Source organism: Idiotropiscis lumnitzeri, chromosome 9 (assembly GCF_059441095.1).
Source record: "Idiotropiscis lumnitzeri isolate Australia: NSW breed Sydney's pygmy pipehorse chromosome 9, RoL_Ilum_1.0, whole genome shotgun sequence".
NCBI lineage: Eukaryota > Metazoa > Chordata > Actinopteri > Syngnathiformes > Syngnathidae > Idiotropiscis > Idiotropiscis lumnitzeri.
In genome coordinates, this window is record NC_142399.1 from 19,466,826 (window position 1) to 19,611,004 (window position 144,179).

General features: G+C 40.8%; 3 protein-coding genes across 3 annotated transcripts in view; all 3 read left to right on the forward strand.

Moving 5' to 3' along the window:
- LOC148330677 (collagen alpha-1(XXIII) chain-like) overlaps positions 1-6,220 on the forward strand; it is a 56,615-nt gene extending 50,395 nt beyond the window's left edge. The window contains exon 3 of the mRNA XM_088305328.1: positions 6,125-6,220. Within this exon, the coding sequence (XP_088161454.1) occupies positions 6,125-6,177 (53 nt within the window). The 3' untranslated portion in view covers positions 6,178-6,220. The remainder of the gene's footprint in view (positions 1-6,124) is intronic.
- Positions 6,221-18,545: 12,325 nt separating this feature from the next.
- Positions 18,546-79,747, forward strand: LOC148330678 (uncharacterized). Its single transcript, XM_088305327.1, has 37 exons — positions 18,546-18,660; positions 20,143-20,169; positions 26,982-27,032; positions 29,541-29,576; positions 29,824-29,850; positions 30,094-30,120; positions 31,812-31,838; positions 31,916-31,942; positions 33,296-33,322; positions 34,640-34,711; positions 40,616-40,699; positions 41,865-41,906; positions 42,007-42,024; positions 42,217-42,243; positions 42,330-42,374; positions 44,926-44,943; positions 45,282-45,326; positions 53,290-53,325; positions 53,420-53,464; positions 55,373-55,459; positions 55,571-55,597; positions 55,683-55,718; positions 55,835-55,891; positions 55,984-56,007; positions 56,143-56,196; positions 56,389-56,433; positions 58,130-58,171; positions 58,285-58,335; positions 58,554-58,580; positions 60,321-60,407; positions 61,563-61,598; positions 62,812-62,865; positions 62,943-62,996; positions 65,124-65,159; positions 74,673-74,759; positions 78,146-78,184; positions 78,280-79,747. The coding sequence occupies exons 1-37, from the start codon at positions 18,658-18,660 to the stop codon at positions 78,280-78,282; spliced, it is 1,530 nt and encodes a 509-aa protein (XP_088161453.1). The 5' UTR covers positions 18,546-18,657; the 3' UTR covers positions 78,283-79,747.
- Positions 79,748-99,038: 19,291 nt separating this feature from the next.
- The window catches only part of prkg2l (protein kinase cGMP-dependent 2, like), a 72,601-nt gene continuing 27,460 nt past the window's right edge, over positions 99,039-144,179 (forward strand). Inside the window, exons 1-14 of the mRNA XM_088304596.1 lie at positions 99,039-99,118; positions 99,421-99,628; positions 100,614-100,970; positions 103,972-104,138; positions 104,569-104,682; positions 105,353-105,458; positions 107,376-107,439; positions 107,535-107,612; positions 121,207-121,301; positions 121,578-121,646; positions 122,204-122,302; positions 122,493-122,640; positions 131,044-131,180; positions 131,688-131,777. Of these exons, the coding sequence (XP_088160722.1) occupies positions 99,531-99,628; positions 100,614-100,970; positions 103,972-104,138; positions 104,569-104,682; positions 105,353-105,458; positions 107,376-107,439; positions 107,535-107,612; positions 121,207-121,301; positions 121,578-121,646; positions 122,204-122,302; positions 122,493-122,640; positions 131,044-131,180; positions 131,688-131,777 (1,622 nt within the window). The 5' untranslated portion in view covers positions 99,039-99,118; positions 99,421-99,530. The remainder of the gene's footprint in view (positions 99,119-99,420; positions 99,629-100,613; positions 100,971-103,971; positions 104,139-104,568; positions 104,683-105,352; positions 105,459-107,375; positions 107,440-107,534; positions 107,613-121,206; positions 121,302-121,577; positions 121,647-122,203; positions 122,303-122,492; positions 122,641-131,043; positions 131,181-131,687; positions 131,778-144,179) is intronic.

Sequence of the window (144,179 nt, forward strand, 5' to 3'; positions counted from 1 at the left end):
GCTGCAAGATTTCCTTTACACTTGCAAAAGCAGCGGTGACAATAATGACACTAAAACAGAAGATACTTCATGAGAATACAATTTTTCTCCTTCCCATATAACATCTGTGTTTCCATGAGCAGAACTAAGCTCAAACAGGTCATGTCTGCAAACCATCAGGTTTATTGACCCAAGCAGTCTGTTCCAGAAGGCAAAGCTACACAAAATCAAAAGAAACACTAAAATAAAAAAATGGAATCATATAATGCACAGTATTAGCACAGCAATCTAGCTCCAGATATTATCTGTTAAACTTATCTGACATCACAAAGACATCCAAGAAGTGAGTATGTTATACTGATCTACTTAGGTATTACATTCTTGCAGGGAGGTTTAAATCCCAGTGAAGGTTTTTCTATTTTCCTTTTTAATCCAACAGTTGATTCATGGAATTGTTTGGAAGCTGAAGTATTTTTTTTTGCAGTATGTAGGAAAAAGAATGATGATTTGAGATGTGAGTGCTTTTAGTCAGAGGCTCATATATATGTATATATATATGTATATATATATATATATATATATATATATATATATATATATATATATATAGATAGATAGATAGATAGATATACATACACACACACACATACACACGAAACGTTATTTGAAAACCGATCGGTCTAAACGATTTCAGTTAAATCCGAGTTATTACGTCAGTTCACTGTTCCCCTTATGTGTGCACCGAGTTCCAAAACTTGTAAAAGTAAATGACACACTCCCAGTCGGTTTCGCTATCTTGTATAGTGAAGAAAATGATCTTGCCATTTTTCCATCATTCCAATCGTTGGACATCGGTGAAAACCGGGCGTTCAAAGGGAAGTTGAGAGTGACGTGTGAGCAATGAATGTCACATGGCGAACACAGCTTTACTAAGAACGGGAGACAAAAATAACAGCCTTAAATCAAAAGGATCATACCAACAATTCCACGTGTTGCAAAACAACTAAACAAATAAAAGAAACAACTGAATTGCGTAACAAACTGATGGCGTTAAAATGAGGTTTAATAAATGGCAGTTTTTGCTAGTGAGAGGGTTTTAAATTTGGTGACATTATGTATGATGATAGTGGTTTGACATTTTTTTGTGCGACTTGGGACATGTTTTTTTTTTTCCCACAAAATAGTAGTTGAACATCAGATTAAGAAGCATCTCCACCTGGCCCTGCACTGGCATCTGATGTGTGGTCACAAGAGCAACTGTTGAGGCAGGCAATTTGAGAGAACAGGATGGCGGCTCTATGATGGGTTTTAGGTTTAGATTCCGCAGGTTATTCCAGGGGCCATATTATTAGACTGTGCTGGGCTAGTTTTGATATAGCAGGTGATCTCGCCACGATACTGTTTTATTATTTGTAATTTGAATCCTCAAGCAAAATAACTACCGTATTTTTACGGCCATAAGACGCGCTGCATCAAAGGGAGCAACACCAGTTGAGGGTGCTATTTCCGTATTTAATGCATATACTAGGCGCTAGCCACTCGGCTTGCGCTAGCTCGGCTCGCGCTTGCTCGCTCGAGCAAGCTAGCTAGCTCGGCTCGCGCTAGCTGATGCCAGCTCACCAGGACTCAAACCCTTAAAGGATCGCTGTCAGCGGTATCACCCAAGTCAATGACAGATGTCCTGAAACTATAAGGAAGCACTGCCAATAACACTGACTCTAACCAATAATAATTGTCATGGCAATATGTCTCTAGACAACGTCAGGGACTTGACTGGTCACCACACTCCTTAGAGTCACGGTTTCAAATCAAAACCAAAAAAACTCAGCATACAAGCAAACAATGAAATAAAGAAATAAGATTAATACAAAACATGTATCTCTCATGCCATCTATATACCCAAAATGAAAAAAAAAAACACAAAAAGATTATAGCAATGGCTTCTTGGGAGCCACTCAGCCTTAGCCAATTACTGCAATGGCTTCTTGGGAGCCACTCAAACTCAGCCAATCACATGGCTGTTTAGAGAGATGTGTATGGCTGTTTAGAGACATGTGCGTGTTGTGCTTTGGGCTTTTTGCAGTTTGTTGTCTAAACCTGGGACGTTTCTTGCTAGCAATAACATAAATGATAAGACAGACTACAACATTGTGGACAGCTGCCCTTTTGTCCAGCTTTCTCCTACACCATCACCCAAACACCATAGTCCCATAATGTATTAGTCACAGTCAATTCGAAGCATAGATGACCCAGAATTTGACCAGTAGGGTGTGCTAACATGTACGCCAAACAGCCCAATGAGTAAAAGGGTTGACGGTCAAGAGTCATGCTCAGTCCATATAATGGGCGCGTCGCTTTACAAGGCGTTACGTTTGTTTTGGGGAAGATTTGGGACTTTAAAGTGCGCCCTATGGTCCGGAAAATACGGTAAACACAAGCCTCGACGGCTCAATCAAGGTAGCTCATGAAAGTCATCCATCATCGTAACCGCCATGTTTGCAACCACTTCGGGCCAAAGCAATGGCGTACACAAGTTTGTCAACGCTTAGCCCCGCCCACTAACATTGATGGGCGAATTTGACAGATAAAATTAATTCATGAAACAGGGCAATCAAATAATGAATTAAATACAAAAATAATGAACTAAATAATTACTGTATTTAAATGACCATAGGACGCACCATACGGGGATCCAAATAATTTGCATGCCCTCCTCCAGTTAATTTTAGCTAATTCACAATTTTGATGAGTTCATGTCAAACCATTTTTTCCTTTTTATGTTAACACTTGCATTAATTGTTCCAAACCATAGTTATTTGTTTCCACTTCTGAGAGATGTACGAACCTCAAATGTCAATCTCGGAAATTTTCTCCCGCTTTGCATTACTTTTGGATTTCTTCAAGGGAAAGCTCATACTATATATGGTCAATAGGAGGCGTTTCTCAATGTTTTCTTTCAATTGATTGTTTTCATTTCCCTAAAGTAGTTTGTGTTGCATTTTTATGAAAATTGCTGGTCAGCTAAAATTTGATGTGAGAATTAATAACTAGTGTTTGGTTATGAACTGCCTGTAATGAGATCACGAGGGGGGCAAGATTTTGGATGTTACCGTGCAAGATTTGGTTTCCATTTCCGGGCACATGCAAGCAGTGCCCTTACATAAGTAGAAACAACAGGTGTTAGCAATAGTGAGACAGCATTAATCCCGGGAGAGGGCAAACTTAGCATACGTGATATGAGTGCAGTCAAACAACATCCTGCACTGTTGTGTGTTTATGGCTTTGCATTTTGTTTCATGTTGTGCCCACTGCTTGTTGCACACAAAGCTGTTCATCAGGCGCCACGTTCTGTACTATATTTGCACCCTGTTGTCTTTGGCCTCCCAACGTGCCTTTGGATCAAGATTCTCTTGGTTGAGTCTCCTGTGTGAAGAGCTCTAGCCAAAAGGATGTGAAGGCAGGCCCAGAATGTAGCGTGAATCACATGTTGATGCTTGTTTTTACCAGTCTTGCTTTCAGAGCGAGCTGCAGCTTAGCTTTTGTTCATCTATCAACCACAAGAATGATTGAACAGTACAGCCCACTACAGTTAAAATATGAACCCATGTAGCTCAAAAAGTATAACATTTGTACAATTCTGAAAGTTGAGCCTCACCTTGCCTCATCAGAAACAACATTATAATGGTGGTGCTGAAAGGTAACACAAGAGGAAAAATAGAAAAATACATGGAGGATTATTTTTGAGTGGTCTTCAGCTGCAACAAGTATGAAATGGAACATGCTCATTGCTCCCTAGCGCATACTTACCCCAAATGAGCCACTGAGGACTATAATGATGCGCAGCTTATAGTCATTGTCGCAAGACACGGTGCTGGAGGCTACTTTTAGTGTTGTGTTTGGGGCGGCCTGTTTCAGTCAAGTCTTTTTAGTTTTTATTAGTTTTAGTTTTCTTTTTAGCCCACTCAAGTTTTAGTTCTTATAAAAGTCTGAGCACTGTAGTCAGAAATGTCAATGATTTTTGTTTGACTAGCTTTAATCGAAGATAACTGATGGCATTTTATCAGACGCGGCAATCGCACGTGTAGAAAGTAAAAAATAAATAAAATAAAATAACACGGCTTGGCTTGAGCCGCAGGTGCTTCTACGCAACAGCAGACAAACGAGCTCGTTCATCTGCCGGTTGAGTAGAAGCATCTGTGGTTAGAGCCAAGCTTTGGCAAGGTTTTTACTTTCAGAACCTTGATTTGCCACCTCTGCATTGTAGTCTAGTCAAGTCTCGTTTTATTTGACAAAAACTGAAAGCATTTTAGTCTGAAAGAAAGTTGTATTTTAGTGTCTTTTCAGCAATGCAATTCTAAAGGACCCTGTTGATATAGCATAAATTCATAATAGTAGAGATGGAAATATATGTGAATGCGGGAAGTATTTTTTTAGATATGTTTTTTGAAGTCAAAGCAATGCTCTTGTAACCACCAATGTATCTCCTGGGACGAATAAAGTTAGTTCAGTCATGGCTCTGCAATGCAACTTGTTGTGTTGCTTTACTCCAGATTGTTTAAATTTCTCAATTCAAGTTGGTTTCAATTAGACAATTTTAATTTACAGAAAAAATGGAAAGTAAACTTCACATGCGACGGTGTTCATTTTCCATCAATACATATGAAATAGTAAATATGTTAAAGTATTGTTATGAAACAATATATGTGTAGTATGTACACTGTGTTTTTATGATTGGAGCACCAAGCCGCATTGCTTAAGAAACGCCTTCATTTGTCAGATATTAAAATAATTGTTACTGCATGGCCCTGAAAAAGTCAAACGGAAAAGTGAGCATTCAGGACAGAGTGAGACTGATCTGCCCTGGAACCGGTATAATGGAAAAGCGGCTTGGTATTCGTTCTGTAAAATTACATTTTTATTTTCTAGTTTAGCTCACCAAGATCCACTATAATGGTATTTGCTAATCTTTAGCAAATTCGTTTTTGAAGTACTGCGGTTTAAGTACTGCAGTGCTGATCATAAAATGTATATATGGAGGTTAACATCTTGAAGGATAAAGATCCAGTCTGCTTCATGATGTTTCAGTCCAGGGGTCTTCAATCCTGTTCCTCAAGGGCCAGTGTCCTGCCCGTTTTCCATCTGTCCCTGGTGCAACACACCTGAACAATCGATAGCTAGCCACTGCAGACCTTGCTGATTATCGGATCATTTGAATCATCTCTGTTGCGGCAGGGAGAGATAGAAAACTTGCAGGACAAGGGCCCTCGAGGAACAGGATGGAAGACCCCTGTTTTAGTCTATCAAGCCTGTCTTTGGAGGAGTGGCCACTTCTCAAAACTGAGGCCACATCATGCTTAGAAATTCTGCGCAACTTATCAACAGAATCACCATTATTATTAGTTATTCAAGCTCCTTCCCTAAATTGTGTCTTTACGGTCCCCACAGTTTTTTCTTATTTCATGAAAATGAAAATGATTTGTGTCCATCTGCTTCATTTACTGTGAGTGAGGCATCAACTACAAGAAAATGTTAGAGGTATACATATTGTTTTCATTACCGTTGTTTTGTGGTGTTGAAACCATGTGATGTGCCGGTTCAAGCTGTCCAAACCTACTTCTATATGGTCTAAATTGGGGAAAAAGCAGCAACGTACAAAGTCCAGTGCAGTTTACTCTTCGTGCAACAGGTTCGAAAATAGAGTAGGTAAAAAAAGCCTCCCACCCTCGCTGTTGATGACGCTGAAGTGACATCACTCACAAAGTTTTTTGTTTTTTTTCACAGACCTTATCAAGAACACAGTCCAAAATTAGTGCGTTAACATCCCAGAAATGTTTTTGTATCAATTTCCCGGTGGGTAATTAACTAACTGTACACTGAAATCAAGTAATATGTTTATCCCTATGGACATATAGTTTACCCTTGTATTGGTGTTAGATATTTACTTTCAGATTCCTTCTCTTGTGATGATGAAGGTTAGTCATAATATGTAGAAAATGTTGCATTCACCATGGCAACCTTTGTATTTTATGCTTAAATGACTGAATGGAACAATCTTGATTGGATAAGAAAAAAAATCTATGATGAATTGTATCACTAGTTTATCTAAATTTTAAATGTGTCTTTCTCCCTCTTTTTTGTTTTTCAGGACCTCCAGTAAGTAGACAAGACACCTTGTGTGATCCGTGTGGGGTAAAGTAATTGACTATCTCTGCAACTGGGTGAACTGACTTCTCAAACTGCCATTATTATAAGACTGTTATAAATATATCATATATTATATATTGTCGCATTTGAGTCACTGACCATTTTTATTCCATTCCATTGCTAATGTGATCATCTCTATCATTGTTTACACCCAAATTGACATCTGCCAAACAACCAAGATGGTTACGGAGGCAGTTGATGCTTGTGCTCAGTAAGAAAGATGGGGCTGGTAGAAGTATAAGAATAAAATTGGAACGTTTTACATGCCACCTGAAATACTTGGAGCTTTCAAACTTAAGTACTGATAAGCTTATATATCAGTATGATTACAGTGGTGCCTTGATTTATGAATTTAGTTAATTCTATGAAGATGCTTGTACTCAAAACACTCTCATCTTAAATTCTCTTTCCTCAAAGAAATTTAGAGAAATGCCATTAATCTGGTCCAGTCTTGCTTATAACATTATAAAATCCAAATGTTTTTTAAATAAAAAAAAGTAGCAGTCTATGCTAACTTAATGAAAGAAAATGTCAGCAATGAAACTGTTTGTGCATCATACGTAATTTCATACTTAAGAACATTGTAGGGCTTCTACTGGTGTGTGCAGTTTAGCCACCAATTCATATAGACTTGAAGAAGCCCTCAACAGCTCAGTAATATCCAACAATATTAGTCATTTTTTGCAGAGGAGAAAGAATATATGTGTGAGTAATTTTTTTATTGTTTGTCTATATTACTAGACTGTGTTCAAATATCCTCTTGCTTATAACCAGGGGTGCACATGAAAGCTTTGGCACTGTCCTCAAATGAGGTTGTTGTTTGGTGCTCATTTTCTTTCCTGACTCACCGACCTCTTGGAAGAATTACGGCACATGGACATGTGGCAAGGTTTATCAAGATCTGTAGATATGCCATTTTAATATAACATCGTCAACTTTTTAAATTTGTTTTCAGTTTTCAAGTTACTGTTTTATAAAAGTACATTGAATTCATATTTAACACAATTGAGTTGCGTGGCCTGTTAATTAATTGGCCACCTCTGACTTGCAGTGTCACAATTCTCTCGAGCCCAGTCTTTTTTTGCATCATGGACCGTAAGGTCATACGGTGTGTTTGATCGGCCATTAAAGCAGTAGCAAAGTGACACGGAGATAATAGTTTCACCGGTGGCTCTCGACAACCCGTTTGGCTACCATCTCACAGCGAATGTTGTCGTAGGGCCGAAGCTAGCCTAGTCAAGTCGCCGCCAAGTAGTAGTAGTAGTAGTCGTAGGACTAGTAGTACATGGATATCAGTGCCTGACCAAGCTTTTATTTTAAAGGTGGCCCTCGGAAGCATTTGCTGTGGCGGCTGACTTGACTTGAGGCTGCACATTCGAGCAGACTGATTGAGCTCATTTGTTGTAGTGCGTAAAAGCACAGTGACAGACTTGAACTGGAAGAGCATTATTCTATTTGCAGTGCTCATGCGCACCGCCGCATCGCTTATGTGCACCCCCGTTTATAACAATACAACATTGACATGAGTTTTATTAGTCTGGCTATGGCGTTTTGCAATGTTTGTGAGCATTAAACTAGCAAATTTTGTAAGATGTAGTTATTGTTAAATGCGCAAATATTTCTCTTTCTTTTATGCTATGTTTTTCAGTAAACTTAGACAGGGAATAGCAATAAATAAATTAGAATCAAGCAATTTTTTAAAGAACTGCCCATTATCTCTCACTATCAAGCAATGTAAAAAAATGCATTTTCCACAATACTGAGTGCCACCTTGAAGTCATTCAATCGCATCATGTCAATGGAAACTGAGAAAATGAATTAAACCAATAAAGGTAAAGATGACATTTATTTGGAATCGGGTCTGCCTTTGGCAGTGGCTTTGAGGAAGGTTTCAGAGCCATCTCACCTGTCATGATGATGTCACATCACGGAGGAGGCACGTCGACTTACTGCCATGTCAGCACAAACGCATTTAGACTGAGTGTGTGATATTTTTTTATTGGTTTGACTGATGTGTGAATTGATTTGTATTTCGACTGTGACAGAGCCTAAAGTAAATAGACGTGTAATGATACATTTTTAGACCAATACAATACATATCAATATCAGACCTAACGATTTGATACAAAGCAATTTATCAGTTTTTTTAACAATACAATACAATACAATTCGATACAATAAAGGCTATTTTGATATGATATTTTGAGACAGTAACAATGGCCTTTGTAAATAAGCCTGCCCTCATTAAAGTTAACTATCAGGGCCAATGTATGGCACTGGATTGAGATTATTTTGACATGTGGAAGCAATTTGTAATGTTTGACAATCAGTACTGATCATTCTTGAATATTACTTGTGGTCAGTATTGGGGCCCAAATTATTCATTATAAAAGTATACATCAGTGACATTTGTAATAACTGGAAAAAATTAATCTGGTACTTTTTGCAGATGATGCAAACATTTTTTGTTCTGGTGATGATTTAGGTCAATGACAGCAAACTATAGACAAGGAACTATACTTGCTTAAAATGTGGTTTGATTTTAAAAAACATTGAACATTAAATGTAGACACCCGCAACCCTTGTGAGGATAAGCGGTTCAAATAACGGAAGAATGGAGAAATTCAGATAAAACAAAATTATATTATATGTAAATAGCACAACAGACAGTGAGATGCTTATAAATATAAATTGAAAGTTGAAATAGAAAGGGTGCAGGAAATAAAATCTGTCAGGATCATAACTGCTGACACATTGGTCATCTTCAATCATAAACTGCGACATAAACAAGGCCAAGGACAGGCTCGATTATATACCACTCCACTCTCCTATACTGTATATTATAAGAACCAATCATAAGGTGGGTTACATGTAACACACCATTTTACTCTTCGAAAGATAAATTAAATTCAAATGTACATATGTTGTATCATTTTAAGCAGAACAACTAAAGGACAAGGTAAAACACACATTACCGGAAAACATTCAAAATCTATTTTGGAATTCGGTTGGGAATTATGATTGATTGACGATGAACACAATTTCAAAGTATTATACATACGCACAACAAGGAAAGGTTTTTGTTTGTCAATTTGTGGCGTGAAACTGGAAAAGTATGAATGAGGAACAATCTCCAAACGTAAATAATTTCATTATGTATAAAACTACGTTTCACATTGCACATGGGGTATGATGGAAGGGAGAATCGATGTACAGTGTGTATTTGTGAGCTACTATAGAGAAGAACCGTTGGGCGTGAGGGGTGTGTGCACGAAAGTGAATGTACAAAGTTAACATGTGAGGTATCTGTATTTTGGGTGTATATATATATATATATATATATATATATATATATATATATATATATATATATATATATATATATATATATATATATATATATATATATATATACCGCATTTTTACGGCCATAAGACGCGCTGCATCAAAGGGCGCAACACCAGTTGAGGGGGCTATTTCCGTATTTTATGCATATACTAGGCGCGCCGCACTACAAGGCGCTAGCTCAGCTGCTCACGCTAGCTCAGCTGTTCGCGCTAGCTCAGCTGCTCGCGCTAGCTCAGCTGCTGATGCCAGCTCACCCCTAAGGGATTGCTGCCAGAGGTATCACCCCGTTCCAATGACAGATGTCCTGAAACTATTAGGAATCACTGTCAATAACACTGACTCTGACCAATAAGAGGTGTCATGGCAATAGTCTACAAGACAACGTCAGGGGAGGGACTTGGACACACAACACCACAGCAGTGGTAAAGAAGGTCCACCAGCGTCTGCACTTCCTGAGAGTCCTCAGGAAATTCAACCTGGAAAGGAAGCTGCTGCTGGCCTTCTACCACTCGTCCATCGAGAGCCTGCTGACGTACTGTGTCTCCACCTGGTACAGCGGCTGCACTGAGGCGGACAGAGTGAGGCTCCAGAGGACAGTCAATACAGCACAAAGGATTATTGGCTGCCCTCTCCCCTCCCTGTCGGACATCTATACCGCCCCGGTGCCTCAGCAGGGCTCTCAATATCGTCAAAGACAATACCCACCCAAACTCACACCTGTTCGACCTGATGCCCTCTGGCAGGCGCTACAGGTGCATCAAATCAAGGACCAATAGACTGAGAAACAGTTTCTTTCCAAGAGCCATCTCCATTCTAAACTCTCACACACACACACGACCACCCTTACCTTGCAGAACAGCAACGTGATGTGTTTTTATATATCCTATTCAAAACCACAAAAAAAACTCAGCATACAAGCAAACAAAGAAACAAGATTAACACAAAACATGTATCTCTCATGCCATCTATATACCCAAAAGAAATAAAAATAACACCAAAAGATTATAGCAATGGCTTCTTGGGAGCCACTCAGCCTTAGCCAATTACAGCAATGGCTTCTTGGGAGCCACTCAGACTCAGCCAATTACAGCAATGGCTTCTTGGGAGCCACTCAGACTCAGCCAATCACATGGCTGTTTAGAGAGATGTGCATGGCTGTTTAGAGAGATGTGCTGTTGTGCTTTGAGCTTTTTGCAGTCTGTTGCCTAAACCTGGGATGTTTCTTACTTGCAATAACATAAATGATAAGACAGACTACAACATTGTGGACAGCTGCCCTTTTGTCCAGCTTTCTCCTACACCATCACCCAAACACCATAGTCACATAATGTATAAGTCACGGTCAATTTGAACCATAGATGACTCAGACTTTGACCAGCAGGGTGTGCTAGCATGTACTCCCTACAGCCCAATGAGTAAAAGGGTTGGTGGTGGAGCGTGATGCTCAGTCCATATAATGGGCGCTGGGCGCGTCGCTTTACAAGACGCTTTCTTTGTTTTGGGGAAGATTAGGGACTTTAAAGAGCGCCCTATGGCCCGGAAAATACGGTGTGTATATATATATATATATATATATATATATATATATAGAGAGAGAGAGAGAGAGGTCTACAATTTTTGATTATTTCATTAGCTTGGTAACGTGAATTTAGCTATAGGATCTAAATAAGTTTGATTTCTTCCAACTCCTTTTTGGACTAGCAGTAGTTTTTATTTGGAATATTTATGTTTGTAGATCAGGGATGCCCAAATTTCTGATTGAGGGCTGCACGTGCAATAGCCAATTCAAAATTCAACTTTAATTTATTAAACACATGAAAATCCATCGAGCAAACAATATTCTTTATATTTACAAATAAATGGAGATAAACTGCTACATAACAGTTTTCTGTGAAAGGTGATAAGGGAAATAGTCGAGAATTTTTCACAATTTTGCAAAGTTTTTTTAAGGTTAAGTGCACTGTTGCTGTTTACTTGCCAATAATTTGACTTGATACTATGAAAGACTGAAAAAATAAATGGAAACATTCGCGACCTTTGCTATTATTTCTGCTCTTCATTGATTGGGTGGGAGAATTGACGTGAAATTAAGCACTGCCATTCTAATAATGGTTTCTGATAATAGAATGTAAGTTTTGATATGTTAGTAGCCAAAGTAGCTAAATCATTTTGGTCTTTAACAACGCTTAGAATTTACGTAATAAATGCAGTTCAAGAGAAGATGTACAAAAATGAAAATAGGTAACCGAGTTCTGGACAAACACAGTAAAATATGCTTCCTATATGGTATATTCTTAATAGAAAATTATATTATGGAATTTGAGAGAGAACAAATGATCATAGGAAAGAATACTTACCCAGTCACATTTATATATACACACACACAGTACCAACAAACAGTATGAAAAAATCTATTGTATATTGAATAATTGTCCCGTTGTAAGTTTTGAACACATTTAGATGTAAATACTGTGCTTGATGTGTAATGCCTGAAAATGTACAACAAGGTTCTCAAACTCAATTTATGTGTGAGGCGATGGACTCCGGGTGTGCCTGGACCGCATTAAGTATTCGACAAAAAAGGTGTTCAAGTATTCCAAAAAAGTACCACAAAAATTTTCATACACCTCAGCACGTCTAGTTGAGTAATGACGTGTGATTTCTTGAGCACCGCAACTTTCGCTGTGCATTCAACATGTAAAGTTGCCTTTGTGCTCACACCAAAAACACCTGTTTTTCTTAAAATGGTCAGTACTTGCCGCCAAACTTATCTTCGTGGCAGGTTTTGAAAAAGACATGACTGGGACTTGCCGACAGGATATCTTTTCCTTGCACTTGATGCCGCTTCACATTTTCATTTCGTCATAAGCAGTCATGAGCCTGATTGCTCATAAGTGATTGAGGCAAATATCATTCAGCAAATTTGGTCACGAGTTTGAAACCCCCGATGTACAGTATTATGTTTTTTAAATTTTTGAGGAAATTGTCATCCAACATCTATTTATCCCACAAAATTAATCAAGAATTAAAATCCACCAAACTGGTTAAAACTTGCCATAAGCCGCCACTCTCATGCAAAGACATGTGCATCCAGATTTTAGCTTAACATAAAAGCACAGGCATGTATCAATTTCCTCAGTGAACCATCATTGCTTTAGTAGCTTGTTAGGAAATTGTCAAGAGTTCCTGTTTTGACTTCCCCCCAATTAGCTTCACATCCTTCCCTTAGGACCTGTTTGTACAAAAAGCACTGATTTGTGTTCCACTGGGAAAGAATAGCCACTTGTGTGTACCCAACATAGAGACCATTGAAAGCCATCGTATTCCAGCTCCTTTTCTTGCATTTGATGGAGACTACTTTGCTGACGTGGGATGTATCCGCGCTGAGAATACATTCAAGTGATCTGGCGTCAGTTCATTTAGATCAATTAAGGGCTCATTGTGCAAGTCCATGATGGCATTAAAAATGGTGCATGCTTTCATCCAAAACCAAACCTTGCATGAAACTTTGGAACAAAAAGTATTCTGTTCTTGAATTGAATCATAACAGAACAAAATACTGGATTGTTATCTATATTGCATGTCAGTCTGAGCTGGGATATTTTTTATTAATGATTTGAATGTTACACAGTCTCCTAGATTAGTTATTTTGGTCTGGTTCAGTGCATCAAGATATTCTTTATAATGTTTACTTCATCTGTATGATTCACTCTTCCTTTTTTGTACCATCATTTCTCTCACTCCTTTTTCAGGGTCCTCCTGGACGAGCAGGCTTTCCGGTAACTTGTCTTTTTTGTAACATTTGTCTTTGTGTGTCTACATTTGCATGAGTGCATAGCAATCACTTTATTGCTGATTTCATCATTCATCGTATCTTAAGTAGCTGCAGCTTCATTTACATTAGAAAAAGAGAGCGCTACATCTGCATCTGTAAAACACAAATCTGACTCTTCTTTAAGTACTAAATATTTTGGACTTTAAGGCGCACTTAAAATCCTTAAACTTTCTCAAGAATTGACAGTGTGCCTTGGAATGACCGAATGTCGGCTTTTCAGCTTATACTTATCTTTAACTCAAAATCAGTTTTATAATGCTCATGTTTCCGTTTTCATCCTCATCTAAGGGCTAGCATACATCTATTTCATGGGAAATGTAGTCCTACTAGCCTAAATCAAGCTATTCCTGGCAGTGCGTCTCCAATTTTATAATGTGGGACAATATCATTGTGGTCTGTTGGCCCGAGCAGTAAACATGGAGTTGAATTCCTTCCTATTTGCGTTAACATTCATGATGGCGTTCTCATTCTGATCAGCATATAATCACAAGCAGGTGTATACATGTTTTTGTCAAACCGGAAATCGGTCTAATGTGAGGTGTTTATGGAGGGGCATTTTCAATGTTAAAATGTGGGACAATATCATTGCGGCCTGTGGGCCCGTGCGGCAACCAAAATTACATTCCTTCCAATTTACATTCATGTTGGAGTTCTCATTGTAATGTGCATCTAATCCCTCGCAGGTGTCCATTTTCAACATTACAGAACTATTTCCTGCTTGTGTGTCTAAGAATCTTGGGAAATGTAGTCTTTCTAACATTTACTACAGTCGCTAGTTCGTTCCAACCTCCAACGTTGCAACTGACCCAACGCGAGGTAAATGGCACAGCCAGCTTGCAACAGCTGCCGGGGTGGACATGATTTGCCTTCACGGGCCACATAGAATGGCGCTGTGGGTTGGATCTGGCTCCAAGGTCTTGAGTTTGACACCTGTGCTGTCGAGGGGAAAACCCCTAAATACAGTAGAGTGACCAAAGACAGGGCACCAGTTTCAGTGACTATATTACATATTTATGGGATTCCTTCATGAAAAATGATTGATTACACACTTTAATTGGGTCTCTGATGGTATCAGAAATCAGAAATCCCTTTATTGTCATTGTACTCAAGTGTGCAACGAGATTAGAGAGCTCCCCTCTCCAGTGCAATACAACAATGACAGAGTCTGTGTGTGCCCTGCGACTTCCTGGCGACCGGTTCAGGGTGCGCACCTTTCGCCTGAAGTCAGCTGGGATAGGCTCCAACACCCCCTTGTGACCCTGTACAGGATAAGCAATGTGGGTGATGATGAAGATGATGATGCCACCTTAATCGAAATTAAACTAAATCAGACATGGTCTGAATAAGTGGCATTTTGTTTGAGATTTTGTTTTTTATTTGATATCCAGGAAGCCAGAATTGTGGATTTTTTTTCTCTGCTATTCTTTTTTTCATAATCACATAACATGCTGGCTGACCAAATGAAAATGCTACAAACACATTTTCATATTCAGACACACGCACAAAAATATACTGTATATACTGTGTATGTGTGTGTTTGGTGATGAAATCCACGATTGCATAAAGTCTGAGCACGGTGACCTGCCGTGTGTGTTGTGTGCGTGTGTGTGTGTGTGAGACAAACCAAGTTTATTTATAGAGCAACTAATCATAACAGACCACACTCTCTCAATCCTCTTCCATCTGCATTTGATTGCATTGTTTTGAGAGGCCTGATATTTGCAATACTGCTTACTGAATTGTGTTCCTGTTTTATAAATATGAGTTCAAATCCTTATTGTGTTTAAAATAAAATTCTGATCACTAATAAGACGAGGTTATTTTAATACCTTTATATTCACTTGCCTTTTGGAGTGGTCTGCTGATAATACATTTTTTCGTGTAGTTGTTCTTTCGTATCAGAGTACTAATCTATAGATTTTTATTTGTGTATTCTTATGTTTGTCTGAATATCAAAGATTAAACCTTTGGGCTGGGTTTTAAAAGGACCAGCTGTACCCTTTCAGCAGCAGTAGTCCCTTTCACTTCTTGCATCACGGACCAAGGCGTGATACAATGAAGATCAAGCTTGATTGGTATCCAGAATAATATTCAGAAATTATTTAACAATGATCTGCATGTTTAGCATCCGTTACACGACTAAAATAATCTAAGGTCCTTTGAAAATGCTAAAACTATTGCACTGGAACCTAGGTTCCATCCAACGAAAAAAAGACGTTCTCCTGAGGGCCACGGTTGTCCTGTCTGGAGGAAACCAAAGCCTGGATGTCACAGAATTTCTTAAATTTCAACGAAAACAAAAGTTATGGTGTTTGCTTCAATTGGCCCTTCTACATCCCTGCCTGTTGACCTGGGCCCAATGGCGACTTATCTAAAGCCAGCAGTCTCGAACTTGGGTTTTAAATTGGACAAGCAAATCAGTGCTGTTGTGGGATCCAGCTTCTTTCATCTTGGGCCACTGGTTTTCTCAACAGCAATCCATACCTTGCTTACATCTCGGCTAGATTATTGTAATGCACTTTATTTTGTCAGAAAGTCCTCCCTCAAGTCTCTCCAGTTGGTCCAAAATGCTGTTGCTTGCCTTCTACCCGCAGCTCGGAAGAGGAAGCACACCCCAATTCTGTGTCCCACCGCATTTTAGAGTTAATTTTGAGATACTTCTAATGGCCTCGCCCCGTACATCTCTGGGTTTCTACCCCTACGCACTTGCCCGGTGCCTCAAATCTGTGGGCCTGACGCTCTTGGACCTGCTGAGGACTAAACAGAGCCTCAGAAGGAATTAAACTTTTTCTGTTTCCGGTCCTTTCCTTGGGAATTACTGTCCATTTAAATGTTAGGCAAGCCCCACTCTGTCCACTCTTAAAACTCATTTGAAGACACATTTTCATTCTTTGGCTTCCGACCCAAAATGAGACTGACATCGTCACAACACAACCTACAACGTAATACATCTCGCTTGCAACTATTTGGTTATTGGTGCAGGATTGACATTGCATAGCGAGCCTAAACTACTTATTTCTTTGTCTTACATTTTGACCTAAGGTGCCAGATCCACTGTCCCTAAAAATGGCAATAACTTAAATATATGCGATTAAAAATGAAACCACTGTAACTAGTACACCATGTCTGTTCAAAATAAGATATTTAAGAGGCACGAGAACATGCACTCAAATGTGAGAATTAAACTACATTGTAACATGCTGGGCAACACTTCCTCCTCCAATTCCATACCACTCCACATTATCTTTTTTTTTAGTGGTGTGATGTGATGCGCTGATGACACACAAACTACGAATCCCATGAGTCAACGCAACAGCTGCCTTATGGAACGCTAGGCGACACGCAGTCTTTCTGTAGCTCCGTCTACATGAAGCTTGACCACAGTGTATCTTTGGGAGCACATATCTGTGTGAGCAGCTGTTCTCTGTGATGAATACAGTAACGATGGAGGGAATTGATGCTGGACTCCCCAGCATGCCCAGCTGAATGTTTGGAATAGTTATTAAGAATGTTTTAAGAATCTTTAATGCTAGTTGTTGTCTGTTATTCCTCTTTAGATTTAAATATAGTATTAATTTGTGGGATTTTTGCACTGGTTTAATCTGATTGGGAATTTGACAGATCTGCTGCTATGTGCAATCGTAGAAATTATAGAGTGCTTAGAATGTTGCCTTTGACATGCGTCAGGCGCAACTGAGAATTTAGAAGTTGAAAGTAAACGTAACTTTACGCCTGGTGGAACCACGTCTAGCTATTGGCACGGACGGTGTAATGTGATTTCGGTGAATTTAATCGGTTCACGGGCAGACACATTCTTCACTCTGCAGTGTGGTGGATGTTTGGTTGGCAGTGGATCAAGTCGGCAGTGTTAATGCCCTTTTTTATATGTGGCAAGCTCCGTCTTATTGACATTCAACTGTTACGATTGTCATGGATATTGTTATATGTTTTATCAAGAAATGATAAATATAGTGCAATGATTATTTTACTTTTGTTTATTGGAATGTGCAGGCAGCTCTTCCCCACCAGCATGATGCAGCATGGCTACAATGTAATCTTAATGCAAATTATTTTTATTGGTTGGTGAATTGATTTTATGGCATTGGGACAAATGCAAACTCATATGTGATTGGCAATTATTCTCCCAAGTAATGGTTTGTTTAGAAGCACCATATTTTCACAACCATGAGGCGCACTTTAAAGTCCTAAATTTTCTCCCCAATTGACAGGGCCCTATAATGCAGAGCGCTTTATGTATAGACCAAGATCCTTAGATCTGAACACGTTACTCTCCTGAATAACCCATCTGACCATTTGGTGGTATTTCACAGTGCATGTTAACCCCCTGTTGGCAGAGTCTGACAATACAAGGCGCGCAGCATTGACGGAGAGAAATACATTGTGTAAAGCAGTCAGTTGACAACAGACCAGTATGTATGTGCGGGAGAAAGCTGGATAAAAGGGCAGCTGTCCACGATGTCGTAGTCTTTCTTATCATTTAGGTTATTGCAAAGCAAGAAACACCACAAGTTTAGACAACTGACTCTGCAAAAAAAAATAAAAAAATACACGCTGCCCAAAGCACACTACTCGTGACTTCTCTCTAACCAGCCTTCTGATTGCCTGAGGCTGAAAGACTCCCAGAATGCTATGCAGTACTGTATACATGCTTTGTGTTATTTTTATTTCTCATGTTTTGTTTTAATTGTAAATCTGTGTTCCTTGAGTTGGTTGTTTCATTGTTTTCTTGTATGCTGTTCATCTGATGTTGAGTGATAGTTTTGGTTTTGATTTAAAACCGTGACTGTAAGGAGTGTTGTGATTAGTGAGATCCCTCCATCGGCAATATGCTTACATACTGTTAAAGCAATCTGTCTGATGAACATTTGGTTGAGTTGTCATAAACGCAGTGGCCTCAATCCTGTGGGGCTGCTAATGACTTGTGCCGAAATCAGTTTCGCCTTACAAAGCTCCCTTTCTCAAGTGTGCCTACATTCGCATGTTTGCTAGCACTGGGGGTACCCTCTTTGTACGTGTTAAATGGAGAAAACACACAACTGAGACTGAGCCGTTCAATACGGTACCAATACTACTTTCACAAAATTTATTAATTGAATTCTGTCATACCCTATGTCTGTGCAATGGCCCTAAAATTACAAAGAGTTGGCAAGTCCAAATGTCAAGTTATCTCTAAAAGAGTCTGTGTTCCCTCTAACTTGAATATTGAACCATGCTCCTTCTTAATTGATATTGGTCAGGGTGACAAAGGAAGTTTGGGGATTCCTGGAAGAATGGTGAGTTGTTTTTTGTTATTTGAGTACAGAGATTCAAATCACTCAAAGTTTTGCATCATTGCTCGTTTGCTATCCTGTACTACAGTAACTGCACTGTAAACTATGCAATGATCGGTGGCAGTCTGGGGGTAAATTCCAAATGTTCCACCAGTCTGTGCATACAAATTGCTGTCTTATAAATATGTAAAACAATTTCACTAGTATTCATTTCCTGCTAGTTAAATGTTGCCTTGATTTCTTTGTGTATCGTTTACAGTCTCACAATTATCTGTATGATTTTTTTACTGATCTTTTCGTGGCTCTTGTTGATCCCTGTTGCCATGACAGTGAAGATAATCTGTTTTAGTTGAAAATGTGTCACAACGTTGGAACTTTTGGAAACAATTTTAAATTTTTTTTACAAAACTAATCTAAATGGAACTGGACTACTTATACAAAACACTACAGGCCGGATTTACTAAAATTGCAAAAACACCCATAAATGACTAAATTTGCTTTTCACTCTAACAGACAATAGGCGCTGTTAGTGGGAATGCTGCGCGTGAGCTATGAAGATTGAGGTGAACATGTATTAACGTAGTTGCCATCACGTTAGTATTTTACCTTTTAGGTACCTCCAAATGGTGGAGACCGCCAAGCACTAAACAAAGTTGGACGTGATTGTCTGAGTGGAGAGGGCAAACTAAACCTGGATATTTTGCCAAAGGAGCAATTAGTATAAGTATCTGCCCATCCTGCGTACAATTTCATTTAAACATTTAACATTGCATTCATTTAAATACACAATAGCAGCCACTGCTGTAACTTTGACTTTGGTGTAATTTCTTTGCTTTGCATATTTTCAGGCCACTCAAGCTGCAGTTTGGCATTCATTTTCCTTTTTAATCAAATAACATTCAATTCATTGTTGTGCAGTTTGTGCTCACTCGTCTTGATTGTTGGGACTATTTTTATCCTGTTCAGGGACTTTCGATTTGAAGTGAAGCTTTCTATTACTGTTGCACCACATTTGTGATTTACCTTCGCGATAGAATTCTATCATATCAAAATAGATTTTGGGAGGTTTAACAAAAGCTGTTCACAGTTAGGTATTTTCAATGTCTTCTTGTGTTGTTACCCCTGATATGTACTGGCAGTCCCACGATTCAGTTATTCCTTTTAACTGTGATGTGTATTTTGTTGACCCCGCATATACACACACGTGCATTTCAGTAGCTCTCAGTTTTTAAAACGCTTTAGTGTGAAATTAAACAAATTAACTTGGACGGATTAGATTGGGTTTGTTTCAAAATATGCGCTCTTTTTCATCCGTTTCTTGACAATTTGTATTATTCATAAAAGATCCTATCTTCTTGAGTTCATCCATTATTAGTCCTACATTTTTTGCATGCTCCAAACCCTCTCCATATCTCTAACAGTGGTTCCTCTCTCTTCTGTCTTTCTTCACACCGTTTTGCATGTGACTGCTGTGTTTGACCCCAGGCCTTTAAAGGACAAGCAGGGGAGAAGGTAAGTTTAGGTCATTGGATATTTTTGTGGCTGTTGATTGATGTTATTTGCTAGCTTTGATTTGACATCTTGCCATCTGAAGCTGGGTCAACTTTCGTTACTGCCTTTTTGTTGAGTGAAATAATGAAAGAGCAAACAGGTTGTCATTACATATCACAGGGTTATTGCTTGCGGTGCAGGTTAGAAATCTGTAGCTGAGTGCTGGGCTGTGTTAACAGGTAGCATGTGTTTTGGACCAGAGAGTGGCACGTGTGGTTTAAAAAAAATAAATAAACAAATAAAAAACAGCGCACAGGACACATTCTGTATATGGTTTCCAGCCCTGGTTGGATTTCCTGGACTCTTTGCACCATGAAATAAAAGTAACAATCCATCACTTAAGGCTCTCTGATTTCTAATTCAACCCCCCCACCACCTAAAAAAAGGGAGGTGCATTTCTGATAGTACAACAGACTACACGAGAAGATTTCTAAGAAAACTTGGTATTGTAATTGAATATTTCACTTCTATGTGTAAGTTCTCCCTGATTGAAGTTTCTCAAAATGTAAAAAAATATTGGCCTTATCATGGAAACAACACATGAAACATGAGTAGTAGTTTGAGTTCTCTGAATTTTTTTAAGGTCTTTAATGTTTCAGTTACATGGTTCTTGTTTTTAATAGAGCACAATTGGCTTCCTTAGAGGTTTATATCTCTTGTAATTAGACCAAACCTGAATGGGATGTGAACTAATAATGCAGATGCATGTAAATGAGGTGGGCACTCGCGTTAAGATGCGCAAAATAAAAAAACTTATAATGTTTCTAAGGGGGAAAAAATCAAAACAAAATAGACTTTGGAATATAAATGTACGTTTACTTACATACCACATAATTTATAGAATTTTGAAGAATAAACTACTCTGAGGTTTCCAACTCTAACAATGTACTGGTAAAGAGGAATTGTTCATACACATTGTGGCAAATGAATATTAATGGAGATGTCTGGAAAATGTCATCTTGAAGGCATCACACTTTGCTCTGAATTTGCTAGCCACAATTTGACATGCCATCAGAATGGTGCTCGATTTTCCCCACAATCGCATCACATCCCCCCAGTCATGTTTCCTTGGAATGAAACCTCAGCAGTTCATTAACATTGGCTTGTTCACTTTTATTATACATAGAGAAATGGCTGTGGCTTATTCGATACAACTAAGAGGCAGAGCAATTATTATTATATATTACCATCTACAATGCTCTGGGTAAGTCTGGCATTCATATATATACAGTGAACCCTCGGTTATCGCGGTTAATGGGGACCGAGACCACCCGCGAAAACTGAAAATCCGCGAAGTAGCGGCGCACCTTCAAAAATGCTTAAAAGAAAAAAGTGCGAAATAGCGGCGCACCTTCAAAAATGCTTAAAAAAAAAAAAATAATAATATATATATATATATATATATACGGGTAGAGAGAGAGAGAGTGAAATTCATGTTATAACAAAAAAAAAAAAATTATTATTAAAACTTATTATTTTTTTATTCCCCAGCCATTATTTTTGTATTTATTCAATTACTTCTTTTTGTATTGTTTTAATTACTTCGACTTTTACCTGCTGGTACGCCGTCCGGCGTGCCCTATTAAATGAAAGGTGGCATTCTTCATTTATTTATTTATTCATTTATTCATTCATAACTGACAGCCTCGCGCTCCGCTCATGCCCGGGCGGAAGTTGTTCCTCTTCGGCTTAACTGCCACGCACGCTGGCCGGAGCTCTGGTACGGTCTGAACCGCGCGAAACGTCGCCCCAAATCGTGCCCGGGGGAACGTGCTCTTCTTCGTCCACTCTCTTCTTCGTCCACTCTCCTCTTCGGCGCACGCCGGCCGTCTAACCGCTCCAGCGCCCCGTCGTGCCGCTCGGCGAAACTACAATGCCCCCGAATATTTTTTAGACCCGCGAAGCACTGAACCCGCGAAAGGTGAACCGCGAAGTAGCGAGGGTTCACTGTATACCCTTCTTGAAAAGATATCTTGTTAATATAATTCTGAGTAATCTGACTGGTATTCAATTCCTTTTAGCCAAATTTTGTTGAATGTTCCTTATTTAGAACATAATTGTTTGAATTGAAAAGGAAGAAGACACTTACACAGACATATATGCACATACACACACACACACACCCACACCCCCCACGCACGCACACACACACACACATATATATATATATATATATTAGTGCTGTCAAGTGATAAATTTTTTTAACTAATTAATCACAAAAAATTCCATTATTAATCATGATTACTCACATTTTCCAACTACAATTTTTTTTGCGAAGCTTATAACATATAACTTGAATAATATCTTGGAATTGATGCAAAATCACCAAATATGAAGTATATTTATATCAAAGACTGTTCTAATACCTTTCTTTGATTCTTGAATACGATCTAAATGGAGACAACTTTACAGACATTTGTTTTAAAAACATTTCTCAAAACTGCCCACAAGCGCCACACTCCCGCAGTGTTGGTTTGCAAGGCCCAGTGGTAACTTAAAAACAGTGTTTTGTTCTGAGATGTGCTAAAGACAGCTAATATGGGACAATATTTGCAAAATATGCAAATATTTTTTTAAATAAATCAAACTGAGTTAACTGAGTTAAAACATTTTGGATTAATCACCTGAGTTAATGCTTTAATTTTGACAGTCCATGCGGAGGAAACCCACGCAGGCACAGGGATAACATGCAAACTCCACACAGGATGGCCAGAGCCGGAATCGAACCCACGACCTCTGCATTGTGAGGCCATTGTGCCGCCCTAATTAAATACAGAAATAATTAATTAAGTACAGAAATAATTAATTACAAATCAAAATTATTACGTAAATACAGAAATAATTATATTAATTTTTGTATATAGATTTCCATGCTCACACACATACCTAGGGGCAATTTAGAATGTCCAATCAACCTACCATACATGTTTTTGGAATGTGGGAGGAAACCGGAGTACTCAGAGAAAACCCATGCAGGCACAGGGAGATTATGCAAACTCTGCGCTGGAACGCCATAGCCGGACTTGAACCCTGTACCTCTGATATATATATATATATATATATATATATATATATATATATAGAGAGAGAGAGAGAGAGAGAGAGATTTTTTTTATTTATTTATTTATTTTTTTTGGGGGGGGATGCTATCACCTTTCACTCAAAGCCAGCTCAACTTAGTGAGGTTAAGCAGTATAGAAAATGAATATGGACAGGTCTACTTCACAGTCCCAACCTTTTTTGCACCACGGACCAGGCCTAGAAACGAGTAAACACAAATTGGAAAGATTTATATTTCTTGGAAGTTGAAGACTCTTCTTCTGTCTCATCATTTGGACTGTCCCCCTTTGTGAAGAGCCTCTAAAAATCATTTGTTTTCACTAATATTTGCTAGCTTGTTGGCTAACCTTTTTTGTTTCACTCCTAAAGCAATTGTATTCAGTTGAAGTCACTTGTTTTTTTTTGTTTTTTTTTCATAATGATACTTCTTTCAAATGCTGATGATCAATAAAATATTCCTTTGTTCTGTCTCACTGTACTGGTGAGGATTGGCACTGACCCGCATCTCAGTGGTTAGGGACATTTGGATCATTGTCAATGCCGTGAATAAGTACAACTTGGCTCAGATTTGGGGTGTTCATCTGTTAACTGGACAGTTACAGGTCTGATTAGAAAAATGTTTTGTTCAAGTAAACTAAGGGAGACAGAAATCTGATAGTGATCCTTTAAGATACTTTGATCTTAAATATAACAAATGTATATCAGAAATATGGTAAGACGAGTTTGAGATGTAGATTCAGTGTCCTGTGTTTTTTTTTGTATGTAGAGAAAATCTTTAGAGCCAATTAATGTGGTCGAACTTATGACAAGCTGTTTGCCTAACTTTCTGGAGAAAATGTTTGGTCTCCCCTTATTTTGCAATAGGAACCTCAATAGGCATTAGGCGAAGAAAACATTAAAATGTTCAAGTCGGTTCAACTAAATTATTAATGTAACCGGATTGCCAGTGCACCACTTTTCTTTTTTTTTTTAAAAGCGTTTTTTGTTTTTTTTTGTTGAAAAAACATGAGAATATATTAGTATAATTATAGACCCACTGCAGATGGATATTGAGCTTTTCAATGGATAAAGAAAAGTTCATTTTCAAGGAAAACTTATGCAGTTTGGTCTGCTTGTGATTCCATGGGGAGGATTGTGTGCAATGCACTTTCTCTAAGTGCTTTCTGTTTTTAGTTGTGATTGTGACTTTGCCTTGGCAATTTCACTCCATATATCACAGGGTGGAACACAAAGTTACAAGTAACCTAATCTTTTGCACTAGTGTGCCTGTGCTGTATATCGTCACTTGTCTCATCTCACTGGAAGTTGTGGTCACAGAAATTTGTTTGCCTTTAAACCACACTTAAACATATATTTTTCCATCATCACTCATGCGATTTTGTCTTGGGTGATGAAAGCAGACATTTACTGAGATAGATATATAAAGAGATTTGCATTTGATGTGTTAGTATCCAGCATGGCCTTTTGGTGGGGTTGCATCTGAAAGCAAAGAAATTATCATACAAAATTCTGTGAAATGGTGTTTAGGCTAATGGATCAATGTTATTGAAACATACAGGCAGGGTGGGTGAAACTGTGCATTAATAAGATCCTCTCATTGAAGCTATTGGAACATTAAAACAAATCATCATTTAAGACAGGCAATGTGTTGAACTGAGATACACCATTTATTGAATAAATCAGATGGCCCTGAGGTCTTCCTGATGTTTCAGCAAAGGTTTAACATGCATGTCTCCCTCACAGTTAGAAGATCTGGGTTTGATCTCAATTGGTACTTTTCGGTGTTTTCCCTGTGCTTGGGTGACATACAAAACGCATGCATGTTTTTTTTTAATGATTACATTTCCCGTAGGTGCGAATGTGAGTGTTAATGCTTGTTTGCTTTTATGTGCCCTGAGATCGACTGGTGACCAGTCCAGGGTGGACCCCACGTCTCGCACAAAGTCAACTGGTATAGGCTCCAGTTAACGAGTGGTCTAGAAAATGGATGCATCAGAAGAGTTTGGGGAAATTCCATTACGTACTCCGTATCTGGAGACAAATGGATATGAATCTCGATACACTGATGATGATACATTTAAAACAATTGCGAACTAGTTCACTCCTATTATACGTCCTGTTATATGGTATAACCTTCGAACTCTAGCCAATGTTCCTATGGTGCCTAACCAGCTTTTACCCTCTCAATGCACAACAAATGTGTGTAGCACATAGGTGTCAAACTCTGGCCCGCAGGCCAAATTTTGCCCGCAGTGTAATTATATTTGACTTGTGAGTCTATACCAAATGACTACTACACCATTTTACATTCTATAGATAATAGTAACATTCTATATGATAATAGTAATTATAAAAACTAAACATCATGTTACACTTATAATAATAATTTTCAATAAAAAAAAAATCACCATTTATATTGTTTTAAAAAAATTAAATGCTGGCCCGCGACTTCGTTCAAGTTTTACTTTTCGGCCCAGTGTGTATTTAATTTTGACACCCCTGGTGTAGCGCATAAAAAGAAAAATCAAACCTGAGCATTATCTGCATTTTGTATGTTCATATTGTCCTAATCTGAGGAAATCAAAAACCTTATTTGTCACATGTAGTTTATAGAGCAAGGAAAGAAAAATGCAACAGAAAAAGACTGAAATGCACTGAAAGACAAGGCGAGCAATCATGATGCCTTGTAATCAAGTGATCTATAAGTTCCCGCAAGCTCTGGTGATTGGCTTACCCAGGAAACATGTCACAAGTGACCAAGTCCCATGTGTGAAAAACAACATTGAAGCTAACAATCTACATTGAGTTAGGACATTTAGGCCAGTTCGTCCTGCTTTTAAAATCTGTTACAATGATCTGACAGCTCAAGTTAGCCGACTAATATTTACCACCAAAGATTTTTGCCATTAATTGTTAGCATTAGTTAAAAAGTATGCATTTCAGAAAAGTTCCCATGACATTAAAATCCTTCTTGATGATTGGCTAACAAGTGAAGCATCTCACCACTTACTCAATTTACCTTTTCAACCACTTTCATATTCATGTTGTGATGAAAAGCGCCACTAATGCCACATTCCACTTGATCAGATTTTTTTAATATTATAAGATAACAACTATTAAAGCCTAAATATATATTAGCATGACATGATTATTACAAACATAAGTCAATTATGGCCGATTCACGACATAAAACCTGGCATAAATCCCAGACTAATTTTATTCTTGTAACAAATGCTCGATTTCGATTAAGTCAGGTGGTTTGACTTTTTTGTAACATACGTGTATCATGTAAAGTGTTATGATCTTAGGTTTTGGACAGGTGTGATACTAGTTTAGCCGCCGTGTCTTTGTCTCATGTTGCTCACCGCGGTCCAATGAATGCTGAGGGAGTTTGTGTGAATGCTCAGCCACATGGAAATTTAGAGGAAATATTGGAACTAGCCAAGCTGCTCACTTTCATGCAAGATGCATCCTTGGAGCTTGTTCACAAATCCGAACTGGTGAAAGAGGCAGACAAAAGTAGCAATCTCTAAGGTGTGAAGGGTAGACAAACTCCATATTTTTCTTACATTTTCAGCAGGGGTCTTACACATTTCACCAAAATGTGATATGACATCACGACTTGTTATATAACATTTTACAATTATTGCATTGAACCATTTTCTGCAGTAGAGCGTCTCTGATTTAGTGTGTAACTATGTTTTATCCTCCAGGGAGCTCCAGGAGAACCAGGTCTGTCGATCATTGGACCAAGAGGACCACCTGTAAGTGTCTTGTCTTTCACTATTCTGTATTTCAACAATTTATGAGCTTTGCTACAAACTGTTCCAAGTTAAGAGAAAAATAAAACTTTGGGCTGTTATATTGAAACGTGTGATCTTCATATTATGTGTGATTGGGCAGGGCTGATGTTTCTTGGAATCAAATCCTGAGGGGACAAATTCATATTTTGTTGTGACAATGTAATTGAGTGGCAATGCAATCTGCTGACCAGTGGGAGGATGGAGTGACCTGAGTATAAGTAAACTTGTGACCAGCACATCTGTGGCTGTAATTGGAAAGTCATAGAAGAATACATAATGGGCAAGATTGGGAGAATTACTTTAAAACTGCGAGTCACCAGTTCATTAAGGGCTTCGGCTAGAGTTACTGTTAATTTTAGTTAGCTACTCAATCCGACTACCATAATATTAAAGTAGTAGAACTTTTAAAATGACACATGTATAATTGAGCATAACTAGGCGTTTGCACTTTTATACACCGTTGTAGGATGAACGTAGTCTTTTCCCAGCCAATCCTTGTGGAATCTCTCATTTACATCAAAGGAGGCACAAGTACACAACGCTTGACATTGCGCAAACAGAAATAGACTTGCTGGCGTCCGTGCATGACTTTGGCAGCCGGTAGAGTAGAGCTCCCCTTGAGGATGATGTCGTTGGCCGTGCATGTGACATGGGCAAATAGAGACGGCTTTGCACCCCCAATCATGGGTCTGAGTGTGTTCTGAAGCATTGAACCCAAAAGTAACTTACAGACTGAACAAAAGGTGTCCAAGGACTGAACCTTGAGGGACAGCACACGTCATGGCCATTCGATCAGATTCAAAACTTCCAATGGTCACAATCTTTTTCTCCAAGTAAGACTTTAAAGCTTTTTAGGACTATTCCATTTAATCCCACACAAGATAGCAACTTGTTCAACGGTGTGATATGATCAATTGTATAAAAGGCTGTACTGAGATCCAATAAGACCAGAACTCACGCATTCCGTGCGTTAGACTTTAATCTTATATCATCCATCCAAGACAAATTTGAGTCACAATCATCCGAGTCCAATTCAAGTCCGAGTCACCAACAGACCGAGTACAAGTCAAGTCCAAATGAGATCAAGAAAAACCTTGAGACAGAAAATTACTATTTTCATGACCACAAAATAAGAGAAATTTGATTATGCCCAACAGTCTTCTTAAATGGGATGGAACCCTTTTTATTAACCGTGTGTGCAGATAAACAAACAACATGATTCATGTTTGTAAGTTTTCGAAGACACTGTGGCTAATGCCAGTTCTCAATGGTTAGTTAAAGTAAATTTTACATCCCTGCTGTTGGCAGGCATGGCTGCAAGACTAAGACGGCGTGCTTTGGCGCTCGCAATTAGGCTAACCAATCAGACTACTTTTATAATCTGAAAAACTTTAGCAAAACTTTCTTATGAAAGAGGACGTTCATTTGGCCGAGTCCGAAAACAAGTCAGAGTCAAATACCTGCAGTCGAGACAGCAAAAAACATGTCATGTCTGGAATTGAATACTCCAGCCCTGCTTCAAAGCAGCTACTGTAAGTGTGTGCTGGGAAGGCTCGGCTCACACATCAACCATAATACAACCAAAAAGCGTATGTAAAGAAAATTTTCCCACTTATTGATTCCTTGAAAGCCTTAAAGTCAAAGTGTTACATATCACATCAGACAGAACCACACTAACAGCCTTGGATGATCTTATTGGTTTACCTGGACAAAGTAAGGCCCTTGTATTTCCTAGCATCTGCGTTATGGAACTCAGGTTTATATTGGCTGGACTGGTTTCTTGATTCAAAACATGCTGAATGGCCTGCTAATGATAAAATGATTGTATGTAATTACAGACAGTGTGGAAACACTAGAACTATAGAAGAGGTTTGAATGTGTAATTTGGCCATGATTCAAATGAGGCGAAGCAGCAACGAGACCAATCAGAGGTCAATGACAGAACTTTGCTCAAATACAATATTCCAGTTGAGATTCTATTAATTTCCAAATGACTGTATGTTCATTTTCAAAACCAAAAGTCAAGAACACTTTAAGTAGAACAGCCTTCTGTTGTAGTCATTGATTCTTATGAATTCTAAATCTTTGTGTGCCCACTCTTCCTGAATGGTAATAAGCATCCCTAATGAATAACAGTCTACGAAGGAAGTTCCTCACTGTCGGAGCCAAGTTCAGAACATAGAGGGCTAGACATCCAGTAACGCTTAGACGGTGGTTTACCACATGGATGAGGATATCATGAGGGAATGACAGTTTAGGAAAATGCATAGTTTAAATGCTAAATGGACTTTCCATGACAGTTGAAATGTATCCGACTGATAAGTCTGGACCTTGCTTGTATTATTTTGCAAAAACAGTGTTCCATGCCCCATTTTTATGTGTAGTCCATGTTATGGATAATATGTCTAATTTGCAATTGTAATTTGTAAATTGTATTCTAAGGGAGCAACTTTTCATTTTTCTCTTCAGGGTCAGCCTGGAACAAGAGGATTTCCAGGCTTTCCAGTGAGTAGCACACAATAAAGAATAATAATAATAATTTGAATAGCACAAAATGTAAATTAAAATGATAACAAGATAGTTAACTCAGTTACTTCCTACTCCAATGCAAGAATTACTAACATTTCATCAGGAGGAATGTCACCGCACCCTTTTTATTGCTAAATATCAGTTAAATTTGTTTAATATTTCATTGTTCACATTTGTAATACCATTTGTGATGGAAAATGTTTTCTTTAATTATTTTTTCTAGGGTCCAATTGGGCTGGATGGCAAGCATGTGAGTTTCTTTGAAGTCACTTTCACACAACTCTATAAAGATATAGATTATATACCTATTAAATATTCACAAAATATATGAGGGGTCAATGTTTTATGTTTTCTATTCCTGAAAATTAAACTGAGGTATAATAACCCATGGAGAACTGAATGTATGGAAAGTCATATTTCATGCAATGCGTCCTTTGGAAAATTTGTTTGTTACAACGAAAGGCTCTTAATCCTAATTTTACTGTTCCCACAGGGACAGAATGGGCCCAAGGGTGACATGGTAAGCATTATTTAAAGATGTCCCAGTGTTGTAGTTGAAAAGCAATTCCACTATTATATGCAGATATAAAAGGTAATTTAGGCTATACTGTATTGTTGAAATCCAACGGGATTGCTGTTAATGTCAATTTAGCGTCTCTTTTCTTTTTGAATTTATCTGATCCGAACAGCGTGATCATATAGTGGGATGCAAGCATCAGTGAGCCAAGACACCCATTTCACATATTTCACGGCACACGACCAAAAACAAAAATGTCACCCAAAAAAATTAAATACTGAAATAACGGCAAAGTACTCACTATATGAAATAGGGGCGCTTGAATTGAACACAAAGCTTATATAATCAGAGGAATCCTTGACTTATTCCGTTTTATGAATGGTAACACATGGATACACTGGTTTGTTAGACTTTATGCAACGTAATGGATGAAGCATGCATAAGTAATTAATCTGCCTGTCACCATACATTGTTGGCTAGATAATTTCCCACAATACTACTGATGCTCGCTCATGGCACACTAGTTCAGCATTGCAAATGAGAATCCATTCTCAATTTCCTTACCTGGGAAAATAAAAGGTTAATTGATAAATAACAATATGTTGTGCCACCATAACTTGCTTGAGACTCACTTGTTTAAAAAGATGGGCGCTTTTTTACCCACATTTTCTCTTTGAGAGATGGGTGTGTGGACACAATTCTGACGATTTTGCATGAATCAAAGCTTTCTTAGTCTTGCTCGCGTTTCTGTAAATTATGTTATATCATACTGTGAATGTGTATTTGTTATATCCATGCCGTTATTATATTTGTAGTTGCTGCAGTATACTTGGCTAATGAGCTGAACTTGTTCTCTGAAGAAAAAAGACCTATTTAACCGAGACCAAAACATAAACGCGAACACCCCAAAAAATTAAGTTAATGAAAAAAAAAATTACAATGTATTTTTTTCTGTATTTCAGACACATACAGTAGTCTATGAACATAATAGTATATGACTAGTGTAAATGTTAGAGTGCATATGACAGTGGGAATTTTTGTTTCACAATAATTTTATAATTTCTGCAAATCGCAAACAAATGATCTTTGTTTCCTTGCTTGGCATTATGGTTCAAGTCATGTCTGCGTTGATGACGCTCTCATAATCAATATTGATTCCAATAGCTATTTACCAGAAACTAAAATCATTAGACATTATACCTGTTTGTTTTTTTTTTGTTTGTTTTTTTGGGTGGGTGGGGGTTGACCCACCCAGGCGTGGCAAATGGTAGAAAATGACTCAAATAACTCTTAATGTTCTCTGTGTAATGACTATTCTCTCATGATGCGCTCCTTTAATTGTCTTTTTCTTAACATATGTCAGCGAGAAGTTAAAAGAAATTTGAGAGGCTGTCTGGTTAATATTAGACATACGATTGCTTTCCAAAAGTAGCTTTTAAGTCTGCAGGGTCACCCTTATGGATTGTAATAGACGGGTCGGGCCCCCTAACGCCATCATTTATCAACCAGTTGCTGCACACTGACAGCTCACACCACAGGGCCTGATGGGAAGTCAAACTGAAGGAGTTTGCTCATAACAAGCTCTGTAATTAGTTTGGAGCTAATAGAGGGAACTTGTGCCAGAGCTTATTTACCTCTTGTTATGATTCAAAACTTTTTAAGGTTTAAGACAGTCATTTGCTGATGTCTTTCAGGGTCAGCGTGGCCCAAAAGGACTCCTTGTAAGTCACTTATGTGTACATTATGACACACTTTAGTACAGGATAACTATAAACAAAGTTTGTTTTTTTTCACTTAGGGAGAACCAGGACCTAAAGGAGAGAAGGTGAGATTTGTTGTTCCAACAAGACTGCTGTAATTTATCAGCCTATAAGGAAATTTTATAGAAACGTTAACTGAAACATACCTAATTAATAATAATTGCTATCATCATCATAATAGTAGTACTGTGTAATACCCATTTTTAGAGGGTAACACATTTTTAATGTATTTTTTGTGTACATTACAGCTACATGCAGATCAATACACACAACAAATAATGGCATCTCCAAGCATGTAAACAAGAAATGTACCACATTGGCGCAAGATAAAAAAATCCTTGTTGTTTCTGCTGCCCTCAAGTGGTCAAAATAATAAGTTCTGCTCATCAAAGTCAATCTATTTGAAAGTATTTTCCAGCAGGATGAATCAAGACGTGCATTAAAGCGAGCATCCCTCTGGCATGGTCATTTTTCACTAACAAGCTCAATTTATGTATTTTTTTTAATCAGGAAAATTAATTGATTTGAAATACACATGATATTTGGTGATTTTACATTGATTATGAGATATTATTCAAGTAAATACCTGTTACAAGCTTCATAAAAAATAGCAGTAGAAAAATGTGATTAATCGCAAATAATTAGTTGTTTTTTTTTACATTAATAGTTAAAAAAATTTGATCTTTCTTGACAGCACTAGGATAAATTTGTTTTGGATAAATCAGTCGGCGGCATATTCTTCTGTGTGCTTGAGTCCGAAAAGCCGCACTTTATGGTTTTCACAGACTCCCAATTGACTTAATTGTGAAAGTCACGCAATATTCATGCAACGTACTCACACTGGGTGGAGCGACATTTAAATGCGGACATCCCCTGTCCAATATAGCAGTGTGCTTCCTCTGGCGCTCTGCATATAAATTTGGTTGACTTTTGGTCACAAATTTCAGACACTAGCTGACAACAGCACACGGCAAAGCAAGCCAGGAAACAATATTCCAATACGTACCTTCTCCCTTCACTGATGTAGACCAGCGGAGATGAAATTTCAAAAAAGCAAGCCACGCCCATAAAAAACGGGCGTTATTAAGAAATGTTGAAAGTAGTCGTATAAAACGTATGAAATCACTACGGAGTTGGGAAGGGGGGGGGGCATTGAGGGGTATTAATGAATATTAGTACTGCCCTCATATAGATGTATTTATTAAATAAGTGCCATTGTTCATTCAGCCCAATCAAGTGGCCGTTTAGTATAATTTTGAAAATGAATCAGTCAAATATGTTATTTACACAGTCGCATAGTACAGCTGCTGAAAATGTATGCACATTAAGCCAGACAAATTTATGACCACAGATTATGTTTGTATCTAAGTGTTGCTGTCATGGTCACATCTTGTTTCAACCTTTTCTATTCTCTCCAGGGCGTCTGTGGCGACTACGCACATCGGGTAAGAAAGCATCACGTTAAAAATTATCACGTTAAAACAATCATATGCAGTCATTAAAAAAACTTTGAATACCTGTACCTGTAAACTATTTTATTCCACAGCTGCTAATATTACCATCTGACAGGATGTAGAGTTGTAACCAGGAATGCCAAAGCAGAAAATGTAGTTTGGAAGAGGAGAAACTGAACAGAAGCCTGATATACAAAGACAAGTAGCTCAGACAGTGATAGGTAACATATGCGAGTAGTTTTGCAGTTATTTAACTCGCCATCTCTTGGGTTTGACTACTTGAGCGAAAACAAGGCAATTACCAGCAGTCGGCTGGAACATGTAAAGTTGGACATGATAAGAAAGGCCTGTGTGAAAGTGTGCCAAGAAAAAGATTTCCATGAAGAGGGAGTTCTGAGGCAGTTAAGTCTGCAAGTGAAATATTTACTTTTAAGAAGTGAGTACAATGAAATGTATGTGTTTTGCTTCATCGCTAATCTGTCGGGACACGTGACAATTTATGTCCAAACTGATGACAACTACAGAAATCTGAGCGCTTTCTTCCTCATGACCAAAACATTGAGGGAGAGCGTGCACCACTGATGGCAACGACTGGTGCAGTAGAACTACCTGTTTCATATTTCAAAAAATGTCCCACAATTTCATTTTCAAAGCCGTTTCAACCAAGCGTCACAGTTCAATCGAGATTATCATGGACACAGCGTGTAGGCTAAAAGTCTTCAGGGAAAAGTTATACCACACTGTAAACAAGATGACACCGATTGACCTCCAATGTTTTGTTTCTTCTTCTTCCGTGTGACTTTTTACATGAAGACAACCCACCACATCTGCTGTCACCCTGAAGTTACAATCAATCCTCTGTTGACCATTCAGATAAAAAAATTAAGACCAACTCTTTAGGTATGTAATACCACTGAAGTTGATTCCCATGTGGAGAGCACTATGGGAAAGTACAGATCCATTATTTTGGTACCTTTCACCAGTCTAGTCACATGGGTGACCAAGGGTACACCTGACACCATCGTCTTTGCAGCTCTTAACAGTGGACACGCTAAAATCTGTATTGCTTGGTTGAAACTGGCTTGAATCGTGATGAGTCGATTAACAGGCTTGCAAATTTTGCCAAATTGTCTTGCAGAAAATGCGTGATTAAATAACATTCCAGACACTTTTCCAACAACTTGGAAAGGTTTAACTTAATGTGTCAAAGAGATAGCCAGCTCATGGCACACTCCCCTCTTTATCTTTTGGTTAATGGTTTGCTGTCAACATTGCTTGCACTGACTGAAGCGACCACTTCTCTGGCAGAGCCTATTTGTGCAGGATCTTCCGTTGAAAACCTTGGCTGCCTTACGCTCCAGTCAACCGCTGATGTTGAAGGTTTGTGGGTGGCCACAAACACCCCGATGGATAACACGTTTGGGGGAAGTGGGGGAGTCACCAAGTCGTGCCGCAAAGAGAGGCAGTGTCCTGAAACCAAGGCACTCCTCAAGCATTTACCGCTCTCCACCAAAGACTAAACTAAGCGAATGTCTCAATCTTTCATCCGTCAATTCTCTGGACCACATATGCTCATATAGCCACATTTATTTATTCATTTAATCAAGGATAAATAATGACATCATTTGTGTTCATTGTACATAATATGCCCATTTCAAAACGAAATTGGACTTCAAAAATGTTTTTACATCAAAATGGTGGGATGGAAAGCGACAAATGGTGAAGGATAAGAAAGCTTGCCTACATTTACTCCTTTCAACCGCCATGTATATATTTCCATAAAAGTCGTTTTAATTCGGATTGAATATTGAAGTTTGCTTGATTGTTGTGTCACCAAGGTCACACAGAAAAAATAGTCACAAGTTGGATCACATTTTTGGGAAATATGTACTGTGTGGTATGTAAAATGTAGGCACGTTCACTCAACTCTGTCTACTTTGGTGTCAGGGGGACAAATGAAGATTTCAGTGAGATCATTTATATATAGATATATATTTTGTACTGCCATCTCCTAAACTTGTATTTGATGATGCTGATCATCTCAACAGAAGCGACGTATTGTACAGCCCTGTGCTGGACAGTTGGCCACAGTAAGTCTGGATATGCACTGTAACTGTACTGCTGAACTCTCTTTGTGGCAAGACTGGCACACACTGGATCACTGCTAAACTGCAATCTAGGGGCCTGGCTATTTATTACAAGGTGGCTTTAAAAAAGAAGTCCTCAAAAAGGGATGTTTGGTGATTTGTAAGCAATCAATCTCTTAACTTTCAGGAGATAAATATGGCTTTAAAATTGCATCTTTACTTAAGCACAGCGGACAGTGTTTGTAAACCTATAGCCATTCCAGGCCCAGAGTTTGCCGTGCCTTTCTACCTTCGATCCTTGTTTTGTTTGCCTCCCTTTTATTCCTTGCTTTTCATTGTCATGTTGTATTGTATTTCTCTCTTTCCTTCACCCCTGACTTCCTCCCTCTCTTCAACCTCTACCCTCTTTCCTTTCTCTGGCCTGATGGTGACCTTTGCCCGGTGACCTTTTTTTGCACCTTTGGCCACCTGTGTATTGTGACTTCCCCTCGGCAGATGTTGCCTATCACCGTGCGCAACATGCCCTCAATAAGCCCTCTAATCCTAAAACGCCTCAAGGTACAATTCTCTTTTCCCCCTACTTGTCCCTTCCGCTCTGTTCTGTTGATGCAAGCCGTTTTCAACCGTCGCCAAAACCTCCCCCATCTCGCTGTAACTAACCAACTGCTGCAGTTGCTATTGCTAATGAAAGTTATGTTTTGAAAAAGGGCAAAGGTCTTTTCTTTCCATAGTATGTTTAATAATAAAGGTTTACAGTTTCCCCTCAGTACTTCATGATTCGGATATTGCAGATTCACTCTTTCTTGGGTTTTCACCATAACTTCATGTATTGCAGTTTTAGCTTGTTATTTTGACACGCAGTCGGTCCATTCAAAAGATGTATTTTATTATAAGGGGAAATTTGCTAAACTAATACCAAGACCATGAAAATAAGACAGTTTGTCACTGATAATCAGCAGCTGACTATTTATTCTACATTGTGCATTTAAAAAATTACATTTATTTAGTGAGACAAGTGTATAGAAGCATGGGGAACATAATGGGGTTGTAATGGCTTAACAGCGGCGTAAAAAACAAACAAACAAAAAAATCCAACTCAACTGATTGCCAGGGGGGTTGGAATGTATCACCTGCAAAAATTGAGGGAACGCTGTAATGAAATTCAATCCATCCCTTTTCCTTGTCCTCATTATGGTCGTAGTTGAACTGGAGGCTAGCCCAGCTGACTTTGGCAGACATTATCAAATCAAAATAATATTTGATTGGCCACAAAAGTGCAGAATAAATGTGAATCGCTTTGTTGGTTCATGATGTTGTTGAATCGACTGAGGCGTACGCAATTCAACTGACACAAACTGACATTTAAAAACAGCAAAATGAGACACAACTGAGAATGTGCAGATTATTTTATTGCTGTTAAAAAGTATAATACACTCATGACAGGATATCTTAAAAAGGACTTGAAAAATAAAGGACCTGGATATGTATTGGTATAAAAATTAAAAAATACAATTCAAACCATTCTTTAAAACAGACCACAGTGACATGCCATCACATTGCAAAAGCTGGAATCTTAAATAAGATATAATTTATTTGTATGTTTGCGAAAAATAAAATTGTAAACAAGTTCATTCTGCTTGTTTAAAGACACTTATTTCTTATCTTATTTCAACTTACAGTCTTGGCATCAAGTATTAATAGCTAGTTTTTAGTACTGTGAGGCTCAAAACAAACACTTTCAACATTTTAAGATGACTGACCAACAATCAAAGGACCTGAAGTGAGGTTTCTCAAGTCAACATTTATCATTTTTTCATTTTGCATACGAAACTGAAATGAATCTCTTTATTTTTACGTCATGTTTTGTTATATTATTTAGAGTGTTCATTTTTCCTATTCCCAGGCATGAAATTTGTGAATATTTATTTATTTTAAGAAAATATTTCAAAATATTACAGCTTGAAAAAAATGGCAAGATTACTTGATTTAATTTTAAAAAACACTAATTTCAAGACTACTGTAGTTTGGTACGGGCCTGGTATTATTTTATATTTTTCAAAATATTGTCAAGTAAAAGTTTCTTGTTCTATTGGCAGATCATTTTGATTATTTCAAATATTATTATTCTTAGTTTAATATTTTAGTTTCTTAAAATTCCCAGCTGGCTTGTGGTAGTGCTGGATCCAGGTGTAAAAAATTAGTCATCATAATGTAATCCAATTTTTTTATTTATTTATTTTTATTTCTTTATTTATTTTTTTTGCAGCTATACTTGAAGGTATTCATATAATAATCCATTTTCACATCAACACACATTTTCTTTTGCATACGCCACTAAAGGTTGTGAGTTAATATCACGTTCAACGATGCAATTAAAATCATAATAATGCAATATCTTCTTGGAACGCTGGCATATAGACTGACTTCATGGCCCACATTATGTCTCAGCGTACTTTGCATCTGAAAACACTGGCTGTAATTATGGAAGAAAATCACATAATCTGTCTTGAAATACAAAATAATTCATGCTTTATTTTCACAATATCGTTTTGTCATGATAGCCATCATATTGGCCTGACAAGGAAGCTCATTTTTTTTTTAATTTTGGCAGCACTAATCCATATTACCTCTAATAAAAACTGTGTTACAGTGGTCAGGGAAGACTGAGAATAAATTGTGTTTAATGTGGATTTTCTGGATGATCTTACAATAGAATGTGCCAGTCGTCTCAAATAGAAACATTGTAATTACTGCAGTGAAGCCATTACTTTGCTTTACAAAGTCAGACCAGGTGGTGCTTCAAACGTGCTCAAACCAATTGCTCATTCAAAAGAATATCATTGTGCATGTAGTGCACAAGACACAAAATAGAATTGCAAAACCACAATGGTCCACTGCAGCTTTGGTAATGCAGCTCTAGCTTTGTCTGCGTCATCTGAAAGGTTCGCATCATACTAGACCCCAGTGCAAGTGACTGCAATGACCCCAGAGACAATTATGCAGATAATATAAATCGTGACCTCGGACGGAATCTTCATGCCTCCACAATTATCACTTTTTAAAGAGACCCGAACTTATCTTCTTTGCTACTCAATGTTAATTCAATAGCTTTCTCTTGAGGGTTACAAATCCAGCAAGCTTTTTAAGCACTTTGCTTATCATGAACCCATGCTGCTCAGTTGCGCTCTCGTGACGACTTTCTTTTTGAAAGTTGTTCATATTTAATGGGAAACTTCTCAGTCTTCTTGTATTTCCTATAAGTTTCAAATTGAATGTCATGGATAATGGACCCGCATACCCGCTGTGAGATTGTGGCATTCCCAATACAGTGAGTGTTTTTTTTTTTCGAATAATTTTCAAAGCTGGCATTTGCATTTAGCTCCTCTCGCACAACACTTTATGATACCCTTTCAGTAGGGCCTTCAAAAATGACGTCTGTTTGATCATTGCGGTTTCACTCTATCACGGATTTTCATTTGTAACTCCAATTTTATTTTACCATAATATAATTCATGTAGTTTTTACCTCGCTACTTTGCAAGTTTTTTTTTCGTTTTTTCCACCTTTGAAGTCGGACCAGTCCAAAAATGTCTAGTTTTTTTTCTTTGTTTTTAATTTGTTTTAAAACCAAACCATGAACTTTTGGGTTCCCTCATTGTGGATTAGCTCGGAAATACGGCACTAGCACACTGCTTCACTTAAACTGATCGGAAACTCAGAACACTGTTCAAACGTGTCATTCGTTTTTCCAGAGTGCCCCAAAAAATGGTGCCCAATGCAAGCAGAACAAGCCAGAAATTGTTAGCAAAGTGGGCTCTGTTTCCAACTGCAAACAAGGACAAGGTCAATGAAACATCTGCAAAAAATTCTGTTAATGTTTTTATAGTTCGTCTTAAAATATCTTGGCGTCAACGAGACGCCATCGGCTCAGTGTGCTGATGGCTTCAGAGAGACGATGGCGCTGTTCTCCTCATAAAAGGCGCCGTTTGGCATCGTCGCTTAACGTTGCGTTGATCACGTTTGGAATCAAGTGACCATTTAAGATGTGACCTTCGATTTGGATTCAAGTGATATTGAAATTGTAGAGATATTCCATTTGGTGTATGAAGAGCACATGCTCCATCTATAATAGCAGTGCGTCGTTGGTTCCCGTGCCCTGCACACGTAGAGCCAATGACCTCTGAGTGTTGAAATGATCACACGTTTAATACTTAGCCGCAATAGCGCAGTGTCATCTGCGCTCCAAAAAAAAGCCTGTGACTCAGGCTTTAATGAGAATCCCTCGTCGCACTGTACCCAAAAGTACAATCCTGGAGGATTTATGCGCCTTTTAAATAATTGTTGTCATTGTTGGGCAAACTGCAAGCACGTTTCCATGACTACTTCTGGCGGAAGTGCTTCTTTGTCATATTTAACCGAAGAGAGAGGAAGAAGAAACAACGGGACAACTAACTTTTGCTTTGCACAACAATAACAACAACAACAACAAGGATTTAAAGGTGCATTAATTCACCAGGATTGTACCTTTGGCTTTAATGCGACACAGGATTCTAGTTCAGATAAACTGTTTTAGGATTTAAAAAAAAAAAAATCACTGTCACCTGTGTCAAAAGTCAAAGCAAATAAATGAAGTCCTGATACTGTACGGATTGATTGAGTTCACTACTTGACTGCTTACATTTTACATTTGTGATCGATTTATGTGCTGTAGGTGTAGGCAGTGCGTATTTCAAACTGTTGTGAATGCCAAAATTAATTAAGATCTCTCAGGGATTGAAGTTGTAGTTTCCGTAAAACAACTAATTTTTGACACAGTGGAAATACTTTGTAATGTTCCACCGTACACTGAGGGACTAACTAACCTAAACAGGCCTTGAAATTGGTCCACATAAAATTGACCTGAAATAAGCTCAAAACTCACAGTTGCCTGCCATTTTAAGACAGAGAAGCAAAGCCTCACATCAGATCTGCATTTTTCCCCCAAAAGGGACAAGTGAGTCTCAACATTTGAATATTTTAACACTGATTGCCCAGGGTCAAGAATGGACCTTCAGCCTGTCTTTTTAACTACTGTGCACCCCAGCTAACCTTCTGATATGCAACCCTCTATGCAAGAGTTATGCTGTTGTGTGAATTTGTAGTGTTGACATGCCAAATGTGACGAGGAAGGTGAAAGGTTGTAACTCAATGTCTCTCAGCAGGGCGAGCCAGGAGCGCAGGGGCCCCCAGGACCACCTGGTCTTCCAGGAAACCCAGGTCTGAACGGGGCCAGCGGCTCACCGGTAAGTAGAAAATACAAATCTTAGCTAAAATAATTATAGATTTTCTTTGTCTTATTATTAGGCTTACTTGAGCTTGTTGTTTTATTTTAAGATAATGAAATTATTATAATAAATAATATCTTAATAATAATTAGACTTGTATCATGATTTTTGGCTGGCAATTTGACTCAAGGATGCTATTGGTTTGTTCAGGATGATACGATCCTAAACGATTCTGTGGCTTGAAATCAATTCATTAACTTTTTAATCCTCAATTCTTGTTGTATTTTTGGGGGCGGGGGAGGGAATAGGATACAAATTAATTAATGTATATAATAAACAACCAAATAAACAAAATTACTGTGAATATGGAAGAGGAGTTAGGGCCAGTGAAGAAAAAAAAATTGGCAGGATTCTAAATTTGAGATTTTTTTTCCCCTTGCCCTTTTAGTAAGCGTTTTATGTATGTACGTTTCCATTGTGTGCAGTTTTGCCAACCTTTTTTTTTCTTCACTGGCTCTAATACCCTTCAGTAGACAAATTAATTCACATTTTAATTGAATAAAGTGCAACCAACATCTCACATGCACAAGGTTGTTTGCAGGGTGATGCATTTCATGTGCCTACCTTTTAAATTGGGTTAGGGTTACTAAAAACTTTCCCACCACAGATCAATGTATGTAGGATGATCAATGATTGTAGAGCTCTATCGATGCATCAATGTAATGGATGAAACGTTAAACCTCTTATTTGAAGTATTAAGGGAGAAAATGATTCATCTGCTACATTGATTTTGTTTAGTTTAATTTTCACATATTGGATGTCATGCACCATACCCAGCCAAGATGGGCTTATCAGACACAAAAATGAACAATAGGCAGACATCCACAAATACATCAAACAAGTAGTTTCCTTTTGTGTTGCAGCCAAGTACTTTGTACTTGTACAAATATGTCTTTCTTCATCTGATATTTCAAATATACTGCTACAGCCTACAATTAACAAAATAATTGCCACCTCAATTCATAATACACATGACAATCCAACAGAAAATGCAGTTTCATTTCATTCATTTCCAACTCTGGGATGTGTGTAACATGTTTATAATGTCCAGTACTTAAACAACAAGTTTAGACGTTTATATGGTGCCATTTGAATGTATGTCAAATAATAATTTTGCCTCCAGGGTAAGCCAGGTGAACCAGGAAAACCTGGAAAAGACCCAAGGGTGAGTTTTTATTTAGTCTCCTATTTCCAACTAGTTCTTCTTTCTCAAGTGAAAGTATGCTGATGTGACACTAATCATGACATTTGTATTCATTCTACAGCTTTTACCAGGACTGAAGGTAAAATTTTAAAGCATATTTACAATACATTGAAAAAGTTCACTTCTGATCACGTGTTTATTACTACATTATTGACAAGTCACGGAAAGCACACCTTGTCATCTACTTGTCTGTACAGCTACTATTGCTGTATTTGTTCCAGTTGAAGTTTGTTCAAATAAATTAAAACTAGCAAATGAATTCTGCTTCCAGGGTGAGCCAGGTTCACCAGGCCAGAAAGTGAGTTATTTTATTATTTTTCTTAAACAATAAAATTGTATTTGATAAAATACAAATTCATATACTGCATGTGTGTTTCTCCACAGGGTGATCAAGGGGATGTTGGTCCAATGGGTCCCGAAGGCGCAAAGGTACACAGAACTTATTCTGAATTGTGAATGGAATTTCAAATGATGGTACTCAAGAACCTCCTGACTTCTTTTTCGCACACATAGTCACCAAAAGACCATTATGTTGCAAGCGTAAAGCTAGGATTGTAACATTTGGTAAAACAAATTCAACAAGAAAGGAATCCTCTAATCCATGTCATATTTTATGAGTATGTAAAAAAATAAATAAATAAAAAGTGAAATTACATCTCAGGCAAACCAGTAGCCAATGTAACTTGGATAGTATAGGGCTAATATCAACAAACCAGTCCTAGTCAAAAGACCTGTTGCAACATTTTATACTTTGCAGTCTTTTAATAGTAGACGTGGGAACTTGGGGAGACCAGAAAGCAAGTACCGTATTTTCACGACCATAAGGTAAGCTTTAAAGCCCCAAATCTTCCACAAAACAGAAGAGGCGCCCTGTACTGCGACACGCCTTGTGCACAGACTCAAATCCATAAATGTATACACATACTATTCACCCCAGCAATGGGTATGATCCCTTATTGAGCATTTCAAAGTGCATTTTAGCAGACTCTGCTGGTTAAAATCTGAGACTACTGTGCGCACAATTGACTATGACAAATAAAATATGTTAAGGTCTATTTTGGTGATGGTTTGAGGCAGTTACTTAGAACAGATCGCTGTACGTGCAGGAGAAAGCTGGACAAAGGGGCATCTGTCTCCGACAGAAGTATTCAATTAAAAGTCACAGACGTCCACCACTAAAATTTCTTCCAATTAAAAGGTCCGAACCAAAGTCCAATTTCCCTTAATGTCTAGCCTATGTTCACATTTTTATATAGTTTTGATATTTAGTCATTTTCAGCAAAGCACACTTATATACTAAATATTTAGCAAAGTTCCCATTAAACACCTTTGCCAGTCAAACAAATATAAGGCGTTTATTTCACATTTAAGAAAATGTGGCTCCAGGAACTTAAGGATGCCACTTCCAGAAAAAACTGTAAAATATCTCCTGCAGAAATATATCAAGTGCTAATCATTGAGTTAACATCTTTTACCTTTTTTTCTTCAATCAAAGAGTTATCAGCCTAAAAAAACGGAAAGCCTAATTATCCAAGTAAAACAGGTCGACATGTTCAGTACACAATCAATAAAAATGGCTGTCCTCATGAAAAACTAATTCAAAATGAGCTTTGACACCACCTTTTCTTTTTAATATTTTTTAACTTCTCTTAATGAGAAAAATGAGTTCGTGACTGCCCTGCCAGTGACTTAAATCTGGGTTGGAACGGAGTCAGGGCCATTGGGATTTGGTAGATTATATCACACATCTGGGCTTTGTGTTTTCCTTTAAATAATGTTTGTGTAACCGCATTTAAGCACTCCTTCACAACTCCATGATACTTTTAGTGAACATTCGTTTGCATGCCGCCGGGCTGTAAACGAAAATGTAAAAATCTCTTATACTGCACTCGAAGTTAGATGTTTTTGCGTGCGCTCACCTCAAACTTCAGCGGATAACTTTGCACAAAAGGGCGGTGCTTTGTTTAGTAGGGGCGCTTCGGTTTCGGAACATATGATGCACACTGGTTTTGAATCGGCTGCAGCCAGAACGAAACTAAATTTCTCCGTCCATTCATTTAAAACAACACGCATCGACCTTGCTAACTTTTTAGCAAGGCATACTGTCAGCAGCACTCTCTTCAGATCTGCTGCGCAATTGGCAGTGGATCGTAAACAAAAGATTTGATTGGCTCAAATCAGTGACGCCATTTCCGTATTAACTAGAATTGCAGAGCCAACGTTTGCGAATGCGCCCTGAAAAAAAATTCATCATAGATTGGTCATGGGTCCGTTTCGAACCATCTGTCGGTCCGGATCCGGACCGCGGTCCGCCATTTGGTGATGCCTGGTCTACGATGTCGTAGTCTATCTTATGATTTGTGTTATTGCAAACAAGAGACCTCACAGTTTTAGACAACAGACTGCAAAAAAAAAAAAAAAAAAAAAAAAACAACACCGTCCATAGCACACCACTCTCATCTCTCTAACCAGCCATCTGAAAAATGCAATAGAAGTGGAGGAATGGATGGAGCTCCATGAACTGGGCCCTATTTTGTAGATTGGCGCCGTCCTTCAACTCGCAACTTCATTTTCGCGTCAGCACAAGTCTAGTCTAGAATATTTGGGGACAGAAAGTAATGTAAACTCGGCGTAAAATTGGGCGCATCGTTATTTTCGTGTCGGGGCAATGGTTCTAGTTTGTGAATTTGGTAGCTGCGCCTCTGGGTGTTTTCTGGCTCTACCCCATCGCAGCTCGCAATTTGGTGACAAAAAGTAGACTTTTAAGGTGATTTTGGTGTATTTACTCAAGACGCAGGCAAACAGATTCGGAGCTCCTCTGGCATACATGATGATTTTATTCATAAATGACACCCACATGGGAAAATTCCTTTGAATCTGTATCCCTTTAATTCTAACAAATTTCCTCTTCATTCTAGTGGACAATTTGATGGTTTCTACACTTATTGGCTAAATTATTTATTTCTCCTTTCCTCCACAGGGTAACCAGGGAACGAAGGTAAGTTTCTTTCTTGGGTTACATATTATTAGTTTGTCTTGCGTGGCTGTATCCAGCAAACAGTAGTTTTAAAGTTTTGTTTTTTTTCAGTTTCCATTAATTCACCAGAATAACACTGATGAAAAGCCCCATTCTCAAACTAACTGTAGAATTACTGTACTTCAGTAAATTTCTGCGCTGTTGGATCACTCCTCTTATCCCATTTCTTTGTCATTGGAGTCCAATATAATTTTTTTTATGTATGAACTGAGTGAGTCTGTCATAACTATAAACTAAAGGGAGCCATTCTTATGAGTGTTCTGTGCTACTTTGGCTTTATTGTTCCATCACCTCCTCAGGGAGATGAAGGGAAGAGAGGTTTTGCAGCAGAGAAAGGGGGAAAGGTAAATAACAGCCAAGCATGTTGTTGGGAGTGTGTATAATGTGCTACCATGCTTTAATCCTGCACAGCTGGTTGACATGTATTTTTAAATGCATTTAAATCACGAGCTGTTTATATTAAATTAGAAATTGAAAGCACCTATTACAAATACAAATGCATTATTGCTTGTAGTGAAACCAATAGAACAGAATGAATACAGATCGAATAGTCTTTTGGGCCCTATTTTCGTAGACTGTTGCCCATGCGCTCGCCTTATAAACAGGCATAACTTTGTTTTTGTGCTAGTGCAAGTCTAACAGCTACCATGTAGCGCCAATTTGGGCATTTCGACGCCTGGAGTAACCTTGCCTCCGAGTCATCTGACAATTTGGTAACAGAAAGTAGTCTGCACCCAACATAAAAAAGGGCGCTTTGTCATTTTTGTGCCGGGGGAATGGACTAATTCAGTGAAATTGGTAGTCACGCTATGCCTCACTGGAAGTTTCTGCCTTTTTGCGTCTGCAGTGTCAGGCACAGCATGCTCAGGTCAGTGCTACAACTGCCCTAATTTTCATGCAAACGAGAGACTCACTGGGAAAAGTTTACTTTTATCTGACAACAGCGCACGAAAGTGCAAATGCCTCGTTATGCCCAATTCTACCGGCACAAAGTCTAGCAAAATCACAAAAAAATAAAACTCCACCCATGCTCACAGAGAGATTGCACTTTGCCCTCGACCTGCACCCGAAACAAAAATAGGACTCTTGCTGTTTTAACCCCAAGACAACCTTGTGTTGGTTACCCATGGAATCACTCTTTGAAATTTGCAAACAATAGTTTTCTTCTGGTGATATTTTATTAATTACATGAACCAAACAGCTACCGTACACCTTAGTTTGCCTTGGGAATCGTAAAAAAAAGGACAAAATGGGACAGAATGCTCACTGGATGTTGCAAAATGTGAAAAGAATTGAAAGGGCAATACGTTTGCTTCCCAGCCCACTATCAGGGGCCCGTGATCTTGCACTGTGGTACTGGTGAGTCTGAGAGTCGACCTCCCGACAGCCCCTCAGCTCCAGCAGCCCTGAATAGACCTTACCAGGCTGAGGAGTGTGATTCCTCTGTAATTGGAACACAACTTCCAGTCCCCCTTTTTAAGAAGGGGGGCCACCACCGCAGTCTGCCAATCCAGAGGTACTGTCCCAATGTCCCAGCAATGTTGTCGATGTGTGTCGCCCATGACAGGCCGACAACATTCAGAGCCTTTGGGAACTCTGGGTAGTTCTCATCCATGCCCGGAAATTTGCCACAGAAGAGCTTTTTAACTGCCTGGGTTACGTCAACACCAGAGATAGGCGAGTCGACCAAGGAATCTCCAGACTCTGCTTCCTCAATGGAAGGCGTGGAATTGAGGTCTCACAACATCCCGAGTTGAGGTCATCAGTGCACCATCTCCACTATACAAAGTGTTAATGCTGTACTCCTTCCCTCTCCTGTGAGGCCATATGGTGGGCCAGAATTTCCTCAAGGGTGTCCAGAAGTAATCCTCTATGGGCTCTGCAAACACCTCTCCCGCCTGGGTTTTTGCCTCAGTGATGGCTGAAGTTGCATTGCACGTGGCCAGCCGGTATTTGTCAGAGGCCTCTGGAGTTCCACAGACCAAAAAGGCACAATAAGGACTCTTTCTTCATCTTCACAGCATTTCTTACTGCCACGACAGGCACCAACCACCACAGCCACAGCTCCGATTGGCCGCCTCAACAATGGATGATCAATGTGCCCTGACTCCCCCGGGACGTGGGCAATGTTCTGCCAAAGGTGGGAGTTGAAACTCTTTCTGACAGTGCATTTTGCCAGGCATTCCAAGCAAACGCTCATGATACGTTTGAGTGTGCTGGGCTGGACCGGCATCCTACTCCAGCATCAGAGCCAACACACCATCAGGTGGTGATCAGTTGACATCTCTGCCCCCTCTCTTCACCTGAGTGTCCAAAACAAACATACCAACTATCAACAAATGAATCAAAATGGTGGAAAAAAAACATTACCTTACCTGCTTTTGACAAAACTACAAAGCAGTCCAGATGGTTTTGATGTTCTTCAACCATTAATGTCCTATCTGCGCGGTTGGTCAGCTTTTTGATGTCTTGGATGGGACTGTCCCTTAATACCCACCTCCTTAAAACCCTTAAGCCCAAACATCACACCTCAGTGCACCTTGATTAACGAGCCTCTGTCCACTGCCTCACCCGTGTGGTAGGAGTAATGCAGCTTCTTGCTCTTACATGCTACTTCGATGGGGTCCTGCCAGGGAACTGTCAGTTTAAAGTTGCAGTCTGCTGTGTAAAAGTTCATTGCAATATTTGAATGTAGCCTCAGGAATGCTCAAAGATGCCTTCCACCCAGATTGACCTTTCAAAAATCTGTGGTGCAGCCAAGTCAAGTCAAGTCAATTTTATTTGTATAGCCCTTAATCACAGACAGTCTCAAAGGGCTTTACATAACCACAATCGACATCCCAGATCTTAATCCCCAGGAGGACAAGGAAAAACTCAAAAAACCTCATTAGGGGAAAAGTGAGAAACCTTGAGAAGGGACCACAGATGGGGGAATCCCCCTTCCAGGATGACCATGCTGCAATGGATGCCAACTGGGCAACATTTGACACATACAATGATGCTATGCAATAATAGATGAGATAATGTGAGAGTTAATTGAATGAAGTGCTGCAGGAAGATGACTTCAGTGGAGTGGGTCCTCATCCAGGGCCGTAATATCCATGGCAGCATATCCGAGGATGAGCCTTCGATCTTGTACTGGTCAGTTGGTGTAAATTCAGAACAGCCACTTCCAATTCACCGAATTCCCAAGTCGGGGAATTGGGAACAGAAAAGAAATAACAGAAATAGTAAACAGGCCAACAAGTAGTTCAACGAAGTGCTGAAATATAAGGAAATCAGAAGAGGCGCTGCATGAAGACGACTTCGGCAGAGCAGGTCCCTTCCCGGTTCGTCAGTGCCGTAATCTTCAAAGCATGTCCCCATCACCTAATTCCCAAGCAGGGGAAGAGGGGGCAGAAAAGAGAAGAAGCGGCAGTAAACAGGCCAACAAATAATTAAATTAGATGCTAAAGTATAAAAATAAATTGATCAAAATTTTATTGCAGGAAGACGACATCACTGGAACAGGTGCATGACAGTTGGTCAATGCCTTAAACTTCCTAGTGGGTCACCGTCACCTAATCCCCCAGCCGGGGGAAAAGGGGGCAGAAAAGAAAAGAAAAGAGAAAAAAAAAAAAGCGGCAGTAAACAGGCCAACAAATATTTCAGCTAAATGCACAAGAGTATAAATGCGTCTTTTAATAGTGTTTTGAACATTTCTACTGAGGTGGCACCTCTAATATCTGAGGGTAGTGCATTCCAAAGCATTGGTGCCCGAATAGCGAACGCTCTAGAACCTGCAGACTTCTTTTTGGCTCGCGGGATCACTAAAAGACCAGCATTTTGTGAGCGAAGATTCCGGGACGGAACATATGGTACCACGAGGTCAACAAGATAGGAAGGTGCTAAGCCGTGCAATATTTTAAAAGTAAGTAGCAGAACTTTAAAATCACATCTCAAGTGGACCGGAAGCCAATGTAAATTGGCTAATATCGGGGTAATATGATCAAACTTTCTCGTCTTAGTTAAGAGTCTAGCTACTGCATTTTGAACTAACTGCAGACTTCTAATACTAGACATGGGGAGACCCGAGAGCAAAGCGTTCCAATAGTCGAGGCGAGACGTAACAAACGCATGGATTAAGATTTCCGCGTCACACGTTGATAGAATTGGACGAATTTTAGCAATGTTACGCAGATGAAAAAACGCAGTTCGAGTAATATTTTTAATGTGCATTTGAAATGACATAGTTGCGTCAAATATAACACCGAGATTTTTTGTTGAATCCTTTTGGGTAATATTACATCGATACTCAGAGTGGTGTCTTTGAAAAGGTACAGATGACGCGCTGATCCAATGATGAGCATCTCGGTTTTATCTGAGTTAAGACGCAAAAAATTGAAAGACATCCATTGTTTAATTTCGGCAAGGCATGCCTCTAATTTATAGCAGTCGCGCGGATTCGTTATATCCAACGGCATGTATAACTGCTTATCATCAGCATAACAGTGAAAACTAATGTTATATTTCCGTATAATATCACCAAGCGGTAGCATGTAGATGCTAAACAATAGAGGTCCAAGTACTGATCCCTGCGGAACTCCACATGTGATCTTACAAAGATCCGAAGTCGCATTGCCATGAATTACACGGTGCGTCCTCTCCGACAGATACGAATTAAACCAAGAAAGCAATGAACCTGAAATGCCAACACACGTTTCAAGGCGTTTTAATAATATGTTATGATCAACGGTATCAAAAGCGGCACTAAGATCGAGTAGGAGTAATATTGATGAGGTGTCTGCGTCCACAGCTATGAGAAGATCATTAGTAACTTTAGCAAGGGCCGACTCAGTAGAGTGGTCGGATCTAAAACCCGATTGGAAAGGTTCAAATTGATTATTAGCAGTCATATATTCATTAAGTTGTTGCGCTACGACTTTTTCAAGAATTTTTGCAATAAACGGAAGATTTGAAACCGGCCTATAGTTGTTGAGACTCTCTGGGTCAAGGTTTGGTTGCTTAAGTAACGGTCGGATAACGGCGGTCCTAAAAGCTGCTGGTACCATACCCGTGGTAAGCGATAGATTAATTATATTTAAAACAGACGGTCCTAGGGTCGTAAACAGTAAACTTTAATTAGTTTGCCAGGAAGCGGATCGAGCACACAAGTTGTCGGTTTTGCCGCACTAACCAATTTTGTTAGGCTTTCAAGAGATATTTTTTTAAATTGACATAAGGTTATCGGACAGTTATCAGCCCTAATGTCCCTATTAACACCATTTATCGCGGAATTCGACGGAATTTTAAGAACAGTGTCTTTAATCTCATCACGAATACACTCAATCTTCTGAGTAAAGAATTGCATAAAATCGTGAGCTGAATAGGAAGAGCTATCCGAGGTTGAATGCTGTTGCGTTAGCATTGCTACGGGATCAAATAAATTTATTAGGGTTGTTTTTATGTAAGACAATTAATCTAGAATAATAATTAGTTTTGGCTGGATCAAGCGCTTCTTTGTATATTAGTAAACTATCGCACCATGCCTGACGGAAGACCTCAAGTTTGGTCGCACGGAGTAAGCCTCTTTGGACGAGTTTTAGTTTTTCAAGGTGCGACGGAGTCAAGCGCATTTAACAAAGCGACATTAAAGTTGTTTGTGAGATCATCAATCGTACCAATATAATTAGGAAACGAAGCAGTTGCTAAAGGGAGTAGCTCAGAGAGCGCAGCGGTGGTTGAGGAGCTAATGTTGCGGCTGCTATAGCTTTGATTATGGTCAGAACGATGACAATGAGCCAAGACTTCAAATTTGATAAAGTAATGGTCAGATATAGCACTAGTATATAGTAATACAATTATTTTTGAGGATGCTAAGCCTCGGGTTAATACCAAATCTAACGTGTTACCATTTATATGCGTTGCTTCATTTATTATTTGCGTGAAACCAAACGTATCAATTATTGCCCGAAACGCCACGGTAAGTGGTTCCTACGGGAGATTCATATGAATGTTGAAGTCGCCCATGATAAGTATATTATACGCACGAGTTACTAAATCAGCTACAAATTCAGAAAATTCATCTAAAAAGCCTGAGTAAGAGCCAGGCGGACGATAAAGAACGGCAAGATAAAACGGCAGCGCGGCTGTGGATCGCAAAATGAGAACTTCAAATGTTTTAAAGGAATTGCTAGGACGAACACTAAGTTTTAGATTAGATTCGGAAATGAGGGCTACACCCCCGCCTTTCTTTTGAGGGCGCGCAACATGCGAGCTCACGAAGTTTGGAGGCGAAGCCTCATTTAGCAGTAAAAACTGATTCGGTTTCATCCAGGTCTCGCAAAGACCAATCATGTTAAGATTATGGTCTCTAAAAAGGTCATTAACTAACAAGGCTTTCGATGAAAGCGATCTAATATTTAAAAAACCGAGTTTCAGTAAAATAGGTCTATCTAAGTTATTCCGCGCAACAGGACTCCTGGTCATAATATTAAGGAGATTGCCTTGCCTAGGTCCCGGATTGTACCTCGAGCAACTATAAACACGGCGAGAATTTCCGATGGTCGGAATCCGATAGTTATTTACCAGCTTTCGAGTGCTATTATTTTGAGAGAACGGTTCGTCGCCAATAAAACCGACCGAGGAGGAATGCTTAAACCCATCATGTATTGCCACCTCAGTAGAAATTATATCAGTATGAGATGTAACAGCATATGGTGTGTAGCGCTCACGTCTAGAAGAAAAGCTATGTGTGTTGTCTAAGTCTAGCATAGCGCTAGTTAGCTCTAGCCTTACAGACTCCATACCCTTCCTTACAGGCTCACTATTCGCCTGCAACCCGACCTGCTCTAATATGAATAGTCATGGAAGGCTCAAACAATAATCTATGTTTCTAGAAAGAGTGATGGCGCCTTCCCAGTTAGGGTGAAGGCCGTCCATCCTCAGCAGGTCGGGTCGGCCCCAGAAAGAAGGCCAGTTATCTATAAACTGCAGTCCCTGCTCACTACAAAAACTAGCCAGCCACTTATTTAGCGAGAATAATCTACTAAACCTCTCATCATTGCCTCTCGCAGGCAAGGGGCCAGAGACAATTACTCGATGCCGACTCATCTTTCTGGCGAGATCACAAGTTTTTCTTTGTGATCTCTGATTGCTTCATCCTAGTGTCATTGGAGCCAACGTGTATCACTATATCTGAATAGCTAGCGTTGTTTGCACTGCGCTGGTGTCTAGGTGTCTTGCGCGCTAGCTCCATAAGATTAGCTTCTATGTCGGGTGCTCTGGCCCCAGGAATACACATTACTGTGGCTGGATTTTCAAGCTTAATGTTGCGGGTAATGGAGTCACCTATCACTAAAGTGCGGGAGCCATGAGACCGAGGTGGAATGGAACTGCTATGTGTCTTAACAGGCTCACCGCGATTAGCAAGCCGTTCACGGCCAATGTTAACCGGACTAGCAGGTTGGCTACAACCCGTGCTAACAGTCGTGTCCGCCACATTTACGCTTACCACATTACTCTGCTCTAGCTGGCGGACACGTCCCTCTAGCAGGGAGAGTCTTACCATGAGAATGGTGCAAGTGTTGCATGTGGTGGTGCACGAAACCATTGTTGCGTTTACTCGCCCGGTGGATGAAAGCGGAGGATCAGATGTCGCACTGAAAGTGACATGAAAGTGTGGTGGAGGAGTGTGGTGGCCAGTGGGTTAGACGCTATCTGTTTGCTCCATTTCACCGATTATAACCATGCAAAAGCCACAGCTTTTGGTAAATACCTCCCACGGTGTGCGTGTACGTGGATGTGCATGGCGTTCACAGAAAAATAACAAATTATTCAGTCTTCTTCTATTTGACTTATTTCAAGAGATGCTTTTTCAAAGGATCATGTTTTTAATATTCTGCTCTCAGGTTTTGCAAACAGACAGAACACCAGTGTTGTAAAGTCCATGTTGGTTTTTGGGAGCCACTTTTTCACAAAATAGTTCACTAGCCTTTACAGTCAATTGATGTTTAAGCGTGACATAATACATGGTCAATGGCCGCTGAAGTCCTGCTAGAACTGGAGCTAAAAAAAAGTACAAATTAAAAGTGGATGCTAAGCGTTCAGTCAGTTAATTCTCTTAATATTCACATCTACACTCACCTCAGAAATCTGCATGAAGTTTTGTCATTAACAATTATTAAACCGTATTCTTAATTCTCCATCTGACTTAATCAATTTTTATCTTTGTATTGTATGATTTTTGTGCCCTTTCAACAACGTGCTTTTTTTTCTTCCTTTTCTGTCTTTGTAATGCTTGACCTTTATGGCATCAATGCTGTAAAGGGAGAACCAGGCTTCCCAGGCACTCCTGGGTCAAAGGTAATTTGGTTGTTGAGCTTGTTTTAGTAGAAATCATGCATTTAATGATGAGTAATGATGAGTAGGTCATAGCTATTTGTCTTTCACTGCAAAGGGCCAGACCGGCACCCCTGGCATCCCTGGCAAGAGGGGCTATAGGGTAGGCTTGGCATGGAAAAATAATTTGTGATTGTGTTTCAGTCATCTCTGTGCATAAACTGCATGTGTGTCATATATATACCACATTCAGCGCTGCCATTCACGAGTGAGTATCCAATCACAAAAAGCTTTCATCACCTTCAGCGTAAGGCCAGCGAGAAGGCTCTCTGTAACCAACTCGTGATCTGATTGGCTGTCGCAACTCTCTATCAAATCTGAAAGCTCATTGACTTTGACAGAAGTGAATTTTCATTCACTGAGGCATCACTTTCTTACTAAGCCAGTAAATTAAACTTATCAAATAGTGCAGATGTGTGGCTTATGACATAATCAAACACAAATAGCTCCCTCCCCAATTTCAACAACTTAGAAGTACATTCAAACATATTTTATTCCCTTATTTTTGCTCAACTTTTTGAATTGACACAATATTCTCATTTGTATTGATGATTTGGCTGCAGACAAATTAAAACAAAGGAAATTAAAAGCAAATGCATATTGTCTACAGCAGGGGTGCTCACACTTTTTCAGCATGCGAGCTACTTATAAAATGACCAAGGCAAAATGATCTACCTACTATAAAAATGCAATTTCATATATATATATATATATATATATATATATAGAGAGAGAGAGAGAGAGAGAGATAGAGAGAGAGAGAGAGAGAGAGAGACAGCGACAGAGAGAGAAAGAGAGATGATTTTTTTTGCACAATGTATGTAGATGTAACCAATCTCGGTGGCGGCTTTCGCTTTTCAAGTAAATTGTCTGAAAAATGACTGCTGTCCTGACAACTAGCTTTTTAATACCTTCACCTTTCTCTTCCTCAGCTCGCTTTTCGGCGGAAAGTCGGTATCATATTTTCCATGAACAGTCCGAAAATCACGCTCCACATTTCCCTTCTTTGGTATTGCGATGGTAGACTGGCAGAGGAGGCAAACGCACTTTGAAAATGTCATTGTGAAAAACAACTCCTCCTCCCATTCCGTATTAAAGTGATACGTTTTTTTCTTCTTACTTGGTCCAGCACCCCCACTCATGTCTATACCCCCCTTGAGTTCAAGGGAATAAAACGAGGGCTTAAAATTGGAGGTAACCAACTCGCTAGCTTGTTAGTTGTGCTGCACTTAGCACCGTTGTTTGCGCATGCGTGGTGACCTATGTGTCCCAAAAAAAAAAAAATCAGGTGTCATCTGACTGGGTGCCCTGTATCAATCACATGACGGATAATGATAGGCTGACGTCTATTTTTTAATGTCATGCGATCTACCCATACTACCTTTGCGATCGACTGGTCGATCGCGATTGACGTAATGAGCGGGGCGCCAAAGCGATGGGAGGAAAATAATTTTTGAGTTGCCATTTTATGTGTTAACCTACTGTTTGTTCACGGGTATGGTTTGATCTAATCACTAACACTAATAGAGGCACGTCACTGATAGGCGCCCCTCTGCTCCGTGATGGTCACAGACGCCCCCCTCCTCCTCCTGCCCTTCGCGCACACACAGACACAGAAAGTCCAATGCGCAAACCCTCGAGTACACGAGCGGCGAGCGTTTACAATTCAAACGTCTGATGATGCTAAAAATGGAGAAGCAAGTGCTCAGGGGCACAAAAGCAAAAAAGAAAGAGGGAGAGGAGAAACATTATGCAGGCATGAAAACCAGCTTTTCAAAATACAACAAAATTGTATTTATAGGCTACATATAAAAAATGAAATCATTATGTTATTATTTTTGGCAGGGGGGGTTGCTGATATGTGTCTGCATATCCCCCAGAAAGTAGGTAGTTACGCCCCTGGTTAGCGGTCAGATTCCTTCCTGAATTTGACAGATTTTGCATTCAGACTTACAGAATGCTAAATACAATATGTTGAAGTGATCTTAATCCAGAATTTTATTTCTAATAGGGAGAGAAGGGAGAGGCTACTATTTCTGCACTTGGAATTAAAGGCGAGCCCGGATCACCAGGAGTGCCAGGCCTCATGGGACCTAAGGTACTGAACAATAGTTTAGTTGGACAACAATGTCACTTCCAGTATACTGTAAAATCAAGTTTAGTGAATAATTGGCAAAGAACATGCCTTAAATACAATGCATTCTTACAGGGTGACAAGGGTGATCAAGGAATCCAGGTATGATTATACAGCTTTGTAAAAGGGCTTGAAAAGAACTTCTAGGGGAAGAACCAAACTAAAATTGTAACTATTCATCTCCTAGGGAGAGGCAGGCCCTGAAGGCCCAGTTGGACCAAGAGTGAGTCATGAGTCATGACTGAATGGCTTCCATCATTTTGCCATTACCACTTGAATGTCTATTAATGTTCATTATGTTAATAATGAAATGTATATTATCTTTATCCCATGTTATAGGGCCCTCCAGGTCCAACTGGCGAACCGGGAAAAGCTGAAGTCCACAATAATGAAAATGTATAATACTCTAATTACAAATCATTTATACAATACCATACAATACAAATAATATGTACAAATTTTGTAATTCTAATGTTTCCCCCTTGCAGGATATTCGCAACATACACCTGATGGTAAAATGTTATTTAATTTTATTTATTTATTCTTTTGAGGTGTTAGGGGGGGGATTAATAAATGTATCACTCAATTCAAATATGCATGCAGTATCATTTTAAACGTGTAATTGGCCTCTTCCATCCAATTTCTAGGGCCCGCCTGGATTACCTGGACCTCCAGGGCCTCCTGGGTTCACTGGGGCAAAAGTATGATGTGTTTTTTTAAATAGTATGTGATGGATGACATAGAGGAAGCCTAATTAAGCCAACATTTATGTCCTCAGGAACTGTAATTGTTATATATAATAATATAATTTTATATAATCACTCTTTCTGTTAGTCCTGTGATTGGTGGTTTGTCAAAGGTCTGGCACTCGAGTCATTTTGTATCATCATTAGGGTGTAGTTGGCCTCCCAGGTCCTCCAGGCATTGATGGAGAGAAGGTAAGAAATTTTATTTAAATAATTCTGTAATGCAATGTAATGTTCCGTGTTGTAGTAACCCAGAGCGGACACAGAGCATAGGAAGAGTAACTCGAAATCTTCATTCCCGTCAAAAAAAGTTTTAAAAATGTACCGCTGACGAGTAAGTATATCATGTACACACAAATAATATCAGAAATCTGGTAATATAAAGCACTATTCACAAGTAGGGCAACATTATATTTGAAACCAAATAGCAACGAATTAAAAATAACCATTAAAAATGAAGTCCTAATACAGAGTAGGGAAATATGCAATCAACAAAGGTCCAACAAACCTTTACTAAAAGATCAAGAAGTACATTCAGATGGAATACCAAGAAAATGCCAGAGTTTATGGGGCGAAACAAGAGTACAAAAAAGGAACAATCTGGCATCTTTCTGGTGTGACTGCAGAGCAGATTAAAGTAGCTGTCCGGTGTGTGCCTCCTTGCTTAACTCCTCCCTTTGCTGCTTTGGGGAAATAAGAAAAAGACAACTCAGAGTGGATCATGAAAATCACAATTTTTTTTAGATTTGTTGGATGTACAGTACAGTATGGCATGCATGATTGTTCTTTTTTTTTAAGTCATATATATATTTCTTTCTAAGATTTGATGTAAAAGAGATAAAAAAATCAGGTACCTGATCTCAACTTCACGGGCCCAGAGGGAAACCTGGAGAGCCTGGTCCTCTGGGCCCAGTCGTTCCCGAAGATCTCAGAGGAGATGGTAGTGTAATGGGTTTCCCAGGACCCAAGAGAGACAAGGGAGTCATGGGTCCAGCAGGATCATCATTGAGTCTCTGTATTAAGCACAAACCAAACCCAGTCATGTAACTACCAATGGGTTACTTGACCGACGCCTTGGAGTCACATCTGTCGTAAGAGGAAGCCTTCATTTTTCAAGTTACCCATTCATTATCAAATTAAAGGCTCACTAGCTTGGAAGAAACCACAGCATTACTTCGAATTTTAGGCTTATTTATTATGGCATGAAATTGAATCATTCGATACTTGGACTACTTTTTTTTCCCTTTTTTTACTGCATATTATTTTGCTTGTTTGTAGGAAGCACTATAAGACTGAAAATTATATCCCTGTCCAGGTGAAAGAAAAGTCACTTCTTGGTTATTAGTTTATATATCTGTACTTCCATCAACTCAATTAATTTAACCATCCGTTTCCATGTAATAATGAAGTGAGCTCTCATCATGAATGTGTCAGTACAATAATTGAGTGCTAGATTTAATCACTGTCAGCCTTAAATGACGGAAGAAGCTCATATAATTCACATTAGAATTTGCCAATTACTCACTTGTTTCCACAGAGAGTATTTTTAAAAATGAAGACAATCTCATTGATCCCTGAACTGAAATGATCAGCCAAAATCATATCTACTTTGTATCTCTCGCGGGATTGGATGGCCTTATTGGGGAAAAAGACGCGACAGGGGCTCCTCAAGCTGCTTTTTCTGCAGTGTCCATTTGTAATCTATTGTGTTTGTTGACACTTGTATATTTTCATGGACAATGTTGCCGTTTTTCTTCATCATGTTACAATTACAGGAAATTTCAAAATAATGAAAAAACACACACAAACACACACCCACACACACACATATATATATATATATATATATATATATATATATATATATATATATATCCTGTTTCCTCAGGGCACTAGAGGCGAGCCTGGGGAAGGAGGAAAGGCAGAGATGGTATGTTAGGTTTGAACACAATATTATACGACAATAACATTTTACTATATACAATTTTGAATTCATCATAACCTCTAACTTTTTCTGTCCTTTTTTTTTTTTTTTTTTTTTAGCTCTATGGACCTCCGGGTCCCCCAGGGCCCTCGGGACCAGTTGGCCCAGCAGTGAGACAAATATTCAATTAATACAAACTACAATAAACTAATGCAAATTAATGTCATAGAGTAAACAAACAGAAACAAGCACCACTATTGCTCATCTACATGAATTTATCACTTTTTTATAGTTACTACAATCATTTCGCAGTACTTTTTAGTCACAGCCACTTTAAATATATTCAGTATATACAAACTTGACAACTCTATGTTTTTGTCTTTTTTAGGGGTCACAAGGACCTTCTGGGCCAAAGGTGAATTAGCATTTATTATGAACTAAATGTCTTATAATAAAAGTAAGTGGGGTGTCCCGATCCGATATTTATATTGGGTATTGGTCCAATATCAGCCCAAAAATGCATATCGTATTACTTCCGTATAAATCCCAAATCTCCGATATTAGCACACACTCTTATACAAGCGGTCCATTCCAGTCTTGGTTCCCACCATATAATGAATGTAAATAATGTATTCTGAATGTACTCAAATAAACTTTAATTGTTTTTTTACACTTAAAAGTGTATAATTTGTTTTCTAAGAAGTTTGGGTTATTTCTACTGGTCTTTTAGTGTATTTTGTATTTATTTTATTCAAATGCAGTACATTCTCATGTTTGACGTCAAGTTTATGCAACTCATTTGCTTGGATTAAATGGGTCATAGTTTCTCATACCTAACGTTTGCGACTATTGTTCTTTGATTAGTGTCACTTGATAAGCCCCACTTCTAACGTTTCATAAGAAGTAAATGCATGTAGCAATCCCTTTTGAGATCGTATCAATATTTATATCGGACAGCACTCTAGGCTACAATATCAGTTTCGTATCAGAAGTGAAAAGGTTGTATCAGATTACCGCTAATAAACATATTGTATATCGCTGCTGTTGGACCAAAACTTCTTTTTTCAAAATTTGGTTCATACTTTTTCCACATATCTGTACTATTGGTCAGCCCACACATGTGGGTGTGTCTTGCGCTTTGGTGATACAAAGTTATTGAGTGAACAAAGATGACATTTTTGGGGTCTTGAGAAAAGTGATGATTTTGGAGATATGAGGATGTCATATTTTCCTGAAAATGTAAGAAAATTTGCAGTTAACCCGATTAGAAAAACAAGTCGTTATATCCTGTAGATCTCAGTAGTGTTACCTTTACTCCCATAGTGTTGTTGAGTGACTCTGGCACAGTGTAAAATGGTTTACTATTTAAAAGTGTTAAATCAACTCTGCAGAGTGTGGAGCTATATAAACACGGAAAACATGTTGAAATTGACTCAACGGGAGTCATTTTAACACTGGACTTTTTCCTGTCTTGGAGTGCAAACAACAGAATGACAACTGGGTTTAAGTTCTGACGTAACAGTGAACTTAACAACTTAAAATTATTAAATAAAAAAAGAACAGGTACATTTAACTCTAACAACTCGCACTCCCAGAAGTCTTTGCGGCAGAGCAGTTCTAATCAAGTGGGCACAGTTGGTTTAGTACTAAATGAATCAACTCTGTCAAATAACTCCATCGCGTCCCTCCAGTTTAATCAATCAGTCTTAAAGAAAAATTTTGGAGGTTGAAATCAACTCTGAAACACATAACACCAACATTTTAATACTCACTCACACACTGGACAACAGTCCTAGAGTCTCAAAACACAAAATGTAGGCCTTTTCACTGAAAATGAACATACATATTACATCCACCAGCATCACAAGTGGCCGAGCCTATTCTCAATCATTTCTCCCCAATTTTTCGGTTGAGGATTTGACTCAGAAAGTTACGTCAAAAGTTTGTTCAAAGGATGTGTAAAAACAACCCATACTGATAGTTTAAAGCTCCCAAGAAATTTGTTACCAGGTTATCAGTATAGATGTGATTAAAAACAATACTACTTTTATAACAACATTTTCTCAGAAGGAAGGAGCGTGTCTTATCATTATTGATCAAAAATCTGAAATTGGCCTAAATGTTTAAGACTGTGATTGTTCTCGGTGTCTCGCAGGGAGAGCCAGGCATAGGCCTCAGGGGAGAAAGGGGAGCAACCGGTCAGAAAGGTGACAAAGGGGACAGAGGCCATCTTGGACTGCCTGTAAGTGCTCAGTGTCCTTTCAAAGTTTTTGATACTATTTTGAGTAGATATTATTCAACCACCTAACTCTTAACCATAAATTAAACACTAAATTTATGAATATTAGTCAGTTTAGTTTCAACTCACGCATTTTTTTTGTTTGTCTTTGTTAAAATGTTGCATGGAAAGGTCAAGGCTACTGCAAGATAGTACTAAAATGAGAATGTGCTAGACCTGTTTTGTTATTAGCCATCATTTATAATGTTACTGAATTTAATTCCTGTATCATTCGTTTTAATTTCTGCAAATTTTTACTCTTGGAAATTAAATCTACAATCTGTCTTAAACCTTTCTACAACCATCCATGATTTAGCCAACAAGTGCATTTACAGATTTTAAATGATCAATCTTATTTTACTAGCATTACATGTGAGACTATGAGGTTTTCACATATGGGATATATGTAAATTGAATTATGGGAATAGCACGATAGCCTCACAGTACAGAGGTCGTGGGTTCGATTCCGGCCTTCCTGTGTGGAGTTTGCATGTTCTCACCGCGCCTGCGTGGGTTTCCTCCGAGTACTCCAGTTTCCTCCCACATTCCAAAAACATGCATGGCAGGTTGATTGGACAGTCTAAATTGCCCCGTATGAGTGTGTGTGTGGATGTTGTGTGGTTGTTCGTCTATGTGTGCCCTGCGATTGGCTGGCAACCAGTTCAGGGTGTACCCCACCTACTGCCCAAAGATACCTGGGATAGGCTCCAGCAAACCCCACGACCCTTGAGAGGACAAGCGGTAGAGATAATAGATGGATGGAAGAATTATGGGAATCATTTGGGCCATGGATTTATTGTGGATTTAATGTTAGGTAACACTTGATTAAAAAAATAAATAAATAAAAAAACTACACTGAAAATTCATAGTTTTATCAGGAAGCTCAGCTGTATCTGGTCAAAGGAGCTACTGACAGTCACTCACTTGTAAGCACTCTCACCACGCTTATCTCCAAACTTCCATTACACTTTTTTTGGTCACCATCTGAATGTTTTGTTGAAGTCACTTGAATCACAGCTTCACTCACCCCTACCACCTCCCCAATCTGATTCCCCAACCCACCTTCCTCCCTCCATCTTCCCCATCACCTGTGCTCTCTAACTGTACAACGCTATCCAGGGGGCTCATGGGTTAGACGGCAGACCCGGTCCAGTGGTGAGTGGTGCAAAAGTTATGTTCCGGCCCCCTTCTCTCCTTTCTCCACCTTGTCTTCCTCCTCCACCCCTTGCTAGTTTGCTTGAATTTCTGCCATGTCTGCCTGTCTTGTCGACTTGCTTTCCTACTTCCTGTGCTTGTATTGTCTCAGTTTGAGCTGTAGAAACCTTTAGTGAGGAGAGGACTGTTCAGAGTTGGATTGGGAGGACTGCACTGGTGTTATCTAAATTCCTGCTGCAACACAATGGCAACTTTGTAAATGTATCTAATAATGGCAGGTATAACAAATAACTTCGCTTCACTTGGAAGGCAAAACATACAACAAACTTGTGTGTACAACAAACTTGTCAGTTGCCATTGATCCAACAGAATAAGTTATCGTTCCCGGAAAATTACATCAGCTTTGTGTTCAACTATAAAAGCCTAAATTTCACATGGGAATAATAAATTGAGGCAAGATCATTATTTCCCGAAAAAAATTGTCTTATCTGAGATTATCATTAGTTTCCTTAATAAAAGCTCAAATTATTAATTAAGTCTCAAATGATGACGTTGGCTAAATTTTTGGCTACATTTCATATCTAATCTAATCGATGTAATAAAATTTAACCGAAATGTTTGGATCGATTGGCTTTGGGGGTACCAGCCCTAGTACACACAGGACGTTCTCCTTTAAGAGGATCAGCTGTTTCAGCGATATAGTCTTTTGGTCCTTAGAAATGTTGCCCAGTGTTGCTTCAAAATCAAGATTTTGACAATGAAAACCTTCAATCCTGACTCAGCTGTCTTTTGCCCAATGATTTTAAAACAGCCAAATTGCAAGGACGACAATTCTGAGAGGATGAGCATGTGAAGATGCCCATGCTGCATGTTGAGAAGTTATTGAATTAATTTTTGTACACCTTCCACTCAATACAACTGCATATGGAATGACTCAAAGTTTTTCTCTCAAATTCTGACTGCTTTTCAGATACAACGGCAGCTGTTGACATGTGATTCTTTTTCCCTCCTTTTTAACAGTCTGGACAGTAGTTCAACAAGCTTGGTGTAATAATTATGTCAAGCGTAGGAAACATTTTTAAGATTTATTTTCTTTTCACAATACATTTGACACATTATAGTTTATAAAAGCTTGTTGAGGTGCTGATCAGAGATTTGTATTTGAGTATTAATATCTGCTGCTCAATAATTATTTTCTTTATCTGTTTTTAAGGGTCTGATAGGACCAGCAGGAGTAGCAGGGCCAGCAGGACCAAAGGGGGAGAGAGTGAGTTTCCAGTCTGACTTGAGATTTCCATTCCAGACAAGGGGAGACTGGATATAATTTTATTCATATCATTGCAGGGTGAGAATGGAGATGCAGGACATCCAGGACCAATTGGCCCGCAGGGCATTCCTGTAAGTCATTTTTAATCGCAGAAAAATGGAGGCTATAATTATACAACATACTTGTGACATTGTACTTGTAACAATGGCTTCAGTGTACATAAACAACCTACAATCACTAATAATGTTTAATGTTGAGGTACCTACTTGCTAATATAGCCACACATTGTGAATTGAATCAAATTGCGGAGGAACTCAAATGTGTTATGTTCCCCTTTGTCTGGTGAGAAGCATGGGTCTTATGCAGCATTTGAGGACGGTGGGCAGTCAGACTTTTCCGATTTCCGACCGGGAAAAATGCACTTGAACACCCCTTTGATAGTGTAAACACTACACATACAATTGCACGTGGTAACTCATTATCAATGTTGGGGAAGTTACTTCCAAAATGTAATATATTACATATTACTAGTTACTTGAATGTGAAAGTAATATGTTTCTTTACAATATAACTGTCTTTGTCACAAACTTCAAACATCAAAGCAGAGCCACACAAAACTTTTATGAGCGGATACTCTATTTTATTAAACCAATGGAGCAAAGGAACATGAGCAATGATAAATGTAAATAACTATATGAAGAACTCCGTCAGCATAAGTCGGAAGCAAAAACTCCAACCAACACAAGTGGATAGGCGGAGCACAATGAAAGCTTGACAACGGAATAAGGGATATAAAAAAAAAAGACTAAATGGAAATTAATATCACGGACGCTGTAAAAAAAACTAACAAAAGAACTCGGTCCAATTGAGAGAAACACAGATGAGTTTAATAAACGAAAATAAGTCCTGACTTCACAAAAAAGAACATACAATATAAACAACATCATGTTGTTTTAGAAAGGGAGACAAATAAATCTTATCTAGACTAGAATTACAAAAAGTGAGAGTGACTACGTTACATGGCAGAAAAATCAACCACACAATTGAATTAGCGGAATACTAGCAACAATATTCCAGCGACGTGCTTCCACTTCTCCATCACTTTGATACTCAGCTGACTGGATTGCCGCGGCTAAGAATCTAAAGGTTCCAACCAAAAAAAAAATGTGCCGCTGTTTTATAAAAAACACAAGATATTTTAATTCTGATCGGACGAAAATTCTCACGTAAAAAACACAACTTAATGACATGAATGTGAATAATTTATAGATCTAAATTAAATCATATAAATATTAGAATTATTATCGTAAAAATTATCATGATTATGTAATGCCAGCAGAAAAGGCCTTGAAGGCCTTGACCCCCCGCCTAACCAAACATGAAATTATTAACATATTCAAATTAACTTACACAAAAATAATATCAATAGATGACCTATACCGTATTTTCGCTGCCAAAAGACTCGCCGTATCAAAGGGCGCATCACCAGTTGAGGGTGCTATTTCTGTATATAATACTTAGACTGGGCGTGCTTCGAGGCGCGTGTTTACATGCTAGCTCGGGTGTGCTAGCTCGCGCGTGCTGATGGCTGATGGCTGTTTGTTTTGGGGAAGATTTGGCACTTTTAAGTGCGCTCTATAAAATACAGTAATTGATCATTGGAATACAGCCAGACGGATGGACCAATAGATAGATGGATGGATAGATAGATAGTACATGTGTAAGAAGCAACAATATTTGTTGCTAAAATCAAAACTAATCTGACCCAAAAAATGTTTTCATTTTATTTTATTTTTTTAAAATCTAAATAATTCTGTTAGTCAGTTCAGTTAGTTGTAATTTTCTTTACTACATGGAGACAAAAGTTCGAGGTGAATTGAACACAAAAAATGGAAATAATAATGATAATGAAATAATAATAAACGAGCACGAGACTGTAATTTAATGGGGTCTCATTGTAGTTTGTCTGATTGGATTCAAATCAAGCGTTTGGCCGCGGGCATCAAATGACCTTTGCAATGCGCCTGTGCACCTGAATATATTCGGAATCTTACATTTTACCATTGTGTATCGCTCGGTTGGCCATTCCTGATGTATTGATTGCCGCAATTGTTTTTAATACATGGAAAATACTACTATTTTCTTTTATGCACTGAAATTACTGCTACTACTACTTTATGAGGGCAAAAAGCAAATTTACAATATGCAAATTCATTGTATCAGTTTAATTATATATTATTGCTTGTTCCACTTTTTAGGGCTTTGTAGGACCACAAGGACTCAAAGGGAATCGGGTAAGAAATACATACATTTCCAATTATGAAAATATTGGAGCTAGTACTCATAGTATACTCACTTAGACCGAAGAAGTGTAATTCCTCACATATACTATAAGTCTTTGGAAGTAATGTTTCAATGCAGCCGTGGCTACTTATGGTAGTTTTGTAACGCAAGGCTCGAAATAAGCGGTTTTGCATTGCAGTTTGCGACATAAAATGTGTATTTTGCCCCCCCAAACAAAAATATCAAAAGACAAAACTGTGAACAAGCTGTCGTTAATGTGGTAAAACACAGAGTTGTCAAATGTTACGGAATCACTAAGTGACCACTAACTTGTTAAACTCGGCCCTTATTGAGATTGTTAGAAATATAAAAAAAAAAAAAAAAAAACAGAATGGCAGCCGCCACCGAGGGATTGTTTATCTCCGCGCAATTTACATTCGTTTGAGACAGCACCTCTGAAAAGTGTTTCAAGAGAATAAAAAAAGTTGTTGCTAAGCAGTGTGGATTTAAAAAATAAAATCTGTTGATTATATAAAAAAGAAAGTGAGATTTACTAAGTAAAAATATAATTTACCCGAACATGAATACTCTATGGACTTTGCAGTAGGATACTTGAATACTGAAATATTTTATATCTGCCGCCCTACATTCAACTATCCCATTATACGGCCATATTTTTATTGTTTATTGGTATCCTTGCTCCAGTTCCCTGGGATTAACTGTAAAAAATGGCTCCTCAAAAGTTCTAATTTGCCGCTGAAATGAAGTCGTTGATTCACAAAATTGCTCCTCAATGAAAAAAAAATATTTCACGCCTTGTAAATGGACCTTGTATGCTCTGTTACAACTATAATAATCCAGAAATAAAGCAAAATTTGTGATTTAGGTCTCTTCAGTTAACCTTCATTATATGATATATACATTTTCTTGAAGCTGGGTCTGGTGGAATTTTAACATGGACATTTAACAACATAACCATCTTTATGGTCCCAATTAAATATTCCCGTGTTGTTAATTTTGCTGCCACTTATTTAAATTGGAATTGCTTCAAAGGCTACCAAGGCAAGATGAATTCAAGAGCTAAGTATCCAAAATGTAGATGCTCTTTTTCGAACATGACAAAAAAAAACTTGATTATTCAGATATTTTGCTTTGACAGAATCAAAGCTTGTTGATGAATAATGACTGTCAACACAAGATGAACAGAAGATGCACTTGATCGTATCAAAACACATCAAAGACAGGCATATAATGACCCTGCTGAGTACCTCTCTCGTTGTTGTGGTCAACAAAAATGACAATTTTCTATCCATTTTGGATAGGAATATTCTGTTCCTCTTCGTGATAATTTTGTTTTTTTGCATAGTTATCAGACTGTGCTCCTCAAGACGAATTTAACATTTAACAAATACAAAAAGTAAGAAGATACAAAATGCAGCTTCAAAATTATTTTTTTTTAAATAAGGGGAAAAAAATTCTAACCTGTGTGGCCCTCTATTAAAAAAGTAAATGCCCCTCCCTGTTGAATCTTGAGTTAATTTTGATCAAACAGTTTTTCTGGGGAGAAAGCGGAGTTTAATTTCACTGGCCAAACCCTGTTAAATCAGGAAATCACAAAAATTGTACAGACAAGTGCAGTTAGCCGCAAGATATGCAATGCATCAGTAATTTATTATTTTTTTTGCCGCAATCAAAAGAAATTCAAGAAAGAATGAGAAACACAAAAAGGTTACAAAGTAATTTCCAAAGCTTTGATATTCATATATATCAGAATCAGAATGCCCTTTATTGTCATTATACTCAGTGTACAATGAGAGCGTTCCCCTCTCCAGTGCAAATATAAATAATAAATCAAATAATAATGAATAAATTGAATAAAAATGAAATCAGTTGCAGTTCTACAAGGCAAAGGTAGTTGCGTGCGAGAGTTCGGCATGGAGATGGTTCTCGGGAAGAAACTGTTTTTCAGTCTGTTTGTATTGTAGGAGGTAGAAATAGTATTTGGCAGTAATGATGAGGCAAGGCTTTTCAATATCATTTCAAGGAGACACCACTAAAGATGACGCCACGTATTACCATCACCATAAATTAAAAGAATTAAAACATTAAAATAAAGTTAAATATAAAGTTAATACTATTACTCAAAATAACTGCAGATTCGATCTCCCAGCTGCCAGCACATTTTGGGATCCGGATGACGTCAATGAAGGATACATGTGACCTTTCCCGTTTGGCTGTGGTTGCATTCCAAAAAAATCACATACGTATCTAATCTAGGACCTCATATGAACGCTGGCTTTGAAAACGTTGTAATTGAGCTGTTCAGACCGCCATAAAAAAAAAAAAAAAAAAAGATACCGGTCGCATACGGGCAAAAAAAAAAAAATCCGATCAGGGTTGCATTTTCCTGCAGTGTGTGCATACGAGACACAGCTGTCGTAAAGTCAAAACGTTGCCTAACCAAAGCTACTGCAAGATTGTATCAAGTACTCATCCAGGGGGTCACAAAATAACTTAAAACAACATCCAGAGAATTGCAGGCCTCAGTGGTCTCAGTTAAAGTCAGTGTTTATCACTCAACCATAAGGAAGATACTGGGCAAAACTGGATGGCAGAGTTCCAAAGCAAAAAAGAAAAAAAAAAGAAAAGGACCAACTCATTTTTGCAAAAAGAAAAAAAAGAAAAAAAAACACCCCAATGATTCCAAATGAATGTGGACTGACAAGAAATAATTTTTTGGCTCATTAAATTTTGTATAAAAACAGCATAGCATTTGTTAAAAAGAAGATTGTGCCAAACTTGATGGTGGCCGTGTGTTGGTCTATGGATGCTTCGCTTCTTCCGAACCTGGACTCCCTTCTGTGATTAATGGAACAATGAATTCTGCTGTATACCTGGGCAAGTGAACGTTTGGCCATGAGCTTATGCCCTCATGCTCACGTGGTCTTGGGCTGAGCAGCAGGACATTGACCAAAACACACCAGTTAGTCCACCTCTCCAAAAAAATTAAATACAATGTTTTGGAGTGGCTCGGCCAAAGTCAGGATTTAAATCTAATAGCGATGCTGTGGAATGACCTTAAATGGGCCATTCATGCTTGAAAACATTTCTAATGCAACAGAGTTCAAGCTCATTTTCCCAAAAAGTGGAGGCCAAATTTCCTCTACATGTGAGAGATTCATCACCCGTTATCACAAATGCTTGTTTGCAGTTTTTTGTTGGTAAGGGGGGGGGGACACAGTTATTACACTTAGTCAATTCAAGAGAAGATTTGTGTTTCACAAAGGGCCAGTTTTTTTCCCCCCTTAAATAATGAAAAGCTAATTTAGAAACTGCAATTGCTTTTAATTTTGTTCTTTGTGATATATTATAGTTGCTTTGATTATCTGAACATTTACGTGTGATTAATCACAAAAAAAATCACATTGGTGGAAATGCTTTTTTTCCCAAGATGTCAAATTACGGTTACCGTATTAGCTTTACTGATGGAATGTGATGATATTCATTTGTGATTTGTGCTTTTAATCTACAATGAGAAAAATGTTTTTTTATATTGTCCACCATATGTAAGATGACTGTAATACCTACCTCTAAAATAATGTTGCTCTTCCTTCCCATTAACATGTTCCTTGTTTAATATTTCCACTCCCATCAATCAATCTTCACATTTCATAGGTTTTTTTCAACACATTCAAGTGACTTGCACGCAAAAATAGAACTTAAACGAAAAATGCTTGTTGTGAATGAAGTATAAAGTCCAAATTCGGCCACTGGTGACCATTTAGATGAACGTGTTGAAGATAAAGCTATGAGATAGTGCAGGTGTTTTTACTTTTGTCCTATCTTCCTTTGTATCCACAGGTCTTCCTATCCCCTTTTTCCTTCCCTCCACTTTGCCCCATGGCTCTTTTTCTCGCAAGGGTTGCCCTCTCTCCCTCTCACAACACATGGCCTCCTGCTCCTCCTGCATTCTAATTAAAGTCCTGGGTTAATACTCCTCCTCTTACACTTCCTATTTGCCTCTTCCTTCTTAACAGTACAAATAGCATGCAAGTGCTCATAAATTAACCGCTGACTTTTTTTTCCTTTTCCTCTAAATGGCAAGCAATGCTCTCCCATCATTGCATGCTTCTAAAATTGTGTGGACATTTTTACATGACACGCACATACGCCGTTTAGTCAAAGTTTGAAACCGCAAGACCACTTAGTTTGACAAATGTAAGGATTGGAAGTGCCGAGCTCAAGAGACTTCCCTCGCCTTAGTGTGATTTGAAAGACATATGTGTGTGACAATGTAAGTTCTGCTCCCCCCAATTATAAATGATGACCAACACTTTCACAATATAATTAAGACTCCAACTAAGACGCAAATAAGATGTTATTTTGTATTGTCTAGTGATGTGCTCCAAAGCACAGTGCGTAAAGACTGGCCCAGGTTAGTGAACCCTAAGACATTCACCAAAACTACTTGAGTACATGCTTGTGAAGGGAGTTGATTCATTGATCGATGTATGTTTACCTTCATGATCATGGCTGGATGCCCCATTTGAACTTCTTAGTACTTTGTATTATGACATGCATCACGGATGGAGGCTATTGTCCAGTGAGATGTATTGACTAAATTCCAAGTTTTACTTTTTGGAATGAAGTTCAAACATATTTAAATGGTAGAACATTAAAGTCAGCAGTTCAACAACGACACATGTCCTACGCAATTAATTAGTTGGAATTGACCTTTCAAAGAAATTAAACAATGTTTCAACATTGCATTAGGTTTTGGACAAATGAATGTGATTATAGTTTACAGACACTCCCCTCGTTACAAGAGCATTCCTTTCCTATGGGAACAATGTAAATCAGTGTGCGCCATAATCTTATCACGAACATACACTAACGCAAGGTGTTCAGTCAGTAAATATTGTATGAAAATGACTCCTGGGATGGACAAATACAGTAAAACAAATGAAGATCAAAAAGTACCGAGTACTGTTCCACTGCTGTGCAAACCCCAAAACAAGGATCTAAACAGCCCTGACCTTGGTGAGCAGGTGTCATATTAAATAAAAAAAAAAAAAAAAGTACAGTAAATATTGAAATTCCCCACACCTCTGTGCTAGTCACTGACGGTGTAGTGGCACACTCGCCTGAGTTGTGTGCGGGCAGCGTGACGATGTCTATGTCTGCCCTGTGACTTGCTGGCGACCAGTTCAGGGTGTAGTGCGCCTTTCACCCGTAGTCAGCTGGGATAGGCTCCAGCACCCTTCCTGTACAGGATAAGCGGTGTGGATAATGACATGACCTCTGCAAATCCCTAGGATGCGGCTATGTTAAGAATTAACCAATCACACTCAAACATATGTTAAAATGGAGTCAGCACACACCTGACCCCAATTTAGAAGGCCTCAAATACATTTTTAACGTTGAAGGAGGATTTTTTTTCTTTTTAGCAGAAGCCTGAAACGTTTAGAGCTAACACTGACTACTATTTTGAACTGTATAGAATTTCTTACGCCTTGTTTAAGTGTGTCGAAATTTTAGATTTTTCAATGTTCATTCATTTCAAAAACCCACTATTCATTTCATCCATCCATCCATTATCCGCACCGCTTCTCCTCACGAGGGTCGCGGGGAATGCTGGAGCCTATCCCAGCTACCTTCAGGCAGTAGGCGGGGTACACCCTGAACTGGTTTATTAATTTCAGTATTATGCATAATATATATATATATATATACACTATCACATCAACGTAATTTTTGGATTCAAAATCGTAGACCTAGCAATTACATGGGTTGTGCCTTACCTTAGCGCAATGGTTCTCAAATAGTGGGGCACAGTGCGATGCTGAGGGGGGCCCTGGGAAACATACTTTTTTCCCCGCTGTAGTACGGCTGAATGATGTATGGTTTTGGAACCGAAATTGCAATCTCAGACAACGCAAATTTGAGATTGTCAAAGCTGCGCTTTGTGCCCTTAGTTCACGCAGTAGGTCTCGGAGACGTGATTTAAAAAAAAAAAAAAGCGTTCTCCCGAAAGTAATTTCTTTCACCGCTACTTGAATGCTAGACACCAAGATCTCTTGCGCGACAGCAGTATGAGCTTTATTTGTACTATATCTAAGTGCGTGCACAGCAGCAGCAACGAGCTGCGTGATGACAAATAAAGGACCCGACTATCAAGTAGCGTTCGAAACGAGTCGGCGAATGAGGCGACGCTAAGCGTGCTAATCGCTAAAATGAATTACAGAGTAATAAGTGCTTTGATGTACGCTCGACTTTTAACAGAAGTCTGACTCTAACCGCGTTTGGACGGAGAGCCAGCAGCTATGAACAGAAATGTTTTATTGCAACCATTACGTATAGAAACATAAAATAAGACGACGGCTATGTTAGCAATTTAGCAGACGCTCTCAGACCGGAACGCGGAAACGGATGATGTCACCACGACGAAGAGGTTCGACATCAAACGTATAGTAAATATTTGTCAGATCATCAATATTTGCACCACATAGGACTGAGTTTCGAGATACTCTCAATAATAATTCTCCAAATTATATTTCTTATCAGTTTAGCTTTGCTAAGGGACATTTTCTTGACATAATATAACATCAATATACAATGAACATGTGCATTCGTACAAAATGTAAAAATAAATGGTGGTGGGAGGGTGTGAATTGTTTTCTTCTTGGTAGGGGGGTTGTGCCTTAGCGAGACATACTTGGCAAACGTAGTTCCTGAAGATCATAACTACAGCATGCGTAACAAATGCAATGCAATTACTCCCACACTTTTGGGAATAACAGGAGTTGTTTTGCTTGCACCTCTGCTGGTAGGCTTTGAAAGTGTGGTCTTTCTGCGGCACCGTAGTGCACATGCTTCAAAATGCACACGCTTCAAACTTAGGTCATTCTATTCTACTAGTTCAGCCTTATATGGCAAGTGCATTTGACATACAGGCCCTTTGAGCCCCTTGTTCCAACAAAACTCCCAAACACGTGGGAAAATGTTTTATGGTCTGGTGAAACTAAAGTGGAACTTTTTGGGCCTAATTGAAAATTGGATGTTTACCGTTAACACAATATTGCTCATCATCAAAATTACACCATACTGCGCCTAAAGTGAAGCATGGTGCAGCAGCATCATGCTTTGGGGATGTTCATTTTTGGCTGGAACTGGAACCTTAGCAAGGCAAAAACAATTATGAATAGTTCCTAATAGCATTATTAGCACAAAACTTGCAGGCTTCTGATAGGAAAAAAAAAACGTCAGGAGACGCCTACTAGAAAATCGGATTTGTATATGCGGTTAATAAGAGCCTTTTTGGTAGCAGGCGTGTGCTGACTCCCACTTGACATCAGTTAAAATGTGATTGTTAATTCTAATAAGAGCTACATCCAAGTTCCATTTATGGTGGAAAAAGATTTAAATTAACAAACATTTATTTATGTATGTATGCATGCATGTAAGTGATGTACGTACGTATGTATGTATGTATTTATTCTGCTCTCATTAATACATATCACAAAAATCTGGCATTTGAACAGGTGTAGACTTTTTATATTCACTATGCAGTAAACCAGTCAAATTATAAAACAACTTAAGGAGTAACGACACAATGTTAAATTTAAAAAAACAGTTATTCAAAAATATTTCAATTTCTATTGCTTTCCAATTAATGCATGTAACAGGTACCGTGCAAAAACAAAATGTAATTCTTGCTGCATGCAATTATTAGCACATACACGTACTGTGACTTGTGTGTAGAATAATTGATAAGTAATTGCCAAATAATTGCAGGGAACACCAAATACTTCTGTAATTGCATACGGAGGTAACGAAATCATGAGGATTTTAAAATGCAATTTAAACACAAAAAGTGCATCTGTTTAGGAAGAAGAGGATCGTCCTTATTTTCGTGCTAAGCACAATTCTAGCACGAAAGCGCTGTCTTTATTTTGGTAGTTTGCTAAACTGTGCGCAGGTAGAACTGGGCGCAATGGTGCTGGCCAATCCTAGCGCCATTCCCCTTTTAGATCAAAATCAAACCATGCCCCTGTACACTTTGCTTGACATTGCAGAAACAGAAATAAATGTACTTGAGTCTGACAAATATCGGACCTTGGTATGACATTGGCAGTGGCAGCTAAACTGCCGATAATCTATTCGGCCATGCATGTGTCAAGGGCAATTGGAGATCACCTTGCACCCGATTGTGCATCTGTGTGTGACATCCTATTTTAAAAACACACTGAAGTAGATCATTGTACAGGCATGAAAATGACAATGCCCCCGTTTTTACGCCGAGCTGAGACTATTCTTACCAAAAAGTCGGATGGGTTGCGGGGGTGAGGAGAACTTGGTGCGCCAGAACGCCCAGAGAGGCGTAACATGGCCTTAAACGCCGCACAATAGACTTGCTCTGGCACAAAAAAAAGTTACCAAAATTTGGCCTGATGTCTTTAGGTTATTCTTGCAAGCAGCAAGCAGGTTAAATACAGAACTTTGGTGATCAAGGGCTACATTAGATTTTTTTTTTTTTAGACAGAAGAGCCATGTCATTGGTGTTTTTAAAAGAAAAAAGTGAAAGTTTCTTTTGATAATTTCTTAATCATACATCACTGAACCAATTATTTAATTTGTTAAATTAAATAAACAAAAAATGAATAAACAATGAATATATAAATGCATCACATTTTTTTTTTATCAAAATGCAAATTGGCATACAAACGAACAGACTTTTTTTTTTTTAATACGGCGTTAAAACTGTCCATGCAAACACACTAAAGAAATCAAACATGCAATATGAAGTGATGATTATTAGTTCCCATGTTTTCACAAACAACTAATATCGAATGTTTGAATGGAAAATGAAAATATTAATTTACTTTGGTAAACCCGATATTTTACGACACCATGGATTGTTTTGTATCATGTGTGTGTGAGTTTTTTTCCCATTTTTATTTTGTTGTTCTTGTGCAGTTGTCGCACAAACAACAAACAAAGACCAAACAAGAGTATTGTCCTTTGCGAACATTAAACATAACCAAAATACATAACTGGCATTTTCTCACCAAAGCACTGGCTTTTATGCCCCTTCACTAACTCCCTACTATCTCTGCTTTTAATTCACCAATTCTGTTATTTTCTTAAAGGAGAAGTCAACACCCCAAATAATTTTTTTCTTTGTGTGTTTTCCAGTAAAATTTCCACTCAGCCCCACTTGTCTTAACATAGCATTCTCCAAAAATGACATGGATGCTTAATTACTGGTTAATTCATATTCCACAAACGCAATATTAATCAGAATGTTGTGCTGCTTAGGCTAGTGGGCTCGCATCCAACATATTATTGTATTTTTTGGGTTGACTTCTACTTTAAAATACAGAAAAACACACTAACCCCTTTAGTTAATTACACTAAGGTATTTCTCATGTTAAATTTGTAACACAGGTTCATATAGCATAATCTAAAATTTTCACAAAGGAGGACTAAAGTTTGTCATTTGTTTAATACACTGTTGTTTGCAGGGAGAGAGGGGCAAGAAAGGCAACAGGGGGGCCAAAGGGGATAAGGGAGACCAAGGAGCACCTGGATTAGATGCCCCATGTCCGTTGGTATGTCAGTAATCTGTGTACAACTAAGAGCCAAAAAGTAAGGGTCTTTTTGGCTCTGGTATTCAGTGGTCCTATCAACCTCGGGCCTCTTTTCTCCCTCAAGGTACAAGACTGACAGGAGTAAATCATTGATATGAGTATCTTATTTTGATTTTATGTATTTGGCTTTACAGCACTCTCTCCACACCTTTGGTCTTGAAATCCCATGCATGTACTCTGCTGTATGCGTGGAACATATTTGTCTGCAATAGAAAACAAAACATGGTCAAACAGTGAGTGCTCCCCATTTGGCCGATTCACATAATTCCAGCTCAAGTAATCATGCCCTCTTAAAGAAAATTTATTATCATGCACTGATGCTCTTATCGCTAGAATTTTGTTCCTGTCAAGTCCGGGTTGGCTGCATGTTGAGGTAAACCTGCATCAAGTCGCCCAACGGACAGAAAGGCGAATCCTCGTGTCCCCAAAGAGTGGAGGACAAACACTTAGCTAGTGTGGCTTAGGCTACAAAGCTGGTTTTAAATGGATGATTTCACAAACAGGGTTTCCGTGGCTTTAAAGGAGAGAAGGGTGAACCGGGCTTGCCAGGCCTGGATGGGCTGGATGCCCCTTGTCCTGTGGTATGGTGCTCTCTCTTTTCCTCCCCAGCATGCTTTTAGCTACCATGATTAACATCAGAGTTGCAAATACTATCATAAACTAAGATGGCAACACTTTATTAAGTTTTGCATTGCAAGTTTGCATGAAAATATGATCATTATCAAGCAGATAATTATTGATTTGAATAATTATTTTTTTTTCCACTGACCATCTTCATTTGAAGGACGTGCACTCATCTAGTGAGCTCTTATCTCTTTCACAACATCATAACTCACTCATTGCAACTAACAGATTACATAGCAAACTTTCATTCTAGAACTAAATAGTTGTAAGATTGCTTTCTTTTTTTTCACTTTCATCTGATGCATGGAGCACCAAATCCTCGAGGCAACATTACCACAGGTTGTGCAAAGCGCATTTAAAACTACATGGAATGATTGGATAAAACCAAGCAGACGTGTATGCTGTGTAAACCGCAGAGTTTTTATTTTTTTTACTCTCACTTTCTGTTGATTTCCTATCATGGAAGATGGTGGGCAAATCTCCAATTAGCAATCAATGATCAGCAGTGTGTCAAACAACAATGAACAACAGAGAGCAGGGCAGGACACAGCAAGGTGTGCAGGAAAACTGGATGTTCTGACAACTCAAGCGTAAATACTGAAACACAAAGGGCTAGGGCCAACCTTGTATGACAGGACCATAGCAACTGACAACATCAGGACCCTAAATATTCACAAAAAAACGGTCAAATGAACTTGGGGGCTTTCTTAGAGAAATCAATCTGGACAATCTTGCGGATCCCCAAACCACTTGCTCCGAACGATAGTCTGGGGCGGGAGACCGATACCTATCAGCCAGTTGACGGTTGGACTGGGCTGTGCAGGACAGGGCAGCTCTGGCATGCCGTCGAATGGCATAACAACAGCTGGGATAGGCATGGACATAGGGAACAGCGACCTCTCGCTCCAGGGAAGGGAGTTGTCGGGATTGATACCCATAGATGACCAATGTAGGAGACATGCCAGTGGACGAGGAGGTGAGGGAGTTGTGGGAATACTGAACCCATAAAAGGTGTAGGCTCCAGTAGGCTGACACACACGTAAGAAAGTTCACAGGAGGTTTTCGTTTCTCTCACCAAAAGGCTTGATACTGAAGTCGCAACGGAGCTCTTGGGTCTAAATGGGCACTGGCTAATGGCTAATGAAATGCCCGGACCAGGTGCATTCCCGCTGGAAAAGGCAGTTTGTGCCCATCTGCCTGGGGCAGCAGCAGCCATCTCTCGGCTTGTAAAAGGCTGGAGGACCAGTCGAGGAGTAGTGGCACAAGAAGAGGAGGGGCAGGCAGATCGAGTGCTGTAGTGGCATTTTATTATGCATTCAATTTGAATCACTAAGGAAATTAACTGCTCAAGAGACTCTGACGCATCAGAGAAGACAGCTGGTCTTGAAGCCCCACAGAAAGTCCACAAACAAAAGCTGTCTTTTGTCCGACATCATTCCATCCACTCTAAGAGGCCAAAATTACGACCCTGATGGTATATTCTATAGCTGACTGAGAACCTAATGTAATAACATTAGTTATTTGCCAGAGGGCTGTTTATTAAATGACTAATAAAAGACTACACATGTTTGAAGAAAAAGAAGCAAATTATTCTAATGTCTCTGACTTTGATTCCCCACAAGGAATAAACCTAGCTTGCTGCTCTTCCCGACGCAAGTTGATAACAAAAGCAAACTTGACACAATTAAATGATACGCACAAGGTTTCTGCATAATTGACAAGGTCCTTCCTCCTATCTGGGTCCATGACTGGTCAGAATGTACTGTGTGGGGAGTGGAATTTAGACCCGGAAGCAGACTGAACATGGAAATGAAAAAGTAAAACCCTTTATCTACAAAAAATAGAAAGTAACAACAGAAGAAAACTACATGTTCTGATGACGTGTCACTGAGCAACTCAAGCTTATATACTGAAAGACACAGGCCATGCCTACCTGTTTCTGACAAACGTCAGGACCATGGCAACTGACAACATCAAGGACCCAAACACAGTCACATCAACCCTGCAAATATGCACTGAAGCAAACAACTACAAATGATTTTTAGTCGTCAAAACAAAGGAAAATAAACTGAAAGGAAGCATTCTCACGAAGATGGACAGTTCAGTTTAAAACAACACAGGACAGTATATTTTTTATGTATTTATTTTTTCAGATCTGATATTATTTTTACCCCAGGGTGCATCGTCCTAATGAGCAACAACTATCTAAATACAAGTGTATCGGAGTGCAATCTGTGAATAAATTATGTCCTGACATCCTCTGCAACCTGGAAATAGATTTGGATCCTCTCTCCATTGAAATCCATTATTTTTTTTAAGAACAAGCGTTTGTGTCATTCCATTGGATTCTCAGCCTTCTGCAGAACTGATGATTCTTTGTCAACCAACCAAGTGACTGCAGTGATTCTAAGGCCATCTTGTACTGGAATGCATAATTTCAATTGCTATGGTAGCTATGGACTTTGGTACCCTTCACAACTGTTGACAATGTGAATGAAGACAAATTGAGTAAAATAACTAGATTGTTTTGAGGAACTATTATGAGTGACACCATAAAGCAGTTTTCTGTGGCTACAACGACATAAATTGCTCCACTCCAAAGTTTAGTATGATTTCATAAGTGTTATTTGCTTCATACTCAAAAATGTGTGATTGTTGCATTGGTTTACACTTGCATGTTGAGCAATTTTGTGAGTGTTCACCACTTCGTTTTCTCTTTCCAGGGAGATGATGGCCTACCTGTACCAGGCTGTTGGAACAAAGTAAGTAAAAGTTTGGCAGTCACTTACAGCATGTTTCTAACTTCCCTAGTGACGTTGTTCAAACTAACATTTTGCCTTTTGCTTTCTCCCTGCAGTGATAACTTTGGAATGGCTTATGTGATTGTACATAGAATATTTATTTTTTTACTTTTCCCCTATCCTATTATAGCTTATTGTTTAAAAAAAATAAATCTTAAAATCAAATTTCAAATGATTTGTACAGATGTTTTTTGTTTTATTTTAATACATATGGCAATGTATTTGATTTTGTATCGATGCATTTAGTTTTTATATGTTTGAATTGGGAAGAATTAATTATTAACAGTTACATATGCATGATATTTGTGCATACTGTGATGTGGATAATGCTTTTTAACTTATTGTAGCTTGTTGTTTTATTATATTGGACAAGACCATGCTACACTGAGTTGTGCGGCTGGAAAGATTCTTGTGGGTATTGCAGTTGCTATTTGGACAGTCTTCTCTTTGTGATATACTTTTTTGGGATTTATTTTTCATTTAGTTTTTCCCCAAATGTCCACACAGTGTTAAAAAGAAGTGTAAAAAAAAAAGTCTGCACTTGTATTTTGAGTTTCATTGTTTGTAATAGTAATTTCTGTTCCAGTACATTATGGAAGTTGAAGAGTGAATTTGGGTTGGATCTCGTTGAAACTAAACAAATGTAACAGTTATTTGATGAGATTTATGGTAAAATCAAGAATGTCACGTCTTTATTTTGTAATAACAAAAAGTAACAAGAAATTAATAAATATAATATTTTATAAATTCGGCTACATTTGTCATAAATACATTTCCTTGGCTGTAACTTGCAGCAAAAGTGCCTTTGGCCCACACTTGGCTAAAAATAACTAATATTGCACCAAACCAAATACACTCTGATCTCAACTTAAATCTCCTAACCAGTTTCAAATGCATGAAATGACCTGAAAGTGCCAATTTGCATAGTTGCATATCAGTAATATTTGCCTTATAACAATAATGTTTCTGACTTCAGTACGTTGTATGTTGTTTTTACCAATACTGTATTATACGCCACTTAATGCTTCATAACTGTATGTCACTGTATTAACTGTAGCTTTGTCTTCTTGTCAGTATTAAACCCACATTTCCGGACGTTAAAGCTCAACCTTTAAGCGCTGCTGCAAGCATCACATTGCTTCAATCATATGAGAGCCATATTTTAGCCAAAGGTCTTTCATGACCAATTTTGTTAACAAGCATCATCAAATGTATTGGCTTACTGAGTTCACCCAATTAACTTTACAAGTGGCCTAATGTTGGGGGAAAAATATGCACTGATTGGTTTGTACCTTGGTAGGTCCCTCTGACAATGTTTTGTTTATGTTTTGATCTGCCTGGATTTAATGTGGTTGCTATGAAACTTCTTGGATCCTTTCCAACAATCAAATATTCATTATCTCAACCGCTTATTAGCTCATGCCATAGTCCCAAGGTTGCTTCAATTGTTCTGTAAACTTTGATGTGCTGTTGATGTTCTAAAATGACAATCATGGTTCCATAAATAAAACCAAACATGTTTAAGGATTCCTCATTGATGAATAACCAATCAGTAATATTTTTTCAGCAGCTCACTAGACTTGATTTATTGCTTTATTTATTTTTAAAGCAACAACCGTGCTGATCTTAATGATGATGAATTATTCATCACTGAACATTAGCCGGACAGTAGGGACAAGCTCAAGATTGAGTCGCAATCCAAATGTTCAATACATCCAAGTAATGTTTACCATGTTAAGGCCTTGATCACTAACCTGGAGCTTGTTTGCAGTTGTTAATCCACTTTGATTTCTATAAGTTGCTGAGTGACACTGCATGCCCTGAATGAGGTGAGTTTTTGAACTGCCTTGAAATAGTACGGACAGTGTGAAAAGTGCAATCCAGAGTCCAAAATAAAATTAGAAAACACAAACACTAGCATATGTACGTTTGTGTTTGTAGCTCGAGCATTGTGTAAAACAATGTAAATGTTCTGTTATACAATAACACAATTAATGTGAAATTTGAACTCTACATAGTAATGCCAGATCATGAGTGACATCTTACATCTTTGTGCTTAGATTTAATGAGCACCTGAAACAAACCCTTTACGCACGCACACAACTCCGGGCTGGTACGGAAAAAGAGGTGTTAGCAGTATGTAAGTTAGCAAACGAGATGTTTATTTATTATATTTGTAGCAAATCTTGCTTGCACAGTACAAAATGTCAATGGCCATTAGTCCCATTAAAGCAAACACGAGTAGTTCTCTGTCACTAAAAACCCTGGGCTTGCACTTTACATTGGACACAGATTTTAACCTTTTCATGCACCAAAAGTTAGATTTTTTGACTCACATCTTTTTGTATATATTTTAGGGTCAACACCCTTTCCAGCTGGCTAAGAAGTAAGAACATCAGAGAAGATCCCATAGGGCCAGCAGGGAAAAACCTAAAGGCATTCGGAGATATCTTTTGAGTTTTTTCGAACCTGGAGTTGCTGTGTCAACATTTTACTGTGAAATTGGACACGGAGCCAGTGATATTTGAAGCTCCAGTCACCGACGCAAGCAAAATGATTTCAACATGATAAATGTTAGAAGCCAATGTTTGTTTGTCTTTAAAGGTGATGGGATAGAACAGCCTTCACAGTCACACAAATATGTAGTACCATACCTGCTGATGGATATATTTTACAATACAGGATGATCCGCTTATCGTGTATTGAGAACAAAGCATGAGCTATTTAGCGCATGTGTTATGGTGTTTGGTGTGACATTGATGCTGACAGCTCAGCAAAGATACAGTAAGATGAGCAAAAAACAACAAAATAAGAACAAGGGAGAGCCTAATGAAGATTCCTTCTGTATATTTCTGACACACTGTCTCGATATATATTTGAAAAAAAGCCCGATTTAATGCAGCTATAATATGAAGTATTTGGTGGAGTATGTTTTGCAACCAGCTTCACATCATGGCTGGTCACATATGTGATAATGGTAATTGTTTTCTATTGAAGTGTTGACATATAGTACTCGATAATTCAAAGCTTTAACTGTAATTATTGTAAAATATAAACAAAAGGATTATGTATATAATAACATATTCAGGCTTTGTATGTATATATATATATATATATATATATATATATATATATTTATATATATATATATATATATATATATATATATATATATATATATATACATATACTGCAGAGTATCCACACACATAGTATAGTATGTGTGTTATTTTTTTAATTAAAAGAAGCAGCATGTGGATTCATTGTTTTTAGTTATACGGTATTTCCATTTAGCATTTACAGTAAGCTCCGCTTGTCAGTTTCCTACGTAATAATATTGAGTCAAACCTTCTGAGAGGATTTGAGTGAAAGTGCAAGTGCTTCCATTTCTGTACATGCAGATAAGCAAACAAAACAAAGTCAAGTAAACATGTGAAATCTTTGTTAATGATTGGCATACATTTACAAAGGTGCACATCTTGTTTCTTTGACAAGCCAGTGGAGAAAAGCATTCCTTATGTCACTATTGACAGCTGCCTTGCAAAACAGGCCAATGTTGTTTTAGTCTTTTTTGAAGAAAACAAATACAAATACAGGGAGTTGCACTAACCCCAAACAGTCAATGCATTCATTTGGAAATAACCTGCATTTACTGACCTGGTCATTGCAACCAGCAATAGTGCAAATGGACAAAGTATACTCGTGCAGTTTTTTACAGCTTCCGCTCTTGTGAGAAAATGTGTCTGGGGCACATATGTTGGATTTTTTCCTTTTCCATTTATCCAGATTAACATTTGATAGATCAGAGTTCGCTGACTTTGGCTGAGAGTGTCTTGCTCGCAACCTCACTTCATGTCTATCCCGAACGTGTTTAGTGAGATATAGGACATGCTCGATCCACCTATATATATTTTATTTTAAATGGCTCTTGTCCAACCCCATTTAATTTAAATTGTCTGCAAGGAGAGATTGTACACTATATTGATTATTTAATTGTATTTCGAAAAAGAGCAATTATGTGGTTTCAATCACGTTCTTTTTTTTTTTTGGCATAGTTTTGTTTGGTCTTTTTCAGATCATTTATATTTTCTTCATATGCAGTTCCTTGTCATATAATATTGGGTGTTTTTCTTTTTGTTTTGTTTATTAAAATACAGTATACATATAGTTGAAATTCAGAAGATTTGAAGATTTATTTTTTCCTCATTCCACCACCACAGTGGATTTAAAAAAAAAAAAAAATCAAGAAAATGTGATTGAAGTGTAGATTTACAGATTTAATTCACAGGGTTTCAGAGAAAAATGTGGCATCCATCAATTAGGAATTACATCTGAGATTTATTTGAATGTCATCTTGCAGATGCTCAATAGTGTTAATGTATTTGCAATAAATGAATTCTATCTGCTATTGGGTTGAGACAGTGGCGTACAAAGATGGGTTTTGGGGGGGGTTGGACAGTGAGTGAGGGCAAGGCATTGTCAGGCATTTCTACTATTATTTTATTTTTTTTAAATAATATGACTGCCCGGCATTTATGGGCTGTGTTCACAAACAATCCTTATCCACGTCACAGTGCAGTTTTGTTCGACTATTGGGCCCACATAGCTAATTTTCAGATTGTCGGTTTACGACTGGTGTGCTGCATTTAAATGTAATGGGAGGAGCGGTGTTGCTTGGTCATGATCAAACTTGGATTGTGATCACTCCCACCCACAGCAGCGCAGACATTTCTGTCTCTTAGGTTCACCGGCCTGTGCTCGTCTGCAAAATTAACAACTGAGGGTCTAAATCTATTGGCGGAAATAGATAGATATAAATGTGGGTATGATTACAACGTACTGGACATACTTCTGAGGCTCAGAAAATAGGTATTACGGATCAAATGGTACATGCCTAATTTTTGAGGAAGACCTTGAACCAAACTGAAAGTATCCCAAAAAAAAAGGATTCCTTACTTCGGGTAGTAAGTATCATGAGACACCTTTGGGTCCGCACCTGATAAACTTACCCAGCAATAAAAAGAATCCATTGAAAAAGGCACCACCAATCGAAAAAGTAGACCTTGTACACACGGAGAAAATTGTTAGTACCCCTCTGGTAAGAGAGAAAAATTAATTAATTAATAATACCAACAATAATATAATCACATTGTTAATATTAAATAAAAAAATTAATGAAAATTAACCAATGACCCTCAGACATGTTTACAATTTCAAACATGAAGCATACCAAGAGGAGAACACTGTCCCTTCTGTGAAATGAAATTGTAGTAATTGCCTCAGACGTTTTTACAACAAAATTATATTTTACAACAAAATTAAGTTATTATATTATGCCATTCTAATTACTGAGCCAATTCTATCCCCATCCTCATACACATGTTCACTTACAGAAATGCAAACCAGATGATGAGCTAAATAGAACTATACTGTGTTGTAAAAGTGGTATTCTCATTATTTTTATTATTAAAATAATTATATTATATTAAGTTAAATTATACTATTAGCACAAATTATTAATTTTTAGTTTCTACAATTCATTTTGTATTAGCGATCAATCTATGAACTGCTCATGTGAAAATTTATGGACAAATACACTATTGTATAATAACTGTAGAAGCAATACTGTATATTCTCTCTCATGTACAGTTTCTTTGACTGGCGGTTAACTATCATTCTATATAAGGGAGAGGGGGGGGGGACGGCAGAAATCGATTTAAACCGCAAAATCATTTTAAGATATAAAAGATAGAGGCAAGTGCAAAGAGATGCAAATTGAGCTGAATCGAATAATTTGACTTCGAAATATGTCTAGATTGGTATCAAATTCTCTTTTATTGGAAGGATATTTTTAGAAGGAAATGACACATTTCCTTGTACAGTATTGGGAAGTTCGTTCAAATATGTATATTGTATTTCTATCTGTGTATTGCGACACTTTCTATTTGCCCTAATATTATGAAAAACAATTTGACAGATTAATTTCACTGACTGCTTTAACAGTGAAAGCTCTTTTTTTTAAATATAAACATTTATGAAGTGTTTGCAAGTACCAGTTTCAGTCACTTATTTCTCTTTCACCTGATAATAAATGAATAACCACAGTCTAATATCATACTTGACTTGTTGGACTTGTACCACGTTTTTGCCTACACAATGAAGTTTCGAACAAATTTCAACGATGTGTATTTTTTTAGAACAGAATGTATTTGTTATAAACTCTGTCTTCTTCAACTGAAGTATCAAGAAAATCTCTTTAGTCAAAATGTTTTATTTATATTTGGTTTTATAGAAACTCTGATAAAAGTAGAAATAATCAATAATTTATTAAGATATATATTTATTTTAAATTCAGTAACAGTAAACTGTCCAATTATGGACAAGAGGGGCATTACACACACTTTGCATGTGATTGGTAAACTTTGATGAGGCACGAACTTTATTTGTGTTGTTTTTCATTATTGCTAATATGTACAATTATACAGACAATACTGTAGTTTTTATGCACACATATTTTAAATCTGCCAAAGGAGTCAGATTTTTGCAAATCTATGTGCTATCAACAACAGTGAGTTGAGATGTACGATATACGTTTCTTTCTGAGATTCAATATGACCAGTTGTGGTATTCACTGAGAAAAGATCCATGTATTGATCCGTTCGAGAGTACCTTGAAGATAAGTGTGGTGTCTGAAATTAATGAGAGTAAATATGGTGATTTTGTTTTCCTAAATTATTTGTACTTTTTTTAAAATACACAATGGCAGCTGTCATCACTGAATGCCAAATTGTTTGGGGGTTTTTTCTCAACTGTCATTGTATGGGAAATAAAAAAAGTTGTCAACATTGTCTGTGTGCATAATAAATCTCAGAGTTAAAGTTTTTAAAGAGGAAGTGAACCCCCCAAAATGATTTGCAATAAAATGTTATATGTACCGTCTCTAGCCCAAACGATTGGAGCAAAATCCACCATTTTTAGCCATCTCGGGGGTGGCCATTTTGACACTTCTGTCGACTGAAAATGACATCTCAGTTGCTCAGGGCTCAGGTAATTCACCAATCACGGCTCACCTGCTTTCTGAAGCTGAGCCATGATTGGTCATTAGATGAGAACCGAGCAACCGTGATGTCATTTTCAGTTGTCAGAAGTGACAAAATGAGTGATTTCTAAAGAGAAACAACATAAATTACAGCACAATATATTTTACTATTTCTTTTATATTACAGCAACCAAAAGCTGATTGTAACTAAAAACTGTTTTGTTTCTGTATTTTTGTTAGTGGTGTTGCCAGTGTTTTAGAATCAGAATATTGCAGAGACAATCAATAAGGACTTTATTGTCACATTTGACACTGTTATTGATGTAGACAGAAGACAAACACTATGAGGGGGCTTTAGGGACAAAATTCAGGTATAGCTCTCACACTTACTATTGAAATGCATTCATATACAAGTGAAGTTTTTGTTGCTCTTACACATAACTGAAACACGCTCATACACAAAACTGAAACATTCTCATACAAACAACTTAAACACTCCCATTCACACTCATGTTTTTTTTTGCTCATACACACAACTGAAACACATATAAGTCCGACCCGTTTAAAAAATAATTGATATACAGAGCGACCCAAAAAAAAGGGGCCCCAACTCCAATTAGGCCCCATTTCTTAGTGTTTGGTTCGAATGAAGTGAAACTTTAGTCATAACTAGTTTATTATATTGAAAATATCACATATCTGATGGCTTTCTTGAGTTCCGTGATGGTTCTGGGTTTCCCTGCGTAGACTCTGTCCTTAAGGTAGCCCCAAAGAAAAAAATCTCTCACCTCAAACCTGTCCCGAGATTGGCTGAAAGAGAACTTTGGAGGCCGAGTGATCAGTCTCAAGACTGATTTTGAGTGGGCACCCCATAGCCCGGACCTAAGCCCCCCCTGATTTTTTTTCTTTGGTGCTATTTTAAGGATTTAAAGTCTACGTAGAGAAACCCAGAACCCAGGAGATGAGAGCCATTAACAATTCAGTATGTAAGAACGTCATGGACAATTTCGAGCTGCGCCTCAAGAAATGCACGGAGCTAAATGAAGACCATCTAGAACATATGCTGTAGAACGGAGGAAAAAAAGGCCCTCGTGGTTTTGATGTAATATTTTGAATATAATAAACTAGTTATGACCAAAGTTTCATTTCATTCGGACAAAACACTAAGAAATGGGGCCTAATTGGAGTTGGGGCCCGTTTTTTTGGGTCACCCTGTATAAATAAATTAAATATTTTTTTATTTTGTATTTATTTTGTTATTTTTTATTATTATTATTCTTTGTTCTTTTTTGTTGTACAATATATTTGTTTTCCTTGATGAAAATGTTCTATTGTTTTACTTTTTATAAATCTCTTTATTAAAACATGATTGACAAAAAAAAATTTATAATAAACATAATCGATGGGCGCCACGGTGGCCAACTGGTTAGCACGTTCACCTCACAGTGCAGATTCATAATTCCCTCTCCCTAATCATCCATAATTCGATTCCGAGCTCCGGCCTACCTGTGTGGAGTTTGCATGTTCTTCCCGTGCCTGCGTGGGTTTTCTCCGGGTACTCCGGTTTCCTCCCACTTTTCAAAACCGTGCATGATAGGTTAATCGAACACTCTAAATCAGGGGTGGGCAAACTTTTTGATTGGCGGGCAGTAGCTGGGGTACACCCTGAATCGGTTTTCAGCCAGTCGCAGGGCACATGTATACAAACAACATTCACACTCACCATCACACCAAGGGACAATTTAGAGCAAGTGTGGGCAAACTACGGCCCGGAGGCCACATGTGGCACGTTAAATGCTTTAATTCGGCCCGCCGAACTTGAAAAAAATTAAATGAATAATCCTTGTTAATGTTTTATTTTCTAAATACTGTGCTGTGTCAAAGACAGATATTTTGTTGTAATGCTTTTGTTCATTTTCATTTAAAATTAATCTCCGATGAGGTAAGGTTACCAAAACACTCCATCCATCTCCTCCTGGTCCAGTCCCTCTGTCAAATTTTAGAACCCAGTGTGCCTGAGACTGCTGGGATATGGTTCCTTCGTGAGGATAAGCAGCTTGGATAGTGGATGGAGATAATGAATGTAATATACAAGAGAAAAGAAAATCTATTTCGTCACTTAAATACAAATACAATTAACACTAGGGGAGATACAAGTGAAGATTTTACATGTTCAATATACACTGTGTACAAAAAAGTATGGAATTCAATACAAGCTGATGTAGTTTCAATTGAAATTTCTAACAAAGGATGTGTGATCGGAAAAATACACTGCTTGAAAAAAAAATGCAACAAAGAATTGCTTCCTCCGCATAAATATATATAACTACGATACACAAAATAACACAAAAGACTAGATAATGTCGCGGTTCACTGAACCGTGTGGGAAGGAAGGAGGACCCAAGAGCGACAGGTAAGGGGAGAACAGGATTTATTGAGGAGCGGAGGGGGGAAGCGAGCGGATGAGAGTCCAACGTTAGGCGGTCGTCGGAGTGGATCGCGTCGAGCGACGCCGACGTACTGGTGTCGGAATGGCGGTCACCGGAGGCGGCAGATGGTCGTGCGTCAGAGCTGAAGGCGCCGGGCGGCGCGGACGAGAGTGCGGCGAAGCAGGAAGTGCCGGGAGGCGACGTCGGGCTGGCGAGGTAGCGGGAGGCACGGCGGAGCGGGGAGCGCTGGCGGGATGATTGCCGGGCAGGATCTCGGAGGCGATGGCGGGCTGAGCGGGTCCGGACGGGTTCAGGTCGGCTAGTCGGGGAAACAGAGCAAGCAGGAGTCAGGCAGGCACGAGAGCACAACGTGTCAGGCGATCGGGAGGCAGAGCGAGACATGAGCCAAACGGGATAATGACCCGACACTGGGTTGAGGGCATGGAAGGTATAAGTAGTCCGGTAATCAGGGGAGCAGATGGGGAGCAGGTGTGTGATCGTGAACTGGGAACAGGTGCGTGGCTGGTGAGAATGAAAACAATAACACAAAGCACATGGCAGGGAGGTGACGAAAACAATAACAAAAGACACATGGCAGGGAGGTGACGAAAACAATAACAAAAGGCTGTCATGCCCGACGCGGATCATGACAGATAAGACCACAGAGCTTAGTTAAGTGGGCTGTGACCATAAATGAACACATCACAGGATGAAAATTTTAACTAAAGGGTTTTAGTGATAGTATGTCATCAATAACATATTAACATTTGAACAATTAAAATATAATGGGCCTTTAAAAAATAAGTCATAAAATGATTTTCAGTCTAAAGTATTAATGGCCAGTCAATGATTACTTTTTTTCCACTGAAAACCTCAAGGTGTTTCTTTTCCAAAAGTTTGTGTCGATCCTGCTAGTTGGTAGTGTCCTACTACCCCTTAGAGTTTCTTCAATGACGGTGGTTTTTGAATTTTCATCCTGGGAGGCTCGCCATCAACTCTTTAATCTTTAATCCTTCCACAAGACATGACCTGTTTATTTATTTATTTTTGTATTTATTTTTACAAATGTTCTTTCCCCTTATTTCACGAGATAAATCTATACTTGTCTGCAAGAAATATATCACTGTAGTACAGCCATTTGAGATAATAATACAATGATATTACACAATTTTACACTGAAATTTCAATTAATAAAACACTGACAATTATCTTTTCTAACTCCACAAATGATGCATCTTTTCATTTGCTATTCAACAAGAAAAATACTGGTGATCACAATAAAGAAAATAAATGACATCTTCTTTCTGTCTGGCTGCAATAGTAATTTACATTCAAATTTATATTTATAGGTTGTGGCGGACATGAGGACCATGCCTCCCACCCAGCAGGCATACATAAAAAGGTTTTTGGCGCAAATGTATGATTGTGCATTATTCTTTTGTTGGCAGTCTGCAAATAAAGACTTGTTTCCAGTCAGACGTGTGTGTTTATTCTGACTGCCACATTGGTGACCCCGACGCCGAATAAGTAGCTGATGTAGAGGTGTCTTTCTCGGCCATGTCGCCCCAACTCCCGCATCTTGCAGCCGTAACAGCTACTGGAGTTCTGGCAGAGCGATCCGGCTTCGTGGTTCCAGCATGTGGAAGCGCTTTTCCACCTTCGTGGAATCACCACCGATGACCCGAAGTACTACATGGTGGTGGCGTCCCTCGACCAACTGACTACACGTCGCGTTATGCAGCTATTGCGTGCACCCCCACAAAGCGGGAAATACGACGCGCTCAAGCAGCTTCTCCTTTGAAGGTTCTGTTTATCGGCCTCAGAGAGGGCGGACAGGCTCCTTTCCCTGCCCGGTTTGGGCGATGGCACGGCAGTGGATCTCATGGGAAAAAATGCTGTCGCTATTGGGCTCGGATGAGGGCGGATTTATTTTCCCGCACATTTTCCTGCAACAGCTACCATCTCCGGTGCGCGCGGTGTTAGCTAACTCCGCTTGTCTGGTAACCGGTGATTATCGAGGCTTGGCTCAGGAAGCGGATCGAGTTCTGCTGGCTACGAGACGGTTCGCCGTGCAAAGTGTGGCGGCCGATTCCCCCCTTGAGGCGACATCAGACGTGGATCCGTCAGCGGTGGCGGGAGTGGTCGTTCGAAAGCGGCGCGAGAGGGCTCTCTGTTTCTTCCATCAGCGGTTCGGCGCCAAGGGTCGGCGTTGTGTCCCCCCCTGCAACTACGAGGCTCCGGGAAATCCCAACACCGGCGTTCAGTAGCGGCGGTGGGCGCCGGCAAGAAAAACGAGCTGTTTTTCATCACAGACTCGTCGTCAGTAAGACGTTTCCTCTGGATTGGCAGACTGGGCTGGTGGTCCCCCTTTTTAAGAAGGGGGACCGCAGTGTGTGTTCCAATTAAAAGAGGAATCACACTCCTCAGCCTCCCTGGTAGGGTCTACTCAGGGGCACTGGAGGAGAGGGTCCGTCTGTAGGTCGAATCTCAGCTCCAGGAGGAGCAGTGTGGTTTTCGTCCTGGCCGTGGAACAGTGGACCAGCTCTACACTCTCTACAGGGTCCCTGAGGGTGCATGGAAGTTTGCCCAAAATTAATAGATAAAAACGAGAATGATAATTAATTAACGTTTCCTAATCAAATACTACCTATACTGAGCTTTTTAGTGAAAAATGGGCCATCTTGGATCTCGTCCTCCTTTAATGTTCCCTTACAGTGCTTTTTAATTCATGTTAATTGTACCAGAAGGAACATTGTTTACAACTGTCATTGTATTTATGGATGAGAAGTGGGACAGAGTGCACCACCGTCTTTTTAATGCATAACTCTCCGATCATTAATAATTAAAAATTATGAACATTCTTATTATTTTTTTATATGCATGGAGAACTCTTTTTTTGGCTCAAAAAGAGCGATTAAAACTCGAGAGGAGTCCGGGGGGCTTTTCGACGAGTTTCACTTTTCTCCTATAGGTGTTACGATCCGTCTCTGTTTACCTTTCAGCGAGTGGGTGTTTCCCCCCGGCTTTCGCCGCACCGGCTGGGAGAGGCGCGCCTACAAGCCTCGCACCTGATCTCGATCATGCCTTAATGAGGGACTACTTAAGCAGCCGCCGAAGATCAGTCGGCGTCGGATTATTATCCAGCGAGACTCACGTTCATGGTTCACGTTCTGATTCTGCCCTTCTTGTTCCGAGTATTGATCGTTTCGTTTGTTTGCTTCTTCAGCCTCAGCTATCTGCCGGCTCGCTTTATGTTCACGCGTTTGCTCATTGGATTTTGCTCTCCCTTTTGTGGTAAGCCATTCTCGTTTTTGTGTACTCCTTGCGTTGCAAGCACTTTAAGTTTAATTCTCGTTTTCCTTTCCTGGTGCGGTTGTACCCACCAGCGCTTTCCGTTATCGTTCCCCGCTTCGGTTGTAAGCTATGAGATTTGCCTCTATTTAGAATCCCTCCCGATTCATACCGTAGCTACTGTATGGATTGATTGCTCATTGACGGACACAATAAACACCTTGTCGAAAACTCCTATCGTTGTCAGCGTTTTAAGAGTCCACTCTCCGCTGACGGCTCCGGCCGTACAGCACCCTTGTCAATAGGAGCACACTGGCATCCTTAAAATTCGGAGTGCCTTTTGTTCCTGATTTCGTTAGTATGGCATGACTGTGGATATTGAAAAATGGGTATGTATTACTATACCATCCTGATTTGTTTGAATAACCATAAACTATATATATATATATATATATATATATATATATATATATAATTAGAAATCCCTTTATTGTCATTGTACTCAAGAGTGCAACGAGATTAGAGAGCTCCCCTCTCCAGTGCAATACAACAATAATACAGACAAATATATAAATTAGATAAATAAGAGAGTGCAATGGAAAATAATACTGAAGGGTATATAAAAAAACATCACGATGCTGTTCTGCAAGGTAAGGGTGGTCTCGTGTGTGTGTGTGAGAGTTCAGAATAGAGATGGCTCTCGGAAAGAAACTTTCTCAGTCTATTGGTCCTCGATTTGATGCATCTGTAGCGCCTGCCAGAGGGCATCAGGTCGAACAGGTGAGAGTTTGGGTGGGTATTGTCTTTGACGATGTTCAGAGCCCTGCTGAGACACCGGGCGGTGTAGATGTCCGACAGTGAGGGGAGAGGGCAGCCAATAATCCTTTGCGCTGTTTTGACTGTCCTCTGGAGCCTCACTCCGCAGCCGCTGTACCAGGTGGAGACACAGTACGTCAACAGGCTCTCGATGGACGAGTGGTAGAAGGCCAGCAGCAGCTTCCTGCCCAGGTTGAATTTCCTGAGGACTCTCAGGAAGTGCAGACGCTGGTGGACCTTCTTTACCACTGCTGTGGTGTTGTGAGTCCAAGAAAGGTCATCGGAGATCTGTACTCCCAGGAACTTGAACGTGTGGACCCTCTCCACCCACACGCCTTCGATGCAGAGGGGGGCCGGTACCGTCTTGTTCCTCCTGAAGTCGACGACGATCTCCTTTGTTTTTGCAGTGTTGAGTTGCAGTCTGTTGTCTTCGCACCAAGCCGTCAGCCTCTTTACCTCCTCTCTGTAGGCTGTCTCGTCACCTTCCGAGATCAGACCGACCACTGTCGTGTCGTCAGCAAACTTGACGATGGTGTTGTTGCCGTGGGCTGGGCTGCAGTCGTAGGTGTAGAGGGCGTATAGGAGAGGGCTCAGCACGCATCCTTGAGGGGAACTGGTGCTCAGCGTGCGGGTGGAGGACGTGTAGGGGCCAAGCAACACAGTCTGGGGTCTGTTGGTCAGAAAGTCCTTAATCCAGATGCGTGTGAGGGCAGGAAGGCCGAGAATGTCCAGTTTGGCGACGAGGATGTCTGGGATGATCGTGTTGAATGCCGAGCTGTAGTCCACAAAGAGCATCCTTGCATAGCTCTGCTGTTGTTCCAGGTGGCCCAGCACAACATGCAGAACAGTGTCGATGGCGTCCTCAGTGGATCTGTTAGCCCGGTATGCAAACTGGTAGGGGTCCAGAGTGGGAGGAAGGCAGTCTCTGATGTGCTGGAGAACCAGCCTCTCGAAGCACTTCATGATGACTGGTGTGAGAGCAACAGGACGGTAGTCATTCAGGAGGACTGCGGGTGACTTTTTGGGGACAGGAATAATGGTGGAAGTTTTCAACCAGGAGGGGATGACTGCTTGAGCCAGGGAGCGGTTGAAGATCCTGCAGAAAACATGTGACAGTTGGTGGGCACATGCTCTGAGGACCTTGCCCAGTAGCTTTCCTGGGGTTAACAGCCAGGAGCGCGCACCTCACATCGTGTTCCTCTACGGTGAGTGGGGGGGAGTTGGAGCATGAGGTGCGACGGTTGGGGCGAGTCAAAGCGAGCGAAGAAGCAGTTAAGCTCCTCTGCCAGCGATGCACTCGGGTCTACAGAGGTTCGTGCTGCTGCCACGGAAGTTGGTGATGCTCCGTAGACCCTGCCACACCTCCCGTGGTCTGTTGCTGGCAAGGTGGGCCTCCAGCCTCCCCTTGTAGATTGCCTTGGCTAGCTTGATGCCTCTGCTCAGGTCAGCACGAGCCACCCTGTACTGGGCTTTGTCGCCCGACCTGAAGGCAGCGTCACGGGCCTTGAGGAGAGAGCGGACCCTGCTGGACATCCAGGGCTTCGCATTTGGGAAGGTCCGTATGGTCCTGTGTAGGGACACAGTTTCCATGCAGAACTTGATGTAGTCCAGTACACAGTGCGTGTAGATATCAAGGTCCTGATGATCAAAGAGGTCCCAGTTGGTGTCTTGAAAGCAGTCCTGTAATTCATTCATGGCGTCATCACGCCAGGTTTTCGCAGTCTTTGTGGTGGGCCTGAATCTGCGCCTGAGAGGGGTGTACGCAGGTGCGAGCTGCAAGGAGAGGTGGTCTGACTGGCCGAGGGGGGCGAGTGGGAGGGCCCTGTATGCGTGCTTGATGTTCGAGTACCCATGGTCGAGAGTGTTGTCTCCCCTCGTTGGGCACTTGACATGCAGGTGAAACTCTGGGAGTACAGTCTTTAAATTGGCCTTATTAAAGTCACACGCTACTATGTGAACGCCATCAGGATGGGCCCGCTGATGTTTATTGATGACGCACGCGAGCAGCGAGAGCGCCGTGCTAGTGCTAGCGTCGGGAGGGATGTAAACAGCTGTGACGATCACTACCGTTAGCTCCCTCGGGAGAAAATAAGGCCGGCATTTAACGGACATGAACTCGATGTCGGGGGAAGAGTGCTTCTCGACGATCGTGCTATCGCCACACCAGTTCTCATGCACGTAAACACAGAGCCCCCCGCCCCTTCTCTTACCGGTGGCCCACGTCCGATCCGCGCGATGTAGCGAGCGCCCAGTCAGCTGGATGCTAGCGTCGGGGACGTCGGCGTGCAGCCAGGATTCCGTGACGACGATCACACTGCTGTCTCGCACATAGCGGTTTCCCAGGATTAGTAATCCCAGCTCGTCGATTTTGTGGACCACGGATCTGGCGTTGGTGAGGTAGAGACTCTGCAGTGGTTGCCTGTGGGGCCGCCGTCGCAGCCGTACCAAGACACCGGACCTGCAGCCCCGCTTCTGCTTCCTCTCTCTGCGTCGCCTGCGCCGCCTCCCGGTCCCGATGACAAGCCACGGTGAGCCGGGCGGCCTCGCCAGTTCGTCCGGAATTTTGCGATCATAGCAAAATTCCTCTGTGATGGTTATTTCGCATCGATATCCAATGTCCACGATGTCCTGGCGGGTATATCGATGCTGTGCCTCAGTTGGTGCCAATAAGAGCAAGCAAACACTAATAAAAAGCAATAAGGAGCACTGGGAGGGAGAGCTGTTAGCCGCTGCGTCCATGCGCGTCGCCATCTTGGATATATATATATATATATATATATATATATATATATATATATATATATATATAGAAATAGAATAGAAATAGAAATCCCTTTATTGTCATTGTACTCAAGTGTGCAACGAGATTAGAGGGCTCCCCTCTCCAGTGGAATACAACAATAATACAGACAAATATATAAATTAGATAAATAAATAAGACAGTGCAATGGAATTCAGTACTGAATAGGGCATATAGAAACACATCACAATGCTGTTTTGCAAGGTTAGGGTGGTCTCGTGTGTGTGTGAGAGTTCAGTATGGAGATGGCTCTCGGAAAGAATCTGTTTCTCAGTCTATTGGTCCTTGATTTGATGCATCTGTAGCGCCTGCCAGAGGGCAACAGGTCGAACAGGTATACATTTATATACATACACACGCACGCGCGCACGAACGCACAACGACCCACCCACCCACGCACACACCCACAACACTAATTATATTGTGTCCAAGATCCAGGAATGTGACAAATGCCAAAAAGTTGGCAAACCTCTCACTACCAGACAACCATTGCGGTGTATTAAGGTTAGTAGGAATAAAGCCAGAAACGATAGTGTCAATGTAAACATTTCCAATAATTACATACAGATATATATTTTTTTACATTTTCTTATCAGGTGTCAGGAGTCTGGGAGCTCATTGGTATTGATCTTACTGGACCACTTCCAAACACTGCCAGTGGGATTCAGTACATCCTGACAACAGCAGACTAATTTTCGGAACGTCTGAACATCTGTAAAATAATATACAGATTTGGTGCCCTCCAAGAATCCTTTCAGACCGAGGTAGAGTTTGTCAATGAAGTAAGCCTATTAATAAAAAAAATGATCATGTTTAGCAAATGATTTTATGATCTGATTCAGTGATCATAAAGGCACACTCCAACATAAAACGCCTATCTTTTGCGATTGTCGTATTTTCCATATATAACATGATTATACTGACTTACCCTTTATGTGTTTGCGGCTGTATCAGTGATTATATACAAATTGGTGAGCGCCTGGTGGCCGTGCCTTCACCCATTTTGCCTTACCGGGCACAGCCCCAAAAGGCAATGTTGAACCTTCTTCTCGTGGGCTTACTACCCATGGGAGGGGGTTCAAGATGACAATTATGTGAACAAAAAAACATTATCGCATTGATCAAAAAAAGTAATAAGTACCGTATTTTCCGGCCCATGGGCGCTCTTTAAAGTCCCTAATCTTCCCCAAAACAAACAAAGCGCCTTGTAAAGTGACGCGCCCATTATATGGACTAAGCATCACTCGCGACCATTAACCATTTTACTAATTGGGCTGTTCGGAGTGCATGTCAGCACACCCTGCTGGACAAAGTCTGAGTCATCTATGCTTCTAATTGACCGTGACTTATACATTATGTGACTATGGTGTTTGGGTGATGGTGTAGGAGAAAGCTGGACAAAAGGGCAGCTGTCCACAATGTTGTAGTCTGTCTTGTCATTTATGTTATTGCAAGCAAGAAACGTCCCAGGTTTAGACAACAGACTGCAAAAAGCACAACAGCACATCTCTCTAAATGTCATGATCCGCGTCGGGCATGACAGGCCTTTGTTATTGTTTTCGTACGCATGCGGTTTTTGTTTTTGTTTGCTGTTATTTTCTTCCCTCCTTCCTGCCATGTGCCTTTCTGTTATTGTTTGGTCAGGTGTTTTTGTTATTGTTTTAGTCACGTTCCCTCAGCACTCCCTCCTCACCAGCCACGCACCTGTTCCCCGTTACCCTCATCACGCACCTGTTCCCCATCTGCTCCCCTGATTACACGGACTATTTAAGCCTCCCAGACCAACCACTCAGAGGTCGGGTCATTCTGTCACGGTTCGCCGTTCGGCGAAGAGGAGGTGGACCCAAAAGGCGAGGAAGCAGGGGAAAAGGGTAACTTAAGGGAATTTATTGAAGGGATCGAACATGGACAAACAACGTGGCAGGATACAAAACGACCAGGGCTAAGTGAACACGACTAACTGGGACAAGGATAAAGGGCATGAACGAGAGCGGGGGCGTGAGCGAGAGCGGAACGAGAATCAGAGCATGAACGAGAACATGAACGTGCACAAAACGTGGTCGTGGCAGTCCGTAAGTTGCGGTAATGACCCGACACTGAGTGGTTGGTCTGGGAGGCTTAAATAGTCCGTGTAATCAGGGGAGCAGATGGGGAACAGGTGCGTGATGAGGGTAACGGGGAACAGGTGCGTGGCTGGTGAGGAGGGAGTGCTGAGGGAACGTGACTAAAACAATAACAAAAACACCTGACCAAACAATAACCGAAAGGCACATGGCAGGAAGGAGGGAAGAAAATAACAACAAACAATAACAAAAACCGCATGCGTACGAAAACAATAACAAAGGCCTGTCATGCCCGACGCGGATCATGACACTAAACAGCCATGCACATCTCTCTAAACAGCCATGTGACTGGCTGAGTCTAAGTGGCTCCCAAGAAGCCATTACTGTAATTGGCTAAGGCTGAGTGGCTCCCAAGAAGCCATTGCTATAATCTTTTTGTGTTATTTTTATTTCTTTTGGGTATATTGATGGCATGAGAGATACATGTTTTGTGTTAATCTTATTTCTTTGTTTCATTGTTTGCTTGTATGCTGAGTTTTTTTTTTGGTTTTGATTTGAAACCGTGACTCTAAAGAGTGTGGCGACCATTGAAGTCCCTCCCCTGACGTTGTATAGTAGGCTATTGCCAAGACATCTTTTATTGGTTAGAGTTATTGTTATTGACAGTGATTCCTAATAGTCATGATATCTGTCATTGAAATGGAGTGATACCTCTGGCTACGATCCCTTAGGGGATCAAGTCCTGGTGAGCTGGGAGCAGCCGAGCTAGCGCGAGCAAGCAGCCGAGCGAGCAGCCGAGCTAGCGCCTTGTAGTGTGGCGCGCCTTGTATATGCATTAAAGACGGAAATAGCACCCTCAACTGGTGTTGCGCCCTTTGATGCAGTGCATCGTATGGCCGTAAAAATACGGTAATTACACAGATTAACCAAATACTACAGCAGGGCACTTGACCCGGTTGGTCAGCCACCCCCCACCCTCCGGCCGTTCTGGCATTGACCCTACAGCTTTATTCATAAAAATTGTCGGCCCCCGACCACGTTCCGCCCACCCACGCAAAAAAAAATCAAAGAGAAAAAAAGCGTCCGTGCAATCAGGCCGCCGCGGGCGGGATGCGAACGGCAGGGGTTTCACATCATTAGTTGGCTAATTTACTACAATTCCGCTTTATCTTGTTATGGGCTTATTCATCTCCTTCGTCTCATTCTTCTTCTTTCTGCTTCCTCATGAATATGCCCAATGCAAGGAAGTATGTCAATTGGTGTTACAGGCATTGTGGTATTTCCTCCCTCTTGTGATGGTATACTGAGGTAACAGGTGGGAGGCACGTGTTACGTGATGTCAGAATAAGGAAATACAGGCACACTTAAATGCACACTGCTTTCTGTCTCTTCATACACAAATACTTGGTAGTGGCGCTATTGATGCATTCAAAGGCAATTTTTGTCATATGTTCATTTCGTGAGTAGGTTCATCACACGCACAAGGGCCGATTCATGGGCCAGACTCAAATCAACCTCTGGCCTTGTTAATTGAATCCTCTTTTAAAAAATTGTCAACCCCCGTCCAAAAAATGGGCGTCCGGAGGGTCGGACCGTTCCGCCCCCGCAACGCGCTGCCTGTTCCGCAAAATATCCTTAATGTTTTTGTGGACAAGGCAGAAGACTATTGAGGCACTATCCACCAGCTGGCATGTGAGCGAATTCGGGCTCTTTGAGCTCAAAATACGGGCTATGCTGTCACTTCCTCACTTGTTGTTGTGTAATTGTGTGGGTCCTACAATGGAGACACTACAGGAAAGTCCACTGTTAGCAAACACAGCGGCACATACACGTGGCAGATATTTTGAGCACATATTTCCCGCTAGTTGTATATCCACAATGCTTTTAGCAAACATGTTAGAGCAGCCAGAATAACACAAAATGAAGTAGTATTATAGTAGTAGTAGTATAGTTGTATCAGTCCCTTCCAGGCTGAAGTCGCCAGACTGTACTATTTTACATAACTGGCTCGGCAGGCAGGGCAAACAGTGAGTGAAATTAATGATTCTGACAACAGATCGCCTATTTATTGTACTGGGACAACGAGGAAAAGAGTGACCACTTGTACACAATCAGCAAGCGAGTTTTATACGCTCTGTGAAGGTTTGCCATGCCATGCAGCTACCAGGGAAAATCACTGCGCACCCAATGACTGGTCCTTAACGGCAAACACACACACATACGCTCACACACACCCACACATACATGCGTTCACGATGTCAAACAGTTTAAGACCACCAGGGGCTGCCAGATACTTCAATTTAATCAGAAGCACCCTTGGTAATGCATGAAAAAGACCCCTCCCAGCAAACAGTGTCAGTGTGCTTATGGGCAGCAGAATGAGAAGATGCAGTTGAAGAAACACATATGAGGGAACAGGCTTTGGCTAAGTAAATTGGGTCCACTGAAAATTTAAAGGTAAATACTGAAATAATTTATCTGTTCATTAAATTTGTGAATGCTATCAATTTACAGGCCAAATGGTGCAGAAATGCAAAATTTCCTTTCAGGAAAAAAAAAAATACAAGCGTTGGTAAATTCATGCTTCATTGCGTGCTACCAGTATTGAAAGAAAATTAATGTATCATTTATATTTTTATTCATTTTGTATATGAAGAGTAATTTGAATTCATATTTATTGACGTTTCTGACATGTTTATATTGTCATTGTGTGTTAAAGATCCTTTTATCGTTAACCGAGTGCTTTTCTATGTGGTCAGTTTAGGTCATTTTTAGCGTCAAAAACAGTCACATCAGGTTGTCATCACGTCTTGGGCAGCACTGTGAAATATACCTGGCAATTCCTAGGGTGGCAGGCTTATGTCTGGACATGGGCAACGGTTCAATAAAGGCTCCACGGGCTGAGGAGAACACTTGCCTAGCCTCCATCCACACAGATCCCCCAGGGCTGGACACTGAAATTTTGAGGTTAGTCAAGTCAAATCTCAAGAATTCTGCCAGATATGAATGTGTATAATGTATAACTTAACAGTCTGTAGTCATTACAAGGCAAATAGTCAAATTGTGCATTTTCAGCCTCGTTAAGGATGGTTCTTCAATCCATTTTTTTTAAATGGGTAGACTCATCACAATATGTTAGGAATCTGTAATCCACTATTATTATTCCAAGCGTTTAAATTTCAAACTATGTGATCACAAACTAAAAGAATTGGGGGAAAAATAATTCGCAGCCAGATCACAATTATAAAAAGGGAAAACTTTAACATTATTAAAATATTATAGTCATGTACAATTACAACCATCCAGCTGTATTCCAGAATGACCCATGTGGCACAAAAGATCTTATATCAACTGAAATATATATTTTTTTCCATTCTGACTGCTGTAGTAAACAACCTTTCTCATTCTGATTGTTGTAGCACAGCGGTCGGGTAGGGAACACAAGTTCCTGGAGTGCCATATCCTGCCTGTTTTAGATCTCGCCATACACCAAGCATGCCTGATTCGAATGATCAGCTCATCAACAAGCTCCGGAGAAATCTGAAATGATCCTGATTATTTGAACCAGAGGTGTTTGGAGTAGGGAGAGGTCTAAAACAGGCAGGATATGGCGCTCCAGGAACCAGAGTTCCCTACCCCTGCTCGGCAGACATTTAAGTGGCATAAATGTGCCCATTAATCAATGTAAGTCTCGGTATAATATGAAGTTCTTCATTGTCGAATATGATTGTAGAATATCATTGTACTGTGAAGGGATTTAAAATATAAACAAGAGCTGCTGCTCACGAATGCTGTCTATCCATAATTGTTCTGTGAACCAAGCATTTTTTGTAGAATACCGTCAAATTATCGTAAGAGTTTTTGGAAAAAATATGGAGCTTTTCATTTTTTTTAGCCCACATCGCCCCCCTCGCATGCATTGCACTCAGTAATCAAAATTTCTCCATCTCAGGATACGAATAAATTACCTGGAGCTGGAATTGGCACAGAGGGACCAAGCATTAGAAGCTCAAGAACTTCAGCTGCAGCATTTGCAGAGGGAGCTAGATGCCAAGATCTCCCAGATTGACAAACTACAGGACGCTATAGGGTACAACAGCAGTTCGGGATGTGACCCACCAGCACTGTGTCACCGCCGCTTCAGTGTAATCAATGAAGGTCCCAGTCGTTTTCACAAGGTTGCCGTGGAGATCCACCAAAGGCTTAAAGCCAAGAAAGGTGTCTCTGCTGAACCTACTTCTGAAAACTTCTGTGCGGGGCTTAGACCTACTCACATTTCCATGGTGAAACCCGTATACAAAGATTCTGAGTAAGTTGATTGACAAAACATGCATTGTGCAGTAAACACATTTACTGATATTTGGACGGACCGGTGCACAATTAATGTTTTGGTTGTGTGCAACAAAAAGGAAATATCTGGTGTTTTCACTGAAGTGAGGCGAAGTTCATGACTGGTGAGGCAATGACTCCTATAGAGTCTGATATAAGAATAAGAAACCAAAATAGACAATGAATCTTAGCTTGGGACCTTAATTGAAACAGATGTTTTTTGGGTGGCTTTCAATCATTTTAATTAGGCATCAATCAATTCCACAGAATTAGATAGCAAGATAAAGAAAATTATTTAACATAAGAACAAGGTCATTTCTGTTTTCTTTGGCTTTTTTTTTTTGCTCATCTTAATTTTTTCAATTAAAGAGTATTTGCTCTTCACATTCAATGCTACGAAGCCCTGATTATAAAATGACCCACGTGTTCTGTATCATGACAAATGTCTCATGATTCCAACAAAAGAGATTGGCTATGATAAAAACATAAATAGCGGCAACCTAAAAACAAACAGCAATGTTTCTTTGCAGGCATGGCACCCCATGTGTGGGGAGATTGAAAAAAAAAAAATCTATTTTCATGACTCACTTACTTGAGATTCTCTTGTTTTTAATTTTTAAATTAACAAGACATATATATATATATATATATATATATATATATATATATATATATACATATACATATACATATATATATATGGATATATTGTCTTTCCATTCTGGCGTCTTATACCATTCATGAAGCAAGTTGTTCTGGGGGATATCATCTTGATGTATTTCAGGAGGCCTTTTGTTTCCTCACAAGTCCACAGCCCCTATCTTTCCACTTCGTGTACAGCTTCAGGATGCTGGACTTTAGGTGGAACCCACTGTGCATTGTAGGGAGGGCCAGGATTTTTTTCATTGGCCAGGGAATTATAATAGGCTGGTATCTGATTACTGGCAAGGCATAGGTTGTTGTGGCCTCTATCTTATTCTTGTGATTCAGCTGACTATTCAGGATTTGCTTCACCCACCTCAGGTATGTAGCCAAGGCTGCCCTCCTAGCAGCCTCCTCATGGTTACTATTAAGGTGTTTATTGCTGTCCTGTACGTCTGCTATGCTACCTTCAGACAGTTCAGTACCTTCAGTTGTGATTTTCCTCCCTCATCTTGATATCAGTCGCCCACAATTATTTAGTGTGAATGACATTCTGATATCATCGCTGTCTGCATCCATGTAGAGACAGTGGCTGACACTTTTGAACTCGGACCAAAAACCACACATGGCTATGATCTGACTGAGTGAGTTCAGGCCTATGCAGAGCAGCAGCGGGGACCGAGCATCTCCTTGGAATATGCCGCCTTTGATGTTCATCAGTGCAGTTGGCTTTGAGTTGGACTCCAGTGTTGCACAGCCCCATTGGAATAAATATAAAATGTCTTGTATTTGGGTGGAGGGATGAGGTGTTCAGTCAAGCATCTATGTTGTACTTGTACCAGGGTTCCTTCATTGAAGAATGAATGAATTTTATGTTTCCACATTGTATTCAAATTGATGAATTGTAGACATCATTGGGTCCAAATCTAGACCACTGCTGATGTTAAGTTTATTATTCTTTTCATCCATTTGACCCGCTGTGGAAGTAATCTCCTCCAAGATGTTAGATTAAGTATTTACCAGCATATCTATATTTACCATGTCTGCATATGTGTGCCATAGAGGCATGATTTAATAGCTTGTAGGATGGTTGCCATGACAAGTCAATTATCTGGAGTGGCACCCAGTGAAGTCCAACCAGATTCCAGTGGAGGCACTGGTCCCCATAACACCCCCCTTCTGTCTCCGCCAGTGAATTTATACTTATACGTTTCAATAACCCAAACAGAATCTTTGCTAGTATGATCAAAAGATCCAAACACCCCCACCTACTCTGCTTATGCAGATCTGAAAGGCAGCATTATTATGGCGACATAATAGGAAGACACAAAGAGGAACAAAAGGATACTGGATATGAAAGCAGGCGCAGAGTCATTTAGGGCTTCAATTACACAACCCATGTTATTTTGCTTGCCCACAACACCCAGATTCATTCACAAGCTTTCTTTTTCATTCTGGATGCACAAGTGCATCAGCTGTGTGATGTGGTAATGAACAAGCGTACACCCCCCCACACACACCCCTCACACACCTACAGATATACACAAAGGGAACCACGTGAATAACAACACAATTGCACATGCAGGACAGGGCATGCTTATTTGGAAAGTTATTGGAAACGATGGAAAATATTTAATTTCTGTAAACAACAACAAAATGTCCCCGTCCTTCCAGTTCTCCCTCATCTTGAATGGATTTTCAATATACTGGATGAACATTGTACTGTATGTAATGGATGTAACAACAGCTTTTGGTCGCTAAACAGACAACGTTTGCGCAACAAAATTAGCTTCTTACCGGTGACTTGGTGCTCCTCCGTAATCCCTAACACATTTCTCATTCTCACCAAACTTTCTCTCTGCTGCTCAATTATTGTTTTCAGCTTCGAATTTCAATACTTGAAGCTTTGTCGTCTGCACAACATGAGTATATTGTGATTAGTCATTCTCATGTGTCTTTGGATCAAGGATGAGATATCTGTGCATAAGTCTAAAGTACCCTCTCGTGGTTGTCCGAGATTTTTTTTTTTTTATTCAGGTATAAGTCGCTCCAGAGTATCAGTTGCAGTAGCAGCCAACCTATGAAATGCAACTTATAGTATGGAAAATGATGTACTTACTAATGAAAAATTATTTTGGTAGTACTGTTCACTCAAATGGCATCATCTGGATTGTAGGCACATCCTGGCAGTCATGAGTTAGGAGGGGTGTGTTGCAGTTCAAACATTTCAAAGGCAACAAGTTAATGTCTTGAGCATTGCAATTTCATTTTTGATCAGGGTAATGTTATAGGCAGGCTAAGTGTCATTTCCTAACCTCAATGACTTCTTTCCTTTTTAGAATTAAAAAGCTAATGAATGATGCCATCACAAATAATGACTTCCTTAAAAGACTGGAGCCACAGCACATGAGGGAGATGGTTGACTGTATGTATGAGAAGGTGTACGCTAAAGGACAGCTCGTCATACAGGAGGGTGAATCTGGAAACTACCTCTACGTTTTAGCAGGTCAGTTCACCGTATACGAGTGGCCATCAACATGGTTTATTGCCAGGGTGTTTTGTGTATTGACATTTGTTTCTTTCTTGGTTCCGTCATTTTTGATAATTGTGAGAAATCAAGTACATGATCAATCTTATTACATTGGATATTGTTGTATCCTCTACTATTATTTCAGGTAAGGATGAAGGAAGGCTCAGGTGTAGACGGATGACTTTTTAATCGCAACGGAGCAGAGCAGGATGACATGAAGAGCTCTCATTCACATTGTCAACACACGCGCTGCGTGATGATGTCACGCATAACCACGGGATTCAACACAGACCAAAAATACATAACAGATATCATTACCATTGATCATTAAAATTGATATAATTGAAGTACTTTGCGAATTATAGTACGAGCATAATTTAAAAGAGAAGTATGTTTTGCATTTCAGATGGCTTGCTGGAAGTCGTCCAGAGTGGCAAGCTGCTTAGTGAGATGCGTCCTGGAACAGCATTCGGAGAATTGGCAATACTGTATAACTGCAAAAGAACGGCCACTGTGAAAGGTGAGTATCGACGCAATCTTTACTAACTTAGTGATATTGAGGATCTATTTTGAATTTATATATTTATATTTTGTGTTTTAAATTTTATTTTACAATTTTCTTTCAAATGTGTTTGATGATAGCGAGAAAAAAAAAGTTGGAAAACACATCACAGCATTGCACTTTGGGGTGTGACTTGAATTTCACCTTGAGTTCACCAATTTGTATTTTTATTCAATAATCCAGAATAATCAGCAAACAGTATGTATCATACGGTATCATATGGAGCCAGGTGTATTACCATACTCTAATTGTAGTTAATTTCAATTTTTCAATTGTGTGTCTGATGGATTTGACAACCCATTTTGTGACGTGTTTGCTTTGTGTATCATAAATGAGAAGTACCCCCTTGAAAAGAACCAAATTTTCCAGAATTCTTAGGACAATATTCTTCTGGTTTATTTCACCATTCTCCATGCGTTACCACCCTTGAGTTATTTATTTTTGGTGAATTATAAAATTGTAAACATAACATCTATTTTAGCGAGACTTAAATTGTTTTGCACTCATTTTTACAACTTATCTCATTTGTTCACCACTGTAGTAAGCAATAAAAGGGATATACATTTTTCAGAAGTACGCAATAACAGCATTAACTATAAATATATTTTTTGTCGTCACTGTCATACAGCTGTCACAGAGTCCCACATATGGGCCTTGGATCGCCAAACTTTCCAGGCCATCATGATGCGAACTGCTCAAGCCAGGCATGAAGAGTATTTCAACTTTTTACGCAGGTAAAGAACACATGCAAACTGCTATAAAATAATTAGTATTTTACAGTAAGATTAATTTGTGACTTAAAATTCTTCCAAGATTTTTACAAATCTTTTATGAGGTTACATTTATTGTAAATCACCCAAAAGGGGTTGAAATATGTGCTCTATTGTTACTGCTATATCACAGCCACAAGAATTAGCAGTAGGTCCATATGTGTGAATAAATCCAGAATTATGGCCATTATATAATTAGGTTTGGAAGTATTTTAACCATAGCAGACACTTGATTTCCTCTTATTCACACCATGCAGGCATGGGTTTATTTTGGGTTTTCTCCTATTTCTAAAAACACATCTGTTAACTGAATTAAACCATTTAAATTCCCGTATATAGGTGAAAATGTGAGGGTGAGTAGTTTGTCTATGTGCATTGATGTTGACTGGGGATCTGTCTAGGGAGTGCCTGCCTCTCTTCCATAGTCAATTGACATTGACTGCAACCCACCAATGAGCCTGATCAGAATAATCTGTTGGAAATGAATGGATGGATAGGTGGAGATACTTTATTGACCAGTAAAAAAAATATTTTTAGGACAGGTTGTGCCATCGTGGAAGTCTTGCATGAATGTAGTGCAACATCTCAAAGCTGATGTCACGTTGTTGCTCTTTTTAGCACACACTGGTCAGACTCAATGCCTCTTTTGCAACTTGCACGTGCACTCAACTTTCTGAATCTGATTTCCTCACTTGAGATGGTATGGTGCTCTTGAAGACTCAAACTGGACTGTTGAGGAATGTTACATATGAATTTAGTGTTGAAAATCATGGCTGTATATACATTTATTTCAGTGTGACAACATAGTGGACAGCACGGTGGTTTGAGGGGGAGCACATCTGACTCACAGTTGAAAGGTTCTGAGTTTAAAGCTCAGCTCAGGCCTTGGAGTTTACGTGTTCTTCCCTGGCATGGGTTTTCTCCATGTATTCCAGCTTCCTTCCATTTCACAGAGCATACATGCTCTGTAAATTAAAGACTCGAAAATTGCCCATAGGTATTCATAGTTCACACTACAAAGACAATATATGTTATGTTTGAACTGATGAACTTGATTGTTATTTGACATTAATTTGATCCCTGCAACGTATTGTAAAACAGATGGACCATGGTCATGTTTATTGCTAAATTATCACCTTGCCTTTAACCTAGACTCAAGCATTTGGGAACTGAGGTCATCAAATGTTGAAATTGTGGGTGGCATTTTTTTCCACGTTTTTGCTTAATCTACAACTTTCGTTGTATTTTGGGCTTTATGACGCGCCACACATTTTAAATGGGAGACAGGCCTTGACTGCTGGCAGGCCAGTCCCATACTTACACTCTTTTTCTATGTAGCCTCACAGTTGTATGTTGCTCCAAGACCTGTTTGTCAATAATAAAGAGGAGTTATTTTTGCCAGGTCCATCAACATATTTGAGTTGTCAACAGCACATCTTATATGTAATGAGGAGACTTGCTAACGTTGACTGTTGACACTGCAGCAAAGAGCAGTGACAATGCTCAGGTTACGGACAGTTCTCTCTATGCAAGATGTGTGTTCCAATTTTAAAGGGAATATGAGGAGTCGCTTTGATTGGCAGCAAATGGAGTCTGCTATGTTCACACCCACAGCGGCGCAAACCTCCCTTTTTTTAAATACACTAGCTTGTGAGCATCTGTGAAATTACCTGAACCCAGTCAAATCAACCATCGCACAAATTTAGACGACGCCTCAAAGTCGTAATATTTGGTGAGAATGAAAGTTGGAGAAATGTTAATAATAATAAAAAGTTTTTCATTTGGAAAATGCTAACACTGTTGAATAGTAGATGCGAGTTAATACAGTGCAAAAGCTTTGCCCTGACACTATTTTTACTGTTTTTTTTTTTTTTTTTTAAGTGTGTCTTTGCTTCAAGGACTACCAGAAGAGAAACTTGCCAAGATTGTTGATTGTCTTGAAGTTGTGAGTCTTTCCAATAATTTAATTTAATTTTCATGCAAAGTTTCCCTGTAAACCATAGACTATCCAGTTGGGACAAATGTGTTTTTTCTTTGCAGGACTATTTCAAAAAGGGAGAATACATAATTCGTGAAGGTGAAGATGGGAACACATTCTTTATCATAGCAAAGGGAGAAGTAAGATTCACACTGATGTGCCTTGCACAAATCCCCCCAAAAGCAGTATTTTATATTGTGACACTTGTATTGTGAAGCAATGTGGTCAAAAGTATTAAATCGAATGCAGAAGTGAACATTAGAAAATTTTATAAAATATTTATCTAAATTAGGCATCCACTACCAGATATTTTTTCAACACCAAACAACCTGTAAAATAAGTTGAGAAAAAATAATTCATATTCTATCGTAATTAAATAATGTTTATGTATTTTCACAATGAACTGGAAGAAACTGTCATGATTTGTATTTGTTATTTTTGGTTTAGTATTTAGTTTCATGTTTTGGCCTTGTGTTCCTGTGTCTTGTCTCATCTTGTCTATTGTGTCCACCTGTGTTCGTTTACCCAAGCCCTTGTGTTAACCAATCCGGTCCTTCCAACCCTCCAGGTCTTGTCCAGGTGCTCCTCGTTGTCTCGTCAATTTGTGTGTATTTAGTTCCCTGGTTGCTTTCAGGTCTTGTTGGTCCATTGTCATTGTCACTTGTCCCTGTCGCTTGACCCTGTTACCTGTTCCTGTCGCCTGTACCTGTCGTTGGTTTCCTGCCGTTGTCCAGTTTTTCCAAGTTCCTCCTTTGTCTTTTGTTTTCTGTTTATTAAATGCCCTTGAAGTTACCCCTGCCTGGCTTCCCTGCGTTTGGGTCCTCACCAACCTCAACCCGGACCGTGACAGAAACATTTCTCTCGACCGTAAGGTGCACTTTAAAGTCCTAAATGTTCCCCAAAACAAACGAGCGCCCTGTAATGCGACACATGTACACATGGCATTCTCTCGATCAACGGGCCCGATTCCCCAGAGGGTATCTATGAGTGCATGTTAGCACACCTTGCTGGTTAAAGTTTAAGACCACTGTACGATCAACGGGCCCGATCCCCCAGAGGGTATCTATGAGTGCATGTTAGCACACCTTGCTGGTTAAAGTTCAAGACCACTGTACGCAGAAGTTAATAAATTCTGTGAGTATGTTTTTTAGTGATGGTTTGAGAGAGTCTGTTAGAAAAGACCAGTACAGTGGAACCTCGGTTCTCGAACGACTCTGAGGTCGAACAAATCGGAGTTCGAACAAAAAAAAAGAGAAATTCTTGCTTCGCAGTTCGAACAAACATCGGAGTTCGAACGCCGGTATGATGCGTGAGTGCGCACGCGAGGGTGGGGGCTGAGCGGCCAATTGACCAATGGGCGTCGAGTGAGGACGTGCTACATGCTGCAAAGTGTTTTTAGCCCCTAATCATGGCTCCCAAGAAGGTCGGTGGAAGCAATAAAGATGCTACCAGCGAAAAATGAAAAATAGTGCGTACAACTGTCGCATTTAAGAAAGGAATCATAGCAAAATATGAAGGAGGTGTGCGAGTGTCTGATCTGGCTAGGGAATACAGCATGGCGAAATCTACGATCAGTACGATACTAAAGAATAAGGAGGCTGTGAAATCTAGTGATGTGGCTGTGGGAGTGAGTGCTTTAAGCAAGCAAAGGCCGCAAGTTTTGGAAGAGGTTGAAAAACTTCTGATGATTTTCATAAATGAAAAACAGTTAGCGAGAGATAGTGTTAGTGAAGAGATTATTTGTGCGAAAGCACTAGAAATATACAATGATTTGTTAAAGAAAGACTCGTCGCTCATTGTTGGAGGATCTGATTTCAAGGCTAGGTTCGAAAAGTTCAAGAGGAGAAGTGGCATCCACAACGTGGTTCGACATGGGGAGGCATCAAGTTGGGACAAGGCTGCAGCGGAAAAATTCAAGATCGACTTTGCCAGTTTCGTTAAACAAGGAAATTATCTTCCCCAGCAGATTTTCAACTGTGATGAAACCGGTCTTTTCTGGAAAAGAATGCCACGGAGGACATACATTACACGCAAGGAGAAGTCCATGCCAGGTCACAAGCCAATGAAAGATCGCTTCACGCTTTTACTGTGTGGCAACGCAAGCGGGGATTGTAAAATCAAGCCTCTACTTGTTTATCATTCGGAGAATCCGAGGGCATTTAAGGCCAACAACATAATGAAAAGCAAATTGCCTGTTATGTGGAGGACAAACTCCAAGGCTTGGCTAACGAGGCAATTTTGCACCGAGTGGGTGCATAAAGCTTTTGGCCCGGAAGTAAAAAAATATTTGGAGGAGAGGAATTTGCCACTACGCTGCCTTTTGCTAATGGATGATGCCCCTGCACATCCTCCAGGTTTGGAGGACCATTTGACGGAGGAATTTGATTTTATCAAAATTAAGTTTCTGCCTCCAAATGTCACCCCGTTAATCCAACCCATGGACCAGCAAGTTATTGCCAACTTCAAGAAGCTCTACACGAAATATCTCTTCCAAAGGTGCTTTGAAGTCACGAATGACACTGAACTGACCCTGCGCGATTTTTGGAGGCACCATTTCAACATCGTGCACTGCATCAACATAATCGATAAAGCATGGGACGCTGTGACCTATCGGACGATGAATTCTGCTTGGGGGAAGTTATGGCCCGAGTGTGTCACCGAGGGTTTCGGTGTTGCAGGGACCAGCACGAGTGTTGGTGTTGAGGAGGAGGAGGAACCCGATCTCATTGATGAAATTGTGTCTGTGGGCAAGAGCTTGGGCTTGAAGATTGACAACGATGATGTGGGGGAACTCCTGGACGAACATCAAGCCAAGCTCACCACAGAAGAACTCATCCACCTTCAGAATGAGCAGAAGAGAAAGTTGGAGGAGGAGATGTCTTCTGAGGAGGGGGAAGCAAGAAAGGATGCCCCAACGTCCGAGATTAAACAAATGTGTAGCAAATGGGCCGTGTTACAGAATTTCGTCGAACTCCACCACCCCGATAAAGCTGCAGCCACCAGAGTCATCAATGACTTTAACGACACTGTCATGAACCACTTCCGAAAAGTGCTAAATAGAATAGAATAGAATAGAAATCCCTTTATTGTCATTGTACTCAAGTGTGCAACGAGATTAGAGGGCTCCCCTCTCCAGTGCAATACAACAATAATACAGACAAATATATAAAAAGAAGGCAGAAGCAAGTGTCATTGGATAGATATTTTAAGAGAATAGAACATCCTGTAGCCGAGTCATCCGCAGCAAAGAGATTTGAACGTGAGAGCACCCCTCAGACAGAAGAGCTCCCCGAAGTTTTTATGGAAGGGGACTCTGCTTTCAGACAATAATTTTCCTCCCCCCCCCCCCCTCCACCTGCGCCTTCTGCTGACCAGCACAAAGGTAAAAAAATCCTATTCATAATTCTTTTCTTTATCTTTTTTTTTTTATTTTTACACGTTCATGTTAGCGTAATCTTTTGTACGGAAATGCATGCATAAAATAATGTATAAAATACTAAAAAGGTAAAAATTCAGGGTGTTGGAAAGGATTAAAACGATTTACATTATTTGTAATGGGAAAAATGGTTTTGGAGTTCGAACGATTCGCTTTTCGAACAGGGTTCTGGAACGGATTACGGTCGAGAACCGAGGTTCCTCTGTATGTACGTGCGGGAGAAAGCTGGACAAAAGGGCAGCTGTCCACGATGTCGTAGTCTGTCTTATCATTCATGTTACTGCATGCAAGAAACATTACAGGTTTAGACAAAAAAAAAAAAAAAAATGCCCAAAAGTACACCACTCACATCTCTCTAAACAGTCATCTGATTGGCTGAGGCTGATTGGTTCCCAGAATCCATTGCAGTAATCTTTTCGTGTTATTTCTATTTCTTATGGCGATATGAATGGCATGAGAGATGTTTTGTGTAATTTTATTTTGTTTGTTTCATTGTTTGCTCGTATGCTGTTCAGTAATAGTTTTGGTTTTGATTTAAAACCGTGACTATAAGGCGTGTGGTGACTAGTTACATCCCTCCCCTGACATGACTTTTTTTGCTTTGTTGTCATGAGAGCTCTTGTAGCATCTATAGGACTGCCATTGTCAAAGCTAAATGATAGCAGCATCCGCAGAATAAGTACCCCGCCAATAACAAAAATATTAACCCCAAACATCAAGTGACTTATTCTGTGTATTTCTAGGATCATTCTGAGTATGTGTAGCAAATTTGAGCAGATCCCTCTTTCCGAAGCAAAGTTTACTGGGGGGGGGGATACAGATTCTGGCAGCACCTACCAGAATAATTACCCCCCCTCTAATCACAAAAATATTAACCCTATTTAATGAACATACTGACATTATTGCCATCAAAATGTCAAATAAATAAGCAAGTACAATAATTACGTGACTTAAAGGGCCCTTATAATCTACTGTATATTTAACATGTTTTATGTTACTTTACAAAGAATTCTTACATTTCTTAATATTTTCCCTCGTGTATTGGCGTGTCAAAGATGGTATTGCTGCAGTTGTTGGTGGTGAGGCTGGAGTGGCTGAGGGTGGTGTGGCTGAGGCTGGAGAAGCTGAGGATGGAGGAGCTGAGACGTTAGAACTGCTGTATGACAGGACACAATTTTCCAAAACGCTTATTTGTCTAGGTAACAAAGACACTTTCTGCGATGCGATTTTTCGGGAGGCCTCAGGTGTCTTTTTACCTTAATTCCCGTCGCGTATCTTACCTTCAATGTCATAAAGAGAAGCTTTTCTTCTGAGGAGCAACTTCTCCTTCTTTGTGAAACCAATTGGGTATTCACGCTTATCTTTGTATGCAGTTATTTTTTTGTATTCTGCTGGATCCATCTTGAGTTATATCATAAGTCCGACTAACTAGCAGACACGTTGACGTCACGAAATTGGAATCAAATTTTGCAATGCAACAATGCTGTGTCCGTACTTATTCTGGCAGGTGCTGCCAGAATCAGTATCCCCTAGTAACTTTGCTTAAAAAAAAGGGATCCTGCTCAAATTTGTTACACATACTCAAAATCATCCAATAAGTACACAGAATAAGTCACTTGATGTTTGGGGTTGACTTTTTTTTGATTGGAGGGGGGGTACTTATTCTGGCGGGTGGTGCCAGAATCTGTATCCCCCCAGTAACTTAGCTTAGAAGAGGGATCCTGCTCAAATTTGCTACACATACTCAAAATGATCCTAGAAATACACATAAGTCACTTGATGTTTGGGGATATTATTTTTTTTTGATAGGAGGGGCTCCGGGGTACTTATTCTGGCAGCGGCTGGCAGAATCAAATCCCCTGGTAACTTTTCCTAGGAAAAAGGGATCCTGCTCATACTTGCTGCAGTTCCTCAAAATGATCTCAGTAATACTGTTAGTCCTTTGATTGTTTGATCACCTGTGAGCGTACTGCCTGCCATAATATCCATATTGTTTTGAGTTATGTAGTTGTGTGATGCTTTGAATAAGTATATAGATGTCCTCCTGTGTAAGTGGTCATGGAATGCATCTCGAGTCCGACGCAGAACACGAGTGACTTTATTTTGTTTTTCTTTTACTACTCTTGACGCTAATATCGGCAATTACGTGTTCTCTAACAGGAGACCACCTGTATGTATCTTCCTACTTAAATTTGATCCCGCTGGAAACATGATAGCCCATGTACTTCACTAATCCTCTCCCTTTTTTTATTGAGTTCGATCACTGAAATTCACTATAGTAGTTTCATTGATTACAAAACTTCTTTGGCCTAACAAATGCGAAAGCAGGTAATTTTCCCCCAATATCGGTAGAATCAAACGCTTACTTTACATGTTAAATTTGTAAAAAAAAAAAAGAAAAATTGTAGTGAATGGTTCCGCGGAAAACCACACCAACTGATACTATCACTTTTATGCAAAACCTAGTTTAACTTTTATGCAAAACCTAGTTTAAATTACTGCAAATCAAAATCACAAAATTATGCAATTTCCATGCCTTTCAATGAAAACAAACGTACTAACATCGCGTCGCCTTCAGTCAATGCGTTCGCGTCAGGGGATACAGATTTCTTCGGGGTAAGTACTTTGGCACGACACCGGCACTCCTGCACACACCGCCCAAACCACGACCAACACTTCCCTGACTTTGCCGCCGGCAGCCCTAGTGACTACGAACGGAACCCAACCCCCACTATGAGTGCACAACCGTCGCCTTGTTCGCTCCGCTGTCCTCTGCGAGGCTCCCCAGACACACAGCAGTGTCGTCTGCCTCACTTTTATCTGTTAGCCCTCCTAATCACCTGCAGCTGCGTGCTCTCGCTTTCTGACACAGGTGTAGCCCATCATTCTAATATGTCTCTGTCTCCCTGGCCACCATCTCCGTTACATCCATTACAATATCTACAAAGGTAGAAGATGACTTTTTTTCCTTTGGTCTGATTGACTTCAATAATGCAAGTATTTCTTATATATCTTATTTTTACAGCGTAGGCACAGCAAAATTTTTAATTCTAAAATAACACCATTTGTTTAATGCCAACTTAACGAAACCAGTCATCAAAATACTTTGAAGCATAACTTAATGTTTATAAAAATACACTCTCGCATTATAATTCTTCTGAAAATATTACATGGTTGATGAACGTTTACATTGAACACTTTTCTCATTACATTACCCTGATTGGTGTCAAGTTTGTAAAAGAAAACAAAACAGACTGGATTTTCACTAGTACTGTAATTCACAGACAAGACAAACAAAAAATACAATACTATACAACTTCATTTATATGGCGCATTTCACAACAGCCGAAGCTGTAACAAAGCGTTTTCCATTAGAATTAGTGCTATTTTTTGTGTACTAAATTTCAGTTTCATTAAACTTTCATTTACATTTCAAATGATTAATACTTATGGAATTAAAAAAAACTGTCATGTTCTCTGGGATGACTAAAATGAGCAACAAGCAAACCCAACAAAAATCATTCAATGCCCCCGAACATTCCCACACGCATCTGGGGAACACTTTAGTCTTAAGTCCTTTTGATAATTTAAACAGAACATTTTTCAAAATTGTTCAATTGTTGCTGCCTTTCAGGTTCTCAGTGACAAAAAAGCTATTATATATAAAATGTTATGTGCAGAGCGAACCCTTGCAACTGAATGCAAAGTTAATGTGAGGACAATGTGAAAAAAAGAGCAATGAGCAACATTTTAACTAAACCAAACAGTTGACATTTAACATATTTTCATATATATATATATGTATGTATATATATATATATATATATGTATATACCGAATTTTCGCAGCCATAAGGCGCACTTTAAAGTCCTGAAACTCGTCCAAAAAAGCCAGGGCGCCTTTTGAGGCGGAGCGCCCATTATGTGGACCAAATGCACCAAGTGCACCGCTGGGCTGACTGCGAACATTAACTGCCCGCGCGCACTGCTTATATAGAGAGAAGGTGGGCGTGGCTAACGACAGCAGGCGAACGTGAGAGGAGAGATGGGTGTAAATGACAACGCAAAGGCACGCCCCCAGTGCAAAGCAGCCCCCAATGGCCCTATATGGGCAAACGTGTCTGCTAGCTCTGTTGTTTGGGCTTTCGCAAAAGCCGGCATCTTGAGCAGCGACACGGGGAATCTGACAATGACGAGAGGGAACCTGGTGTGTTTGTGGGAGAACTTGCCCAGCTGTTTATTTCTGATACAGAAGACGATTTTGATGGATTTGTGGATGATGACTGATTAATAATGACATGAGTACATTGTTAAATAGTTCAATAAAATACAACCAAACTCAGTTTTGCTCCTGTTGCCTTTTTAAAAACAGCTAGCCACGCTATCTTCTGTTTTAGTGTGCATGCATGTAAACTAAGGTATTGTATGGTAGGCTGGGAGGCGGAATTTTGCTGGGCCTACACTCTTATGCTATTCAGTTGATTTGGGGTGATAGTTTTAGTTTTGATGTAACACCGTGACCGCACATCGTTTGTTGATTAGTGACTTGCTCACACCGGCATTGTGTCGGCATCCCATCTGAGGGGCTGCGCGGCAACGAGACGGCGAGGCAGACTGATAATGACTCTCGTGTTTGGTGGAGAACGTGTCCAGCTGTTTATCTTGGATACAGAAGACAAGGACTTGGTGCATTTTTGGATGAGGACAACTTCAGCCCGTTGTTAAAAGCTAAAATAAAGTACCACCGAACTCCCGCTGCCATTTTAAAAACACGCTAGCGCGACTGAGCAGCCAGCGCCACTGCTCGGTTCTGTTTGCGCCCAATGATACGGTGCGTTCTATCTATGTATTAAATACAGAAATAGCACCCTCAACTGGTACTGCGCCCTTTGATACGGTGCGTCTTTTGGCCGTAAAAATACGGTGTGTATATATATATATATATATATATATATATAATTAATCATAAGGGTAGATATCGCAACACATGCATAGGTATTGATAAGTCACTTTACTGTATCATAACTTCAACCCAAATTTAAGATTAGAGGATTGAGTAAAATATGTAGCTTTCATTTAATATTAATTTATCAGAGATTTATTTGTATGGAATTTAATTTCTTCTCTTAAAAGGTTCAAATATTTTTATTCAAGTTGCATTTTCCATGACCTGGGATATGGGATATGCTCCTAATCTTTCTTTCTTGAGCGTCACCTTTCTTGTAAAAACCCTTATCAAGTCATGTGAGCGACCTTTAAGTCCAGAGAAGAACTTCGACAGCAGACTAACTGTTGTGATCCTCTTGAAGTCTACAGTTACCTTAGCACAAACACAAGTCCAATCATTAATGAACAAATGAAAGTAAAATATTAATCGTTCACCAAATCAAATCTTGAAACAGTGAACAGATATTTTAATGAAAAACTCTTATTGTACATTCAACCTCACGGTTTAATGGCATTGATCGTAATCCAAATATGAACGTGCACGATAACTGCAATTGACACCAAACAAGAAATTAAGTTAAACAAACACTCAGACCCGAGCTATGCTTTTGGGAAACAAGCAGCATTTGACTAATCAGGTGAATCCCGGGATAAGTTTTTATTCTGACCACAAACTATATGACGAAACGTGTCCTAACACTCATGGCTAACTTTTGTTTTTTTAAATTACTGGTTAGAGCCCGGGTTTGTGTCAAACTGTGGCCTGTTTCTTAAATGTCATTCCTCACTCTCAACTGGTTTCCTCCTGAATCCACTGCCACCCCCTCCCATTAACGAGAGGAGAAAAATGGAAGGCGAAAAGCCACAAACTGTCTTTAAATTGTGAGTTAGTTAACATTAAAGACATTCTGACACTGTGATGATAAATCCAATTAAACCATTTGTTTTTAGACTAAAATGTAATGTTTTGATAAAAACAAGACAAACAATGTTTTGATAACAATAAAAAATGACTAAAATTACGGTATTACGAGAATTTTAGTCTTAATTGGGAGGGGCAAATACAATTTTAATTTGATCCTATCCTTTATGTACAAATATTTTTCCATTTTCAAAGAAAAAATATTAAGGAAGTAAAACGAAATTTCAGTTAAAAAGGAGCAACAATGCTTGTAGTGAACATTTTTTTGAAAAGAAGACAAACTTAGAAATTTAAGAGATAGAGTATGGACACTTAAAGTGCTTGATTATCACAAGCAATAGCACAATGTCAAATGGTTGTTGTAGATTGCAAAATTTTTTCACAACTACTTTTTTGACTATAACATTTGCAACCAGTGCTCTGCATTTAATTACTTACCTCACATGCTCAGAAGAGAGCTGGCCATCGTGTTTTGAAATAAGCAATCATGGGTGCATCTCGGACAACTTCTTCCCTTCTATGTGCAAAGGTTTTCTCCATCATGGCTGCAACTGTGTCCTCATTTTCCCTTTTCTTTACCTCGGATAGAAGGGTCTCTCTTATCTTTTCAAACGTCTCTACAGACTCTCTAGTTGGGAAGGTGGGGTAGTAATTCACCTGATGAAAAGAGGCATTTGCACATTCTGATCTGAAGAGGAATTGAGGGATTCCGATTAAAATCCATTAGGTTGCATTGTCATAAAGCAATCATGGAGTTTTAAGGATTTTGCCTGTCATGTTAAAACTACAATCATGGAGTTTTAAGGATTTTGCCCGTTATGTGAAACCTACATGATTGCAAAATGTATAACCACTAACATGAATAAATACAACAGAAGCTTCAGTTATACTTTTGTTGATACAACAGACAGCCATGTTGACTTTCTTTTGAGTGGATGACATGTTTTTTTACCGGCAGCCTGAGGGTGTATATAAAGTTTGGGTACAAGGTAGCAGCAGTAGGTAGTGAATTAGTGAGCTTACGCTGCTTAGTTAAGGTCATACAATTTCTTGTGGAAGACTTTATATCCATGCCAAATGCCTGCATGAGTGTGAATAGTGGTAAAAGTGGATCATCATTCTTGTCTTCAACTTAACTTGGTACACCTCGGCTGTAAAACTGTAGATGGCCTGGCCGTCTATGGAAAAATGCATTGCAGGAGTGGAGAATGAGTTCAATGTTCAGGGATCACTTTGTGAAGTGTTGGCACTCTTGTACCCATTCACTCCACATGCAAAGCAGCTCTAAATTGCCGGCAGCTGAGTTTGTTCACAGAGTACAGTACCTATGACCACATGATTGGTCTGTGTTTTTCCTGTGCACACTACTTTTGTACACAATTTACCAGAAATCTATGCATTTTAAAGTAAGACTATCTTCAAGTTTCCTGGAATAACGAGCATTTAATGAAATAATCTTTAATAACAGAAAGACTTCTGGGTTATACGAGCCACTCAATATGATGAGTCGGCCAAGAAACACCAAAGTGGGGGTTCAGATTGGCCCTCAATAATAATATGGCATATCCGAAGGATGTAGGAGTTTTCCAATTTACAGTATTTTTATATAAATTCAAAATAATGTTTCTTACATGCAAAAATTGTTGCTCTTCTCTCTGGCAAGCCCTGGCTCACATTCACTTAAAGATAGAGGATGGCCACCTTTTAAACACCTGGGGCCATTTCGTAAACCAATAAATTCTAAAAACAACTGTTTTCTTCTCTATGAAATTCACATTGTCTCTTATTTGTAAACTCGTTAGCTCTTATTTCTCAAACAGAGAGTTTCAGGTTGTTATTTATCTGACACTTTTTGGTGGAAGTCTTTTCACCTTCTTCTATCATCTGTTCTGGGAAAGCCACGGATCCCTCAGGAAGAGCTAGAAGATGTGGCTGGGGAGAGGGATTTCTGGGCTTCCCTGCAGAAGCTGCTGCCCCCGCGACCCAACCCGCGACAGAGAATGTATGGATGGATATAGTCATTGGACCAGTCATAACACTGTGCCCTTAGATTGCTCAGAATAACAAGAAATTATTTGATTTTAAAACCCGGTATTTTGCCATGAAGTCCCAATGACATCATACGCGGCTTGACAGTACAAAACCCGAAAGCAACAGCGTCGCTCAGTGGAGAGTTGTGAATGATAGACAGATAATGTAGAAATGTTCGTGGAACACAAGGACTATGGCATGGAAGATGGTTTAACAGTGATCTAGTGTGCGCCCAAGACCACCCCGATGGCTGACCAACGAAATATATGCGGAAAGAACGAACGTTGAGCAGGACATATGGAAAACAGGTTTGTGCTCCGTGCGTGTGCAAATGTGCACTTTTTAGTTTGGTGGCAGCAGTCCCCCTGCAGCACCTGGCGGGCCACTCCATCACAACCACCGCAAACATCTGGTGGTCTAAAATATGGAAAACAGAGCAATTGTCCCAATGGGAATGAAATTTGCCAAAAGTATGCAGCATGATGGCCTCACAGTGCAGAGGTCGTGTGTTCGATTCCGCCTTTCCGTGTGGAGTTTGCATGTACTCCCCGTGCCTGTATGGGTACTCCGGTGTCCTCCCATGTTCCAAAGACATGCATGGCAGGGTGAGTGGACACTCTAAATTGGCCCTCGGTATGAGTATGAGCGCAGATGGTTGTTCGTCTATGTGTGCCCTGCGATTGGCTGGCAATCAGTTCAGGGTGTACCCCGCCTACTGCCCAAAGATCGCTGGGAATTGGCTCCAGCACCCCCCCGCGGTGCTTGTGACGAGAAGTGGTACAGATAATGGTTGAATGGATGGTATAGGGCGAACGCTGTATCGGTCTGTCGTGGTGAAGAGGGAGCTGAGCCAAAAGGCGAAGCTCTCGATTTACCGGTCGATCTACGTTCCTACCCTCACCTATGGTCACGGGCTGTGGGTCGTGACCGAAAGAACAAGATCTCGGATACAAGAAGCCGAAATTAGTTTCTTCCGCAGGGTGTCTGGGCTCTCCCTTAGAGATAGGGTGAGAAGCTCGGCCATCCGGGAGGGACTCAGTGTCGAGCCGCTGCTCCTCTGCGTAGAGAGGAGCCAGATGAGGTGGCTCGGGCATCTGATTAGGATGCCTCCTGGACGCCTCCCTGGTGAGGTGTTCCAGGCATGTCCCACCGGCAGGACCCCAGAGGACGACCCAGGACACGCTGGAGAGACTGTCTCCCGGCTGGCCTGGGAACGCCTGGGCATCCCTCCGGCAGAGCTGGAAGATGTGGCTGGGGAGCGGGAAGTCTGGGCTTCCCTGCTGAAGCTGCTGCCTCCGCGACCCGACCCCGGATAAGCGGCGGATAATGGATGGATGGATGGTATAATTATGCAAGGTGCTTTTAGCACTTTCAGAAAGATAAATACAATTTATCAGCATTTTCTATATTTCTCTAGTTGTGCTTTACCCATTTCATCAATAGATTTTATCCTCACACATCTATTGTTGAATGTGTAATAGCTATGAGACCAAAGACACACACCCAAACTCTTTTAGCCTCTGCCACCCCTTTTTAGAACACAAGCTACAGACAGCTTTCTGGGTGTGCATTTTCAAAGTCACTGCCCCAAATTTTTCATTTTTCTTTGCATTCAACACCTATCAAAACGGTGTTGTAGTTGTTCGTCTTATTTTTTTCATGAGTGCTTTGGGGTCACTGGGCTAACTGCTCAGACGATCAGCCATTGTGAAGTGACAGGTTCCTGAAAGCACTCAAGCAAATCTGAAGCAGCCGTAGACGCGCCGTGGAACCCTTTTCTGAGAGCAACTTCACCTGATCTCAACCGTCTACCCTCATTCTGAACAAGGAGAAGCCCAATGTCTTATTTTTCATTTGACACTTTGACTGTTGCTTGTACCTTTCTTCAGTTTGTTCCTTTGGTGCTTCAAAGATGAAGAAATTCATTGTGACTCTTCATCATCATCTGGGTGAATAATCTGGGCTTTGTACGCTCCACCACCCGCATTATTCGCCATTCATACAAACACTTCTTGTTCGCCCCAGCAATTACTTACGTTTTAAATTTTTACTCCTACTCACCTTTTGTGCTTTTTGTTTAGTATAAGATCTTGTTTAACCTGTATGTTCAGTAGAATAGAAAATAAACTGTTTCATATAAAGAAGTCCAGCGTGATGTGCGTGTGTGTTTTAATAGTTTAAAATCCCAATTGGATAAAAACTAACTCCAAATGATGTCTGAAGCTTCTCCATTTATAAAAAAAACTGATTCAAATAGGTTTTCCGTCATTTTCCTTCATCAAGAATTCAAAACCAGACCCTGAAAGCCATTTGAGCGTGAGCAACCCAAACACTGAAAATGTTTGTTTTTGCACCCGCTGACCAACTGATTTGGAAACTGTTATGTTGGCTATCTGTAGGTGATTGTGACACAAACCACAGAAGATTTTGCTGAGCCTCAGGAAATCAAGACGCTAGGAGTTGGGGACTACTTTGGAGAGAAAGCACTCATCAGGTTTGTGAACATATTTCCTTTTTCTGCATTTCTAACCAAAACAACTTTATGGACGGACTACTGGTTAGCATGTCTGCTTCCGTCGCCGTTGTTTAGTTATTTTTTTTTTAAATTTGTTTGGATTTATTTTCATAATAGGCCATTTACTCACAAATCATGTTGTCTTAATTAAAGTAAAAGTAGGTTGAAGCATGAGCTTTGTTGGCCTTTCAGTTAATCTGGGTTTACGTATGTATAACTACATAATATAATCCAAATTTGTTGATATGTTTCCAGCGAAGATCTCCGCTCAGCCAACATCATCTGCAATGAGAATGACACGCAGTGTTTGGTGGTGGACAGAGAGTGAGTCAATGCTTTCATTTTCCACACGTTTTTTTAATCACACCCTAAAATTTTGCCACTCCTTTTTTTTTCACCATCTGAAGCAGATAAAAATGCTTCATATGACTAACATTCATACAGCAATGTATGACAAGATTGAGGGGCATAACAATTCTGCCTGTCTCTGTTGAATTATTGGAGTGGGCTGAATATCAGGGGTTTACAAAGTTGCCTACAGTCCTAAATCTTCAGTATGTTATTCATTTTATGTCATCAATGTGTGTCCTTTAACAAGATAATACAGACAAGACAACAAATTCCAATAAAGTTTGATTGTCCATCATTTTTTTCATGTTCAAATTTCCTTGGCAGTAGAGCAAAGTTATTCCATCAAAATTTGCTTTGCACACAGCTAACCAAAACTGTTCCCTTAAAGTATTAAAATGGCTAAAAACTATAGAGGGTGTAAATTAATTCAATGGCTTGAAATGTTACAGCCTGCGGCTAGAAATTGGTTGATCTTGGAACACATGATGTACATGTAAACTCTTGTATGAGCATTTTCATTCTCTCTCCAGCAACTTTAATCAGATGGTGGGAACATATGAGGAGCTTCAGGCTTACCTGAAGGATTATGTAGAAGAACTTTCCAGGAGTGATGAAAGAAGGAATGCCATGTGAGTGCAAGAGGACATCATACATGCAAAGGCTAACGAGCTGAGAGAATTAATATTCCTGCTCCTGGGCAGTATAACGCATTCATTCTAATCCTTCCCAAGGATTTTAATGCTTCAATACAAACAGGAAAATACTAAATATAACCTCATATTCCTAGTCATATTCCTCATATTCATATTCCTGTCTCAGGCCACATTCACCACAGGTTGATTCTGCAGAAGCCCAAGAGCTGAGAAGGTTAAAGGAGAGGATTGTACCATTACCGCATAATAAGCCTTTCCAACAGTTGGAGGTGATGGCAACACTGGGCACGGGAGGATTTGGACGAGTGGAGCTGGTAAACTGTGTTTTACTGAAATCTCACATGGTTATTTATTTGCAATGCCTCATCAGGGTACATAGTTTTCTTACTTATCACCTCACGGGTGTTTTGAAATAATCAATTCTCTATAACCTTCATTATTTTCCGATGTACGAATTAGGATCTCCATTTTTGTGACCGGCGTAAATCCTGTTACAACTGCTGTATCTTTGTGCGGAAGTGGGTTTATTTCACAAACGAGCGCAGGCCAGCGAATTTGCGAGAGCGAGTGAGCTGCGCTACTGTTGGAGTTGTCAGAGCTGACATCAATTATTCCGTTCCATTCATCCTGTTGTATTATTGATGGGGTCCCTAATTGACCAAAAAAACTCATTAAATCAGTCTTGAACTATCAAGGGGTTTACAGTGAACTAAATTGGGAGTTCTTTTGCCAAAATAGAGATTAATACTTTGACATACATACAATTCATACATGGCCTCTGTCTATGAACAATGATTATTAACTTTTGCTATTGAAAAAGACATGGGACTACAAAATCCTTTTCTACGGCAGGCCTAAATCAATGAAGAAAAAAAAACAAAAATCAGAAATGAATGGGAGGTAAGGGAGAAATACTATGTCTAATAGATGAGCGTGAAAAGGTGTAATGATGACTTGATTGAATATATTATAATATATTGGCGGACCATATAAAAATGCGCAGTTTGCTAGTGTTTACTACAATTTCGTATGCACCAAACTGAAGCCCAAATTAATTGCAAAATCGGTAATTATGTCTGGTCAGCAGAGTCTCACGCGTTCAGCAGGTGTAAGGAACTTCACTTGTTTGCACATTAGTTAAGAGAAAAAGAAAGGAAAAAGGAGGCAGCTGGAAGCAGGAAAACAAAGCTTGCTTGCTCCCCCCTCTTTCCATTCCCACATGCTTGATGGGGACACTCAACTTTGTCGTCACCCCCGAATCCGCCGCACATAGGCATTTCGCCATCAACGCTTCTGGAGGCCTTCCACGGAGGAAGACACAAGAGAATTTCTTTCTCCTGGTACCGTGTGCACACGGAGTAAGCATTCCACCAGGCCCAGTTCTGGCCTGCAGCGTCCACTCCCAGTACCTGGACTTCCCTGGTCGCACATAGCTGTGGATTTTGTCACGGGCCTACCTCTTTCGGGAGCATACACAGTCATTCTTACCATTGTAGATAGATTTTCTAAGGTTGCCCTCTTCCTTATATTGCCAGAACTTCCATCAGCTAATGAGACAGCTTAATTATTATTAAACAATGATTTTCGTTTGCAACATATTCCACCAGGCATTGTGTCTGATAGAGGCCCCCAGTTCGCTTCACAAGTCTGGAGGTACTTTTGTGCTTGACTGGGGATTGGAGGTAACCTTCTTGTTAACATCCACAGACTAATAGGCAACTCATGCATGCCAATCAGGAGATGGAATCCACCTTATGCTGCCCATGTAAACCCAGCCTCCTAGAGCTACCACATTGGTTGGGTTGAAAATGCTGACAATACACTGCCTAGTGCACTCCTGGTTATGTCTCTGTTTTAATGTTCCTTGAGCTATCAACCGCTGTTGTTTCCGTCACAAGAGGGAGACTGGCGCTGTTCCTTCTGTTGCGAGCCACCTGCATAAGTGTGACGGGGTTTGGACGTTGGTACGTTCTGCCCTGCCCCGTACAACTACAAGGTCACAGGTGCAGGCCAATTGCCGTTGCACTGCTGCCACTCACAACAGGGTCGGCCAAATGGTTTGGCTTAGTTCGCATAAACTTCCTCTTAAGGTTGAGTGCATGAAGCTGGGACCCAGGTACATTGGTCCCTCTAAGATTGTTGCCCTGGTGAACCCGTGTGCTCCCCGTCTAGAACTCCCTGCTTCTCTTGGGATTCACCCTACTTTCCATGTCTGTCAGGTCAAGCCGATCTCCTCAAGCCCTTTGTCCAATTTAATTTATAATGTATAGTAGAACAATATCTTCACCAACGTGATATCTTCTGGGTACTTTTGAGCTGGTTCATGTGACATTTTGTCAATGAAAGCAGCAACACCTCCTAAATTACAAGATAGCAAAAACTGGAGTGTCACAATTTCTAGGCTAATAGGTAACAGCTCAATGTCCCTACTGCAGAGCTGCTCCTTACTAGTGATGTGCCCAGGGTTACACCAGCTATCATTCACAAACACAGCCAGTCCTCCCCCTTTCTTCTTAGCACTCTCCAGCGTGCTGTCCACACGTAGGATTTGGAAGCCGTCCAATTCTATGACGGCATCCAGCGTTAGCTCTGTGAGCCAGAACTCCGTGAACTTCAGCAGACTAGACTCCCGATAGTCCCTCTCATGCCGGGTTAGACCCGTAAGCTCATCCATCTTATTGTGAAGGGATCGAACATTCCCCATAATAACAGACCGGAGGACGGGGGTGGTATCCTCTCCTCCTGGCGTTTAGCCCCCGCATGACAGCTGATCGCGGCTGTAATCAATGGATCCGTACCTCTGAGTTACGTCTCAGGACACAGTCGCGCAAAAGATAGCCAGCAGCAGCAAAACTACCACAAGTTGGAGATCCCTTGCTGCAATGAGTTGAAATGAATGTTTGCTGCTAATGTTATACATTAACGGCTACATTACGCCGCCGCCTCTGTGTGATCTATATCTTTGCTGCTGTAACACTGCAAATTTCCCCATTGTGGGACTATTAAAGGACATCTTTATCTCATCTTAAATAAATGAGGTAAAACAAGGTAAAAACAAACAAAAAAGGCTCAACGGTGAGCCGGAGCTGCTGAATCGAACTGCCACTCATGCAGCTCCGGAAGTGTAAATGTGATCCCGGTGACGGTGTACGTCACCCCCTCTGCTAACAGTGATACAGCCTGTGACATCTTGACGGGAGCTGTGAGCAGGCTACAAACACAGCGCCCATATGCCCTGCTCCTTCCCCCTCTCTGCCCTAATTCACACAATATGTCACGTCAAGTCAAGTCAATTTTATTCGTATAGCCCTTAATCACAGACAGTCTCAAAGGGCTTTACACAACCACAATCGACATCCACTGATCTTAACCCCCAGGAGGGCAAGGAAAAACTCAAAACCCCATTGGGGGAAAAGTGAGAAACCTTGAGAAGGGACCACAGATGGGGGAAATCCCCCTACCAGGATGACCAGGCTGCTTTGGATGCCAAGTGGGCAACATTTGACACATACAATGTTAGATGAGATAATGTGAGAGTCAATCAAATGAAGTGCTGCAGGAAGATGACTTCAGTGGAGTGGGTCCTCATCCAAGGCCGTAATCTCCATTGCAGCATATCCGAGGATGAGCGTTCAATCTTGTACCGGTCAGTTGGTGCAAATTTAGAACAGCCACTTCCAAGTGAATCACCATCACCTAATTCCCAAGCCGAGGAATTGGGAACAGAAAAAAAAGAACAGAAATAGTAAACAGGCCAACACGTAGTTCAACGAAATGCTGAAATATAAGGAAATCAGAAGAGGCGCTGCATGAAGACGACTTCGGCAGAGCAGGTCCCTCCCCGGTTGGTCAGTGCCGTAATCTTCAAAGCAGGTCACCATCACCTATTTCCCAAGCAGGGGAAGAGGGGGCAGAAAAGAGAATAAGCGGCAGTAAACAGGCCAACAAATAATTAAATTAGACGCTAAAGTATATAAATAAATTGATCAAACGTCGTGCTGCAGGAAGACGACATCACTGGAACAGGTGCATGCCCAGTTGGTCAATGCCTTAAACTTCCTAGTGGGTCACCGTCACCTAATCCCCCAGCCGGGGGAAAAGGGGGAAGAAAAGAGAAAAAAGCGTCAGTAAACAGGCCAACAAATAGTTCAACTAAATGCACAAGAGTATAAATGCGTCATTAGTAGTGTTTTGAACATTTCTACTGAGGTGGCGCCTCTAATACCTGAGGGTAGTGCATTCCAAAGCATTGGTGCCCGAATAGAGAACGCTCTAGATTCTAGAGTCTAGAACCTGCGGACTTCTTTTTGGCTCGCGGGATCACTAAAAGACCAGCATTTTGTGAGCGAAGGTTTCGGGACGGAACATATGGTACCACGAGGTCAACGAGATAGGAAGGTGCTAAGCCGTGCAATATTTTATAGGTAAGTAGCAGAACTTTAAAATCACATCTCAAGTGGACCGGAAGCCAATGCAAATTGGATAGTATCGGGGTAATATGATCAAACTTTCTCGTCCTAGTCAAGAGTCTAGCTGCTGCATTTTGAACTAACTGCAGACTTTTAATACTAGACATCGGGAGACTTGTGAGCAAAATGTTACAATAGTCGAGGCGAGACGTAACAAACACATGGATTAAGATTTCTGCGTCACAAGTTGATAGAATTGGGCGAATTTTAGCAATGTTACGCAGATGAAAAAACGCAGTTCTAGTAACATTTTTAATGTGCATTTGAAACGACATAGTTGCGTCAAATATAACACCGAGATTTTTTGTTGAATCCTTTTGGGCAATATTACATTTATCGATACTCAGAGTGGTGTCTTTGAAAAGGTACCTGCCACACCAGAGACAATAACATACTAGACCTTTTTTATGCCAACACCAAGGAGGCATAAACATCACTGTCCCTCCGCCTGTTGGGCAAAGCTAATCACAACCGGGAGGCTCTCCAGCCGGCGTACAAACCTCTGGTCCGCAGGCAACAGTTGTGACGCGCACAGTTCAGAGATGGTCTGGAGAGGCCGAAGAGGCCTTGAAGGATGGTTTGAGCTCAACTGTGTGGGAAGTATTCAGCGAAGCCCACGGGGAGGATATTAATAGTCTGATGACATTGTTACAGACTATTAATTTCTGCATGGAGAACACCATCCCCACCAGGACAGTAAGGTGTTTCTCCAACAACAAAAACCCTGGATACACACACCGGACATTAAAGCTCTCCTGAAGCAGAAGAAGAGGGCTTTTGTGTCAGGTAATAAGGAGGAGCACACGATAGTGCAAGGGAAAGGTTCCTACAGGAAGAGGGTGGAGGAACAGCTGCGACAGAATAATGCCAGGGGTGTCTGGAGGGGCCTGAAGATCATCTCAGGCCACCGACAACCTAAAACCCAGACGGCGGTGGGGGGACCGGCACTGGGCAAATGAGTTGAACTCATTTTTCAATCTGTTCAATCAGATGCCTGCCCCTGCTCAGTCTCTCCTGCTGCAGCCCCCATCAACCCTTCCTACTGTGAACGACACCCCCTCCCCTCAGCCTCCCGCTCCCAGCCTAATCAGACAGTCACCACTCCCTCATGCTCAGCTTTGTTCCTCACAACATCTCAGGTGAAGAACCAGCTGAGTAAGATGAAGGCAAGAAAGGCAGCGGGACAAGATAGCATTAGCTCCCAGCTTCTCAAATCCTGCACAGAGCAGCTGTGTGGAATCATCCAGCACATGTTCAACCTGAGCCTGAAGCTGGGCAGAGTCCCCCCGCTGTGGAAAACATTTTGCCTGGTCCCGGTGCCAAAGATCCTCCATCTGACAGAGCTCAACAGTTTCAGACCAGTGGCACTGATGTCTCATCTGATGAAGACACTGGAAAGATTGGTCCTCATCCACCTGCGCCCCCTGTTGAGCTCCTCAATGGACGCACTCCAGTTCGCATACCAGCCTGTCATCAGTGTGGATGATGCCATCTACCTCCTCCACACTTCACTCTCCCACCTGGAGAAGGCCAGGAGCACTGTGACAATCATGTTCAAGTTCTCCAGCGCCTTCAGCACTATCCGGCCCACACTATCAGGAGACAAGCTGGAGTGGGCGGGAGTGGCTCACCATGTCATTAGATGGATCCATGACTACCTCACAAACTGGCCACAGTATGTGAGGACACACGTCTGTGTCTGACAGCCTACAGTACGGGGGGGCCGCAGGGAACTGTTCTGGCTTCCTTCCCTTTTCACCCTCTACACCTCGGACTGCTATTTTAACATCCCTACTTGTGACCTGTAGAAGTTCTCCGGTGATTGCGATTGTTGGTCTCATCACAAATGGAGACGAGAACTCATTCAAAGTTTTGTGGATTGGTGTCAACAGAACCGCCTCCAGATCAACGCTGGTCAATCAAAAGAGATGGCGGTGAACTTCTGCAGGCGTCGACCCTCTCCTCCTGCACTAGTGAATATTCAGGGAACAGATGTTGGTAGAGTCTCAACGTACAAGTACCTGGGTGTTCATCTGAACAGTAAACGGGAATGGAGCGACAACACAAATGCTCTCTATAGGAAGGGTCAAAGCAGACTCTTCCTACTTGGGAGGCTGAGGTCCTTTGAGGTTCAGTATTTTTCATTCCAGCATTTTTATTTATTTCTCCTCTGTACTACGGTCAGACCATAGTAGTGTTTCCTAACACTTGTATATGTTGAGGGATTTAAGTGTATATACATGGGGATTTGTGTATATACGTATAGACTGTGTATTCGGATAGGTTTGCTTTTCTGAATGTTTGCTGCTAATGTTATACATTAACGGCTACATTACACCGCCATCTCTGTGCTGCTGTAACAATGCAAATTTCCCTATTGTAGTACTATTAAAAACCATCTTTATTTCATTGTTATATTTTTAGTTGTTAGTTGTGTAACTCACAGAGTGTAATTTTGACATTTAGATGGTGTCGAAAGTTGGTGCTATTTGAGAGTTGATCACATAATTTTAGGCAGCCATGGCTTAGGAGGCAGAGTGTGTCATTCTGTAACCAGAGGGTCAACTTTTTGACTCCTGCTCAGTCTGTAGTTGTGTCTTTAGCAAGAGAATTCACCCAACTTACCTTTTGTGCCACTCACACTGATGCGCAGATCTTTGTGACTGTTTGGTAGTGGTTGGAGGGGACGTCGGTGCAGACTGGCTGACATGCTCCCATCAGCCTGCCCCAGAGTGACTCCGGATACATATGTAGTATACCACCACCAGAATGAACTGAATGTGTGAGCGCATGAATGATATATCCGTTGTAGAATGTTTCGGAGTGTCCAGCAAAGTGCTACATAAAAGCATTATTAGTAGTAGTATTATTAGATGCCAGACAGAGATGCAATTGAAATTTTGCTATTTATTTATGGCCATATTCCCCCATTCCTGCAAAAGTCCTCTTTGAATGATTGGGATTTATGGACTTTTCATCTATGCATATTCTCCGGTCCAGACGTCTGACACGCCCACTGTACAGAGATTGTAAATTAAGTTGAGAATGAATGTGGAAACATTGAGGAGAAACCAAAGTCACTGTTGGTGTAGTGATACATTCGCCTGATTTGTGTGCGGGCAGCGTGGGATCGGTTCCCACTCGGTGACGGTGTCTATGTCTGCCCTGTGACTGGCTGGCGACCAGTTCAGGGTGTAGTGCACCTTTCGCCTGTGGTCACCTGGGATAGGCTCAAACACCCTCCTGTACAGGGTCGTACAGGATAAGTGGTGGGGATAATGACATGACAGGACATCTAAGAGGTGTGAGCCATTGCTGAGGCTACATGGGAATCCTGGAATGAATAATTTTCCTCAGACATGTAAATGTCATTTTAGTAAATCTATAAAAAAGATAAAGCACACTTTACATAATCTACACAGTAACTTTGAAGGACAGCATACTATTTTATTATGTTTGAAAAAAATATGATAAAATTAATTTAATTCAACGGGTCATTGCCTTGCATCCATTTTACTTAGTAAATTGATATGAACGGCAGTGTTTTCAGCAGTACTCGTCATCGTTTGTGTTTTCATCAATCGATGTCTCCGGCGAAATGACCCGTGAGCCACGTGAACCACTCGGAGTGTCACTCGACAGGTGCTTTTTTTTGTTTGTTCGACGAACAAAGCCTCATTGTTGTTTGACACTCAACAACTCGATCGCAGATGACTTGCGTGGATGTCAAAGCTTTTTTGTCAAAAAGCAATCCTCTAGGGTTGTTTTACTTTGTCCTACGGCTACTACAACTTCGATGCTCTCACGTTACTCTACCATGCGACTCCACCACGCCCACTTCGACAACTTCTCATTCTCTTCTTCTTCAACATGATCCTTGCGTGGTTAATAGCTGATCTTGTACTCGCTGCCACCTGCTAGCTTTTTTTTTTTTTAAATAACATTGTCTCAACCCTTATCCTTCAGTCAGAAGCTGCGTGAGACCCTCCTGTACGCTGCCCCGCTAAAAAAACGTTGTAGGACATATAAATACAAAATAAATGATTTAAATTGATGGCACGATCTGCGATGCGGAAAAGCAGAAGGTCCATAGAAATATATAAGCTTTAATACACATACTATGATTTCTCGTGGCTTGTTTCTGTCACATTTGCTTACTGTAATTATCTTCCTATGGATGTACTGTACAGATTTTACTATTATGTTGTGAGTTAATAGTGTTCTTTGACCCTGACTACTATGTCTCAGGTGAAGCTCAAAGACGAGGACACTACATTTGCTCTGAAATGCATTAAGAAGAAGCATGTTGTAGACACCAGACAGCAGGAGCATATTTACTCAGAGAAGAACATTCTTCAGCAAGCCAACTCGTCATTTATTATCAGGTGACTCCCTTTCCCAACAGTTTTTTTATTTTTTTTCCAACTTTGAAAAAGGGACATAATATGTTCCGTGCTGTGTATATAGCATACAAGTTCTCTTGAGCACAGTTACTCTCGTACAACTGAAAAGGAGCGTAGTAGGCCCATTAGAATGGAAAGAAATGCTCCAAGCAGAGGTGAATATGTGCGCCATAGGCTGGCTTCTCTATGGAGTTGCTAAGGAGTGTGCTGCAGAATGCTGCTCTCTCTGGGATCCCACCACTGCGCGGATATTTATCTTGACTATGACTTTATAGAACAAAAGCCTTGTGCAGTGCAAGCAGTCTTTCAGAAAGATAAGTTCAGCCAAAATGTGAGGTTTACCTTTTAACTTTTCCCACATTCCGCTCACTCAGTTTTTATTTTTTGTTGTTGCATCCAGGTCAGTAATGTAATACTAAAATTGAACTGATAGACAGATAATTTCAAACAATCAATTTCAAATAATAACCTCATTATGGTTCTTTTTAGGTTTTTTCGAACATTCCGCGACAATAAACATGTCTACATGTTGTTGGAGGTGTGTCTTGGAGGAGAGCTGTGGACCATGCTGCGTGACATGTGAGTCTGAGTACTATGCATTTTTCAATCCAAGACACTTCTATGTAAAGACAGTTTCATATAGCTGGACAAGTCACATTCAGGTTGACTACCTCTTCACCAAAGCAATTTTGCATAGAATCTCTGTGCGTGTGAAAAAAACAAAGGGTGCTGAGTTTGAACGTTAAGGGCTCTATTTTCGTCTACAACGGGTCGGCAACCCGCAGCTCTGGAGACGCATGCGGCTCTTTCATCCCTCCGCTGCGAATCCCTGTGACCATGGAAAATGAATAACGAGTATTTAATTAAAAAGTATTTTATTTTAGTTTGTTAGCTTTTAAAATGCAATTTGAAATTTGAATATTGTGGTGATAATAAATAAATCAATAAATATTAAAAATAAATAAAATGGGTTACATTTTTCATTGTTGATAATATGCCTCACAACCGCCCTACGTGTGACACCACTGGCGGGCAATTTCTTTTCGAGCCTAGGTAGGTCAACTATGAATAAATCAAAGAATAGAAAAGTGTCTGATGAAAACAGAACATTTAATGTTACGTGGGCCGAGTCGTTTGCCTTCACTGCTGACAAGACCGGTTTACCAGTATGCTAAATATGCAATGAGAAACTAGCGAAGAACAAAAAGTCAAATGTCTCAAGACATTTCAACAATAAACACACAGCCTTTGCTAAAAAATATGGATGGAGACTGGAGAAAAGAAGCTGTTTCGGAACTGATGCAAGAAGCTGAGCGGAGCAAAAATTATTTTACGAACTGGAAGTCTGCAAATTCAACGGCATATGCTAGTTTTGTGGCCGCTCAGGAAATCGTCAGGCACGGGAAGCCGTTCACAGATTTATTCAAGTAATATACAAAGCAGTTAAAAAAAATGTTAAATGCTGTGTTTTCTGCATTTTTTGGGTTTGCGGCTCTCTGCAGATTTTTTTCCTGTGAAAAATGGGTCTAAATGGCTCTCTTAAGTTGTTCCAGTTGCCGACCTCTCGTCTACAACAATCTCAGATGGTGCAAAAATTCCGGCCGAACCTGATTTCTGCGCATATGCAAGTTTGCTAATTTGAAAGTAATGTGTCAGCTGAGACCTCGACTAAGTCTTACCACAAGGTGGACTGCTGGTCTAACGCCATTTTGGTGAATTTGATCAGGGCGCAGGCAGACATATTCCTACCGTTGCAAATATATTTAAGTTGCCAGTGGTTATTTCTGTATTTCAGTATACACCGTCACACAATTCTCACTTCTCTTAGAGTTTCACGATCGTGACCAAGGGTGCACGCACTTGTTCTTCTATAGTTTGAAGCATACATTGAAACACATACAATCACACTCACAACTGACGAGACACTTTCTGGAAGTCCAAACGTTGGTGTAATTTAATTTAAATGAGGCCCTTACATGTATTTCAGAGATCAGGTGACTAAAGATGTTAATATTTTATCAAAGGGCATGTTTTCCGTCATTTAGGAAAGGACAATGTCCATATTTATACAAATTGTAGTTTGACTTGAATATGCGTAACATGAGTTGTGTGCTAAAATAAAAGTTACAAACTAGGGCTGATTTTATTTGCTCACAAATTTCTATTCAATGATTTGTTCTATTTTGAGGTTTCGGATAGGTGTGATACTGATTTGGCCCCCGTGTGCATGTCTAATGTTGAAACTTATATATGGCAGCCGTCTTACCATTGGTATTGACAGCTAATGGTTTTTATTCGCTGAAAAAAATGTCTTACACATGGACACAAATAAATCCAAGCATGCGGATTTTGCGGGAAAACGTGGTCTCTTACTACTGCAGCACGCAACAATTCAGTGACAGTTTGAACAAGCTATGACGGAACAAGCTGCACAGTGTCAGCTCAACACGAAGCATTAAAATTTCTGCCGTCACCTGCCTTTAAACACGTCACATACTGTACTTATTCAAAATATGTTTGTCATATGTAATATTGTACATTATACAAAAATAACAGTAGAAATTAGCAGCCACAAGTCCGCAAATGGCTACAGTTCTCATCTGCTACCTAATATGTATCACCATTTCATAGTTTTACTCTTTCAGAAATGTGCTCAAAACACCACCCATGATTACATTATTAAAGGATGCATAGTCCGAACTACCAACAGTACGAGAACTTACAGCACTTTTCCGCGCCTGCAACACGCAGCACATAAGCGACAGTTACTGGAAGATATGACGCAATGAGCTGCACAGTCTCCTGACTTCCGGGTTCAGAGGAATTGAGTGTACCTACATCTTTGCGGTACCAGTAAAAAAAAAAAAAAAAAAAAAGTAAGCAGCCAAGAATGTTCAATACCGCAAACATACGTGATAACAATTCTCACTGCACTTTAGTACGGTACTATTATGAGGAGAATTTGAAAACACGGACGTGAAAGAAGTAAACGTTCATTGAGCTGACAAGTAAAGGCGCCAATGCAACAATCCGCCGTCGGACAGTCCCTACACGCCGTATACGCCATCTGTTGGCTGTGGCGAGCAACGTCAAAAAGTTGGGGGCGTCTGGAGGGCGTGTTCATCTGAATCAACATGTAAAAATGTAAATATAACTGTTCCATATTTTCCGGATTATAAGCCGCTACTTTTTCCCTACATTTTGAACCATTCAGCTAATACAACGGTGCGGCTTTTCTGGGGACTTTTCTTTCACCGGTAGGGCGCTCTATAGTTCAGAAATACGCTAAATAAATATTTTTTTTTTCTTCTGTTCTGTTTTAAATAGCAAAGTTGTTGACGTGTTAAAAGGCACTGTTTTAACTATCTTTTTTATGCACCTTTTTGTGCATTCACAGTAGAAAATTGTTCTGTACATGCAGTAAACAACAAATTTCTTTCATCATAGAAAACTGCAGCTTATAGCTTGGTGCGGCTTATATATTTTTATTTTTTTTCTCGGAAAGAGTTGCTGCAGCTTATATGCAGGTGTGCCTTATAGTCCGGAGAATACAGTTTTACATGGGCAAGGCCGCTACAGCTAGAATTCTTGTTTCGAACACTATATTTGACACTCGTGTCCACATTCCTTGTTCAGCAGGGTTGGATTCCTTTGAGGAGATCTCTAGTCATCTTTGGAGGCTGTGGTTTGCCACCTTTAGCCATCCGGCTCACCATATGACGCAGTCCCTCCTCAGTTCTTTAAGGAGGATTCTCCCAAATATTGTCTGTGGTGTAGTCCCGCAACATTTTGAACATGCTGTTGTGCAACCCCTGATGTGCTGTCAAATTTTAGACCGATTTCCAGATTGCCTGTTATTTCGAAAATTTTGGAAAAAGTGATGCACATGCAGTTATGATCTTTCTTGGATGAACATAATGTAATGGAGGTTTTCCAATCAGGTTTCAAAATGCATATCTTAGAGTCATCCCTGCAACGGGTTTTAATGATATCCACCTGGCAAATGACACTGGAGACTATCCATGTCTTGTCTCGTTAGCTGTAACTGCAGCGTTTGACATGGTGGAGCAGCGTGTTCTTCTAGCTCGTTTACAGCACCAGTTGGGCATTACTGGTACCACTCTACAGTAGTTTAGATCCTATTTGGCTGACAGGACCTTTTTTGTTTGCCTAGGTTGCTCTAAGTCCCACTCTGCCCCTCATATGGTGTATCACTAGGTTCTGTTTTCTTGCTGTTTTTGTTGTACTTGTTGCCCTTAGATTCCATCGTAAAAAAACATGGATTTTCCTTCCATTGCTATGCAGATGACAGTCAGATCTATGTCCCGCTGAGCAAAAATGACCCTCTCTTTTTGAGACCATGTCTGTCCTGTCTAGAGGAAATAAAATCTGGATGTCACTTAATTTCTTGATTTTAACGAAAAGAAGACAGAGGTTATGGTGTTCGATCCCAGTGGCCCTCCGACTTTCAACCCTGTTGTCCTTGGCCCCCTGGCATTTTATCCAAAGCCAACAGTCTCGAACTTGGGTTTTAAATTAGACAGTGATTTTAAATTAGATCTGCAAATCAGTGTTGTTGTTCCATCCAGCTTCTTTCATCTTAGGCAACTGGCTAAAGTGAAGCCCTTTCTTCTCTGCAGCACTGTGAAAAAGATGATCCATGCCTTCATTACATGTATGCTAGATTAACAGCCAGTCCTACCTCAAGCGCCTCCAACTGGTCCTAAATGCTGCTGCTCCTCTTTTAACTGAAGCTCAGGAGATGGATCACATAACCCCAATCTTGGACTCTCTTAACTGGCTCCCAGTAAACTTTAGAGTTCGCTTCAAGATACTTTTGTTCATCTTCAACTCTTTAACTGGCTTCGCCCAAGTGTACCTCTCCGAGCTCCTCAACCCCTATGCACGTGCCAGCTGCCTCAGGCCTGCGGACCAAATGATGCTGGAGGTGTGGAGGACTAGGCGGAGCCTCAGGGGGATCGTGCCTTTACTGTTGCTGGTTCTTCTCTATGGAATGAGCTTCTATTAAATATTAGGCAAGGCCCCTCTTTGTCCATTTTTAAAAGTCATTTGAAGACTTCTTCTCTTTAGCGTTTGGCTCAACATGAGACTGTGGCTTTTCTGCTGTTCTTCTGGTATCTATTGCATGTGTTTGTGTTTTAATTTGTGTTCTAATTTCCTGCTAATTTATATTACACCAGATGGAAAGCGCTTTGTTACAGCTCCAGCTGTTGTGAAATTCACTATATGAATAAAGTTGTTTCATATTTTTGGATGCGACCGCCAACTCTTATAAGACCTAGCACATCAACGAAAGGCTCTAGGTAGGTCTTTGATAGGATTAGTTGAAAGTGCCAAGAGGTTTATCAGCATACACGTCCTACAGCACAGCCCTGATGATGACCCGCTTCACATGACTTGTCTGTGATGCTGCATGCCCTTTAGAGCACAGATGTCATCTTCTACCTACAACACTGTTCTCACTAGAGCTACTTCAGAAGCTGTGAGATGTGGATACCGACAGGCCAAACCTGTGTCTTCATTTGGGTTGATGAGCTCCAACGCACATGGATCTTGTGAAGCCTCTATGCTTTGATAGAGAGAAGATGGACCACTGAACCAGGTTGTGTGTGAGACCTGGGCAGCGTATCGACAGGATTTTTGTCTGTTGCCATATATTTGCATTATTGTACATTGGAATACGATCTAATCAGTTTAACACAGTTTCTTACCTATACTTACTGTAGAACCTCCGTGCTTCATTGTGTATGTACCCAACCTTTCTATCTGTGCAATAGCTTGAGGCATCAATCTGGAGGTGAAGCTCGGCGGCGATGAGGTCAGCCAGTTCCATAGTTAGAAAGGCAGCGTGCACCTCGAGCCAAGTACTGTATGTTCAGGCTTTGCTTTCCCCATGACAAAACCTAAATGCTTTCTATCTTAATAAGTCACCCAAAAGTAAGCGACTGCGTCAATTGCCTTTGTTGAGGCGTCAGTAAATATATAGAGCAGGGGTCTCAAACTAAATTTACCTGGGGGCCACTAGAGGCAGACTCTGGGTGAGGCTGGGCCGCATCAGGTTTTCCGCAAGAAAAAAAAAAAAAAAATCTAATCTTCTCAAATGTCTTTATTTTTATTTTTTAACACAAAATAAGATTTAAAAATAAATAAGGAATTAATAAGAAAATAAATAAGGAATTAATAAGAAAATTAATCAGTAATAAATAATAATAATAATAATAATTATGAGTTAAATATCTGTATTAACAGTTCTTTAATCTTCTTCTGAACATGAATTGTCCTGAACATGAGTGGAACATTCATCAATCAAAGCCCTACTAAAACATCGAAAAAAAATTACAATCCTACCCTCGTTTTAAAGCTGAAGATGTGCCCAACAATAATCCGCGGTTCAATTTTATCCACTGTGACCAGGTAATCCTACATTTTATAATTAGTCCCGTCTGTGCTAGTGCTGATGCAAAGCTCCGTCAGACTGCACATCCTGTTCGCGCAAGGGTCTCCTGTCAATCAAATCAAAATCTTGTCAAATAGCAGAGATCCTAAGCATAAACCATAGTTCTGGGATGAGTAGGCCTACTTCTGTAGTTATAAAGCTTTAATTACACTGTAATTAAAGCTGTATAACTACAGACTGGCACTTAACACTGTAAATATCAAATTCGCGGGCCGCACGAACATTAAACTTTCATAATAAGGCAGGGGCCGCAAACGATCATCCCGCGGGCCGCAAATGGCCCGCGGGCCGCGAGTTTGAGACCCCTGATATAGAGCTTTCTTCTCTTCACTTTTGAGGGGGAGACTTCTGTGTATGGCCTTTGAATTTGCATTGCACAGAGCTTCGATGGAGCGTTGCCAAGATGTCCACCGCGCCCTCATCGCTGTTGGTAATAGAACATGGTCGTTGTTGCATTGGGTAAGTTCTTTGAGGATGTGCTTCCCTTGGATGGTGACCGGAGCCACAAACCCAAGCGGGTCATAAATGCTGTTCACAACGCGCAAGACTACCCCGTCGTGTAAAAGGCCTTGCTTCAATAAAAACTTTGAAGGTGAATGTTTCTGAGCCCTTGGCTGTGCTGCACTGGAGTGGTATCAGACTTGAGATCTAAGTCCTTAAGGTTACTGGCGGATGAAAAGTCTTCCATTAACTCTTAACTCTTGTGCAGCCTCAGATTGGACTGTTGATAAGGATTTGAGTCGGTCATCTACATAAAGGTTAAGAGTGATAAACTGTTTCACCTCTGTGTCAATAGTCGGTCCATTTTCAACAGAAATTCTGAGACAGCAGATGGCAACTGCTGTACTTGCACTGTACCCAAAAACATGCATTCATGTGATGCTCAATAACATCTTTAGATGGGTCATTGTCGCGGAACCGGAATAATCTGAGAAATCCCTGTCTTGTTCCCGCAATCGGAAACAGTGAAACATTTGTTCAATGTCTGCTGCCACTGTTATGGCAAGGTATTGTTGAGAACAGGCCCCGTCAAGAGGACATGGTCAACAGCGACTCTGTCATGTTGGGCGTTTGAATCAAAAACAAATCGGATATTGTCAGCTTTTTTGGGTGGTACACCCCAAAGAGAGCGAGGTCCCACCTTTCATCATCGGCGTTGCAATCTTAGCATGCCAATTTTCAAAGATTTTCTCCATGAAGAAAGTGCAGGGTTTGTCAGAAGATTTTACTTGACGTCTTGGCGCATGTTGTTCGGGAGAAGAGCCCGTGTGAGTTGAAGGGGAAAGGAACTACCCAGCTGTTACTACCATCGTTTTTTTTGTTGTTTTTTTTATGCCCTGCTTTATTATTTTCATGAAATTGAGGTTATTTAAAGAAGGGGGCGGTTTATTGTCCTCGCTCGTCACTTGGCCATGCTGAGTTTTGTCTGGGATCTTGGGAAGAATTTGTGCCCAGTATGAGAGGGTTTAAATGCAGTTGGATCTCCATGCTCAGGCGCAGTTGTGTTCACTCTGATCCACTTATTGGCGCTCCCCAAACAAATGTTGCCAACGATCACCCTGCCGAGCTCTAGTTTCTGCGAGTAGGGGATGTTGAAGGGACCATTTACATACTTTCGGATCTTGTGTAGGTTGATGATGTCCCAGGCCCAGCCAAAGCATTTTTAAGTACTTCTTCTATGATTTGTGTTATATCGCTTAATGGAGATGTTAATATCTGAACTTTAACATCTTCACCCACATACGCCGTAACTGCCAGTCTCTGAGAGTCTCCTTTATCAGTCTCGGCAGCTTGTAGCCTCGTGATAGGCCGGTTGGGCTTATCGCTAGCGGCGTTGTACTTAAACTTCTGGAGTTTCTCCGCCATTGTCACGGTTCGCCTTCCGGCGAGGAGGAGGTGGACCCAAAAGGCGAGGAGGCAGAGAGGTGAGTAGCGTGAAGGGAATTTATTGAAGGGATCGAACATGGACAAACAACGGGGCAGGATACAAAACAACCAGGGCAAAGTGAACACGACTAACTGGGACAAGGATAAAGGGCATGAACGAGAGCGGGGGCGTGAGCGAGAGCGGAACGAGAATCAGAGCAGGAACGAGAATCAGAGCAGGAACGAGAACATGAACGTGCACAAAACGTGGTCGTGGCAGTACGTAATTTGCGGTATTGACCCGACACTGGGTTGAGAGCATGGAAGGCATAAGTAGTCCGGTAATCAGGGGAGCAGATGGGGAGCAGGTGTGTGATCATTGATGAGGAGCAGGTGCGTGGCTGGTGAGGGCAAGGTGCTGAGGGGAAACGCCCCTGCTCGGCTGATCAAAACAAACAGGACAAGGCACATGGCAGGAAGGAGGAGAGAAAATAACAACAAAAACAATAACAAAAACCGCATACATACGAAAACAATAACAACAGGCTGTCATGCCCCACGCGGATCATGACAGTACCCCCCCCTCAAGGGACGGATTCCAGACGTCCCAAAAACAAATAAACAAAAGGAACCCCATGTCCAAAAACGCGGGTGGGTGGAAGGGGTCGGGAGGTGGGACCACCACCCCGATACGAGGCCGGTCTGGCGGATGTCCGGGAGGCCAGACCAGCGAGTCCTTTCGTGGTCCTTCGGGCGGCCGTCCGGGTGGCCAGCCCTGCAAGAACCGCAGTGGCCATTCCGGCGGGCGTGCAGGTGGCCAGACCAATAAGTCCAGTCGTGGCCCTTCAGGCGGGCGTCCGGGGAGACCCGAACGCCGCATGGCGTTGGCTGACGGGGCTGAGACGAGAAGCGGCGGGGGAACCCCGGGAGCAGCAGAGGCAGGAGCTTGGAGGGGTGACGACCCAGATGCAGCCGGGACCGACACGCGGAGCGGCGGCGAGTCGTTGAGTGTCGCCGAGGCCGGAACGTGGGGCGGCGGCTGGTCGTCGAGCGCCGCCGAGTCAGGAACGTGGAGCGGCGGCTGGTCGACGAGCCCCGCCGAGACGGGAACGTGGAGCGGCGGCTGGTCGTCGAGCGTCGCCGAGACCGGAACGTGGGGCGGTGGCTGGTCGTCGAACCCCGCCGAGTCAGGAACGTGGAGCAGCGGCTGGTCGTCGAACACCGCCGAGACCGGAACGTGGAGCGGCGGCTGGTCGTCGAGCCCCGCCGAGACCGGAACGTGGGGCGGCGGCTGGTCGTCGAGCCCCGCTGAGACAGGAACGTGGCGCGGCGGCCGGTTGTCGAACGTCGCCGAGACAGGAACGTGGAGCGGCGGCTGTTCGTCGAGCGTCGCCGAGACAGGAACGTGGAGCGTCGGTTGGTCGTCGAGCCCGGCCGAGTCAGGAACGTGAAGCGGCGGCTGGTCGTCGAACCCCGCCGAGTCAGGAACGTGAAGCGGCGGCTGGTCGTCGAACCCCGCCGAGACAGGAGCGTGGGGCGTCGGCTGGTCGTCGAACCCCGCCGCGTCAGGAACGTGGAGCGGCGGCTGGTCGTCGAACACCGCCGAGACCGGAACGTGGGGCGGCGGCCCATCGTTGAACCCCGCCGACACAGGAACGCGGAGCGACGGCTGGTCGTCGATCCCTGCCGAGACAAGAACATGGAGCGGCGGTGGGTTGTCGTCCACCGCCGAGGCAGGAACCAGGAGCGGCCGCGGGCCGTCGAGCGCCGCCGGGGCCAAGGCGAGCAGTGGCGACGGGTCGTCGGATGCTGCCGCGGCCAGAGCGGGGCGCGGTGGTGAGTCCTCGTGCGCCGCCGAGACTGAGGCGTGACGCGGCGGCGGACCGTCGTCCATCGCGGGCACCGGAACCGGGAGCGGCGGCTGGTCGTCGACCCCTGCCGAGACAAGACTGTGGAGCGGCGGTGGGTCGCCGTCCACCGCCGAGGCAGAAACCAGGAGCGGCCGTGGGTCGTCGAGCGCTGCCGGAGCCAAGGCGAGCAGTGGCGACGGGTCGTCGGATGCTGCCGAGGCCAGAGCGGAGCGCGGTGGTGAGTCCTCGTGCGCCGCCGAGACTGAGGCGTGACGCGGCGGCGGACCGTCGTCCATCGCGGGCACCGGAACCGGGAGCGGCGGCTGGTCGTCGACCCCTGCCGAGACAAGACTGTGGAGCGGCGGTGGGTCACCGTCCACCGCCGAGGCAGAAACCAGGAGCGACCGTGGGTCGTCGAGCGCTGCCGGAGCCAAGGCGAGCAGTGGCGACGGGTCGTCGGATGCTGCCGAGGCCAGAGCGGGGTGCGATGGTGGGTCGTCGTGCGTCGCCGAGGCTGAGGCGTGACGCGGCGGCGGACCGTCGTCCATCGCAGGCACCGGGACCGGGAGCGGCGGCGCTTCATCAGGCGCCGCTGGGACCGATACAGCAGGCGACTGCTCATCGTCCACCACGGGTGCAGGGACCGGGAGTGACGGCTGCGGGCCGTGTTCTGCCAAAACGTGAGCTTGGGGCTGAGGCAAGGCGTGCCCCACCGGAACATGGGCTTGGGACGGACGCACAACGTGCTCCGCCGGAACGTGAGCTTGGGACGGACGCGCAGCGTGCTCCGCCTGAACGTGAACCTGGGTCGGAAGCAGGGTGTGCTCCCCATGAACGTGGACTTGGGACGGACGCACAACGTGCTCCGCCTGAACGTGAGCTTGGGACGGACGCACAGCGTGCTCCGCCTGAACGTGAGCTTGGGACGGACGCACAGCGTGCTCCGCCTGAACGTGAACTAGGGACGGACGCCGGACGGGCTCCGCGCGAACGTGAACTTGGGTCGGAGGCAGGATGTGCTCCGCCTGAACGTGAACTTGGTTCTGGCGCACCCCGTGCTCCGCTGGCTCGAGAACTTGGGGCGGACGCACAGCGTGCTCCGCTGGATCGGGAGCTGGGATCACCATTGGGACCCCGGGACGGGGCTCAGCAGCTGGCGGGGAGCCGGGACTGGGCTCAGCAGCTGGCGGGGAGCCGGGACTGGGCTCAGCAGCTGGCGGGGAGCCGGGACAGGGCTCAGCAGCTGGCGGGGAGCCGGGACTGGGCTCAGCAGCTGGCGGGGAGCCGGGACAGGGCTCAGCAGCTGGCGGGGAGCCGGGACAGGGCTCAGCAGCTGGCGGGGAGCCGGAACGGGACTCGGCCGCCTTTGAGGAGTCGGCACGGGACTCTGGAGGCTGCGGCTCGCATGGAGGCGGCGGGGTCCGTGCAGCGGGAGCTGCATTGGTCACTGCTGCAGGCGTGGAGGTGACAGCGGGCCGGGCGCAGCAGTCGATCCGGGCACAGCCGAACCTGGGGCCCTGATCCCTATCAGCCTGCCGCCATAGGGAATCAGGGGAACGGGGAACACGAGGGACCGTGACTACTGGTGCTGGTGATCGTGAGCCGTGAGACGCAAGGGGGACGTGACAAGGCGTGGGGACCGACGGTGGACGAGGTGCGCGGCGTGAATGTGGCTTACGTGACTTGGGGCGTGAGGCGCGCGAGGTAGAGTGAGAGGTGGTCTCGAAGAACTCGAACGAAAAGGAGGAATTGCTCGGAGGAAGGAAGGGAACTGGTCCTAACTGAGCCCGGGTTGCGCTGGGCATCTAACAGGGCGTAGATGTACTCGGCATCGTCCTCGTGATCCGAGTCAACCAAAATGTGCGGGGCATAGTGCTCGGAATCATTGACGGGGTCGGCAATTAGCAGGAAGTCAGTGGGTGAGGTAGCATGGAGCTCAAAATCGTGGTCGTGACCCGAGTCGACCCCATAGTGCTCAAAACATTCCGTTAACTCATAATAAAAAAATGCGTGAGGAGGTGAGTCGGCCTTGCGGTCAAAATTGTCGTCATAATCGGGATCTATGATAAGGTGGGGAGGAATGACGGGTAAGAAGTCGAGGGCGTTACCGTAAAACGAAGGCGAGGTAAGGGGCTGGTCGGCAGGCTGATGAGGGCGGTTGTCTGTGCGGCGGTGTCCGTGACGCCGCCGCGAGCTCCTCGCTGGGTCCTTCTTTCTTGGTCGGGTCATTCTGTCACGGTTCGCCTTCCGGCAAGGAGGAGGTGGACCCAAAAGGCGAGGAGGCAGAGAGGTGAGTAGCGTGAAGGGAATTTATTGAAGGGATCGAACATGGACAAACAACGGGGCAGGATACAAAACAACCAGGGCAAAGTGAACACGACTAACTGGGACAAGGATAAAGGGCATGAACGAGAGCGGGGGCGTGAGCGAGAGCGGAACGAGAATCAGAGCAGGAACGAGAATCAGAGCAGGAACGAGAACATGAACGTGCACAAAACGTGGTCGTGGCAGTACGTAATTTGCGGTATTGACCCGACACTGGGTTGAGAGCATGGAAGGCATAAGTAGTCCGGTAATCAGGGGAGCAGATGGGGAGCAGGTGTGTGATCGTTGATGAGGGGCAGGTGCGTGGCTGGTGAGGGCAAGGTGCTGAGGGGAAACGCCCCTGCTCGGCTGATCAAAACAAACAGGACAAGGCACATGGCAGGAAGGCGGAGAGAAAATAACAACAAAAACAATAACAAAAACCGCATACATACGAAAACAATAACAACAGGCTGTCATGCC

Excerpts from the sequence above, each read along its gene's own strand:
- LOC148330678 (XM_088305327.1), top strand. Across the intron at positions 55,892-55,983 it reads AAGTCCACAATAATGAAAAT|GATATTCGCAACATACACCT; the intron begins GTATAATACTCT and ends TCCCCCTTGCAG. Across the intron at positions 56,008-56,142 it reads TTCGCAACATACACCTGATG|GGCCCGCCTGGATTACCTGG; the intron begins GTAAAATGTTAT and ends TCCAATTTCTAG.